Raw genomic sequence first — 144,179 nt, 5'->3', positions numbered from 1 at the left:
TTAGCATTTAAAAAATTCTGTCTACCATAGTAAAATGCATAGTATTAGTAACTTCTGTTTATTCTTTAATAAACTTTTGTTTGATTCCAAGGAATAAAATGACAGAACCAAGAATGACAAGACCGAAAAAACAGTGTGTTACAGTTTTTATATTTTGTAAATAAATACCCAGTATATGTAAAGTGAATTTGGAGTGTTTTGGCAATTATGTTATATTCACTTCTCATTTTAATGGACAATTTTTGTTCTCACAAACTATAAAATTAGCAAGAATCAATATTCAGTACCCCTCCAGCTTAGTTAGGGAATTATATAATATGTACTGGTATAACATTTGTTACCATTAGCATCAAATTTAAGGTGATAGTTTCTTGAAGGAAGATGTTGATTGGTTAATATCCTAAATGCTGTGCTGTGATTTTACATATCCGGACACCTACCCCCTGGACATCCACCCCTAGTCAACTACCTTCTAGGACAACTACCCCCTAGGGCAACCACCCTCTAGGACGACTAGCCCCTGGGACAACTACCTCTAGGATAGTTGTCCTAGAGGATGGTTGCCTTAGGGGGTAGTTGACTGGGAGGGGGGGGGGGGGGTGGGGTATCCGGGGGGAATTGATGTCCAGGGGTTAGGCGTCCTAGAACCATGATTTTAATATGTAATGATTATGAAATGGTCACCAAAGTATGAGGAGAAGATGTTTTTGTTGGGGTGTTGAAAGTCTAGAAAGTTTTTGTGCTAGATATTTAAAAAAAAAGATACTCACATTCCCCAAAACAAGAGACAAACATACCGTTAATAAATTCATGTTGTTTTTTTTTTTATTACAAAAGCATATTCTCTGAAAATAATATATACAGTGCACAGGTCCACTTTATTCAAGTATGAACTGAAAAATTAATATTAAAGAAATCTGTACAAGAACTGTGAAGACATTTCACATGACAGTATATACAACATAATAGGAAATGAACAAGTAAACCTGTAGGATAGAACAAACAAACAACAGGACAAAGAAGTGGGATTGGAAAATTACCTGTTATATAATGATAGTTTTGTTAACACATATTTGTGGCTTACACCCAGTAAATAAAGATAGATTGATCGATCTGTAATTGAAAATGAGTCAGAAAAATCTTGGAACCAGCGGGATTTGAACCTGCCATCTGATGTACACTGCTTGCCTAGCAGCTACTCTACCACCAGGCCATTGCTGGTCAATAACTGATCGATCAATCGATCTTTATTATTTACTGGGTGAAGGTCATAAATATGTTTAAAGTGGCTCAGTAACATTGCCTCAGATTCTGAAACAAAATCCTGGATTTAGCTCATGCTGTAATCATGATTATAAACCTTTAAGTCAGTCAGGAATCCCATGACTTTTACAAGCCGATCGCCTGCCTAATTATCGAGATATATATATGATTGGAAATCGAAAGTTCATTTTCCATTTTCCTAACGGTTTTTATAACACTACAGTCTATTTAAACTGTCCATAATCTTTTTAACATTACACATTTTTTGATCAAACGATTTAATCACATGCATGTAATGTAGATTTTCTGTGAAAAGAAACAGTCATTATGTAAATAATATGGAATACTGAAGATAACTTCAGGTAACATCACATAGGATATTGTGAGTATGTAAAGAAAATGGCATTCTATAAATACAAACCAGAACATGAGAAGACATCTCCACCTTTATTTCAAATGTTCAAATATGATGTTGTTAACATCAATACGAGGCATCACTAGATATGACGTAAAAATAGCATAATAACCATTGCTGTTTCCTCCCTATGAAAATAACAAGATGATAACTACTCTCAAAATTGTTCAACAGCCATGTGCGTCACCTATTGAAATGTGCGAACATGACAATGATGCATTACATAATCTACACATGGGACACACAAGAGGGTGTTGTACTTGCCCATGAGTTAATTTTCGGAAATATCTGTGATCGTGTTTGACTCACACTGAAATCATCCAAGAGGACAATTAGAGGACAGTTATGAGCAGTTTTCACTTGCTGCATGTTATGGCTAGGTAAAGAACCTCAGACAGTTGACTTGTTTGCGCATCACAACATTTGCTTTTGTTTACCGGGTAAATGAAATTTATAGAATAAGGGAATAGATAGACAAGAAGCCAAGGTTTATTATTCTACCATATACAATGTACCATGCACTAATGTAGTAAATGTAGAGTCCATAGATGGCAAATGCAGCATCACAATGTTGATACAGTCAAACCTGCTTTAGCGACCACCTGTCTACAAAGACCACATCCCCCCCCCCTTGAAAATGGTTTCTCATTAAAACATGTACTAAAAGGAACCTGTCTACAAAAACCACTTTTTGGGTTTCCTTAGGGCGGTCGCTATAGACAGGTTTGACTGTACTTTGAGAGTACCATCATTGGTGATTATTCAAATTGTCACTTGTGATTAATAAAATTAATAAACAAGAATCCTGATTTCATCTATTTACCAATCACACACCTGGGTAATTGCATCATTGATTCCTTAGAGAGAGAAGATATTATTATAGTATAGGTATCAAAACCTCTGAGTGATCTGGACCTGCTATCATACAGGTTATGGCACATAGGACCAGGACTTCCATGTACAGTGAAACCTGTCTATAAAGACCACCGAAAGGGAGACAAGAAAGGAAGTCTTTAAAGGTAGGTGGTCTTTATGTACCGGTTCCTTTAGTACACGTTGCAAAGAGAAACCATTTTCAAGGGTAACAAAAAATGTGGTCTTTGTAGACAGGTGGTCACTAAAGCAGGTTTGACTGTATTTCTTTCTTTTTTTACGATGTACGCTGTGTAGGTGTGAAGTCCATAGGGAGCATCTGTAAGGTCTCTGCAATAGGTAGTGCAGTCTACTGGTGCCTGTGGTACCATCTTGTGGTGTACTCCAAACAAGAAAGCTTTCTTTCAGATTAATAGTCCATTGTTCTTAATCTATCTTCCCCACTCGAAATAAATGTTGAGTCAATAGACATCAGCTGTATCAACCTTATGTTGCACTCCTATGAAGAATGATTTCTGTTGGATAAATTTTTCACCAAGCTGTAAGTCTCTGCAATAGGTGGTTCGGTATCAGCTTATGTTGCACTCCTATCAAGAAAATGAGCTCTGACAAGTTTTCCATTGTTCTTTCTGTGTCTACGATGCACTCTGTGTAGGTGTGGAGTCCATAGAGAGTAGTTGTAAGGTCTCTGCAATGGGCGGTACAGTGTCAATCTTATGGTGCACTCCAACTAAGAAAGCTTGCTGTTGGATAAACTTTCACTGGTCTTTCTATGTCTACGATGCACTCTGTGTAGGTGTGGAGTCCATAGAGAGTAGTTGTAAGGTCTCTGCAATGGGCGGTACAGTGTCAATCTTATGGTGCACTCCAACTAAGAAAGCTTGCTGTTGGATAAACTTTCACTGGTCTTTCTGTGTCTACGATGCACTCTGTGTAGGTGTGGAGTCCATAGAGAGTAGTTGTAAGGTCTCTGCAATAGGCGGTACGGTATCAATCTTATGGTGCACTCCAACTAAGAAAGCTTGCTGCAGGATGGTTGTTGCTTGTTCTGCAAGAGAAAGAAGAAGAAAAGATTTGTAATTTTTTTTTTGGGGGGGGGGGGGGGGGTGGGGGGACGTCTATTGGACGTCCACCCTGATATTAAGTTGGTTTTAATAGAAGCAGGAAAATGAGAGAAAATGGTTGGTGAAAGTTTGAGTCAAAACTGATTGAAAATAAGAAAGTAATGAATATTTGAAGGTGCGATCAATCAAACACAAATGGGCAACTCTTGTGAGTTATCTTTGAGCACCTCTCTCATTTGCTCAGTACTAAAACCTTTTTTGTCTATAGGAACATTTCCAGTCATACATTCAGCCTTAATATAATTATTACAAATATGTTTTATATACAACCCCTGTATGAAACAAATCTATTCTGTCATGAATAAGGTAAAACCGAAAACTCAATTTTTAATTTTTTTTTGAGGCACTTCTTCTTCAGTTTGAAGCGCGATTTTTTTTTAGGGCTTCAATATTATACCATATTACAGACACTGATAACACGTAGGGCCGTGCATCTCAGATTTAACATTGTTAAACGATGCCTTTAAGAACCATTGAGCAACATGTACATGGATTCCTTGAGTACATGGACCTACCTTGGCACAGTGCAGTGAAGTCAGCAAGGTATTTGAGGGCAGTCTGGACAACACAGCCATCGTCAGAGGCAAGGGCATCAAGGTACGATGGCAAACATTTCTCTCCACAACTACAATTTGAGAAAAAAGGCAATCGGAAGAGAAAAATCCAATTAAGTTGACTCAAATCAAAGTGGAAATATTCAAATGCACTAAGTTTTGTGATAGATAAGAGATTGGTAAAAAGTAATTCACAACAAACCCTACGTCACTTCATTTAAAGAGAAGGTTGAGTTCTGAGAAGAGGTGAAAAATAATTTGTGAGCGTTATCATTGTTATTTGGTATGCAAGTGTGGAAAAATGTTCCCCGAAAAGCATGGCTCTTCACATATGACAAGTAACAGCTTAAAAAGGAGGCCCGATTTTTATGCCACATGTTTGTGAAGTGAGTCCCATAAACATCTTTTTGTGTAGAGTGTTTGTTACTTTACCAAGACTGGGCCTAATTTCTTTTCAGAACCTTGCAGCATACACCAATACTTATATGCTAGATGATCAACCTTTTCTGATCGATTCCACACCGTTTCTTTCACAATGCAATCGCATGACCAGAATTCAACTTTATCTTTTAGACTAGAGTATGCTCAGAATTCACTCATCAACATTGTGATAGGACTTCAGAAGGGGTGTCAGAGTGAGTTTCATCATAGCATCTGCATTTCCAGGAATCCCTTGGGGAGAAGTTGAAAGACTATCATATTCCATGATACTATGCACATGAAATTACATTTACGTTTGGAATTTCGAGGATACTTGGACAAAAAGATAAAAAGGACCTAATACAGCTTTTTGAGATGTTAGAGACTGTTGTCTCGGCTTACCATGGGTTGTATCGGAGGTAACGTATGGTGAGGCAGAAGGCCATGGCTCTGCACTCGGTGTTAGAGGACGTCATCAGGCTCGCAAACTCGGTCTGTGAATTCACATAACATACAAAGAATCAGGACCCTGTTGCATAAAACTTGATATCAATAACAAGTTACAAGCTACTGTTATAAGCTACTGAAATCAAGGCATCTGATTGGCTGAGAGCAAATTTGTCATAGAAATTTAGCATTTGTTATAGACAAAAGTTTTATGAAACAGGCCCCAGGAATAGATATGCCATACCTACCCAAATAAGGCTATATGACTGTATTTTACCGTTACTGTTAATTGTCTATGATTATGATTAACCAGTATCATTTTTTTTTTTTGGGGGGGGGGGGAGGGAGGGTAATTGCTTTTTAGACTTTCACCAGAGAAAAACAAATTTCTGAATAGATAATAAATCTTAATTTCGATTTCTCCAAATTTCTTTGAAGGTAATATTGTTCTCCACATTAAATTGTTACATATTATTGGGAATTTGGTGTTTAGATCTGATCACAAGTAAATTAACCTAATCAAAAAAAGAACAGGGCTGAAACTTTTATCTCTAGAAATGAGATAAGGAATAATAAAATAGAATATAGGGCAAAAGATACATACAGTAATCGGAAAATAAATTTCTCTCACCACATATATCATGTATCACCAACTAGGTGGATACAACTTTTGTCGCACAAAAAAAGGTTATATTGTACCTGCAGAAATCTAAGCCATGTCTACTTACCGCAAAGTGGTGTAACATTTCATGTTTCCTGAAAGAAGCACCTTCTATTTCATTCAAGGCATCAATCACATCTGTCAATCAAATGAATAGGACGCATTAAAAATGTAAAAGAAATCATGCTCATAATAAACACATCTTCAATATTTTGATTATATTGTTTTATTGTTATATGTCTTTAAAGTGCCGAATAAATAATACAATACAATATATATTGTATGTTCCAATCAGTTAGCAGATAAACTGTTGGTGTTTCCAAATTTGCAAGAAAATCTACATCACATGAGGAGAAGCAAGCGCACTGAAATGGAAGTCACGTCAAATTTGAGGAAATGTTCCTTTATGATTTTGAAGCCAATGATGATATACAAGTACTACACCACTTTTAGTGATGTAAAGCTTTAATCAAATGATATTTTGTTGTTAAAGCAAGCTAGAATCATATGAACTATTTCTTTATAAAATAGAATGGCATCTCCCCTTAAAAGATGGCCAGCCTAAGAGGGCTTTCACACGATTTTCTGATTCACAAAGGGATAGGTAATAACTATAACACTGACCGGCTTATCTTTTGGGAGATACAAGGATATATTGCCCTTACCTGGTCAATATGATTTTAGAAAGGGCAATATTTCCTAGTATCTCCCTCAAGGCCAGTCAATATTATAATCATGGACCTGGCAGTAATAACACATTAATTCATCAAAGTCATCTCTTACCATCCATGTTATTGGGTGTCAGCAGCTTGGCGGACATCTTCCTGATGAACTCTGGTGTCCATACGCTCTCCTCTCCCTCCCCCTTGGCCCCTGGGGTAGGGGAGTAGGTCTCCTCCCTGTTCCCCACCCCAGGGATGCCCTCAATGAATGGGAGCTGCTCGCTGGGGGCGGGGTCATCGCCGGCCATGAGGACGCTGCCCTCTGATTGGTCCTTGGAGGATGAGGAGAGGGAGGTACTGGCTAGGATGGATTTCAGTTGGGTGTTGTTGGGGTGATTCTGGGCCATGGCACTAAAAAACACAAAGAAGGAACTTGACAATAAAATGGAGATATTGCAAAATTTCTGTATGAACTGAAATGCAAGTTACCAGACCTGCCAACCTCTGGAATTCAAAAACTGTATTCTTTAATCCAAAAAGTTGTTTTTTACTGACAAAAGTTGTATTCTTAAAAATAAACATGGACTGTTACACGGATCAATGCCTCTTACAGTTCCTACATACAGGAAGAATTTGTCGATGTGAGATGCTTGTAGGATACTTGACAGGATAGAATGGGCATTTTGCCATTGAAAATGAAACACACACACACAATTTTTTTTAAATAAAAAAAAAAAATTGTATCTTATTGAGGAAAATCGTACTGTCGTCTTTGCTTCTAAAAATCGTACAAAATATGACTAAACCGTACTGGTTGGCAGGTCTGTGTTACTCGCCTTGTAATTTCCTCTATGCCAGTCACAGTCTATAACTTCCATGAACTACACCTGGGTAAAGGGTGGCAAACGTAGAATAAAGGCTTGCCAAGAGACATAGGATCAGCTCCTGGGATTAATATCAATGGCCTGATAAAATAATGTCCAGGCAGCAATACCCCTTTTTGAAACTATCCATCATCTTTGGGCTATATCAAAATAGGGTGACCGGACATTTTCTCTGGGCATTACGTAGTCAAAGATATAATGTTAAGTTTATGGTTGCAATTGGTTCATAGGTTACATTCAGGGTAAGGGCGAGGGTAAGGTACAGCATTTTATCCCAGTTTAAAGTTAGAAATTTGACTCCTGCTGGAAATTGACCCCGAACCAATAGACCAGTTCACATTTGCACATGCCTGCAATGACCCCGAATATCCAAAAATCTTCAAAACATAAAGAGGTCCCACTTTGTACACTTTGAAATAGCCTTTGTTTCCCATTTTCAAAGAATACTTCCACCTGTGTATCATGGAGTGCACTGCTTGTGCACGAATGAATAATGATTACATCACTTTCATGAGCACGTATCCAGTATTTCCTCTCCGTGTATTTGAGCTCATGCTCAGACTGCAACCGTGAACTGGCTTATTGCCATAGAACCCAGACTTGTTGTATAGCACAGAGGTGATTTCTACTCACTTCAGAGTTGCACTGTTTTGCTGCAGCACGGATCTTGCCTGGGAGGGGTTGCTACTGCTGTACTGGTAGAGCAGGGTCACAAATCTTGTCACCAGACTCTCGATCGGCTTCTTGGAGGAACCGTAACGCTGTAGGGCGAGAAGAACACAGTACGAGTCATATTATCATTATCTGACTGTACACTGCGTTACTTCCTCTGTAGCTGAGGCATTAGAAGCCCCCAAGATGCACTAAAAAAATCCTGGGTCACCAGGGGGCTGTTTCACAAAGATCCTAAGTGGAAGTTATCTTCAAGTTGGACTTAAAAATTATGGAGAGCCATTTGTAGCCTTATAATGTAATATATTCAAAAGCAAAAATTGAACTATTTAAGACTTTTCATAAATTCCACATCAAGAAAATGAAATCTCACATGATAATAATAACTTTTACAAAATATTTTCAAATATGCTAATGGCTTGCCATAATTGTTAAGTCCAACTTAAAGATAAGTTCAACCAGGGGTGATAGTGAGCACTAAAAAATTTTTTTTTTTGTTTTCCCCTCAACCACGCCCCCCCTTGGGTAAAAAAAGAAGAGGATACGCTGGGAAAAATGGCATCTGACAACATTCCCCCCTTTCGAGTAAGAAAATTGGGGAAAAAATTGGGAAAAAAAATAGGGAAGAATAGAGAAAATAAGGGGAGAATCGGCAAAATCAAGATAAAACAGGGAAGGAAAAAAAAAAATTGTTAAAAAAAAAAAAAAAAAAAAGTCTGGATTTTATCAGGCCTGGTTCAACTTAGGATCTTAGTAAAACACCCCCCCCCCAGGTATGCAAAATTGATTTCAGTTTATCTAATCTTAAATCCACCAAGCAAGGGTAAAGTTACAATGTCCTACATGTAAATTTAGTTCTTATACTAGATGTTATGACTGAGGGAAAAAACAGGAAAATAGGGGTAAAATCTGGAAGAAAAAAAAATTCTGGAAAAAATCTGGAAACCGATTTATATCTGGTAATTATCAGGCCTGTTTATTCCATATCAAATCAATCTTCACAATTCTCCTGAAACCAACCTGCAAGACGGTAAAGAACGCCTCCATGATTCCGTTGACGGCTTTCCCATCTTCCTGGAATAGACCAGGCTGCAGGAGACTCAGAAGACCCACGACGTGGTGGAAGAATCCAAGATGGCCGCTCCCACGGAACTCCCTCCAGTTGAGCTGAGTGCGGCCACGCATCAGCACCACAAGCAGCGACAATTGTCTGGAGTGAGATGGATATGTAGTTGGAAATCAAAATCAACTTAATTTCAATCAACAGGTGAAATAGCTTAAAGGTACAGACAGTTCTGGTCATGCGATTGCATTGTGAAAGAAACGCTGTGGAATCATTTAGAAAAGGTTTGATCATCTAACATAAAAGTATCCGCGTGTACTGCAAGGTTCTGGAATCATCAAAATGAAATTTGGCCCAGTCTTGGTAAAGTTACAAGCACTGTACACAGAAAGAAGTATATGGGACTACGCGATATATCAATTAGTAGCAGTTTCCTGGGAAAATTTGTATCGTCACGTATTAGTCAAAACATATTCTTTCACATGATTGGTAATAAGAGCTTCCATTTTATTTTTTGAGAGGGAGGCGTTTCCAAAACTGTTGGACCAGAGCATCTACAACCATGTCTGACTGCAGGAGCTCTTTTGTAGGATGTAGGTACTGACCGGTGTTGTAGCAGCATACATTATATAACAGGAAAAAAGGTACCAGACCTCAGTCACACAAACAAGGCTGACACCAGACCAACAACAGACCAAACTAAGATCATTTTACCCAAAGGGCCAGAAATCGGTTGCCTTGGAGTTTGGAGGTATGACTGATGTAAAACAGTTTCAGCATCTTAAGATTTCCCCCACTAATTCCCCTTTGTGATCATAAAACCATGTTAGCCATTTTGCAATCTCTGCTTCAAATAAGCATCAAACTTACCTGAAGAAGACTAAAGGATGCATGGTTGCCAATTTGCGGCAGATCACGTTGGCGTCCTCCACCTTCTGTTTATTGTTCTCATCCCGCTTCCTGTCTGACAGGACAGTCAGCAACCTGTACAAAGGTGATTTATTTTATCTATTCATTACTTATTCGGCACTTTCAAGAAATATAACAATAAACAATATAATCATGGTGATTACAAAATACAGATTTTTGTAGCAATATTCTGAGTGCAAAAGATGGCGGCCAGGGAAGAAGAGAGTAAACTTAATCACTGTAACCGTAATGGTCCCTCTGCCCAGCCAACTGATGCACTCAGAAGAAATATAGCATAAGGTCAAATAAAGAGAGTAACACATCAAATGATGTACATGGATCAAGGTATCAGGACAGACATCTTACATTTTCTACCAAAATATATCATAAGAATACTGATAACTTAATGCACTTATAGTGTGACATCCATCTAGTAGTACTAATCGGAGGAGCATTATGACATTAAGAAAGTGAGGAAGAAGTACAAACAAGACTGCAGGATATACAGTGTTGGAAGCAAATGCAAAACTGTTCACTGGTCCCTTTTTTTAGAACAGGAAAAACTATCCTCGTTGAAAGATGGAATGCTCAGATTCACTCATCAGCATTGGGCTGTGCCTTCAGAAGGGGTGTCAGAGTGAGTTTCATCATAGCACAAATGTAAAATATATCGACTGTATTCAGGTTAGACTTCAAAGAATCAAAAGATTCTAAGGGACGGATATATTCATTACAGAAGGGTTGTAAAACTTAGATATCATTGTTAAAACATTTCATCTTTTAATAAATAACACCTGAAACACCATGTACTTTATATATCTGCGGTGGAAAGACACAACAGGAATTGATCCAATAGTGATTTTCACTTTTGGTTTAAAATCTAAATGAAGTACCGTCTTACCTGTGAACCAGTGCATCAATATAGCTGGATGCACCGATGCCGTGGGGCCGGTATCCAGCAGTCGAGATGTCCTCCATGAATTTTTCCAGAGCCTTAGGCATCTGAATGTAGACCTCAATGAGAAGATTCTGGTACAGACTACCAGATGTACTGATGTAAAAAAAAAAGAAAGAAAAGAAAATCATATTTATGTCAACACTTTTATTTTATAGTGCAGAAAGAAGGATTACAGCCCGACAATGGCATAAACAAACACAAAAAGTACTTATTCAGCTGCAAGAATTGATTATCTTATCAGGATGACGACCAACTCAGGAGAAATCAAAACCATCAAACAATGCCCAGGACAAAAATGCAAGGTGGAAGCAAAAGAAGGCCCAGTTTGAACAGCCCCTTATGCATGTCAGCTTTTATCAAGGTTAAACCTGCCACCAATTGCAAAAGAAATCTCTCAAGATTTAAGGAATCTAAAATATGACAAAAGCATTTGTTACCGTTTGGCATACAATAGACCAGTTTACATTTAGCACATGTCCCACATGACCCCAAACATCCACAGATCTTCAGAACATGAAGAGGTCCCACTTTGTACATTTTGAAATAATCACTCCTACAGGGTCGGAGGTGCCACATAAATAGCCCAAATTTGTTTTCCCTTTACAAAGAATACTTCCACCTGTGTATCATGGAGTGCACTGCTTGTGCATAAATTAATAATGATAACATAACTTTCAGGAGCACGTATCCAGTATTTTGTATCTGTGTATTTCACAATTTGTTCTCCAATGACCTTTATCTGCTCATGCTCAGACTGCAACCGTGAACTCGCATATTCGAAAGCTAAAATGTAAAAGAAATTCCTGCCCCTCCCACTTGAGTAAGTTAGGATGGGCCATTAGGATGCTCAGATTCACTCATCAACATTGATAAAGGCCTTCAGAAGGGGTGTCAGAGTGAGTTTCATCATAGCATCTTCACTTACACCATCTCTCAAAATTCCAGATCCCATTTTAGTGTAAACTACATGGATAGATTTGTTTTCTTTATCCACTTAGTAAATCAACAAAACAAAGATGAAATTTACTGTGTGGGTCTACAGATTTTATTTCTTTAAAAATGAATAAAATATTGCCCTTTGCATTTGTTCTCATATTATCTCACTGACCATAATGCCACACAACCTGATCGGCTGATTTTGCTTCGAGAAGGAAAAATTACTTTTATCCTCAGAAATTTGAAAGCACATTGAGCATCTGGTTCCCACAGAACTATTTTTAATGCAATCCAAATACACCAGAAATCAGAGCACCTGCAACACTCACCTCGCCTCTTGAGCTTTCCTGCTGAGATGCTCCACCAGAGACCCGATCAGCTCTGCGCTGCCTCTGCAGCAGTTCAGAAGCAAGGGCAACCTGGCAGATGGCGAAGGACAGCCGCCCCTGCTTGCCCCATCGCCAGCCGCTCTACTGGAGGAGGTCGGCGAGGACGGGACGTTGAGGATTGGGGATGTCACCTGACATTCTGTGATGATGAAGTCGGCCAAGGTGCAGAGCTGTCGAGGGTCTATCATGAGGATGTTCTCGTCAGCATATCTCTGTGAATGAAACGGCATGGTACACAATAAATCACAAGACTCAGCATGCACACACAACACAAAATGCCACACTGGTGAAACAAATTGAGCTAGGCAGGACACCTCCACAGTGACAATGCCTATTAAAGCCCATCTGTACTTTTTTGGCTAGGAGGGATTAGACTACCCGGGAAGGTCACTGACAGGTCCCTATCTCATCAAAAAGAGGATCATGGGGGACCAATGGTCCCCGATTAGGCATTGCTTTCTATAAAGGGAGCAAGTAGCTACAAGTAGTACAGTGGGCCTTTAATATATGCAGAGTGATGCATTTACCAATGAAGCGATTTCCAATTGACTGAGTTGGTTTATCACCTTGTGTGAGGACAAGTCCTGATCAGGCAAAGTAAAGCCTTGATCAAATATGATGCGGCAAAAATGTGTTTTTTTAATGATGTTAAAGGTAAAGACCAGTATTGGAAACGCACCAACTTCAAAAAATGAAATGGAAGCTCTCATTACCAATCATGTGAAAGAATATGTTTTGACTAATACATGATGATACAAAATTTGCCGGAAAACCGCCTACTAATTCATATATTTGGTAAATTTGTTTCTCTCATGGTCTGTGAGAGATATAGGGTAGTCCCATATACATCTTTCTGTGTATAGTGCTTGTAACTTTACAAAGAATGGGCCAAATTTCTTATCATTTTGATGATTCCAGAACCTTGCAGATGCTAGATGCTAGATGATCAACCTTTTCTGATCGATTCCACAACGTTTCTTTCACAATGCAATCGCATGACCATAACTGGTCTTTACCTTTAAGTGTATTACGCTTCACGTTTCTATAACTTATAACACAAAGCTCAGTGAACACGTGTAAGGCCTTTGTTGCATGCGGTTGTCATTTAGTTCTATTTAAACAAACAAAATGCGTCAGGATGCGGTAGCTTTTTTGCAGCAGTTTCCCCCGTCTTTATGAACAAGCCTTAACAAACATCTTCAAATTGGGCACACCTCACACTTGCAGGCAAAATAGCGGGTGCAAAATAGCGGATTTGAAAATGAAAGGCTCATTGAAATACAGTGTTGGAAGCAAATGCAAAACTGTACACTGGTCAATTTTTTCAGAACAGAAAAAACTACCCTCGTTGAAAGGTGGAATGCTCAGATTCACTCATCAGCATTGGGCTGTGCCTTCAGAAGGGGTGTCAGAGTGAGTTTCATCATAGCATAAATTTAAAATATTTGGTCATCGTCGAATACATGGAGCATGTGGGCTTAGAACTTTACAATAGTAACGCTAGGCATAGAGACAGAATGTCTGGTTCCCAGTTCGACAAAGACCTTCAATCTGACATTGGGTTTCAGCTTTAAAGGCATCGTTTAACAATGTGAAATCTGAGATGCATGGCCCTACATGTGATCAGATATGGTGTAATATTGAAGCCCTAATAAAAAATTGTGCTTCAAAATGATCACATAGTGCCTCAAAAAAGTAAAAATCTTTGAGTGACCTGTTTTACCATACTCATTTTCCCCAATAGACTGCAGTGTAATGAAAACTGTTAGGAAAACAGAAAATTTGATTTCGCTTTCCAATCATGAAGATCTTGATAATCAGACAGGCAATTGGCTTGTAAATGTCATGGGGTTCCTGACTGACCTAAAGGTTTATAATTATCATCGCATCATGAGCTAAATCCAGGATTTTGTTTAAGAGTATGAGACAATGTTACTGAGTCACTTTAAGACTGTGTCAGGTAAAACTTGTTTGGAAGAATACAGGCCATTGTGATTGGCTAATTTCCTATGATCACATGACTGACCTTGGGTGCTTTGGTGTCTCTCCCTTGCCATATCTTGGGTATATGAACACAGGCCCAGAGGAAGTCTAGCACGGCTGTAGAATCAAGTCTAGACACGAAAGAAAACACAGAAGGGACACATTTTAAAGATGAAGTTGAGTTCTAGTCATGCGATTGCATTGTGAAAGAAACGGTGTGGAATCGATCAGAAAAAGTTGATCATCTAGCATATAAGTATTGGTGTGTACTGCAAGGTTCTGGAATCATCAATATAATAAGAAATTTGGCCTAGTCTTAGTAAAGTTACAAGCACTGTACACAGAAAGATGTATATGGGACTATACAAACATGTGGAATAAAAATCTGTCCCGATCGTTATGCTCTGACATGCCATATTCAAAATATCAAGGCATCTGAAGAGCCATGTTTTCAGGGATCATTTTTTATCTGATGTTCTTCCACATTTGCATAATAACAATGATAATGCTCACAAATTATTTTTCACCTCTTCCCAGAACTCATCCTTCTCTTTAAGTAGGATCAAATCATAGATCAATGGAAGAAATGCATATTTCAATGTGATGTCAATCAACTATTCAATTCAATCCAGTCCAATCCTGTAGAGCACCAATTCAAGTTGTCTAATCAAAGGAGATTTTGAAACCAAACAATACTGCATATCCAGTCCATTTGGGCGATGTCTGTTCTTTTAAATATCTACATTTTCATTGATGGAATATGTCTAATAATTTCTGTTCTCAAACTCACAAATAAAATATTTCAGGCGAGGAGATAAACAGTCTCTAATATTATTCTATGATATAGACACACGATACAAAGGCAGTGATATCCAATCAAAAAGATATTTGATATAGCGCCTTTTCCTTGCAGTTACAAAGCGCTGCACACACGCTCCACAATGTTTGGGCCACTTAAAAACAAAAGAGACACTTCTCAGAGATCAGTAAAGTATATGTAAGCTGGTAATAAAGTAATTTCTAGCAGAATAGATGTGACATGAGTAATTTCTTGAACTGGTCAACATCTCAATCCCATCATTTACCTCTCCACCGCATCCTCCCTTCCCAGTAGGAAGCTGATGCAGCTATGCAGTGTGTCCCAGCTAGTCTGATGGGTCAATAAGGCCAAGAGGTAGCCACTCCCTCCGCTACCAGTACCAGGACCATCACCGCTGGAGTCCGCGACCTTCCCTGCGTCCTTCACTGGAAGGGTCCTGGACCTAAACATGACCTCTTCCTGGATGTCAGGGCACGACCTTATGACCTCCGGGTCGATGCGGGTCAGCCAGTCCATGAGCAGGCCGCAGGTCGAGGTTTGTGTCTTTGAGGAGCTATTGGTGGAAGAAGATTTAAAGTAGTATATACATGTTAATGCATTTCAAGGTAAACTGAGTTCTGGAGGGTATTTCACATAGATTCTAAGTCGAACTTAACTGAAAGTTGGACTTCAAAATTATGGAGAGCCATTTGTAGCCTTAAAATAAAATATGTTCGAAAGCAAAAATTCAAGTATGTTAGAGTTAACATAAATTCCACTATTTTCAAAGATGCTAACGGCTTTCCATAATAGTTAAGTCCAACTTAGAGATAAGTTCAAATTAGCATCTTTGTGAAACAACCCCCGGGTGAGGATGAATGTCAAGAAAATGTCCATATTGGTAATTTTCAAAATAAATCATTCCAATTTTATGGGATAATTCCATTTTTATTGGAACAAAAAGAATTTGAATGTAGTAGAACGTGTAGTACTTTGGAAGTCTTTAAAACTATTCTGTGGATCGAATAGGCACCCATTCATCCTTTTCCACTACTTTAATCTACATCAAGTTTATATGCTCAGATTCACTAATCAACACTGGATAGGCCTTCAGACGGGGTGTCAGAGTGAGTTTCATCATTGCACATGTTACATACATCATTGCCTTGTTTCGTTAATTAAACAATGTGTTTATAAATCTACAAGAAATGATTAAAGAATGCATATACTACCTGAACCAAACATAGACATGGACATGCGGGACAAGGTATTAAAATCGATCGATGACAATTGTTTTAATTAGTCTCTAAAACTCACCAAATTCCATTATGAAATTCATTATCACTGGGCCACTACAAACGTCATCAATACAGGTTTTTTTTCTCTCCATTATACCAACATTTTGAAGAACAAAGCAAATACAATCACTGTTTGAACTCATTTAATTTGATTGCATATGAAGTCAATAAGGAGGCTAGATTTTTACCTGAACCCTGAATCTTTTCTATCAGACTCCTGGTGCATGAGCCTGGTAAGCATGCTCGCTCGAGCATGTGCATTCAGGGTCTGTTTGTTTGCGTTTCTTCCCAGGCATTCCTCCAATAAGTCTTCAAGATGGTTTCTTTGGGACGGAGGCTTCAACATTTCTGTACATGTTAGATAAGAGAGAGAAAGAAAGGGAGAGCAAATATTGACCAATTAATCTTATATCACTTGTGCGACTAGAGGGAATATAAAAGATTACCGGTACTCAAATGTAACTTTCAACTTGCACTAAAGGAATGGTGAGGCTGTACCTTAAACAGCAAGGGGATAACATTGTTTACGTCTACCTTGAAAACTATTCTATGAATCAAGTCATCCTTCCCCACTACTTTCCAAAAATTCCATCTATAACAATCCACATCAAATGTATGTGCTCAGATTCACTCATCAGCATTGGGATATGCCTTCAGAAGGGGTGTCAGAGTGAGTTTCATCATATCACACGTTTCTTTACAAAATCTCCTGTTTCTGACAAAGGATGCAGCAATGTCATTAAACAAATCATCAGCACAAACACATACACTACATGTACTAAGAAACAAAAAAATGTGCTAAGAAATAAAAAATGGACCCTAGGAGATAGTAGCATAAATTCTGTCCACACATTCACAAGATATCAACAGTCATAAAAAGAAACAACTCAATGAACACCGCACTAACCTTTCTCCAGGCTGCGCGCCTCATCCCCTTCTCCCACTTTCTCTGGTTGGCTTCTCGTTCCTGCTTTAACTCTCCGCATGCAGGCCTTGATGGTTGACACTAGCTGGCCAGTAGAGGGCAGTGTGCCTTGTAGCATCTCAAGAAGGGCGATGAAGTCTGATTGAGATGACTTTGGTGTTTTCCTCTCCTTAAGAAAATGAAAGAGTACAAGAGGTAGGATATAATCATGAGTACTCATTAAAGCCTGTCTGTACTAGTTTGGTCAGGGGAGGAATCATACCAACCTGTAAGGTCACCGACAGGTGGTTATCTCATCAAATCAACTCTCAATTTTCATAAGAAAAAGGGGATCATGGGGGACAAACAGGCACCGATTAGGCATTGTTCGCTAAAAAGAGGGCGCAAGTAGCTATAAGTAGGCAGTGGGGCTTAAGATTGTTCATCAAGGTTCTCTTGACTAAATTCATACAATTATAAACGGGAGATTAGCTCCGCCCCCCCACCCAACCTACTAAACGTTACCCTATGTATTACCTTTAAAGCGATACATTACACTGATTGTCTGATATGAGCCAGAAGGGCTCATGTACAGTCAAACCTGGTTTAGTGACCACCTGTATAGAAAGACCACCCGTCTACAGAGACCACATGTTTTATTTCCCTTGAAAATGGTTTCTCATTGAAACATGTACTAAAGGAACCTGTACATAAAGACCACCTGCCTATAAAGACCACTTTTCTTGTCTCCCTTGGGTGGTCTTTACAGACAGGTTTCACTGTATTTGATATATTGCTAACCCCTATCAAACTCTCATATCAACAGATGATATTAGCACAACTGATTTATATGATTAATGTTATACACCAAATACAAGTATGTGTTCTGATGCCTTTGGTGATTTCAGAAAAATGCTCAGATTCACTCATCAGCATTGGGATGTGCCTTCAGAAGGGGTGTCAGAGTGAGTTTCATCATAGCATACACACTACAGAGGTGTCGTGGTCAAGTGGATATGTCACCGGACTGTGGATCAAAAGGTCCGCGGTTCAAGTCCCTCTGTGGCACTAATGTCCTTTGGCAAGACACTGATGTACATTTGCCACTCTCCAACTAGGTATTAAGTGTTAAATGGGTACCTGGTAGGATGCAAAAGCTTATGTGGATAGATTAGCAAGTATGCGCTTGTAAAAATGATGCCTGGCTGGAATGCTTCCAAGGGAGTGGAGAATGTGCATACATATGTGCGGGTAAGCCTGAATCCGATGACCGGGGTAATAATATATGTCTGTAAAGCACTTTGAGAGGGACTGCGATCCTAAAAAGTGCTAAATAAGAATGAGCTATTATTATCATTCCTGTATAGATGCCATATTTTTTAGTACAACACGTGGGTCGCTAAGGTATGCAAATTGAGCTCAAAATAATCAACATCTTCAAAAGATCATCACTAAGAAATTACCTTAAACTCATGAATATTCATGTCAATACCTCACTTTAGGGTATTCCCCTTTGATGTAATTCCACCATACTTACTTGCACAGATGCCATGTGCTTGAGAAGAGAGCATGGGTAGCTGGGGTGATCAAGGATGGCTTCAATGAAGGTCTCTGCGTGGTCACCAGTGAGAATAGAGCGCAATGCTTGGATTAGTCGACAGCACAGCGTTTGACCAGGGTCACCAACTCCTCTCTCTTTCAGCATGGCCTGTAAATACAAAAGAAATTGAGACAAAGCGATTGAAGAATGCTGGGCAACATTCTTGTACCATGTTTGAGATTGAATTTGAGTCAAATTGAAACTGTAAAATACACAAATAGAATACAGTCAAACCTGCTTTAGTGACCACCTGTCTACAAAGACCACCTGTCTACAAAGGCCACATTTGTTGTTTCCCTTGAAAATGGTTTCTCATTGAATCATGTACTAAGGGAACTTGTCTACAAATAATAATAATAATAATATTTAATTGTTGTATAGCGCTTAATACAAATGTCTCTAAGCGCTTTACAAATATACTATTACCCCGGTCATTGGATTCAGTGCTTGCCCGCACACACTGTGTGCACAATCTCAACTCCCTGGGGAGCATTCCAGCCGGAAAGACCACCTGTCTACAAAGGCCACTTTTTGTATTTCCCTTGGGCGGTCGCTATAGACAGGTTTGACTGTACATCAATTTTACTAGCAAAAGCAAAGAGTTCTGTGGCAAGTGAAATGGTATAATTTCATCTAGCTTCATTTTTGGTAGGTGACTTGAGACTAGAGTATAAATATGCTCAGATTCACTCATCAACATTGTGATAGGACTTCAGAAGGGGTGTCAGAGTGAGTTTCATCATAGCATCTTCATTTCCAAGAATCCCTTGGTGGAGGGAAAGGTTAAAAGACTATCTTTAATTCAATCGTATTCCATTAAAGACAAATTAACTGACAGAGATTGCAAATCAAACCAGAGTTACGACGTAGCTTCACATGCAAAAAGTTGACAAGCTGTTCTATTGAGACTTTTCCACACAAATCAGTGGCTGCATTTGAGCTATAGTTGACCACTGATAACCAAAGGGTCTATTACATGGGTGATTTTTTTCCCCCTCAACCCCCCCCCCCCCCCACCTCCCCTCCCTTGAAATTAAAAAAAAAATGGCATCTAACAACATTCCCCTCTTTTGAGTAAGGAAATTGGGGAAAAATTGGGAAAATAAGGGGAAAAGAAAAAAGAAAAAGAAGGAACAAAAATTGGAGGAAAAAAAGGAAAAAAGAAAAATCAGGGGGGAAAGAAAGAAGAAAAATAAAAAACAAAATTGGGAAACCGATTTAAAGAGTACTTATCAGGCCTGCTAGTACTAGTTGTAGAAAAGATGCACTACGGTAGTAACAAGGACAGAAAAAGTAGCGTACCCACAGGAAACCCAAGTTTTTAAAACATGAGGGCAAGATCATTATTTTTCATACTACAGGGGGGGGGGGGGGGGGGTGCAATATAATCTTACCTTTTGCATGTTTCTCCAGATGTCCCTCTTGTCTGACATGGTGGTGGCTTGGGGAAGGTCTACAAGCTCCAGGACCAGGTTCTTGAGCTGGTCCTGGTCCTGGATATCCTTCAACATTGTCTGGTCCAAAGTGGGCTTCTTCTCTTGCTCCGAGTCTGATACTTCCATGGCCTTTTCATCTTCTGTTTAGAGCGAAACGAATGGCAAAATAACAATTATAATTTAATGGTGCTTTTAAAGTGCTTTCCACCTAGTACATGTATGGCAGACGTATCGATAAGGGATAATATGTATTGCGACAATATAAAATGAAGGATACCATTGCAGAAAGGTGGTTATTATCAGCAAAGGAAGTATATATAAGAATTAGACAGCAAGTGATTAACATCTTACACAAAAAACAAAAAAAATGCCTTGTATATTGGTAATAATAATTATATTGACAGGGCTTCTTTCGCGGTACATCAAAAATATTGACTGCGCTAAGACCATATTGCCCTCATCTTCAACTCGGGGCAATATGATCTTACATGTAACTTGGTCAATATTTCTGATGTACCCCTCAAGCCCAGTCAATATAAAGAAAATGTTCTCCACTCATTTACTAGAAATTCTGAATCATGTATCCTCTGATTTACCTTTCTCTTCTTCTTTAGGTTGGTGATTGAGTAGCCCTAGGAACTGGTAGCCCCCCTGAGCCCCTCTCATCTGCTGGACCTCGACCAGCTGTGCCATGTAAGACTTGTCTACCACCGCAGCATCCATGGCCTGGGGCATCTGGACGACCGCCGCATCCAGGTGGGCTAGTAACTTGCTGTAGGATGGTGTTTGAAGGGGTAGAACCGGAGATAATGGATTGGCTTATTGAATGAAAACTTTTAAGCCCCCTCTTAATTATAGGAAGCCCCAAAAATTTGATGGCAAAATTTCACTTAAATTGTATCATAATGTGAAAGAGGATGTGATTTAAGACACATTTCTGCAAGGATTGTCAAAACAAATGTGTTTGAAGTCGAATATTGATGAAAAAATACAAAATTAATGTTTTCTGCGTACAACAGAAAACCCAAATTATGTATTCTTTCATCAATATTTGTCTTCAAACACATTTTTTGAGGGAAATCTTTGCAGAAGTGTGTCTTAAATGATATCCTCTTACACACTATGATACAATTTAAGTGAAAATTTGGGGCTCCCAACACTTTAGAGGGGCTTTAATAAATTCAATAGCAATGTTAACAACAAGTTATCAACAATATTGAATACTTTTATATGAGAAATAATTGAAAAAAAGAAATGTTTGAATTGTGTATGTTAGAGATAATATTGAATTTTGCATGAATGAGAATAAACTAGTTGCAGTGGATTCACACCATTCAGAAACATATCCACCAAATATTTTACAGGTGCAATTAGTATCATCGATATGGATTTCATACAAAATGTGTAGTCACTGAGAAATCAGCCAGTGAGGATGATGATTAGCCTGCCAACAACTTGAAAATTTGTTGGCCCATTTGGAGCCTAAATATATTGAGGGTAGTGATTATCAAGAATGACCTGAACACCTCGGCCCCATTTCACAAAACTGGTCATCCTTGTCATCAGTGACAAATGACAGTTTTTGTTATAAGCTAGTAAAATCCTTGCTTCTGATTGGTTATCAACAGATTTGTCACTGATTTTTGTCATTTGTCATTGAAAAAAGGCTTTGTGAAATGGGTCCCTGTACTGGTTTATTTGAAAACCCTTCTTGACTGGACACAAGAAATGTGAAATAGGAAAAATTATCAATGAAATATTGAGCTCTTGTAGAAGAAGAGATATATGCTCAGATTCACTCATCAACATTGTGATAAGACTTAAGAAGGGGTGTCAGAGTGAGTTTCATCATGGCATTGATAAGAAATTTGTCTTTTAAAGACTATTTGTCACTGAATTTTGTCATTAAAAGAAAGGCCTCGTGAAACAGGTCCCAGTACTCGAGAATATTCTAATCTCTTATATCAACCCAATATGCAAGAAAGTTGGCCCAAAATATCAGACCTACCTCATACTTTGAACAGGGATACCAAAAGACTGGATGAACAAGACTAGCTGAGCTGGCTCCAAGTCTTGAAGAGCTGAAAAGAAAATGCATCACATACACAATATATAAATAGTTTCTCTATTATCATACTATTACTCAGATCTCACATGTCCTTTATTTTACTTACAACTCATTTTTTAATTTTATTATTACACTTTGAATTCAGGACTAAGGCAAAATTATCTCTCAATTATGGAACATCATCATCTTCTCACAAATGATTCAATCAAATTCAATCATATATTTCTGTCATACTTGATAGGAAATCTCTTGAGCATTCATTTCAATCGTAAAATAACATTGGGAAGAATGGATCATTTACCTTGTGCTCCTTTCAAAAGATTATAAAATACATATCACAAATGAGCATTACGTTACTTTAATCGTCATTAAAAATCCCTAGCACAATGAAAACACTACTCCTCTCACCACAGACTTCTGACATTATTAATATTTTTGTTATTGTTTTGTTTTGCTTTACTTTCTGGTGATCCCCCCCCCCCTAACAAGCCCCTGTCTCTGAGGCTTTTTTTGGCACACACACCCTTTTCTTTCATTTCATTGTATTTCTTTGTATTACTAGCTCATATGTATGTATTACTCTGTTATCAAACATATTGATTTAAACATGAAATCATGCATGACATACTGTTATTTTTTTTTTTTTTTTAATGAACATATTGGAAGAAATAAATGAGAGCTATATGCTCTCTCAATCAATCAATCAAAAGACATGAATCTGACAATTGAAAGTAGGTGTGTTTTAGACACTTACCAGCAATGACGAGCTGATCGACACTTGACCTGATCATACGGAGCTTGAGCCAATCAGGAAGCAGAAGGGCCTCTTCAGACGTGTCCACCAGGTATGCCGAGGGGGGCGGGGCGTTACCGGGACACCATGTGCCGAGCAGGTAGGTGAACTCACTCTTTACTGGGAGGGGAGGGAGAGGGGTGTAGATAACGGAAGTTTAGTTAACCAGATACACAAATCAATAGAGGCAAAACAGATATACCAAGTAGTAATTGTATTTAAATATTTGCAGAGGAAGAAAACGTATAATTATAACATGAGCAAAGTGAAAAGTACCCCACAAACAGAAGTGACAAGGGGGGCGTTTCACAAAGATCCTAAGTTGAACTTATCTCTAAGTTGGACTTAACAACTATGGAAAGCCGTTAGCATCTATGAAAATATTTTGTAAAAGTTATTTTAAAAGGCATAATAGTAATACATGTATGTACAGCGCCATGAGCGTCAGAGCCTGGCGGATACCGGCGCTATATAAATATCCATATTATTATTATTATTATTATAAAATGTTGATTCAAATCATTCAAATTTTCTATTATCAAGAAGATTTCATGTTCTTGATGTGGAATTTATGAAAAGTCTAAAATACCTAAATTTTAACTTTTCAATATATTTTCTTTTAACCCTTACTGTACTGGGCTATTTTGAGCACCCACTGACTGGGGGGGGGGGCCTGGGAGGCCCCCCCTATGATCTCGGCCGTCGATTGTCCGATGAACACGAAAATTTGCATGTTTGTAGATATTTACGTAAGGAACAAGATGGTATAATTAGTTTTTTCCGAATATGCAAATTTTTGTCGTTAGCCTAATTAATTATGCAAAATGCGCTAATTTTATGCATTTTACAGAAAACGTGTCAAACTCCATTTTTTGAATGTTGAAACTCATTATTCATATGAAACTTCTTTTCTAACACAAAAAAGTTATTTTAATGTAATTAATAATGATAATTTATGCAAATTTTGATGGATTTTCAATTTTTTTTTTTTTTTTTTGATGACATGCGCATACTAATTGTTATGTAACGCCTTACAGGTATATCCGATTTCGACGAAAATGGTATCAAAATGTGCGTAAGACTTGAGGGAAAAAAGTCATGAAACGGCAATTCAAAATTCCAAGCGGTTGCGGCGCAATCTCCGAAAATGTCGAGGGGGGGGGCCTCCCAGGCCCCCCCCCCAGTACAGTAAGGGTTAAGGCTAAAAATGGCTCTCCATAATATTTAAGTTCAACTTAGAGTTAAGGTCGACTTGGGATCTTTGAGAAACACCCCCTGAAAACCTATGTAGGAAGGTCATTTTCAGAAAAGTTGGAAGTAAAGGGGTTCTCTCCTGGAATTATGAAAACGAGAGAAAAAAAAAGATGGACCCAAGCTCTAATCAGAGTAAAGGTCTTCCTGTATCCCTTCCAAAGCAGTCATTAATCCTTCACAGCTACTACTGAGATTTTTATCAAATAAATACCTTTAGGTTCTCCATACGTGAGAAGGATGATCATTGCATGGACGACCAGGATGTGCATGGTGGCTGACTCCCCGCTGTGCCAACGTAGGAAGACCTGGTCCTGAGACTCAGACTAAACGGGGGAAAACAATAATACCAAATCAACATGCATAATTACAAGGAAAGTAAAAAAAATAAAATAAACATCAATTCATAAAGGTTTATGAAGTCATGGTACATTTATCAACGCATGACAACAAGAGGTAATTCATTTGTTAATACTACAATGTAGTACAGTCGAACCTGCTTTAGTGACCACCTGTGTACAAAGACCACAATTTTTGTTTCCCTCGAAAATGGTTTCTCATTGAAACAGGACCTTAAAATGTATTTTTTGTTAGAAAAAGATACAATCAATTGCAGCAAAAATGGGGATACAACATATTATTACAATATTTTTTTTTTTTTAATGTTAAATTTCTTATCACAGCGTATTAAAATGAGTAAATATTACAAGGTAGTCGTGTACTACACACACATTGGCAAACCAAAACATAAAGTGTTTGAAAGGCCATCTGTACTAGTTTAACTAGGAGGGATTAGATCACCCAGGGTGGTCACTGACAGGTATTTCATCAACTCAGCTCTAAATTAACATAAGAAAAAGAGGATCATGGGGGACTAATGGTTACTGATTAGGCATTGTTTGCTATATAGAGGGCGCAAGTAGCTATAAGAAGTGTAGTGTGGCTTTAATAAGCCTGTTCTTACCCATCTATAACCCTCCTCCTCGTCTGTAGACTTGATTGCCTTGATGACATAGTTGCTGAAGATGCGCAGCATGGCGGCTAACGTCTCGTCTCCGGCCGGTGAGGCGCCCTCGTGTGGCAGGATGCAGGTCAGCATGGTCGGCCGCTCCACGATGAGCTGAGCGAGGTCCTGGGCCAGCTCGTTGAGGTCGGCAGGTAAGACGTGGTGGGAGAGGAAGATGATGTAGGCGCTGACGGCTCGAGGGTCAGTGTCGATTTGGCACGCCTGATGGATGGAGAAGCAGAGATTAATAGAAAGATTAAACGAGAAGTTACCGTTTGAAGTTTGATCTTTTTTTATTAGAGAGTAGTGGGAAGAGATTGGCTTCGTGCGGCATGGGTGCATGAGTGTCTGGTCAAATTCTATTTTATAGCCCCTTATAGCTTGGAGAATGAAAGTGTCAGAAGTAATTGGGCACCAGTTATGATAAAATAGCCTCAGTCGACCTCTAACAGGATGACTGCGCATGCGCAAGGTGGGTTCTCATGTGAGCTCTTACAGAGACTCAAAAAATAAAATCATTTTTTGTTGAGAAAAGCTTTATAACCAGAAGAAATATATGATATGTATATGATATCTTGCTCCACTTTTGGTAAGTGACTTGAGATGCTCAGATTCACTCATCAACATTGTGATAGGACTTCAGAAGGGGTGTCAGAGTGAGTTTCATCATAGCATACAGACATCACTGTCGTCTCAGTCAATAACAAAATATTACAATAGTTATCCTGTACATTTTCCTCCCTTGTCTGTTAAACCAACAATGTTTAATCTGTATCTCACCCACTCTCAAACAGTTCCAAAGAAACTTGAAAAACTAATCTTATGTCAAATTTTTAAATTAATTATTTTATGCTATTATTATTATCATTTGTATCATTATTATTATTATCATTATTAATATGAGAAGCTTACACTTCTGAGCGCTGTGGTGGCCTGGCTCTTGACGGTCTCAAAGTTGGGGATGGCAGGCACATCTTGTAAGAGCCACTTGTGTGATGACAATGGAGAATCAGAGTCAGATGGCTCTTCCACCTCCATAGCATCCTCCCCTAACCTTGGGGACAAGACCATGGCAAGCCCCTAGAGAATGCACGAGAGAGAAGAATGAGTAAGTTCTCACAACAAAATAAGGTACTCACTAACAATACATAAATACAATGAAAAACAAAAATACAGACTTAACCCCCAAAATTACTCTCATTGAAAACAAAGAAGAACTTTTTTAATATCATCCAAGAGATGTATAATTAAACTTTCACCCCAACTGCTTAAAATATCGATTTTGCAGCATGAAACTTAAGTGAATTGCAAACATTCAGGGTTGTGTTTTGGTTCCTTCGCGACATAAAACTAGTGAATAATCTGTACCACTCACATAGGTTTCATGCATGCAAAAGTTTCCGGTAACATAGTGGCCATCAAACAACAACAGACTTTCTTCAAACTTGGAAAGAAATGGGAAAATAATAAAAATATGAAACATTCCTCAGGCAAGAAATGAACTTTGACCTACGACCTTACCTTGGAAGCCAACGTCCTGGCTGACTGCTGCTTGGAGGACAGCCTGGTGAGGAAGTAGCCCAAGACCTCGGAGGTGTTCCGCGGGTCAGTGTTGGGGTCGAAGACCAGGGACTGGAGCCGCGCCAGAAGCTGCTCCTGCTTGTGGACCTTCTACAGGTGCAAAAGTAATAGAGACCAAACCAATCAGGGGGGTGTTTCACAAAGATCCTAAGTCAAACTTAACTCTAAGTTGGACTTAAATATTATGGAGAGCCATTTGTAGCCTTAAAGTACAAGTCCACTCCAAAAATAATTTATTTCCAATAGAAGCAGAAAAATCAGACAAACCAATCAAAAAAAGTTTGTGCAAAATCGGATAACTGATAAGAAAGTTATGAATTTTTAAAAAAGTATATAAAACTATATGCAATGTAAATCACTAAACAGATTGCCACGTCATGTCCTCACTATCCACTAATTGTTTTCTTTATATTGATAATATAAGTACTTTAAAGTAAAATATATTTGAAAGCAAAAATTGAAGTATTTAGACATTCCATAAATTTCACATCAAGAACATGAATGATTTGAATCAACTTTTTATGCCTTTTAAAATAACTTTTACAAAATATTTTCAATGATGTAACGGCTTTCCATATTAGTTAAGTCCAACTAATAGAGATAAGTTCAATTTCGGATCTTTGTGAAACACCCCCCTGGTGTTATATCATTCAACATTTATTTATCAAAAAGTGACTCTAAGTACAAGTAATCAAATTCATAATCATGACATACATGAGAAAACTACTGTAAGAGAGAACATGAGGAAATAATTCATGATGGCAGTGAGAAAGAATCAAATTCTAAGAAAATTATGCTTTTATAAATCATGTCAGGAGAAGAAAAACAACATTAGCAGAGTGGAATCTGTTGAATTCTTTGAATAAAATAACATCATCAGGAAAAACAGATTTTTCAGGTTTTATTTAAAAGTGAAAGTGAGCATATTGCTAAATAAGTAGGAGGTAAATGAATGAAAGACATTATGTTACTTTTCAAAGAGACAAACAATTATAGGATAAACTTTGAAAATATATATATTTACAGAAGTGAACGGAATGTTCAATTTTACTTTCCTGAGCATCGTTTCAAGAAGCCATCAAAAGAACAAGTCCACCGACAACCTATTGATACACTTTTATTAAATTTAACACATGTTTCAGTGGGATGTCAGTGAACTTATGACAGTTTGTGAAACAATGCCCAGATGCTTTTCTCAGATCATTTCATAGGTTGTATTGTACAGTCAAACCTGCTTTAGTGACCACCTGTCTACAAAGACCACATTTCTTGTTTCCCTTGAAAATGGTTTCTCATTGAAACATGTACTGAAGGAACCTGTCTACAAAGACCACTTTTAGTGTTTCCCTTGGGCGGTCGCTATAGACAGGTTTGACTGTATAACAATTGAGGCAGTAACCTGTCCTACCTGTTTAGAAGACGAGCTGCTCTCTCCCCCGTCTGACCCCCCTCCATCCTTGTCGGCCTCTTGGTTTATGAGGAACTCACAGAGGCACTGGACAGGCAGGACGTCCAGGGACCCCTCGGCAGAGTTCACCAGCTCAGCTAGCCATGGCATGGATTGAGAAGTGCCCTGTAACATTCAAGATGTTGGTTTTATTTGGGATGTTATAGATAGTGTATGGTTATTCATAGGTACTGGTTGATATGGAACTCACAAAGGTACTGGATAGGGAGAATGTCTGAGGAACCCTCTGCACAGTTAAGAATTTCAGCTAGCCATGGCATGGATTGTGGCACAAATGTTTTTGATCAAGACTTGGAAGCATTATATTTCAAGATTGGTAACACAAAACTGTTATAGCACCTACGCCACCAATTCATTTCTTGCTGAACAACTCCCCTTGTCTATCATCCACCCCTCTGCAATTTTTTTTTGAGACTTGCATACAGGGGATGTAGTATTCTAGAGCTAAGTAATCATTTCAACTATTAGCCTGCTCAGATTCACTCTGTCAACATTGGCATAGGCCTTCAGAAGGGGTGTCAGAGTGAGTTTCATCATAGCATACAGACACACTGTCTTAGTCAAATAACAAAATATTACAATAGTTATCCTATACATTTCCTCCCTTTCTTCATTCTATTTTTACTTAGTAATAACTTAAGTTTTTATCAAATAGTATTGTTTGCCTACAAAAGTACAAAGGATAAAAGAAAGAGAGTATGAGAGAAAATAGAAAGAAAACGGGAGAGGAGAAAATAAACAGGGATCTCAAGTGGAAATGAGCACAATATAATGAAACATGAGAAAATAGATCAAACAAACAGCCCAGAAAACAACCTTCCTACTGTCACCACTTACTGGTATACCCTATTCAACAAACCCTCATTTTATATTCAACCAGTTACTGAGAATTGCACTAAATTTTTTGTTGTTTATTTGGTCAACTGCCCTTGAGGGATGTTTCCAACAAGACTCAAACTACGCCAGAATTGTCGTAGTCGAGTGGTTTAAGCACTCGACTTGAAATTCAAAGGCCGTGGTTCCATCCCCGAAACGACAATAATATCCTTTGGGAAGGCATCGATCTACATTTGCCACACTCAATCCAGGTGATGTAACTGGGTACCTGGCAGGAACAAATTCCTTGAAATGCTAGAGCGCTATAATGGCAGCTAGGCTAAAGCCGGGGTGATAATAAATGCACCATTGGAATAGAATTTCTAGATAGATGGCGCTATAGAAATGCCTATAAATATTATTATTATTATTACACACCTGACTCTGGATGATGTCCAGTAAAAAGTCTGGGTTCCTGCTCCTGCACAGCATGTGACCCAGGTGAAGCACCTTGTTGTAGTGCTGGAGCTGGTCCAGGATCTGAATGGGAGGCCTCCGCACAGGGCCACTGTCAAGAAATGGAAAAAAGGATGATGGTGAATTAGGTCATGCAGAAACAGTTACCACCAGTCTGAAGGCAAACACCCTTTTACATTAAAACATTTACTACATAAAATGGTATACCAGGGCCCCCGTCTTATAAAGAGTTATGATTGATTTGGATCAATCTTTAGTCTTCCGATCAATCGCAAGTTTGCAGTCTCCTACATGCATCTCCCATGTACATACTTTCTTTATCAATCGCAAATAAGTTGCGATTAAAATCAACTCTTTAAAGCCCTACTGTCCTTCTTGTAGCTACTTGCTCCCTCTATATAGAAAACTTGGTGCCTGTTGGTCCCCCATGATCCTCTTTTTCTTATGTTAGTTGAGAGTTGAGTTGATGAGATAGCCACCTGTCAGTGACCTGGCTGGGTGGTCTAATCCCTTCTGGCCCAGTAGTATTGACTGTCTTTAAAAGATGGGACCCAAGTAATCCTAATGTCAGGCATTTCTTATGATGTCAACCAAGATAGTCTGACTGGTTGTTATTACAAACAAGATATATGTAAATCTGACATTCTTTCATCATGTACTACAAACTGTGAATATGAATTCTGAAATAAATGAATATTAATGAGCCTGCCTGAAGTGAGCATGGCTTTGTATACTCATTTTGCCTTACAGTAAATGTGTGTATATACCATTAAAATTTCTATTCAAATGAATTACTTTGGTATCTCTTTGACTTAGAGTGACTTACTTTGGCTCCAACTTCATGAGTTGTGTTAGCAGGAGACTGTTCCCCTCCATGATCTGTACCCTGGCAAGAAGGTTCTCAAACTCGAGGATTGCTTGCTTTTCGAGCTGAGCAACCTACAAAGAAAGAATGAAAATTTGATGATTATTAGGTCTCATGATCTTTACCAAGCATGCTGGTTCTCAAATTTATAAAATGGCCTGGTTCTTCCACGGAGTCACCTACAAATCATTATCAAGAACAAAATATACATCTAACACACCATAATCTGTACCCTGGCAAGGTGGTTCTCAAACTCGAGGATTGCTTGCTTCTCCCCTCTAAATTACGTCTTTCTCTACTGCTACAGTTTTTTTCTTCTACAATACTTATTTTTCCAGGAACCTATAATATACAAGCACTGCTTTTTAATAGGTTCCTCACATTCTACTTAATCTATTATATTAATTGAGAATCATTGAGACGTGCTCATTTATACTACATGTGTTATATAATTTTATATTTTATATGTATGTCTATATTTTGACAATACAAAATTGAAACTTGAACGTACACAAACACCAAAGATGGAATGATTGATAGGTTTCATGAATTATCAAGTCATCATCAAGAAAAAAAATATCTATGTATCACACCAGAGATTAAGTGCAGTCCAATTCTAAAATTCGAAATCCCACAGCTTCTACTTGTTAAAGTGAAACACACACCCTTGCACAGTCCAAGGGCAATTTTTCAGACAAGTCGAAAGCACAATTTCACAGTTTATAAATCATAAGAATGTACATGGACATTGTCAAACCAACATTTAAGCATAATACTAAATACATAATAACCCACAAATTGCAACTAAGATGCACTCAAATTCATCACATAGAGCGTTGTCAGAAACACAGGACATTGGAAAACTTATCAATGAAATATTGAGTTCTTGTTCAACAAGAGTTATATGCTCAGATTCACTCATCAACATTGTGATAGGACTTCAGAAGGGGTGTCAGAGTGAGTTTCATCATGGCATTGATAAGAAATTTGTCTTTCAAAGATTATTGGTCAAAGCCAATACTTGAAGAAGCACATCCTCATTTCACTGCACCCCCCCCCCTCCTCCAAGGGTACAAATTGTCTAGGATATGGCGATAATACCTCTTTTGAAAGAATGATTTTAATAAAGAATGATAATATAGTACTATACAGTAGGCTTGCGGGTGCACCATGTGAGAGAGAGGGAAGACTACACCAACAGTCCTTTTCAGGACTACACACCCTCAAGAAAGATTACCGAGTCCTTTTCAGGACTCCTCAATCCTCCCTCTCTCTCACATGGTGCACCCGCAAGCCTACTGTATATCTACATCACCATGCAAGCCGATACTTACAAGCAGCATCTAATATAGTACTACTATATTCAATATATTCATTTTTTTGACCTATGATACAAATCAATTCAAAACCATTAGGGTCTCCCAACATATCTAAGTGAAACACAAAACAGTGACAAAACATTTTGGATTAAAACACATGAAAAAAGAAATGTGGAAAGTGTAGATAAATGGAGCAGTTGAGCATTATTTTCCAAGCTGTTATTGAAATGTTCAGGCTTACCTGTAATTCCTGGTTCTTCAGGTCTTCTATCGTCTTGTCATCTTTAGCACGAGTTGCCATGGGAAATTTGAAATTGCTGTTTCAAAGTAAAGACAATATCAAATTATAATTGTTCAATTATTGTAGGTAATATTTAAGATAAGCTACAAAATGGTCAATCAACAAGAAATAACAATTTAAAGATAAAATATGCTCAGATTCACTCATCAACATTGTATACCTTCAGAAGGGGTGTCAGAGTGTGTTTCATCATTGCAAACAATTATAAAAAAAACATCTTTTCCAATTTCAATCATTATTGAAATCGGCTGTATAATTCAATTACGATCAGTGATGATGGCAAAGTTGGTTACAGAAATAATCTAACATCTGTGTAGAGTTATGATTTTTATTCTTACTTGGTCATGACCATCTCCATGAAGTAACGCAGGATCGGATAGTTGTCCCATCCCGCACGACCTGAAATGAAGATAAATAACAATAGAAAGAATATTTAGTTTCTTCAGCAGAAACAATCTGAACACACCTGGTAGCCGGAGCTAAAGCTAGGGTAATAATTCTAAAGCTCTTTGGAAGTGCATAGAGACTAAGTATTATGCGCTATACAAGAACAAACTATTATTATTATTATTAACACACCCGAGATTCATATTTTGGGATAGTTTTGTGTTGTGATTCTTCTACCTTTCAAGACTACCATTCGAAGATAGTTCCATTAGAGCCCAAATTACGATGATTTCAGAAATGTGCTGCCCTAGGTGACTTTCGAATAAAGAGGTGTTGCATCGAGCTCAAGAAAAGCGGGTGCTGATTCAAACGATAAGAGAGAGACAGAAGAAATGGCTTGGACACATAGTGCGGCATGATGAGGGCTTGATGCTCAGTCATAGAAGGTCATATTCATGGAAAGAAGAAGAGGGGAAGACCTCGTAAAGGCTTTCTAGACGATGAAATCACAGGATGTGGAGCAACAGGGTATGAAACGCTGAAACGGACGGCTCAAGACCGAGGAACTTGGAGAGACACTCGATTTAAAATTTTGATTGGGTCACTGAACCTGTCATAAACCCGACAGATCACTAATGATGAAGTGACTTTAGGTGCAATCAGGGGTAAAGCCTGCATGCCTCCTTTGTTCAACCAATTGCATTGGCTGAAGTAGAAAAGTTTTTTTTTTTGTAAAGAAAAAAAAAAGGAGAGCATAATATAACAGAGGTGATAGTCAGCATTAAAAAAAAAAAAAGGATTCGGGGGGAAAAATGGCATCTAACATTCCCCCCTTTTGAGTAAGAAAAATTGGGACATAATAGGAAAAAATAAGGAAAAATAGAGAAAATCAGGGAAAAATCAGGAAAATCAGGATAAAATTGGGAAGAAGAAAAAAAATAAAAAAATCAGGAAACCGATTTAAATCTGGTTTTTATCGGGCATGATATAATCAGTTGAGTTCTTGTAGAACAAGAGTTATAAGCTCAGATTCACTCATCAACATTGTGATAGACACTCAGAAGGGGTGTCAGAGTGAGTATCATCATAGCATTTCAGTAAACTTAGAAGAAAATTGAGAACACCTCGGCTGATCCAGCAATCATTACAGTGACACAATATTTATGTCCCATGCATACATATCTGTGTTGGTTCATTCAATGCATGAGGTTTTCAGTACTCCTGTTTGTCTGTTTGTTTTGTATTTGGTTTGTTTAGCTGGTTTAACAATCCAATCATCTCTTGAGGAGCAAGTTTCATTTTGCCAAAACTCACAATTAACTTCATGGTGGTACTTTGTTGGTAATAAGGTGATGTGATGTGATGGTGGTTATTTTACCCAACTGCTAAGAAAGCATAAATGCTTGTAAGTAAGCAACCAGACGGCCAACGGCTTTAGGTCCTGTCTGAGGGACCTGGTAGTGAGGATTAATGCCTTACTAAAGGGCACTAGCACATCATCTTGGTTTCGAACCCGGGTCACCGGATTACGAGACCACTGCTCTACTAACTGACAACTGAGCTATCGCGCCTCCTCATAAGGTGGATCTCTTACCTATATTACTGGGGTTGAAAGCAGCCATGATGAGCAGCAGGATCCAGCCTTTCCAGTAGAAGTTTGCAATGGCAAGACTCGGTACCTGGTAGCTGAAATGACAGATACAACACAGGATTCATCGAACACCATTCAATTTGAGGAAAGACTTGTTACCTTGAGCCTCTACAGGGGGCGTTTCACAAAACTCGTCATCAGTGACAAATGACAGTTTTCGTTATAAGCTACTGAAATCCTTGCTTCTGATTGGTTATTTAATTAGTTTTCAATTCGTTTTTTTTTTTTATTCATTTCCATTTTAAATAAAAACAATACAAAAATATATACAATGATAAGCATTTGCAATATATAAGAAAATGAAGATAGGGAACGAAAAAATAAGGCCAAATGGCCTTGTGGAGACATAGTTCCCCTAACAGTCACTGATTTTGTCACTGATTTTTGTAATTTGTCATTGAAAAAAGGCTTTGTGAAATGGGTCCCTGTACTGGTTTATTTGAAAACCCTTCTTGACTGGACACAAGAAATGTGAAATAGGAAAACTTATCAATAAAATATTGAGTTCTTGTAGAACAAGAGTTATATGCTCAGATTCACTCATCAACATTGTGATAGGACTTCAGAAGGGGTGTCAGAGTGAGTTTCATCATGGCATTGATAAGATATTTGTCTTTTAAAGATTACTTTTCAAAGCCATTACTTGAAGTAGCATATCCTCATTTCACTGCCCCCCCCCCCCCACCCCCAGGGTACTCATTTTCTAGGATATGGCGATTATACCTGTTTTAAAAGAATGATATCATAGTACTACTATATTCAATATATTCAGTTTAAGCCGGTACACTGTACATGCGCACGACACAAAATTATGTATCGAGTGTCCCGACATTGACATTTCTATATTATAAACAAGTCGGAGTTAAAATAACTTCTACCACAGCTGTGCGTGTGTTTATAAACATGACATTTACAAATAATTTCTACGTACAATCGTGCGTTTGTTAATAAACATGACGGAGTTAAAATAATTTCTACTACAACTGTTTGGTTGTTTTTAAACATGACGGAGTTTAAAATAATTTCTTCTAAGACCGTGTGTTTGTTTATATTACATGACGGAGTTTAAATAACTTCTACTACAAATTATGTGCGTTTGTTTATGATCATGACGGAGTTAATATAATTTCTACCACAATTGCATGTGTGTAATTTGTTTATAATTAAAACATGACATTTACAAATAATTTCTACGTACAATCGTGCGTTAGTTTATAAACATGACAGAGTTAAAATAATTTCTACTACAACTGTTTGGTTGTTTTTAAACATGACGGAGTTAAAAATAATTATTCTAAACGTGTGTTTGTTTATAAACATGACGGAGATTTAACTTCTACTACACAATTCTGTGAGTTTGTTTATAAGCCTCACGGAGTTAATATAATTTCTACCACAATTGCATGTGTGTAATTTGTTTATAAACATGACATTTGAAAATGATTTCTACTACAAATATGCGTTTGTTTATAAACATGATTAATCATGGAGTTAAAATAATTTCTACTACAACTACCGGTATTTGGTTGTTTTTAAACATGACAGAGTTTAAACGTATTTGTTCTAATTAAGACCGTGTGTTTGTTTATAAACATGACAGAGTTTAATAACTTCTACTACAAATTCTGCGTTTTTTTATAAGCATGACAGAGTTTAAGTAATTTCTACTGCTACAAGTACAACTGTGCGTAATTTGTTTATAAAAATGACAGAGTGAAATAAATTGTACTACCGTGTACACCGCGCTTTTGTTAATGACAGAGTTAAAATAATTTCCATTACAACCAAGAAGACTTCTTGGTTGTAGTGGAAATTATTTACCTTGCTACAACCAGGGTATGTGAGTTTCTAAAACACCTCCCTGCTACAACTGTGCGTTGGTTATAAACGCGACAAAATAATTTCTACTAAATCTACATCCGAACACACATAACGGAGTTATGATAGAATTTCTAGGTCATCACAACTGAACCCAACGCTATATCCACACACACACAAAACACATGTGCTCAGCTAATGTCCAACACACTGCTTGGGCGTACGTTGGTGGGCGGTGTTTAAATTGCAAGCCTGTGCCAATCGATAATCAGCTTTGAGACTAATTTCTTTAAAAGTTTATCGGAGTGCTACTGTATATCCAAATCATAATGAAACTGTCTTCTACTCGAAAAGGGTCTTCTCATTGGCTAAATAATAATTTGCAAGTTTATTTTTTGAAAGCAAATGTTTGCTTGTTTTCAGTTGTCATTTATTCTCCTGAGGTATTCCAAGTGGTATGAAGTCTGAATTGGCAGACTAAACAAGCCCTGTAACTTCTTGGTTTCAGCTGGCTGGGGCGTGTCATATATCTTAGATAAGAACTGTCAAAACATGTCTGGGAAATGTAATCACGTACTGTAACCATGGAGATCTCTTCTTATATCCCCATGCTGTAACCCCTCTTACTTTTATGACAATGAGATTGCCATCCAGGGGGAGGGGGGGGGGGAGGGAGGATTTTGATGTGAAATATTTTCAATCAAAAGTCGCCACCATATATGTTCTACCTCATTTTCTTTTTCTTTCGCAATTTTGGAATCCTTTCATATAAATATATATTTTAAGTCATGACCTTTTTATACAGGTATGCGAATTTTATATTTTTGACGTAACCTCAAAGGGGCGAGTTAAAAGCACACAGCTATGATGACAATTTGGCAAATCCAAATTCATAAGTACTATCATTATTTTTGTCTACAACTAGTTCATCTAATAAACAAGGAATTACACCCAAGAGTCTGTTGGCCATTCCGATAGGCCATGATTTCTTGTCGAACATGGAGACTTTTTGCGATCGGGGGCGGGGGAACTGAATTCAGACAAGGATTATTTTTTTATTTTATTTATTTATTTTTTTTATTGGGTGCTCAAACATAACATAAAAGCCAACTTGCTGTTTACAATCATGTACAGGAATGTGAAATGACAAAAACATCATAGTCCACTACAACTCAAATATAAACTTTTTAAAATGGAGGCTTAACTTGCCATATTTGGCTGCAATTACATATTCAGATTTAGACTTAATTTTTATCCAAAATATAAGACCATGAAAATTTGGTTTCTCTTTCTTAAATTTGCAGCAGTGAATGTAGAACCTGGTACACAGAAGAAAGAAATTTATACATATTGAATTTTGATAGTCCTTGGGACAACCAAACATTCTTTCAAAATCCGAAGAAAATAACTTCTTTTTTAAGTTTTAAAGATAGAGAATTCAGACAAGGATTAATAGTCGAGGAGGTACAACGAACCGTCTTCTTTCTCTTATAATTTATTGAAATGTCAAAGCTTCCGGGGGGGGGGGGGGGTACTGAATTCAGACAAGTATTAAGAGTCGATAAATGTAAACGAATCCTCTTCTTTCTCTAATAATGTAATGAAATGTCAGAGCTTCCACGCTTCGCGCTGGAGTGGGGGGGGGGGGGGGACTGTGCATTCAGACAAGCATTAATAGTCAAGAACGGTACAACGAATCAACTTCTTACTCTAATAATTTAATGAAATGTCAGAGCTTCCACGCTTCGCGCTGGAGTGGGGGGGGGGGGGGGGAGGGTCACTGAATTCAGACAAGGATAACGAGTCGATAAATGTAAATGAATCGTCTTTCTTTAATAATTTAATGAAATGCCAAAGCTTCCGCGCTGGAGGGGGGGGGGGGGGGGACTGAATTCAGACAAGGATTAAGAGTCGAGAACGGTACAACGAATCGTCTTCTTTCTCAAATAATTAAATGAAATGTTAAAGCTTCCGCGCTTGAGGGGGGGGGGGGGGACTGAATTCAGACAAGGATTAAAAGTCGAGAACGCTACAATGGATCGTCTTCTTTCTCTAATAATTTAATGAAATGTCAGAGCTTCCACGCTTCGCGCTGGAGTGGGGGGGGGGGGGGTCACTGAATTCAGACAAGGATTAAGAGTCGATAAATGTAAATGAATCGTCTTCTTTCTCTAATAATTTAATGAAATGTCAAAGCTACCGCGTGGGACGGGGGGGGGGGACTGATTTCAGACAAGGATTAAGAGTCGAGAACGGTACGACGAATCGTCTTCTTTCTCTAATAATTAAATGTAATGTTAAAGCTTCCGCGCTGGAGGGGGGGGGGGGGGACTGAATTCAGACAAGGATTAAGAGTCGAGAACGGTACAACGAATCGTCTTCTTTCTCTAATAATTAAATGTAATGTTAAAGCTTCCGCGATGGAGGGGAGGGGGAACTGAATTCAGACAAGGATTAAAAGTCGAGAACGCTACAACGAATCGTCTACTTTCTCTAATAATTGAATGAAACGTCAAATTCGCGCGGAAGGGGGACAACTGAATTCAGATAAGGATTAAGAGTCGAAAACAGTACACCAAATAGGGCTTATTAAGATTTGAAAACGGTACAAACAAATCATTTTCTTACTCTAATAATTTAATGAAATGTAAAAGCTTCCACGCTTCGCCCTGGAGGGGGGGGGGGGGGGGACTGAATTGAGACAAAGATTAATAATCGAGAACGGTATAACGAATTTATTGTCTTCTTTCTCTAGTAATTTAACGAATATCAAAGCTTCCACGCTTCGCGCTGGAGGGAGGGGGCTGAATTTAGATAATAATAGTCGAGAACGGTACAACGAATCGTCTTCTCTCTCTAATAATTTAATGAAATGTTAACGCTTCCAAGCTGGAGGGGTGGGGAAACTGAATTCAGACAAGGATTGAGAGTCGAGAACGGTAATACGAATCGTCTTCTTTCTCTAGTAATTTAATGAAATTTCAAAGCTTCCACGCTTCGCGCTGGAGGGGGGGGGGGGCGACTGAATTTAGATAAGCATTAATAGTCGAGAACGGTACAACGAATCGTCTTCTTTCTCTAATAATTTAATTGTAACGCTTCCGAGCTGGAGGGGTGGGGGAACTGAATTCAGACAAGGATTAATAATCGAGAACGGTACAACGAATCGTCTTCTTTCTCTAGTAATTTAATGAAATTTCAAAGCTTCCACGCTTCGCGCTGGAGGGGGGGGGGGGGGGGCGACTGAATTTAGATAAGCATTAATAGTCGAGAACGGTACAACGAATCGTCTTCTTTCTCTAATAATTTAATGAAATGCCATATTTCCGCCTTGGAGGGGGGGGGGGGGGTGACTGAATTTAAAAAGCATTAATAGTCGAGAAATCGTCTTCTTTCTCTAATAATTTAAGGAAATGTCAAAGCTTCCGCACGGGACGGGGGGGGGGGGGGGTGAATTCAGACAAGGATGATTAAGAGTCAAGAACGGTACTACGAATCGTCTTCTTTCTTATTAATTTAAGGAAATGTCAAAGCTTCCGCATGGGACGAGGGGGAGGGGGGGGGCTGAATTGAGACAAGGATTAAGAGTCAAGAACGGTACAACGAATCGTCTGCTTTCTCTAGTAATTTAATGAAATGTCAAAGCTTCCACGCTTCGCACTGGAGGGGGGGGGGGACTGAATTCAGACAAGGATTAATAATCGAGAACGGTACGACGAATCGTCTTCTTTCTCTAGTAATTTAATGGAATGTCAAAGTTTCCACGCTTCGCGCTGGAGGGGAGGGGGGGGGGGGGGACTGAATTTCGATAAGCATTAATAGTCGAGAACGGTACACAAATCGTCTTCTTTCTCTAATAATTTCCGAAATGCCATATTTCCGCCTTGGATGGGGGGGGGGGGGGACTGAATTTAGATAAGCATTAATAGTCGAGAAATCGTCTTTTTTCTCCAATAATTTAAGGAAATGTCATATCTTCCGCGCGGGACGGGGGTGGACTGAATTCAGACAAGGATCAAGAGTCAAGATTGGTACAACGAATCGTCTTCTTTCTCTAGTTATTTAATGATTATGTCAAAGCTTCCGCACGGGACGAGAGGGGGGGATGAATTTAGATAAGCATTAATAGTCGAGAAATCGTCTTCTTTCTCTAATGTCATATCTTCCGCGCGGGACGGGGGGGGGGGGGGGGTGGACTGAATTCAGACAAGGATTAAGAGTCAAGATCGGTACAACGAATCGTCTTCTTTCTCTAATAATTTCATGAAATGTCAAAGCTTCCGCACGGGACGGGGGGGGGGGGGGGTGGGGCTGAATTCAGACAAGGATTAATAATCGAGAACGGTATACAACGAATCGTCTTCTTTCTCTAGTAATTTAATGAAACGACAAAGCTTCGCGCAGGAGGAGGGGGGGGGGGGGGCTGAATTCAGACAAGGATTAAGAGTCAAGAACGGTACTACGAATCGTCTTCTTTCTCTAAAAATTTCATGAAATGTCAAAGCTTCCGCACGGGACGGGGGGGGGGGGGGTGGGCTGAATTCAGACAAGGATTAAGAGTCAAGAACTGTACTACGAATCGTCTTCCTTCTTTAAAAATTTAATGAAATGTCAAAGCTTCCGCACGGGACGGGGGGGGGGGCTGAATTCAGACAAGGATTAAGAGTCAAGAACGGTACAACGAATCGAGTTCTTTCTCTAATAATTTAATGATAATATCAAAGCTTCCACGCTTCGCACTGGAGGGGGGGGGGGAACTGAAATCAGACAAGGATTAATAATCGAGAACGGTACAACGAATCGTCTTCTTTCTCTAGTAATTTAATGAAATGTCAAAGCTCCCACGCTGCGGCTGGAGGGGAGGGGGGGAGGGCTGAATTTAGATAAGCATTAATAGTCGAGAACGGTACAACGAATCGTTTTCTTTGTCTAATACTGCAGAAAAGGGATTTAATTCTAAAATCACCACTGAGATAATTCGCTATCATGAGTCATGACTGGTATCGTGATCTTAGCATTGCGAACTTAAGACTCCTCAATCATGACGATCGTAACAATTTTTAATAAAATTGCTGAATTTTATAATCAAAATTTTGTATCATTGCTTCAATTTTCGAAAAAAAAATAACCGACATGACATGACAAGTAGGGCCTAATTCAAACAGGCACATCACAACCACACAAACACACAAACAAGCAACAAAATAGGCCTACACCGCGAATAGATCGAGGAGCTCGAAATGACTGTCTAAATAATAGGAACACTAGACAAGATTAGTTTCGCATTATTACGATTAGAATTTTATAAAAAGAATCATGGGTATTAAATAAATAACTTGATACTTTATCGTCTTTATTAACAATTGATTTTCACATCTATCCCAATTTTGACTCTCGTAGACTTAATTTCTGCTCTCGCTCTTTCCCTCCCTCCATCTTCCAAGTGTACCCCTTCCTCTCCCTCTCTCTTGTCTCCATCTTTCCTCATGTTTGTTTATCAACACCCTTGCGCGCAGGGCCTTTGTTCAAACAAAGTTCAAGGGTTCAAATGGGCGGCATTTTGTCTCCTCGCATTCAAATCTCAAAATAGAACTCCAGTTCAGAATTGCGCAATATACCTCTCAGCCAAACATAAACAAAAGGTTTAGATTTTAATGGGTCAAGATTTACGTGCCGATACGTCTTTTTACACGAGGTCGTGGACAGAATTGAGGTTAGATTTATCATGGAATGTGTTGATAAAACCCAAGCAATCTATATTTTGCATGCTTAGATCTATAGCTTGAAATTAAATTGTGAGCAAATAAACTTCACTATTGTAAAACCCATCGATCTATAACTTGTAATTAAAACTAATCAGGAATAATCTCAATCACATTGCTCTGCAATTCCAACGCTCTAGCTCGCTCAATCCATTTGGCTTGCGCCTATACCATGCGCGGAGATAGCCAACGTGGCTAGCTAGGCTGCGAGTACGTAGCGGCCGTGCTGTGTCCTCAGCTAGCGCATCCTTTTATGATTGCTGTGCATGTGCGCACTGAAATTCGTCCTCCTGCGTCGCGATGATTTCAAACTAATAATTAAATTTGGAGACTGCAGTCAGGCAAAGTGCGCGTACCAAATTCGTCCTCTTGCGTCGCGACGATTTCAATTTGATAATTAAATTTGGAGACTGCAGTCAGGCAAAGTGCGCGTACCAAATCGGCGCCGATCGTTCCATGCAGGATCCTGCATCGGAACGACAGCAATAATAAATATCTCATGCCTTACCCCTGTGGTAATGTGATGTTCTCTGGATGATGGTAGACACAAGAATTCAAGACGACATCAATCAATGTGGTGCGCTCTATCTTTAAAACCTGGAAGTCTGACAAGAGAAAAGAAATGGACAACCAGAGAACATCCATGAGCTAATGTGAAATTTGCAAGTCACAAGACAAGGTCAACAATTTTTAAAGCAAGTGGAAAACTGAAGGGCTATGGAATTCAAATATAGGAATATTTGACAGCAAGTCGACAAGAAATTTACTGGTAAATTCTCCTTATGTCAGTTGGTTTTTCTGTTTAATTTCTTACAGAAAAAAATATGCTCAGATTCACTCTGTCAACATTGTGAAAGGCCTTCAGAAGGGGTGTCAGAGTGAGTTTCATCATAGCAAATAGCAAAGGCAAGTGTCCACAAGTGAAAGTACCATATCCTCAACTACTTAAGAAACTCAACGTTGGGGCATTTAACAACCCAATACATCAATGATATCTTTAAATTCTTTCTTTTGTGTTTGGTTGAGTCACCTCATAGAGAGGTATCATTTTGTTGCAATTATGGCTTAAGATGGATTACGTCAACTCCGAAACATGTACCTTTCCTTTAATTGCTAGGTGATTTTCATTGTTTATATTTAAAAATAATTATTGTGTCATCGTTTATAAATTATTATTTTGTGATGAACCATGAACTAATATTGAAAGTGTGCTTCAAGGAGAGAAAGATAATAATTTCTCTCTTTCTTTATTTCATTATAAAAAAAAAACTTTCTCTTTGTTCTTCTGTATTTCCAATGATATCACAACAACACAGAATGAAGTACCTTCCGATTGCAGCACTGCAGCCCTCTTGACCAGCTTATCTACCAGGTCCAAGGCCTCCCCCGCAGCGAGTGGAATAGTCCTCTCCAGCCCCATGATGAGCAGGCGCATCAGGGTGTCCTCTTGGACTGGCACTTCTGAAAGCAGGGAGAGCAAGAGTCTGCACATGGAGGGACAAAAGAAATACAATTATTGATCTACATTTGCCACTCTCCACCCGGGTGGTAAATGGGTACCGGTAGGAAGGAATTCTTTAAAATGCTGTGAGCGTCGAGATCGACAGCCTAGCAGAGCCAGGTAATGTTGGAGCGCCTTGAGGACCTTGCAAGGTCGATACGTGCGCTATGTAAGAATCCAATATTATTATTTATATATAACTCAATCTTAAAGCCCATCTGTACTAGTTTGGCTAAGAGGGAATAGACCACCAAGGGTGGTCACTGACAGGTGGTTATCTCATCAACTCAGCTCTCAATTAACATAAGAGAAAGAGGATCATGGGGGACCAATAGTCACTGATTAGGCATTGTTTTCTATATAGAGGGTGCAAGTAGCTACAAGTAGTACAGTGGGCCTTTAAATTACGTCCTTTGGTTAGAATTGCTGTTACAACTTATTATAAATATATTACCACATGACTTATCTACATTTAAATGAATACATTTATAATCATGAATATCAATGTTTGGTAGATTAGTTTTTTATTTGCTATTTGAAATGTTACCATGTTTATCGTCAGTACAGAAACAATTGACATTTATCAACAAAACAGAAGAAAATGGCAGAGAGAAAGAGAAAGAGAGAGGAAGTAAGAGAAAGAAAGTAAGATAGAGAGAAAGAGAGAGAGAGAAAGAGAGAGAGAGAGAGAGAGAGAGAGAGAGAGAGAGAGAGAGAGAGAAAGAGAGAGAGAGAGAGAGAGAGAGAGAGAGAGAGAGAGAGGGAGAAGGGACCAGTTAAAGAAACTGTTTAAATTCTTTCTTGGACATCCCATTGAAACGTCTACTAGTTATGCAGCACACATTTCTATGGGATGTCCACCAACCGAACACTTACAATGATATCAAGCAACTAGCCATAGGTAGACAGAAAATTAGACCCCCTTAAAGACGTTTTTTTTAGAGAGAGCTTGTCGAAAAAAGAAATAGTCGGCAAATAAAACAAAGTAAAGATCTTACCCTCTGTCCGTCTCTTGTGGCCAGTTGTCCTTACTGCAGTAGCCTTCATGAGTGTCTAGGAACACAAGCTTCTGGATACTAAAAGAAACAACAACAACAGAAGGTCAAGTCAAGTCACATCACTGACAAAGGCTGTAGTTGATCAGCTGAAAATATCAGGGGTACAGATTTTGTTAGTGAGATTTTGATTAACCTTCAAACAATATAGTAAAGCTCATCACCAACTTTCTTTTAAAATAAAACACAGTTAGGTATCAGCTCAGATTCACTCTGTCAGCATTGGGATTTGCCTTCAGAAGGGGTGTCAGAGTGAGTTTCATCATAGCAAAGAAATGGCATGTTAGGAACATATGAAAAGAAACCTAACCCTTCTCTTTAAGTTTAAGTCAGTAAGGTAAATGACAAATCTATAACACAGGGGCCCTGCCTTACTAAAGTTCCAATTGGTTCAAATTCACATCAAACCTGACATCAGTGAGTGCTTCATATTAAAGCTTATCTGTACTAGTTTGGCCAGGGGGGATTAGACCACCCCACGTGGTGACTGACAGGTGGTTATCTCATCAAATCAGCACTCAATTAACAAAAGAAAAAGGGGATCATGGGGGACCAACAGGCTCCGATAAGGCATTGTTTGCTATATACAGGATGCAAGTAGCTATAAGTAGTGCAGTGGGGCTTTAAATGCAGAAGACTTACACTTTATTGAGTTCTCCCTGAGTGAGTGTGAACATGCTGATGGCGATGGTGTGTATCCACCACACACAATCTCTTTGGGTCATTGAGACTTGAGCCTGGAACGCGCGCAGTGACTCCATGTCAGACGCTGGTAATAAACAAACAAAAGAAAATCATTTCAAGATGGAAGTTTCACAGGCACCATGCTGTTCCAGTGGGCTATAAGAACTCTAACTGCATTCTAACCAGAGTAAATTGGTCAAATATCAAGAAAATTCCTATCGGATTTGTTTGGCAATAACAAAAATAATATCATAATGGATTATCTTGACAGTATAAACCATTATTCAGAAGGTGCATGACTCTGAAAATTACAAAGGGTTTTATTTCACTTCCAGAATTACGAACCCTATTAAAATTTAAAAAAGGAGGCACCCTATTTCAGTTTAGTCATTATGAACCAAAGAAAAAATTAACCTTTGTTGTAACTGACCTCAAAATTACAAACCTCCGGAAAAAACAACATCAAATCTTCTGATGAAGCATCAACATGACTTGACATAGTGTATTTACTCCAGTGCTTCTCGCGGGCATTTATCCAGAGTAAATATCTGTTTTTTAGTACCCATGCAATAAAAATGCTCAGATTCACTCATCAACATTGTGATAGGACTTCAGAAGGGGTGTCAGAGTGACTTTCATCATGGCACTGTAGCACAAGAAAATACAAATGAAATAACTGAAGGGAATTATACTGCATGATAGGAAGGTATTCCTTTTGAAGATACCATAGCTGATTGCCTTTTGAAGATACCATAACTGGTTACCTTTTCTCTCTCCTCTGGTGTAGGCTGCAACAATTTCTCTGATTTGAGGTGTGACGCTCAGTAGGGATGCCAGGCAGATCAGGTCACACAGGGATGCAAACATGCGATCCTAAGAGAAGATGAAGTTTAAGGAAGTAATGAAAACAATATGAGAGAAAAAAGATAGGAATTGGAGAAGAGAGAGAGAAAGCAAGAAGATAAGAGAGGAAAAGAGAGAGAGTTTTAAAATAATTATGAGGTAAAAAAGAAGACTTAGTAAAATGAGATTTCAGTACATACATTGCTTTCATTGTGACTGAAATATCATATTATGAATAGACATTCTTTGCCTTCATATTATGCAAAAAGTGCTCAGAATAATAAAATGTTCATTGAAGATAATCCCAAAAGCACTCAACTTTAAAATGATAAACTACACATCAGTTAGTACCTTGATTGCTTTTTCAAGCTCTGTGAACTGCCTGTCTGTTTTTTCCGTCATCAGTCCGCGGCAGAAAGCGACAAAGTCGACGTCGTAGCGCAGCGCTTTGACGATCTCTCTGAAGAGTGCCCTCAACGCCCGGAGATAGTCATCGCGGTTCATCAACAGGTCTTGAAACACTGCTGCTAGATTCTGAAGGGTTTACAAGAAGCAGACAAAGAATTTGTGAGTTTCTTATCTTAAGCAATATAAAAATACAGGTGTTACAATCCTTATGTCTGAAACAATTGATTTTTAAATGAAAAAATTATAAAATGGGCGAGTCAAAGGTATTTATTTTGGTCCCTAAATTACGGACATCATTATCATTTTTAGTTGTTGCAGCTCAACTATGTTCACTTCATGTTTGGTTAATGTATGGAACAGCAACTGACCTTGGAACTGCTCAAATATAAGCAAGGACATAATTAATACAACGGCCCATGATATAAAACGGAAGAGTAAAGGTAACGTGTCAACTGATGCTGTATCAAGAATGGGCGAGCATACGTCCTATAACATTTACATCAGCAATCAAAGGTATTGTCCTAATAGCTAACTAATTATTATTTAATAAGTCAGAATGAATCAGGGGGGCTGGGGTGTTTGTTTGTGATGGCCTGGTCATAGAGTCACTACCCGGCAAGAGGGAGATGGCAGGTTCAAATCATGCTGGTTCCAAGATTTTTTCTGATATGTTTTCAATTACCTAACATTCACAGGTATTGATATGCTTAGAAAGATTATGTCTTGGAGAAAGAGTTATGCAGAACAAGGTTATGTATGTCACACATGCAAATTCTACATAAACAAAATCTTTCCTCATGGCCTTTTATGCAGTAGACACTTTGGTGCTCAGATTCACTCATCAACATTGTGATAGGACTTCAGAAGGGGTGTCAGAGTGAGTTTCATCATAGCAGCTAAGCACAGAATGCTCCTCAGGGAGTGGAAAATGTGCATACATTGTGTGCGGGTAAGCCTGAATCCGATGACCGGGGTAATAATGTATCTGTAAAGCGCTTAGGCACATCATTGGATTGATTTATTGAGCGCTATATAAACACTGAATATTATTATTATTATTATTATTATCATTTCATTCCATACACAAACACTCAATACATATTTAGAGAAAGTTTTTCTGGTGTAGTAGTTTGATTTGATTCCTTTTCCATAACGTAATGGTTGGCAGCTCAGGACAATGTATCTTATCAGTTTCATACCTTGGCTGCTAGTTCCGGTGAGTGCTGGAACAACGCTCCTAGAAGGGCCATGTTGTTCGGATTACGTGCATTGGACAGCTCATTGTAAATGACATGCTTCACGACAGTGGGCAGGTTTTCCTTGTGCTGGCTCAACAGCTCTCTGTACAAAGGCAGCAGGGATAAGAATGGTGTTGCTATGAACTAATTTGATTTGATTTGATTTGATTTGATTTTCTTCTGCATTCATATAAGCATACAATTTTTTGATAACAATAATGATATGAAGTACAATAAGTATTTTTCTGACAATGTATCATAAATAAGCAAATACATATAAATATAAATTGTATACACAGATAACATACATCTAAACCAAACATAATATCATATTTGATAAACAATTGGTAGTGAGATCTGTACTTTAACACAGAACACATATGTCAGATAACACTAAAAAGTTGTTTTAGTATAATTTTTTAATGATAACTAATCTTACAAAAGGAGTGCAGTCACTTCATACTGATAAGGGTTGAAAAAGGGTCTCAGCCCCGCAAGTCTGATCTTGACAAGATAACCATTGACTTCTTCGTCTTCATAAGACCCCCTCCCCCCAACAAAAAAAAAACTCTTGATCCTTACTTAACACATGCCAGATGTCAAAACAACACTATAAGTGAAAATTGCTTGAATATCGACTCATTGTGTACCACACGGTAGTGGGCAATTGTCATAAAAGAACTTTAAATATTAATAATTTGACTTACAATATTGATAAATTTGGTATAAAATATCTTCCACAGGTACCAACTTTTTATTTCTGTTTCTGGGAGTAAAGCGTAACCATTCTCAGTCGGAATTAATTGTTCAACTTCTAAAAATATTGGGCAGAATTTGCCAAGGGTTTAATGACAGACAGAGAGTGAACTCACTTCATGCTGATAAGGTAGTGATTGATAAGGGGCTTGGTCTTAAGTCTGATCTTGATGAGATGACCTATGACCTCTACATCCTCCTGACTGTGGGTGCAACAGTTCACGCAGGTCGAGACAAGCAACTCCTGGGCTGGCCTCGTCAGCTGTGCAAGGCAAGATGAAAAAGAAAAAAAACAGAGATAAAAGCATGAGCCGATTACATCAATCTGGACAGTGTTTCACAAAATAATCAGACAAACTTATCGAAATGCCAGTATGCACTTTAATACGCGTTTCGATGGGATGTCGGTGAACTCGTACTTATGACGGTTTCATGAAACCATGCCCGGGTTGTCTGAGTAATGACTTGCAAGGGATGCTCAGATTCACTCTGTCAACATTGGGAAAGGCCTTCAGAAGGGGTGTCAGAGTGAGTTTCATCATTGCATAAATTTTACCCACATGTCAATGTATGATCATCACAAACAAACACAATTATAGCAAAAGTGCAACTTTTTATCTAAATTTATATGAATCTCACAGGGCATTATAATGGCTCACAGTTTACGAAGTTAAAGGTTTAGAATTTGGTTGCTCTTGGGTTCGAGGTAATAAAAAAAGTTTGGTCGAGGGTACAAGGTAGGAAGTCATTGACATTTAGTGCAAGGAACAAATGATGAGGCAGTTATCACAGGAGCATTTACTTCTTATGGCCAGGCCCCAGATTCAAAATGCAATGCCCTGTATAGATGTCGATACAAAATCAGTCTCAAAAGTTCAATACTCTATAAAGCACAGCATGGCCACAGCATTGTTTCATAAAACTTGCTATCAGTAACAAGTGCCATCATTTTATAGCACATTTGCCAATCTCAAGCCAATCAAATACAATTTCCGTACCTTATGTTGATAATCGCAACCCGTTATCGATAAATGTTTTTTGAAATAAGGACCAGAGGATTTTTCATACCTTGGGGTTCTGTAGCCACATCTCAAGACGTTGGGCGGTGATGAGCCTGACCTCGCTGAAGCCGCATGTCGATGTGAGAAGCCTTAGGAGGTTCCTGGGTGTGTCCATGCCTTGTCTCCTGACCAGCTGCTCCTTCACAAAGTCCACCACGTCCTTCTCTATCTCATCCCGTAATAGACTGTACCTGTGAGGGCAGCATGAACAGTTTGTTCTTCAGAGTACTTCAAATGACTTTAAAAATACATGAATGCATGTTTTATATTTTGAATCATTTGGGACTTTTATATTTGCACGAAGACAATGTGGAGTGCTACGATCGACGTACTTTTAATGCACTGCCTTGAATGGACGTCACACGTATCAGTCCACGCAAATCTAAAATTCCCTATTATATGGTTTCAAGGGTACTTTGTCCCATTTGCAGGCCAAAAAATGAAAAGGTTTAATTCCAACGGCAATTGAAAGATAATACTAATTTAGAACCTCCCTCAGAACTTATATTAGGACCTCTAGTGTATTTACAAGTAGGTAGTTTTGTTTGTTTTTTGTTTTTTTGTATTATCAGCGTTTCGTTTTTTTTTGAGAATATGTATGCTTTCATTTTTTTTCTTACTTTTTCGTTTACTATTGAAGTAGTGATTAACATTTTTAGGAAATTTGGTCGATGTGCAAAAAAAAAAAAATCAAAAAAAAATTAATCTAAAAAAAAAAGAGAGGATTACATGAAGAAAAAACGTACTACCGTAATTGGGAGAAAAAAACAGAATAATTACAGGAAAAACGTAATGGTTTGGCAGCTTTGCAGATGTGATAGTTTCCAGGAAGACCTACCTTGGCATCGTTTCCTGTGATTCTGAACCCAGGTCACCTTCCTCAGACCCTAGGGTTGGTGTACTAGAAGCCTGACTGCCTTCCGCATCCTCACGACTGGGGCTTCCACCTAGTTATAGCACAAATCATGAACATGTTTACAATCTACCAATCACCTAAATTATTTTTGTACAGTTAGGATGTGTAAAATCAACCTCAAAAAGCTTTCCCGCCATTTTGTGTGCCAAAGGATAAGAAGTATGAAGAAAATAAAGAAAAACATAAAACATTGGAGGCATTGTATAGCATAGCTCTACTAGAATATAAAAACAAAATATAATGGAAAGAAGACGAAGAAGGAGGAGGAGGAGGAGGAGGAGGAGGAGGAGGAGGAGGAAGAGGAGGAGGAGGAGGAGGAGGAGGAGGAGGAGGAGAAGAAGAAGAAGAATGAGAGAGAAGAAGAAGAATGAGAGAGAAGAAGAAGAAGAGAGAAGAAAAAGAAGAGAGAAAAAGAAGAAAAGAGAACACGGAGAAGAAGAGAGAGAGAAAGAAATAGAAACAACTGTGAAGAAAAAGTGAGATAAAGGAAGGAATAATACAGCGAAAGCGAAAGTGGGAGTACGGCATAAACAGAGTATCACTTACTGCCAGAAACATCGGACAAGCTTCCTCGGAGTGGGTCTGTCGCCATCTGGAGATGAGGAGAGGCCAGCTTGGTTCCAAAGGCGGTCTGGATGTTGGTCACAAACTCCTTGCAGTAAGGATGGTCCACCCATACCCTCTCGCCATGTGCATCCTCCAGGTATACCTTAGGCAAAACATCCAATCACGTAAGCACTATATAAATATAATTTATTATTATCAGTACTCTTAGTCTTGCCTTGGGCTCTTCTTGTTTAAATGGTGTGAAACTAGAAAAAAAAATCGACTCCACGCAGTCAAAAATATGCGTCCGTCTGCAACATAATCAGTATTTTTTAATCATGGGATTTTCTCAAGTTGTGCACTAACAAGATATGTTAGCACATTTCAATCTCTATTTCATACTTGCTCCACTAGACTACAAGCAAATGTGAATATACTAACTATGGAGGCTTACCTTCACAAAAATATCAGGCCAGTTGTGCTCATAGACAAAGGCATGCATCAGTAGATTGCAGGCCACTACAGACACCAGGGCATTCCCCTTGCTCTTGAAGCTCATTCCAATGTCTCTCTTTAGCAGTGAGCAGGTAGTCTGAGAGAGACAGAGAGAGAGAGAGAGAGGGAGAGGGAGGGAGAGAGGGAGGGAGGGAGAGAGAGGGGAGGGGGGGGGGGGGGAGGGAGAGAGAGAGAGGGAAGGAGATAAGGGCAAGGGAGGGAGAGAGAGCGGAGAGGGAGAAAGAGGGAGGGAGCGGTGAGAGAGTAGGAGAGAGGGAGAGAGCGAAGAGGAAGAGAGAGAGAGAGACAGAGAGAGGGTGGAAGGGGAGGAGAGGGAGGAAGAGTGGAAGGGGGAATAAGAGAGAGGGAGAGAGCGGAGAGGAACAGAGAGAGAGGGTGGAAGGGAAGGAGAGGGAGGGAGAGTGGAAAGAGGAGTTGAAGGGGAGGAGAGGGAGGGAAAGAGAGTAAGAGAGAGAACAAGAAGGAGAGGAAGGGGGAAAAGAAAGATAATGTTTAGATACATATTTCAATCATAAGTAGGAACATTAAAGATATGAAATAGTACACAAAAGACAGAAATCATGAGACCAATATGAGATGTGGATAGCAAGAAAGGGTATTTAAAAGATATCTGTTCAAACAAAGCTATTCATTACATGATACATACAAATACTTAATGCATGGATAAAGTCTAAACAAGAATACGCAGTAATAACAGATATAAAGACACATCTCTATTACCATTTCAAGAATAAATTACTTAATGGATGACTTCTTCATTCTTTCATTTCCAACAGGATAAGTAACAACCAAGTTCCCATAGTCAATGGGTTAACCAATTTGTGAAATAAATGCAAAAAACAAACAATTTATCTTGGTTATAAAGTGAAAAAATTCAGCACCCCTCCGTTACCTCGATCACGTTCTCCGACTCAAAGAACATTGGTTTGACTTTGGCGAGGTACATGAGCCCTAGGTAGAGAGCAGGAGACGGCTTGGCTCGGACAGTCTTCAGACTCTTCAAGGCCCCACACAGGATCTTATCGATGCTTTCATCGTCTTCAGCCTCGTCTGCAGCCAGAACTCGGTCCACCAGCTCGATTGGAGGCACTGTCAACATGAACGTTCACATCATGGTTAATTGGTGTTTGAAACTGTGTTTGGACCAAGAATGACTTTCATTTTTCTTTTTCAAACAGAAATGTGTATCTTTATGGTGAAGATCATTTTCATGGAAGATTTTGCTTTTACACTTAATTCAACAAAGCTATATTTTTAGTGAAACTCCTAGCTGATCATTTATGACAATTTTGTTCAATTTGTGGTACAGAATGGATGAAAGAATGTAATTGGGGGTTCTCATGGGAAATTCAGGTATTTACCCAATAAGAATATCATCGTTACGAGATTGGACTTCACTTTATGACTGTCACGTCTTATCTAAGTTACAACATGTGCACATACTGTGCATCATACAATATTACCCTGACCGCCTCGCCTGATCCACGACTGAACGCTCTCTGGTCTCTCATCACACTTTTCGACCCAAGTGGGCAATGAGTTTTTCTGTACCATAAAATTGTTATTCAACCCAAAGTCCAGCAAAAGGTAGAAATGGTGATGCATCTTACATGAAAACTCTGTCTTGAAGCTAGAATATAGACATGTATGTGTGTGTAACTGGGTTCTTTTACAGGTGTGTGCCATTAACATGTAGATATTATTATTTTTTTGTCTGAGGACTGACTTTTACAATAACCATTCAAAAAGATGTGACTCAATTTTGAACCTGGGGGGTGTTTCATAAAGCTGTTCGTAAAGTTACACATGACTTTACGAACGACTTGTATATGAAGTGCCATATAGGATGCCCAACGGTTTTTCTCATTTTTTCAATAACCTCAATTAAATCATGGCAAAAAATATACTTTGCATTAAAAATGTTTGTTATCATAAGAATGTTAATCTACATCTGCACAGTTCAACTTTAGTTGATGTATTTAATAATGATTGAGCATCCCACTTGGCTTTTCATATACAAGTCGTTCGTTAAGTCACACGTAACTTTACGAACAGCTTTATGAAACACCCCCCAGGTTCCGTCAAAGTCAGTTTGTAAGCAAACTCAAGAGAGCTGGCAGTTCCACTAATGGTACCGCAGAGAGACCGACCGACTGCTGTCCCATCACTCACCTTCAATGGTCTTGATGCCTGGTTTGTGGAGGACGGCACTGCTTGAAGATCTGCTGATCTCGGGAGCGGCCCTACCGAGGGGCGTCAACCCCACCAGCTTGGTCTTGGGCGGTATCACATGGCTTGGCAGGGGTGCGCTGGCCTCCCTCTTGCGGTCAGAGTAGAGTGATGGGGTAGGCTTTGGATCCTGGTCAGGACGCCCTTTACTCCCTAGCGGGATGATCTTGTCTGGTAACGGCAGACCTGATTCATGATGAAGAAGATTTATAATTTCTTTTTTCCCCACAGCCATTTTGTTCAACCACAAAAATAAAAACATACAAATCATACAAGATACAGATGGTGAGGATGGCCCTTAAAGAAAGGCTAATACAAAGTGTTTCACTGACGCAACTTTAAAAATGCATAGCTTTCGCTTTTCAATAGGGTGTCTGAACAATTTTCAAAATTTTCCCTTTGGGATCGTTTTTTCACCATCATTATGGTTGGATAATTGAAAAAAACATTTAGTCTACTCCGAATTATACATTTCGAATTTCAAGACTCACCAATGTTTCTATCAAAAGATACAGCCCCCTAAAATCGACGAAAAAGACGTACACGCAGAGTTATTTTGTTTTGCTAAATTTAGCAAAACATCTGCATTGCGCATTATGCAAGCGTACGCGTGTTGCTTAGCTGCATGCGCTACTCGAGCGCGATCGCAAGCTCCACCTCTGTTGTCTTATGTCATGTCTGTGTCCGTTCGCCTCCCTACTTAGCTGATCCAAAAAATGGGGGAAAGGGTATTTTCAAACTGATATAACTTGTGGCTAGCAAAAAAATAAGCGCATGGATCGATTCCTTCAAACTGATCGATCTGTCGGTTCTAAAAAATGGCAAATTTCGGAGCTAGGATGCAAAAAACATTTCATAGACCTCTACAAAATTAAAAATACAATGGCTGTTTTGACAACAATATTTTTAAAATTCTGAGTGGACGCCCCGTTGGAAATATGGAGATTAATCTGCTCTTTCATTTGACACCTCATTTATTGAGTCTCACCTTCATTATCACAACAAATAAATTAAAGGTATGAATCTCGATTTGTTCATAAAAACTTTGACCAATTTTGCATGATCACGCAATGCACATTTCTAGACTGCATGATGATACAAAATTGATAGGGATGCGTGCAATCTCTATGGGAAGGATTTTAGAACACAACATTCACTAATTTGTTTCTCTCATTATTCTGCTTTTACTAAAACCAACTATCACTTTATAAGGTTGGACTCGCCTTGAAATGTCGTTGGCTATGGCGTGGCCTGCGCCTGGCCTGGCCTGGCTAAGCGCCACGCGCGCTGCCCTAGCGCTGGCCTTTGGTTATGCTTCAGTGAATTCAGATAAAATGCACTGTTCACGTTCATGCTGTTCTCAAATCTCGCCCTTGGCCAAAATCCTACAGAAAACTTGCCAATAATAGCTCTTTAAGTGGACGATCTACAGGATTATTTGAAATTCTGCTTACCTCGCCGAATCGGTGGCTTCTTTGGAGGCGGCTTCCCTCTATCCATTACCTGAAAGATCACTTAAAAATTGACAATTAAAACGCCGACTTTTATAAAAAAAAATCCTACATATCGCTAGCTACTGATGGTATCTTCAAATACATAATCGGAGAGAAGAAAATTGCGGCGGCATCGACCGTACCAATCTAGGGTGCGGCGTGAGAAATTAGGTTTGGGAGTCCCTGATGAGGGAAAGGGGATGACGGTGGTGCTATTAATGCAAATGAATGTACAATGGATTCATAGCAATTTTAGTGAGCGAGCGAACCGAGTTATCTATTTTATTGTCTAGTCATGCATTTGATAGGATTGATATCTGCAAATTATGACACGATATCACATGCAGTGGATTTTGAATGAAGGAAGGTGGGCATTATCACTCCAGCAAAGCATAGAGAGTCAATGCCAATGCGTACTGACCTTTAACACTGCATGCTTGCTGTGAGCGGGTAGTTTTTTAGACCCAACACAAATACACACACCACACAATATTGCATAGACTGTACACAATCATGTCGATGCAGCTGTACGCAAAGTTTGACACTAGACTTACAATTTGAATTTTTAAATTATTATTTTTATCATCAGTAAATTTAAAAAAAATGTATTTTACTGCTATTTAGGTTTCATCAATTGTCACTAAAGTACCGATTTTGAGTGAAATTAGTTGAGTTTTGTACAGTGGTGTTTGAAATGTTGAGAATCAAAAACACAGCTTTTACTACACAGCCAGGATAGTGATGCTCCTATGTGTGGGCATAGAGCCCGTGAAGACAGGTAACTACAGGTAACTACAGGTAACTTGATAACTATCTTACCGTCAGACCTACATGATTAAATTGGACATAGGCCTACAACATCCCTTTCTCTTTCATTTATACCAATTCTTAGGCGTTGTTATAATTTCCCCTCCCTAACATAATGTTTGTAATCCATTATGGATCATTAAAGGTAATACAAAGTTTTGGTATGGGGTCATGAATTCGGTACAAATTAAAATATTGAAAGCATATGCGTTCCTACAATACTCAACAGGCCCCTGGGAACGATTTTTTTCACCGGGGGTGCTCAGGCCTATATATATATATATATTAGATAGCTTTGACAGATACCGTGATGTGATTGGTCCAGAGCTCGTCACGTGATATCGATTCGAGGATCGTAATTATTATATTTTCCTGGCCGGTCACTTTCCAGTGTTATATTCACCAGCTGGTGAAATGAATATATTTTTAATCAATGCACGTCGCCCTCTTGAGGACTCTACGTCGCCAATTACACAAATTACACCAATACCGAGGGTATTTTTTTTCTTCTCGATTATTATTATTATTATTTGTTTGCCCTTGTTATTATTTTTTCCACATTTTTCTTTCTTCCCCCAAATGCTTTTTTAAATAAGATTTATTTTGGCCAGTCACATCATGGGTACGTGGGACTACATGCATTATCGTGTCGACAAGATTTGTCCATTTACTAGACTGCAAGCTCACTAAATAAAATGGTTTCTATTAATTTGAAACATGAAAGTATGTATATACACGTCTTTATTAAAATGAAACCTGTTAACAAACCATGGATTGACAAAGATTTGATTAAGAAAATGAAGAAAAATGAATAGTGTACAGAAAATACCTCAAGAATCCAATTTATTATAATTTTTTTTTAAAGAATGAGGGAACATGGTCACTACTAAAATGAAAAGAAGAAAATACACAAATTCTAAAAAGAGACTTGAACCCCACTGCACTACTTATAGCTACTTGCGCCCTCTATACAGTGCGACCCAGAAAAAAAAACGAATTATCGATGTTTTATCATAACTTAATCACAATTATAATGACACATAATTTGTAAAGCTTAGATCCTCTTTCATTTGATCCTACTCATATCATGCATATTTCACGCATGAGTGATTGAAAGCAATTTAAAAAGAGGAAACCAGAAAGTCATTTGGCGGACGGTATCTGAATTTCATAATCACATTCCTAAAAAGTTCATTTTCTGCCATTTCATAATGACCCCTCAATCAGGGAATATGAGCCAGGAATAACACAGTTCTGTTTGTTTAAAGTAATGCTTGCATTTCCATAATTTGATTAAACGAATTCGTTTTTACTGGCTGCCTGCTGTAGCAACAAACAGAGTTGATAAAAGACCTAACTCCGTTTCGTTGACGATCAGCCATGCATGAAGTCTTTCGTCTTTATTTTTCTCAGTTTCTACGCTGCCTTGCAGAGAATAACTTTAAAATAATGAAGATCTGTGAACCTTGAAATTGTTCCGCGTAATTGTACAAATATTCTAAATGATGACTTTAACGCTGCCTAAGAAAGGATAACGGGATGAATGTTAAGCTTAGTTAAAGTCTTGTGTGATCAAAAGTCCAGAATCCAATTTATTAGAATTTTTTTTTTAAAGAATGAGGGAACATGGTCACTACTAAAATGAAAAGAAGAAAATACACAAATTCTAAAAAGAGACTTGAACCCCACTGCACTACTTATAGCTACTTGCGCCCTCTATACAGTGCGACCCAGAAAAAAAACGAATTATCGATGTTTTATCATAACTTAATCACAATTATAATTAATAAATGACACATAATTTGTAAAGCTTAGATCCTCTTTCATTTGATCCTACTCATATCATGCATATTTCACGCATGAGTGATTGAAAGCAATTTAAAAAGAGGAAACCAGAAAGTCATTTGGCGGACGGTATCTGAATTTCATAATCACATTCCTAAAAAGTTCATTTTCTGCCATTTCATAATGACCCCTCAATCAGGGAATATGAGCCAGGAATAACACAGTTCTGTTTGTTTAAAGTAATGCTTGCATTTCCATAATTTGATTAAACGAATTCGTTTTTACTGGCTGCCTGCTGTAGCAACAAACAGAGTTGATAAAAGACCTAACTCCGTTTCGTTGACGATCAGCCATGCATGAAGTCTTTCGTCTTTATTTTTCTCAGTTTCTACGCTGCCTTGCAGAGAATAACTTTAAAATAATGAAGATCTGTGAACCTTGAAATTGTTCCGCGTAATTGTACAAATATTCTAAATGATGACTTTAACGCTGCCTAAGAAAGGATAACGGGATGAATGTTAAGCTTAGTTAAAGTCTTGTGTGATCAAAAGTCCAGAATCCAATTTATTAGAATTTTTTTTTAAAGAATGAGGGAACATGGTCACTACTAAAATGAAAAGAAGAAAATACACAAATTCTAAAAAGAGACTTGAACCCCACTGCACTACTTATAGCTACTTGCGCCCTCTATACAGTGCGACCCAGAAAAAACGAATTATCGATGTTTCATCATAACTTAATCACAATTATAATTAATAAATGACACATATTTGTAAAGCTTAGATCCTCTTTCATTCGATCCTACTCATATCATGCATATTTCACGCATGAGTGATTGAAAGCAATTTAAAAAGAGGAAACTAGAAAGTCATTTGGCGGACGGTATCTGAATTTCATAATCACATTCCTAAAAAGTTCATTTTCTGCCATTTCATAATGACCCCTCAATCAGGGAATATGAGCCAGAAATAACACAGTTCTGTTTGTTTAAAGTAATGCTTGCATTTCCATAATTTGATTAAACGAATTCGTTTTTACTGGCTGCCTGCTGTAGCAACAAACAGAGTTGATAAAAGACCTAACTCCGTTTCGTTGACGATCAGCCATGCATGAAGTCTTTCGTCTTTATTTTTCTCAGTTTCTACGCTGCCTTGCAGAGAATAACTTTAAAATAATGAAGATCTGTGAACCTTGAAATTGTTCCGCGTAATTGTACAAACATTCTAAATGATGACTTTAACGCTGCCTAAGAAAGGATAACGGGATGAATGTTAAGCTTAGTTAAAGTCTTGTGTGATCAAAAGTGCCTTTAAATGAAAAGTTCCAAATTACAAAACGTACAGTTTTCTAGCTCAGTCGCTTTGCGCTCTCTGAAAATAATGTACATAATTCTTCAAAGGCGTCGCCGCGAATGTAAAATTTTGCTACGATAACGTGGTAAGTCCTGTGTTACTAAAGGGCCCAGTTTCATGAAACTTTTTATCGATAACAAGTTACAATATATGTTATAAGCTCCTGAAATCGTTGCATCTGATTAACTGAGAGCTAAATTGTCAAAGGATTTTGTTAAGACCTCATCCAACCAGACTAGTTCTCACGTTTTGGAACCGTCCAAAAATCGTAAAACGAGTTGTGGTCGGAGTAGAATTTGTGAATAATGTCTATTATACGACCCTAGTTCCGCCTAGTTCGTTCATAAACAGTCCTCAATACGTCCATCTGGTCTGTACCCCGTGCACAGTCAGTTCATATCAAGTTCAGATCAAGTGAATTTGCCATTTTCAGGCAGTTCAAGCCAGTCTGTAGTCAGTTCATAGTTCATACCCGTTATTACCTCTAACTCGTTCCGAATACGACCAAACCAATTCTAACAAGTTCAGAGACAGTTCAACTCGTCCTCATCTCGTTCTTAGTGCGTTCGAACGCGCTCCTAAAGCGTATGGATGCACGTCCTGGCGCAAACGTTATAAAAGCCAGCGCGTTCTTGCCATTCCTTCTTCCCGTTCAACTTCAACGATTAAAGCTGTGCAAATCAAGACATTCAAGTGAAGCCCCCATCGCACCAAACTAGGTCTCACTACGTTCTGTAAAATGTTCCCAAACGTGCTCAAACTGTGCGCGAACGGAGTAAACGTAGAAGCAACTGTTTATGATCTGTTTAAGAACTCTATGGACGGGCTCGGACTGGCTTGGACGGGAAGGGTGCTCATCTCGTACAAAAATGTACGCAATTTTTTAATCAACCTTCAACAATGTTACCTAGTCTCTTTAAGAATAATTAGATCTGTGATAGACGCACTCCTGGAAAAAAACAAAAATCTCTATTCCTATGCTGAAGTTTATGAAGTATATAACTTTACATTCTTTGAATGATGTTAATATATACAAAAAAGAGAGGAAACATGAGCGCTGTATACGATCGTTTTTTCCGCTGCTATACATGATATGGAATACCAAAATAATGGCTTACTCCGAATCATGGGGTCGTTTGATGGTATATACAGACTTGATGAAATCAAATAAATGACAGCAGTCAAAAGGGACGAAATGGAAACTGTTCCTTTATTTCCTGTTACTTATCTAAAAAAAATAGTTCCCCTTTCTTGCAAGTCTTTTATTTTCCTTTCTTCTTTCTTTTATTCGTTTTCAGGCATGAAACCCCCATTGCATCAATGGTTGGACCTAAAGATACGCTACCTCACCACTTATTGCTACAATGTATTATAGATTAAGGCCGTGTCATTTTTGTGTCGCTCCTCGTTCTTGTTTCCTAGGTATTCATCCTTTTAGATAAGATGAATTAATTATTTTTTCTAATCAGCAAATTGACGAACAAACAACGCAAGTCGTTGTGATGGCGATGTGAAAAAATTGCCTGCTTGATGAGAAATATTTGTTTCACTTTGCTATCGGGTGGTGAGAAGCCTCTGAACAGAAGAATTGTCCTTTATCGTCTGCTGAGAGTGTGTCTGGACGAATCGCGAATCTATTTTCAGAAACCGCCAAAATGGTAAGAGCATTTGTTATTAAGTATAAGATAAAAATAACTTTAGCAATGTAGGTTTCTTTAATTCCTATAGACAATAAAGGGTTTATTTTCCGTACATAAGGATTTGTTAACACAAAAAAAAACATATTCAGCACGTGCGATGTTCAAAAATGTTTCGCAGGTGGTTAAATCAAATTACAAATGTTACTAATTTTTTGATTTAGGTAATAGGTTTTTGTCGCCCTTTTATAAATGACTTATAAAAAGTATCAGTGAATCTCATAAATTCAAGCTTTAAAAGCCGCCCCTGCAAATTAACTTTTATGAAATTTTCAGGATATGTTTGACTAGGACACTATTTCATAAATATTGAGAATAAAGCAGTTTCTTTCATGAGAACTTGTACCATATTTTAACTAATCCTTAACAAGATATAATTACTTTTACTCTGTTACATGCTCTTTTATTCAGCGTTCTTTGTTTTATTAACTTAAAATTGTATATTGTTGTATTTTTTAAAACTTGCGTATACATGTATTTCTATAAGTATACTGTACTTCTCAAGATACATAGCGCCATTATTGTCAATTTTTGACGGACATGGTGCAGTAACAAGACAGTGATCATAATTTATCTATCTACAGCGCCATGTGAATCATGCTTAATAGACCTTTTATGAGAATCCACCATTAAAATTGTTATATTTATTATCTCCAGTAATCTTTAAAAGCCATCTGACTCTTGTGAATGCGGCCAAACCCGTATTCCATTAAATCAAACATTAATTTAGTCTCAAATTGCAATATCCACCAGTTTACAATGGTTTTGAAAGCGCTAAAAAGCACGAAGCCGATGTAATAATCTCCAAGTTTGGAAGCGCTAAGTGATTCTAATAAGCTCTATATAAAAACTGAGTATATTATTATTGTTATTAATTAGATCTAGTCAACCATACCGAAATTACAGTACAGTCAATGTCATGCACTCATGTGCGTGAACCGAAAATAATAACCACGCAATATAATTAAAGGGACTTGGTAACATTGTAAAGATGAGAGAAAATAATGCTACACACAGAGAAAAGAGGTTTGAATTTACTCCCTAAATGCTTGTCGCGTAACTAAGTGACACCCCTCAGGGAGTAAATTTACTCCCCAATGTAGGGAGTAAATTTACAGCCCACAAGAAGGTGTAAATTTGCACCCCAAGGTTATGATTTTACTCCTTTACTGCTTAATTAACACCTTTTGGTTCCATTTTCATGAAAATGGGTTCAAATTTACATCCGTGGGGAGTAAATCTACACCCTTCTTATGCACAGCATCAACCAATTCATCATCCCTCGAGCAATCAATTATCCATGCTTCGTAATCACCTAACAGTCACTGATATTTGGTCACCCTTTTGTCTACGTTTCACTGCTCTAAAGAAATCAGACCAGAATATCGAGTTATATGTTAGTGTGAACTCAACACAAGTGCAGACTGTAAGAACCAACTTAAAGTTAGCCTCGGTGAGGCTGGCCTAGATGGACGCTTCGGATCAAATGTAGTGGAAATACTTAAATACCGAATATCTTACCTTTACCTTTACTTCTGCTAATTTCATTAAATTATCAAATATAACCTTCGGTACAACCCCATATTCTTGATCAGATAACTTTCACACAAATAATATGCTCAAATGAACATGATAATTCCCCCAACAAGACTAAAATATGTAAATTATGCTAACTTTCCTTCTTTGCCAGTACCTATATCGACACGATGCGCCATTGCTGTAGCGCATGCGCATATGTATTCACAACAGAAAAATGCTTAACCTCCAAATACTAAAGCCCTGATTTGTTACAATATATTGACCGATCAGAGCTCGTCTGACTAAAATAGGGTGTAAAATTAAATCCCTCAAATAACTATTCTGTACACCCTTGCGTATTTCCGCGTTTTACTCCCTAAAATGTGTAATAGGGGGCGCCCTATTTTTCCAATTTCGTTTTACACCCCAAGAACACCTTTTATTTCTCGGACTTTGGACTCAATTTACCACGCGATTGTAAGGTTATAAGTCAAGCACACGAAGGATAAGAAGCATGAATTATCATAGATCAGTTCTGATTTGTTTATTATGTCCATTTCATCCAACCCCCCCCCCCCACCGTAATTTTTCCATTAAGTATAGGCAAGCATTTTGCCGAGGTAAGCAAAAACATGAATATTCATGAACACCATGGACTATTCGATTATTAACAGAGGGGTGCAATTGTGCACCACATCAAACTCCCCTACTTTCAGTCAAGTATTTCATTATATTATGTAATTTGGTAGGTTTATTTTACTAACTGTTTAATTATCAGATATCAATGATAGTTTAAAGATATGGAAAAGATTCTTGTATTTTATATTTAGCAAAGCAATCTCACATACAAAATAACTATCAAGTGTCGTCTGATCCGCCGATTGCCGTCTGCTATATACACGAACTAGCCTATGTTTGTGCTGGCGAAAATGAAACAACCGGAGCAATATGCAAACGTTTCCATATGAGATCACATGGTTCGCGGTTGGAGTCCAGCCGCGGCACTAATGTTATTAGGCAAGATATTAATCTACGTTTACCACTCTCCACCCAGGTGCAGTAAATGGGAAGCTGGTAGGAGGATATTCCTTGAAAGCTTGAGCGACCACCATGGTAGGTCATCTAAAGCCGGCGTATTAATATTCATGATTGCAGGGCCCTCAGAGAGAACAGTATTAATACTGATGAGGCTACACTGAGTACAAAAAAAGCATATTATTATCATTATTATTATAATAATTATTACTATTACTTTCCAAATAGAAAGTCACACGTTATATTGCTGATAAGAGGTTATATCAGCATCGGTTTTATTTTTCATATGAATATGATTTTCAAACTTCATAGTACTCAACATTTTAATATATTTATATGAGTGTTAATGCATAGGCAGATTATCCAGTAATTCTAAAAAAGCGAGATAATGAATATGTATCATTTATTTTACTGACTTTAATTTAAAACAAATCTCACAAATACATGTAGGTCTGCTTTAAATACACTGAATATTATGATGAAAGAAAAGACATTAAAATTGATTACAACCTGTACAAGAATTTCAATTTTTCTGATTTTTTTTTTTACAAGATCTCACGTTTTCATTAAGAATGATTTGATTATTTCGCCGAGGAGGGCCTATCATAACCTCCATCATGTGTGCATTAGACCGGAAACTTTGAATAGATAAGATTGTTTTTATAGAAGAGCAAAAAATTAATCAGTGGAGATTGTACCCAGCATCCTTGATAATTTCGAAAAAGCTTATATGGCGTGACGGTGATCGATGGATGAGATTTGTATTGTACGTTGAGAATGAATGGATTAAATAAAAGCAAACCAAGGATAGCTTTCTCTGATGGCATATAGGACATTATCATAATTGCATACAGGGGCGTATCCGATATTTTAGAGGGAGGGGGGGGGGGCTTCAGGTCTAAACTTTCTCTGACGAGCCAGCAAAAGGGTTTTCACATTTTTTTTCTTCAAAAGGGGCGGGGTGGGGGTGGTTGTATCGGCCGGTTATGCCACCCAACCTATAGTTTACATTAGCCAAACCATAGAAAAAACAGAGGCGTGCGCTCGTTTACGTTTTTATTTTTGTTATAGTTTTATAGGGGTGGGGGCTCAGTCTCATAGTGTGTGCATCAACTTTTTGTGGCCCAACCATCTATCGACGAGCACATAATGACTTTGCCCCAACTAAATTTAACTTAAACGTCCTCAATAAGCCACATTGAAAAGATTATCATTCGTTCAAGAAAATGTAATTATGAATGAAAAACCTTTAGTGGACAATGTAACGTACGATATGCGAATTTTATTTGCAACATAGCACAGTATAAAGTTTATCGAAATGATATCACAAACGCAAATTAAAGGAACAATACAGGTTCATTTAAAGTATATTTAGAAATCATGTCTGGTAAGTTTAAGTAACAATAAGTTTTGAAAATGAATGTGAATTGTTTTATTGTATGTAAAAAACGTAATTGCTAATAAAGTCTAAAATCTAATTTGAAGACAAATTACTCTCTCTCAAAGGTTGTCAACCCCTCCCCTCCCTTTTACCCTTCTCGTTCATCATCTCCCCCTCTCTCTCATTCGCACTCACACGCACACGCACATGCAACGCACACGCACACAAATAACCACCACAGTCCTCGCTATATCTCCCGCACGCACAGCAATACACTATTATAACATCCTTCCTCTCTCTCACACACATACCCACAAAACCCGCATTTTACAACCACACACACACACACACACACCTTTTTGAATTGTTTTCGTCTCTCCCTCTTCCCTCGACCCTCTCCCGAGATAACAAGAACCGAATAATTATTGCCAACCTAAAAGCCTTGAAAATCAATCAACCTTTCTTTTATGGGAGTATATGGTAAAAGAAATATTGTCCGAACAAAAACTATCAGAACTGATCACTCTCTTAGGTGTTAATGACTATTTTAGCTGATTACAATCGTTTTTGCGTTCTTAAAGGCGTATACAAAATGGATTGATTAGTCTGATATCCATGCTCTGAAATAAAAGACTATTATTGCCGTGCAGTGGCGTAACTAATAAGATCAAGGTTAACACACTGTAGTAATGAGCAGGGGATTATTTGTTTCATTGTGAAGTAGGATATTGGACGTGTTTTCTATTTACAGATAATATTTCCGAGGATAATGAATTGCAATAATTAATTAGCTTTTGTCATCTATTTTTTCTTCTATTTTCTCAATGCTTCATCAGTGCCCATCCAACGTTGGTCGGAAAATGCTTAATCTACTGGTCGTCATGGCAGCAGGTAAACACATTGATGAAATGCTTCCATCTTCAACACACTTTATGATATCATTAAACCAACCAGTCACAATTTCCCAATGTATATTATTATTGATTATTTGGCGTCACCTGTGTCGGGGAGGCGAAAAGCAAAATGAATCCACACCCTCCGGTCTCCCCTGGCGGTTTAAATCGGGGATGTCTTGTGGAATACTACATCGGGGCTTCCCCAAACTCTTTTACGAAACGTGCAGTGATGACTCTCCTCCGTCTACACAGGATCTCAATTAAACGTCCTATGACTCCTAGGAACGGGGTGTTTTCCACTGTAACGCTGCCTGCGTCTATGAAACGGTGGAGGTTCAAGTTAACATACAATGCAGGCTTTAGACATCCATCTGGGTTGGAACTGAACCCACGATTTGTGGTTCGACAGGCAAACGCTTTATCGTCCGAGCCAACTTGCCTCATATCTTTTCTATTTTAGTTCAAAATGATTTTCCTCCTCAACAAATTATTTCCTCTTTGGATATTCCTTAATTCTATATTCTTTGTTATGTAATAGGCACATGGTCTTACTTTATGAACCTACACACAAGGCCTCACATATTTGATTAATTGAGTTTGGATATTGGGTAGATATAAACAAATATAGGTATGAAGAAAAAGCAGTGGTTAGCAACATGCTTGATTTACAAAGGGATGGTTTCCATTATATTGTCTATTTTCACAACCTGAATTATCGTGTCGTGGTGTTGTGATTCCTTCAATTAACCCCCATTAGAAGGGTTTAGGGTTCGAATCCCAGCCCAGCACCTTTGACAAGACATTATTTCACATTTGCCACTCCCAACCCAGGTTGTAAAGGGCTACCTGCCATTTATCTGACAATGCTGGGGGTAATACTAATTGCAGGGCTCGCATGACGAGGTATAGGGAAAAGAATTCGAATGCTTTCGGCGCTTTAAGTCATATTTTCTTACGCTAGGTAAATGATAATACTTTGTAGGTGCCTTGAGCATCCTTGGGAATGTATATATGCAGCTGTCATCTATTATTATATCCTGCATACTAAGAATCTTGCAATCTGATTGGTCTAAACGAGGTCAAATTATCAATGATAGATAAGTACTCCCTGCGATAGGACTTTGCTGCTGCCCCATTTGCCCATTGAATAAGCATAGCGAAATAGGTTACGCGAAATGTCAACGTCAATGTCAATGTCAATGTCAAATGAGCGCGCATTGACTTTATTACATGTATGCATGTTGTGCTTTGTAAAATCTAGCTAAAGCTAAACTGTCTGCAGAATCAATTCTTTTAATTATGTAAAATTCACTTTAAATAGACATTATTGCCGATGTGGGATATAAAACAAATATTAACCTCCTTTACTGGGGCAATGGATAAAAAATATCATCGCCTCAGTGATCTCGGGGCTACCACCATCCCGCCACCATCCCTCGCCTTGCGGCTCAGGATGATAGTAGCCCCAAGATCACCTGGGCGATGATAGTTTGTGTTTGTACCATTACCCTCGTAGATTCGCAGTCGATTAATATTTGCTTACTATCTCCCTCCGACAGCCACGCTGCATATCGCAGGGGCAAAATCCTCGTCATGTTCCATTGACTACAACCTGAACTACACGATTTCGATGCGGGTCCCCTGTCCGAGGAAAGAGGTCTCTAATGGCACGTTTATCCAAACCATCCCCAAGATTTACACACCGGGATTGCCTGCCAATCTCAACCCAGGGTGCGCATCGGACGAAGACTCTCGATTGCGTCTCTGTCGCGTCCCGGGTAAGCAATGCATTGTCACGAAAATTGGTGGAACTCTGTGTTAAAGTATATGAATTAATGCCCTTCTAGCTCCGAACAGATTAAGATGGGATTTAAAAAAATACAAAGTTGGAAGTATAAAAGCTTAGAATTAACCGATCAATGGGAATTTTGCGAAAAGGAAAAGAAGAAAAAAGAAGCAATATATAATGATACTGAGAATATCCTAACTTATTTGTACAGCGACCTGTGAGGCGTAGGATAGGTGTAGGGAATTGGAGACCACCAAGCTTGAACCCATCACTGTCTGTCCGTGTTGGCTCCAATTTTGCCATAGCGCCATATGTGGCGTTTAACAACACTACTGCATATATCCAATTCATTTCGAAGACTACAATGCGTTCTTTTTCCGAGGAAATTGGCAAAATTGACCAAGATAAGCAATTTTTATCGTAACATTTTGCTCTAATATAAAAACAATTTTAACTGAATGCTGTGGTGTATGCAGATATTTAGGGGTGGCTCTTAAAAAGTAGTTTAAAAAGGAAGTTTATGAAGTGTGCCAATCATCACAGAAAACTTATGGCCATTGTGTGTTATGAATGGGTGTTGCAATGCACATTATGAATGGTGTCTGATCAGAAATGTGTGTAGGCAATGGGGGACACCAGGTCCAAGATGGGAGCCTACTTTGCAGTTGTTCATTTCATGTTGAAAGGCACTATTATGAAACATATTTGGTTGTACGGTGTCACCATTCTAATTTGAATGCATTTTATTTTAAAGATAAACTCGAGTTCTGGTTAAAAAAAAAGAAAATGAATTCTCACAGAATCAAAAGAAACTTACACTGAAAGTTCAAGATTACAAATAAATGTCATGTGCCAAACAATTTTGGAAGAAAATGTATACTGGATGAGTAATAAGCATAGAAAGATAAGGAAATCAAGGTAGGTATACGTAGCCCCTGACACCTGTTGTGTAGTCCCATATACATCTTTCTGTGTACAGTGCTTGTTACTTTACCGAGACTGGGCCAAATTTATTATGATTTTGATGACTCCAGAACCTTGCAGTGCACACCAATACTTACATGCTACATGATCAACTTTCTCTGATCAATTCCACACCTTTTCTTTCACAATGCAATCGCATTACCAGAACTCACCTTTATCTTTAAGAAGTTGTTTCTATGCTGTGAGTTTGATCAACATAATTTAAAGCACCTTTATTACTCTAAACAAAAAAACAACAGAAATATTTTGGGCCACATTGTTTTAAAATCGTTACAGTAAGTTCATTGGCTGCATGTAAGTAGTTATAGCAGTGAGTTCCGGGACGGCCATAGGTTTTGTACACGAATTTTTTCGTACTTATACTATTTCTAATTGACTCGTGTACATTAACTTTGACATAGTCTATTTATGGGGTTTTGACGAAGTCTTGACTTTTTGAATTTAATTAGGGATTTGTCATTTTGGACTTGAAAATTTTTTCGAAAAAAACTGACTTATAACACGCATGTCAATGTGATTGTGACTTTATGAATTTTACTTAGTGATTTTCTCTGTTGGACTTAGATTTTTTTTCAAGCAAAAAGTGAATTATAACACGTGTTTCTATGTGAATTTTGATACTTTGAATTTTACTTAAAGATTTTTAGGAATTATTAACCTTTTGAATAGTGCATGATAGGTATTTTCTTTTTTGGAACTGACTTTTAACATGTGTGTCTATGGAATTTTGACTTTTTGACTTTCTTTCTACCGGTATACTTTGTGTTTGACTTTCTAAGGAACGTTTACAAAGCCGTTGTAGGTTGGATCAATATCTATTGTTCGATCAAATAAATAAAGGAATGTGTATTTACCCATACTGTGATCCTCGCATGGCAACACGGGGAAGCGTATTGTAGCCTATATGTGTAAAGGGTATTGATTTTGTATACCGGTGGGTGTCTTTTGTATTTGAATTACGTTTCAGCAATAGTACCGTTGTTTCTTATTGATCGTGCATTGACTTTATGAACCTCTCAATAGCCTTTCGACAAACGAAGCTCGTTTTACTCCGCCCTGTTCATACCGTCCAGTTCTTTGGACTTTCACACAACACTTTGATAATTATAGTTCAGGGCTATGTTTGGACTCTCTTAAAACATCATCAAAACAGATTTGAATACAAAGATAAGAATTGTAATTTAGTCATGTAACTAGGGAAGAGAGATAAAATATACAAAACATTTTTAACTAGAGAAATAGAACCCAAGTCACATTAATGTATTATTTAATCGTAAATATGTTTCATTTTAATTAAAAGCCTAACATTAAAAGTTAACATAATTGTACAGTAAACATATACACCATAAATCCGTAGTTTAGCGCCGTAACATACCGTAACGCCGCATTTGACGGATCATTCATATCTATGCTTTATCAACAACTTTTCATTTGTGGGCATTACATTTGTGGGCATTATTACATTTGTGGGTGTAACAACCCTCCGTCTCTTCTTCACTATCATCGTCATTCTAATCCTGATACTGGAATAAGCCCTCGAATTGTGAACCGTGTCTCGCTAAGACTCTTTTCACGGCTTTCCGAAGATTCATGCCGTTTTCTACTTTTTCAGTGAGGTTAGACATAATTTCATGATTGACGTCAGCTCTTCCAAGGTACACATTCTGCTGCAAGAAGTTGGAGTAAAGATCGAAAAAGCTGCGTTTGACAGCCCATAGAACTTTCACGTGAGCCCTTTCTTTAGCTTCTTCTTCATCCCTACCATCGGAGATATATTTTTGATATTTTTGTCCCTGAGGTCCTCGGTGTTTGTCATGGCCTGTTCTAACCATTCTTGATAAGCAGGGTTGTCCTCAGGTTCTTTCATGTCAGGTGTCTCTGACTTTGACGATTCATCCTCTCCTTCTCTTTCTGAATTACTTGTTTCAGATTCATCGCTAGATTCTACAACTCTTTGCTTTTTAGAGGGTGGTTCGGAGAAATCATCTTCACTAGTTTCTTCACCAGAGTTGGATTCTTCAGTCTCGTACCCATGATCTTTCATATCAGGATGTACATTCTGTCCGTGCCTCTTCATGTCGAACATGTCGAGATGGTAAAAGTATGCAATAGAGTCGAGATGGTGAAAGTATGAAATAGAGTCGAGATGGTGAAAGTATGAAATAGAGTCGAGATGATGAAAGTATGAAATAGAGTCGAGATGGTGAAAGTATAATATAGAGTCGAGATGGTGAAAGTATGAAATAGAGTCGAGATGGTGAAAGTATGAAATAGAGTCGAGATGGTGAAAGTATGAAATAGAGTCGAGATGGTTCGTTCGTTCGTGTCTCCTTAGATCAAGATAGTAATGTAAAGTTCCTTAACTTAGAAGTAAATTAAATTAAATTAAGTTCTTCCATCGCTCGATTGCTGCAATGGCCGTTTCATTAACAAGGGACAGGTCTTCATCTGTGCAACCCGTTCCGCCGCACTGCAAGAGGTGGTCCATCGTCTGAGTCTCTCCGCAGTCGCAGAGAGTATCTCCTTCATGGGCATAGCCCCATCTTGCCATATTGACCTTACACCGTCCCATTCTCGTCCGCATTCGATTTAGGCATTGCCACTCCGGCCACTTCAGGTTAAGACCTTTGATGAGTACGGGCTTGACTGATGGTGGAGGATTCTGTTCAGGTGGTGGGACAGAATCGAGGAAGCTGTGTCGGGATATAAGTCGTTTGTGGGGTTGTAAGTATCCGTGTAGCATGTGTCTGTCATCTGTCGCCTGCTTCATCCGTTCCTTTAGGCAGGTGTTAGTGCGCCTTTGGTTAGGAGATCCAATGCCAGCGAGGTGATATATCTCCTCAACTTTTGTTGGTTTCAGACATCCTGTTATCTTTCGATATGTGTTATTGAGTGTGGTGTCAAGCTTCTTCACATGGGCTGATCTGCTCCAAACTGGGCAAGCATATTCTGCGGATGACATGCATAGAGCAACAGCTGCACTTTGTACAGTTTTGGGGTCAGCGCCATAGTGTGAAGATACTAGCTTCCCGATGATGGCATTTCGAGATTCTACTTTGCCTATTGTCTTCTCGATATGTTTCTTGAAGGATAAAGTGCGGTCAAGTTTTACACCTAAATACACTGGATGCTCGCAGTGGTTAAGTTGCACATTGTTCCACTTTAGCTTCAGTTCTCTCTTTGCCTCCCTGTTCTTCAAGTGGAAAACACACACCTGAGTCTTGGATGGGTTTGCCCGTAGGTAGTTTGCTCTGTAGTACTCCGAAAGGCTTGCGAGCGCTGTGTTGAGATGGAGTTCAACAGCTTCGAAGGTACTATGCTGGGCTGTGATGCAGGTGTCATCTGCATAGATGAAGTTTCGAGTGTTCTCTGTTGAAGGGATGTCAGCAGTGTATATGTTGTAGAGTGTTGGCGCCAGGACGCCACCCTGGGGGAGACCGTTTTTCTGTTTCCGCCATCTGCTCTTCTGCCCATCCAGTTCGACAAAGAAGCGTCTGTTCTGCATCATCTTCTGAATGAATCTGGTGAGTTTGAGGTCATTTGTGATGTCATGAAGTTTTGTCTGTAGCCTTCGGTGATTGACAGTGTCATAAGCCGCAGATAAATCCACAAATACTGCACCTGTGATGAGGTTGTTCTGAAAACCGTCTTCGATGTGTTGGGTCAGGTTGAGAAGTTGTCCCGTGGTGGATTTTCCTGGTCGGAAACCTGCCTGCTCACAGTTCAGTTGGCTGTCAACGTGAGGCCCAATTCTGTTGAGAATAAGGCGTTCAAGCAGCTTGTATGTTTGGCACAGGAGCGAGATCGGTCGAAAGTTCTTGGCTTCGTTCGAGTCCTTTCCTGGCTTGAGGATAGCGACGACTTTGGTTCGGAGCCACTGTTTTGGGACACATGTGTTCTCGATGCAGTTGTTAAACATGTCTAGCAGCCATTTCTGTGCTACAGAGCCCATGTGTTTGATCTGCTCCGATCTGATGTCATCGATGCCTGCCGCCTTGTTGACGTGTAGCGTGGAGATACCTTTCTGTAGTTCTTCTTCAGAAATAGGTCTTGTGAAAAGAGACATGTTCTGGTCAACTCCAGGTAGTTTGTGCCTGTGTGAATTAGTCGTCTTGGGGGCCTTTCCATTTTTCAACAGCTGATTTGCTACTTCGTCAGCCGTAACATTATAATGCTGTTGAGCTCTGGTGCTGTCAATTCCGAGCTTGCGTATGGTGGCCCACGCTTTCCTGCTGCTGTGTCTTAAGTCTGTTGTTTCAATCATGTGCTGCCACATCTGCCTATGTCGTTGAGATATCCTTGATATAAGCTCTTCTCCAAGGTTGATGGTATCCTCTGAGAAGGCATCTGTGTCATAGGCTGTGGTGTAGTTTGCCAGAAGCTGACTTGATTCCTCATCGATTCCTGGAATGTATGTCGTGCGGCAGCCTCTTGGGATATGTGTACGTGACACCTTCTTGACTATATCTATGAAGGATTCATAGTTCTTTGGATCTGCAGGGAGATGTGTTAGGGCATGATCAAGGTGTTCGGTGAAAGCAGGCCAGTCTGCCTTAGCAAAGTTGAACCTGCGCTTGAACGGGGTCTTGTTTGGTGTGATAACTGCAGTCAGTTGAATGCCGATGGGTCGGTGTTGGGATCTTGGAATCGGCTCAGCTACAAACTTACGACTGGTGGGAGCAAGCAGCCTGCTGCAGAAAACTAGATCCGGGTTGTAACGTCTCTTCCAGCGGGCACTGGCGAAAGACTTTGGGAGCTTTGGATCGTGGATTAGTTTTAGGTCGTTGTTTTGGGCCCATGTTTCAACTAGTGCTCCATCATCTCCAGTGGTATCATATCCCCATTGCGTGCTGTGGCTGTTGTAATCGCCAATTACAATATGCCTATTGGTAGTGGTGGAATGATACGAAAAACTTATGTTTGGTGGCTTGTAGATGGAGGAGATCGTTAGTCCTTTGATTGTCACATTCAGCACTTCGATGTCGTTATTGTGGGTATAGGATGTAGAATCCGGTCTGATCTTCTCGTTCATGAAGATAGCACTTCCATATTGGCGATGTGGCCGCTCGATGGCAAGCTTCATACCCTTGATCTTGGGCCGTGGATTGTCGCTGCCGCGGTGAGTCTCTTGAAGACATAGTACATCGCAATAATAATAATAATAATAAGTAAAATAAAGTAAAATATCCGTACTACATATTGTTTCATTTCATGGATGTGTGTATTCTACGTCACAATAGTCGTACAACATACACCGTATGTCCAGAATGAATAGAGTCGAGATGATGAAAGTATGAAATAGAGTCGAGATGGTGAAAGTATAATATAGAGTCGAGATGGTGAAAGTATGAAATAGAGTCGAGATGGTGAAAGTATGAAATAGAGTCGAGATGGTGAAAGTATGAAATAGAGTCGAGATGGTAAAAGTATGATATAGAGTCGAGATGGTGAAAGTATGCAATAGAGTCGAGATGGTGAAAGTATGAAATAGAGTCGAGATGGTGAAAGTATGAAATAGAGTCGAGATGGTGAAAGTATGAAATAGAGTTACGGAGTTGATATTAGAGTGTTAGACCTCTAAAAGAGAGTGGGTGCTCTAGAAAAGTTGGTGATAAAGCATAGATATGAATGATCCGCCAAATGTGGCGTTACGGTATGTTACGGCGCTAAACTACGGATTTATGGTGTGTATGTTTACTGTACAATTATGTTAACTTTTTTTAATTAAAATGAAACATATTTACGATTAAATAATACATTAATGTGACTTGGGTTCTATTTCTCTAGTTAAAAATGTTTTGTATATTTTATCTCTCTTCCCTAGTTACATGACTAAATTACAATTCTTATCTTTGTATTCAAATCTGTTTTGATGATGTTTTAAGAGAGTCCAAACATAGCCCTGAACTATAATTATCAAAGTGTTGTGTGAAAGTCCAAAGAACTGGACGGTATGAACAGGGCGGAGTAAAACGAGCTTCGTTTGTCGAAAGGCTATTGAGAGGTTCATAAAGTCAATGCACGATCAATAAGAAACAACGGTACTATTACTGAAACGTAATTCAAATACAAAAGACACCCACCGTTATACAAAAACATACCCTTTACACATATAGGCTACAATACGCTTCCCCGTGTTGCCATGCGAGGATCACAGTATGGGTAAATACACATTCCTTTATTTATTTGATCGAACAATAGATATTGATCCAACCTACAACGGCTTTGTAAACGTTCCTTAGAAAGTCAAACACAAAGTATACCGGTAGAAAGAAAGTCAAAAAGTCAAAATTCCATAGACACACATGTTAAAAGTCAGTTCCAAAAAAGAAAATACCTATCATGCACTATTCAAAAGGTTAATAATTCCTAAAAATCTTTAAGTAAAATTCAAAGTATCAAAATTCACATAGAAACACGTGTTATAATTCACTTTTTGCTTGAAAAAAAATTTAAGTCCAACAGAGAAAATCACTAAGTAAAATTCATAAAGTCACAATCACATTGACATGCGTGTTATAAGTCAGTTTTTTTCGAAAAAATTTTCAAGTCCAAAATGACAAATCCCTAATTAAATTCAAAAAGTCAAGACTTCGTCAAAACCCCATAAATAGACTATGTCAAAGTTAATGTACACGAGTCAATTAGAAATAGTATAAGTACGAAAAAATTCGTGTACAAAACCTATGGTCGTCCCGGAACTCACTGCTATAACTACTCATGTATCTCTTTCAAAAGTGTTTGAACTAACTATAATAATCCCACTTTCATTCAAATTGTATTTAAAATGTCTTGATTAGTAACTGTCCCTTATTACCTACACATGTAGGCATGGGTGTCGATCCCCCCGGGGGGGGGGGGGGGGGATGGGGGGGGGGAGAGGGGATATATCCCCCAATATTTCAGGTGGGGGGGGGATGGCCTGTACAATCATCCCCCCAATAATTCACATTAAAAACAAAAAATGAAGAGAACAATTAATGATGAGAGCACGATGAGAGTAGTTAATGGTTATTACTCGCAAGATGACCATCAATATACACATTTTGCTATGATTTGTAAGATAGTTCACTAGTTGTTATGTTGTTTCCGTTCATCCTTTTTAAAATTCACGTCATTGTATCTTTATTTGTTTGTTTTTTCACTCATTTTATTTCCTGATATTTCCTAAAACATTTTTCAAAACGCGCTAAAAGTTACAGTCGTAATTAATTTGTGCAATATTGCCAAGAAAAAAAAATTCAACAAATTCCTTAATGTAAAGAACTCTTAAAGGTAAAGGAAAGCATCTGGGCAAGAATATCCCATGAGTTGTGGCCAGTTGAATCTGAAGTGATTTTAAAGCTAAGTGGGGTTGATGATGCGTTATTTTTTCATAATGCAAGTAAAGTAATAAAATATTGTATTAAATGAAGAGAAAGACGGTTTTGTCCAAATGGCAGCATGTAGGACACGTAACTTCCAGTTTGTTCCCTGATCCATACTCAGTATCTATTTTGTTTTCATGATTTCATCCATTTCTTTGTTTATTTATATCTCTACATGTAAAACATTTGAAGAGCTATTTTCCGAAAGGAGCAAATCTTTTGATAGCAAATAGAGATAATGATAAACGTTTTCCTCTATTTACCTTGAACAAAATTATAAAGCTAAATTACGAGAGAAATTATGAACACATGCATCTTTTAATAACAATTTTCCATGGACACCTGAACAAAATCGGGTAAACAAATAGATCTTTCTTAAATTACACACATGGATCTAGTGCCTCTTGAAAATAAGCTCTCTGTATGTACTTAAACAAGCAATACAAGAGAATACTCCAGTTCGATATTTAGGAGAAAGATTATTATGTCACAACTTATTTTTGTTTTATTGAAAAGCTGATGTAGGCCTATGTATTGTATTCAAACGTAACAGGCATAAGATAATTAGGGTGTTTTTTAAGGTTAGAATGTTATTAATTTTGAAGTTTTATTTATAACACCCTTCCAATAATAATGCACCTTCTAAGACTGGTTGTAGTTTTTGAAGAAAAAAAATAGTGCTCTGGTCAGGGCCTTCAGATTTCTATGATTAAGATCCATGACTACATGTCCACAACGGTGCAACTTGTAAGAACTAAATCCTCACATTCAATTTTAAAAGTGTTCCGATGGTACCTTTCGGGAGGGACTTCAACCAGTGTTTCTAACCGAGTACTCCAATAGAAATGTCTTATTGTTAACCTACAGACTGTTCTAGCAACCCTTGCCAGAATGGATGGTGTGAGGATACTAAGAAGTCGTTCAGATGCCACTGTCACCAAGGCTTTCGGAGTCGTTTGTGTGATAAAGGTAATGGATATGTATTTTTCAGTCAAACCGACACCGCGACAACTGACCGAACAAAATATTACATTGTGCTAAATTGGTCTGTTTGGAATCAGTTTGGAGTCCGCTACTTGGCTTTGTGACCGAAGTATAAGTCGAATACGGAAAAGTGGAACTACGGCGAACACTGTCTTTTTCTGAGCAAAGTACTAATCTAAACCTATATGCTACAGATGTTTAGAACCTGAAATTTGTTAGACAAAATTCACCTGTTACAATGTGTGACTCAACATCTACCCCCGAAACTAAAACCCAAAGATCTACCCCTCAGACATGGATCAGCGGACAAGTACCTCAGGCCAGTTACCCCCGGTCATCTGTCTACTAGAGCGCTTTTATACTCGGACAAGACAGTATCCCCTAGACACATAACCCCCTTGCTAACATCAGTCTTAAACAAGAGATAATTTGTTGGATTATTTATCCAAGGGATGCTTTTATAGATGGTAGTTGTCAGGGAGGAGGGGGGGGGGCAAATGTCCAGGATAGTTTTCCTAGGATACCAAGAATAGTCCGGGGTTTAATAGTTGTCTAACAATTATCGATGTAGCGTAATTTCATTATTCCTGATAGTTGACATGTCTAACGTCACGCTAAGATATGTTCTAAAAACCTACTCACCCGAATGCCCCCTTCCTAGAATTTTTGTGAGGGGGGGGGGGGGGGGGGGGGAGTGGACTGACTGGTTATAATGTTGTTGATGATAAGAAAATAACGGGACGCATTGTAATTGTAGTAATTTTTCTCTCGCTCCACTTAATTTGGCTAAATATCAACATTATTAAATTGAACATCATAATCTATATTCCATCTCTAGTTTAATCAACATTGAATAAATCACATATTTCATATCAAATCTGTGAAAGAAGAGCAACTTGGCTAGATATCTCCAAATTCCACAAAAGGAGAGAGAAGTTATAAGATACAAGTAAAGAAATTCGATATCAACATAGTAGGATGATATGTGCATATATACCCCCACAATTTAATGTTTACCCTTATCCTTTTTTCAGTCGATGTTGACCCCTTACCAACTGGTGATGTTCCTGTTCCCATAGTAACCGTCGCATCTACATCCGTAGGAGGTAGGATGAATTGAGAGGACCAGTGTCTCCATCATGCAACAGCAGTTTGTTATTCACTCGCAAATGATGTTGCTCTCCTCTACATGGGGCCTCCTTTTAACAAAAAGGCTGATGTATATGAGGGTTTTAGTCAGTGGAATGGACGATTGTGATATTGATATGTAAAGTTACTACACTAGAATGCCCGCCTGGGTATACTTCTACTCCGATTCCAACAAAAGAAAGAAGAAACTGAAGTAGAAATTTAGACCAGAATGCTCAAGATAAGGGTATAGGATGACACATAATTTATCGAAAAATCAACCCATTGTTAGTGAAATAGACTACTCAATTACCTAGATACATGTATTGGAAAATCACAATGAAGTATTACGTGATGCAGATATGATTTTATCTGGCTCACTCAATATCTATGTGTGTGTTTATTTTTGTTCATTTTTTCCTTTCAATTCCACTTCCATACAGATGTCGATGAGTGTGATGTTCATTCAGACTGGTGTGATACGACTAATGGAGTCTGTACGAACTTGCCTGGTTCATTCAGTTGTTCCTGTACTGCTGGTTATGAGTTAGACATGGACGGAAGAACTTGCAATGGTAAGATACCCATATTTAGAAAATTTGGTCTTGATATAGAATACGGCATAACATTATGAAGGTAATTTAAGAGAAAATACAGGAATAACAATATCTTTGAAAGCATTCACAAGCCTATAAGGTATGATGATATGACATGAATATTGTTTAAAAGGATACTTTGAAATGTCTAAACCCTAATAGGTTATCTAGGCCACAAATATTCAGAGATAACTAAACACACTTAAATATTTTGGCTAAAAGAACCGAATCTTCTTATTCACCTTTTAAATTGATATCGTCACTATTGTATTATATCACTTATTTTGTTGGACCTGCACAACATGCATTCTTTGATGCACCATATTATTCAATATTATTTTCAATTAAAATTTCTTTTAATTGTTTTCAATTCCCCTTTCATATAGATGTCGATGAGTGTGGTGTTCATCTAGACTCATGTGATCCGACTAATGGTGTTTGTACAAACATGCCTGGTACATTCAATTGTTCCTGCACTGCTGGTTATGTGTTAGACATGGATGGAAGAACTTGCAATGGTAAGATATTCATATTTAGATTATTGTGTCTTGATATAGAATACGGCATAACATTATAAAGGTAATTTAAGAGAAAATACAGGAATAACAAAATCTTAGAAAGCATTCACAAGCCTATAAGGAATGATGATATGACATGAATATTGTTAAAAAGGATATTTTGAAATTTCTAAACCCTAATAGGTTATCTAGGCCACAAATATTCAGAGATAACTAAACACACTTAAATATTTTGGCTAAAAGAATCGAATCTTCTAATTCACCTTTTAAATTAATATCGTCATTATTTTATTGTATCACTTATTCTGTTGGACCTGCACAACATGCATTCTTTGAAGCACCATATTCTTCAATATTATTTTCAATTAAAATTTCTTTTAATTTTCAATTCCCCTTTCATATAGATGTCGATGAGTGTGGTGTTCATCTAGACTCGTGTGATCCGACTAATGGTGTTTGTACAAACATGCCTGGTACATTCAATTGTTCCTGCACTGCTGGTTATGTGTTAGACATGGATGGAAGAACTTGCAATGGTAAGATATTCATATTTGGAATATTGTGTCTTGATATAGAATACGGCATAACATTATGAAAGCAATTTAAGAGAAAATAAGGGAATTAAGAGAAAATACATGAAAATAAATCTTAGAAAGCATTCACAAGGTCTATGAGGTATGATGATATTGACATGAATATTGCTTTAAAGGATATTTTTTTTTACCCTAATGGGTTATCTAGGCCGGAAATATTCATAGATACCTATAACACACACTTTCATATTTTGGCAGCATGAAATAAATTATTCAATCCACCATTTAAATTGATATCGGCACTAAATTGTATGACTTAGTTTGATACTGTCCAAAACAGCATATGATTGGACCTGCACAGCGTGAATTCTTTGATACACCATATTCTTCAATATTATTTTCAATTAAAATTTGTTTTGATTGTTTTCAATTCCCCTTTCATACAGATGTCGATGAGTGTGATGTTCATTCAGGCTCGTGTGATACGACTAATGGAGTTTGTACGAACATACCAGGTACATTCAACTGTTCCTGTACTGCTGGTTATGAGTTGGACATGGATGGAAGAACTTGCAATGGTAAGATACTCATATTTAGAAAATTGTGTCTTGATATAGAACACGGCGTAACATTATAAAGGTATAAAGATATTGACATGATTTTTTATAAATAAATATAAATATATATATATATATTTATATAAATGTGTGTGTGTGTGTGTGAGACAGGGGGTGGGCTTTATAGGAACCAAGCATTTCAGAAATCATACAGCAGGATTCCTGTTGAGAATGAGCATACAAGCCCTTAATAACGTTGTTCATTTTTTAAGGGATATTTTACTGAGTTCTGAGACAAATGTATAACAGTTCAAATTCAGTTACGACAAATCATCATGGAGTTTGAATACAGTGTATTTTTTTAAAAATCAAATTACAGCGCAATCGACCGAAGTTCTATGAACCGAATACTTCGAACATCCAGTTTTTCCCTATTTGAGTTGGAACACGGTCTCGTGATATTCGAAATCTTGAAATCATGTTTAAAATCGCGATTCCATTGTAGCTTTTTATGTTAGCAATGTTTGGATTAAAATACGTTGCAGCATTATTTATGCTTCCTCTGCAGAAGGAGTTCTGTGTGGATCAGTGATGTGCGTGAATGGGGGTGAATGCGGAACGACCGAAGGCAACGTGAAGTGCCAGTGTCCGCAAGGATACGCAGGAGAAGACTGCGGTACCGGTAAGTAGATAGCCATAGGCAACTTCAACTTGTAGATCTTATACTATTCTGACTCTTTAACAACTCCGCCGCCGACGATAACAATAACAACAATGACAACAACAACAACATCGTTAAATTGTATTACTTTTAGGGCAAATTTCTAAACAGAGTTGAAATTCATTGCAATATTGTGCGGTATAGGTACGTCGGTTACCATAAGGGAACTAAAACTTGCAGACCTTTTACTATTCCAGTTTGCCATCACCAACAACAAAACCACCATAAAAACAACGGTAGTATATTGACAGTATTTTTTTTACGGGCGAATTTCTAACCAGAATTATTGTCATATTAAGAGGTGTATTGGTATAGTGGTTCATTACTAGACTCTCAATCCAATGGTTGAGGGTTCGAATCCGAACCCGGCACTATTAAACGTACGTTGGAAAGACATTAACCCATATTTCTACTCTTCACCCAAGTGTAAACGGGTACCTGGTAATTACTGGGGTAATCGTAATTGAAGGGCTCTCAAAAAGAACAGCATTGAAGTTAATGAGGCCTCCCTGGGTAAAAAAAAACCCAAACTTGATATTATCTATTATCTATTATTTATATTTTGAACATTTTCCCATGTCCACTTCAATCCGTACAGAGGAATTTCCTTGTGGAACTCGAATATGTATGTAGGAAAGGGAGTTAATGCCACAGGGCCAATGACAACGTGGAGGGTCAATGTCCTCGTGGACACGGAGGGTAATGCTGCAGTGGGTGTATAGGTACAGCAGGTAGAAGAAAAATAAAATCCCCGAAATTCATATACATTTAATGGCGACGAGAACAAATGAACCTTGAAGATCTGATAATCATCCACTGTACTGAGTAAAATTCTCATTGCTTAGGGAGTTGGATGTTGGACGCCTAGAACCGATAAATCCAGTCTTGGTCATTCGGTGTTATGCATTTTGGGGGGTTAGGTCCCCTAACTGTGGACCACATGGTTTGCTGTTTGATTCCATGCCCTAACGTCGTGTTGCAAGAAATTAATATACCCGTGAGGCTGTCCACCAAGGTGTAGTAAATAATAAGAATGAGTTGCCTGAATGTTTTGAGTGGCTTAGGGCAGCTGGGCTAAATCCAGGTTGATAATAGTATGGCGCCTTAAGCATAATAGGCGCCTCAAGCAGGAACTGGAGAGGATATGTGCACATTATGCACGTATATTCTTTTATTATTCAATTTCATATCGTTGACAGAACCTTTAGAAACGCGTTTGGTCAATGGAAGCGGTGCATTCGAAGGCAGAGTTGAGGTGTACTACCAGGGATCTTGGGGTACCGTGTGTGATGATCTATGGAACACGGTAAACTCCAACGTTGTGTGCCGATCCTTAGGATATATTACAGCAGCTGGCGATTACGTTACACGCACCAACGTTTTTGGAAATGGGACGGGGGATATTATCTTGGACAACGTCCAGTGTGTAGGTACTGAAACCAATATCGCCTTCTGTCCACATGTGGGTTACGGGAATCATAATTGTGGACACGATGAAGATGTTGGTGTCATTTGTGCAGGTAAGCGTTAGATTAAGAGTTTAAGTGATGCATTTACTCTAATTATAGTATTACCTCTTTGTGATATGCATTGGATTTTATAAAGAGGCAGCTGATAAAAACCTTCTATCATGATATTAGCTCACGCAGGACTTGTATGGAACATGGTGGTTGTGTCTTACAGGGGTGCACTCTCGTAATCACAGAACCCCCACCATATCCGAGGGTAGAATTGCATCTATGCAACAGCTGCAGCTTGACCGTATTAATATCCATCTGCCTCTGTTCAACCAGGTGTAGTAAATAGTAAGAATTGATTGCTTGCAAAGCCTTGAATGATCTAAGCATTGGATCTAAGTAGCTTAGGGCAGCTGGGCTAAACCAGGGTATTAATGGTAAATGTTGGAGCCGCCAAGCTGCAATCATCAACTGGTGTGGATATGTGCGGCATATCGCGTGTAGCTTTTCTAACATTGATATTATCTTGGTATTAATTAAGTTTGTATATCGTTGACAGAACCTTTAGAAACCCGTTTGGTCAATGGAAACGGTGCATTCGAAGGCAGAGTTGAGGTTTACTACCAGGGATCTTGGGGTACCGTGTGTGATGATCTATGGAACACGCTAAACTCCAACGTTGTATGCCGATCTTTAGGATATCCACAAGCTACCGATTTTTTTAGAAGTGCCGACAAATTTGAAGAAGGGACGGGGAATATCATCCTGGACAATGTCGAGTGCGTAGGAAATGAAACCAATATCGCCTTCTGTCAACATGCGGGTTACAGGAATCACAATTGTGAACACTATGAAGATGTTTGTGTCATCTGTGCAGGTAAGCGTTAGATTAAGAGTCTAAGAAGTGATACATTTAATCTAGTTATAATATTTCCTCTTTGTGATATGCATTGACTTTTATAAAGATGCAACGGATGAAAACCTTATGTCGTGATATAAGCCCCACTCAGGACGTGTGTGGGAGCATGGTTGTATCTAACAGGGGTGCACTCTCGTAATCCCAGAACCCCCACCTTATCCGAGGGTAGGATTGCATCTATGCAACAGCAGCTTGACCATATTACCTTACAAGTTCTACAAGCATCGTCGTCGCATTCAATGTATATGGCATCCATTTTCTGGACTTCTTTTTTCCCTTCAAGATTAACTATGGTTTGACCGACAACTACGCCTACATCTCAAATAAACGTACTTGTTTTCTTCATCCCACCCCTCCTAAAACGATAAGCAATGGAAGGGGTGTAACGGGCCTGGGTCCCCTTTTTACAGTCCCATCTTCGTGAATAGCTTTAAGTGCAAAGATATAAAAACGAATGCCCCCAATTTCAAGTGTTAAAGCTACTTTGAATGCACCTAAAAATGCAATAAACCTCTTTCCGTCAGAGATGTTTTGGTATTGTGCCCCACCTCTTTACAAGATCCACCCCTGGTGGCCAGTAAATACACTCTCCTTTAATTATGCATATTGAAAATGTATATCAAGTCTTGTGTTATTCGCCCCTTTTTTCTGGAATGATTTGTAGAGAGCCCCGTAAAGGGCTCAGTAGATGGAGATTTTTGTGGATCTGTGATCTGTCTCAATGGGGGTCAATGTGACATGACTAGTGATGCTCCGATTTGTACATGCCCTTCCGGATACGAAGGAGTAGACTGCGTTACAGGTATGTCGAAATCAGAGCCATCTATACGTAGAGTTTGACCAACTTGGTGTCATTTGGTCACAACATGGCGGATGATGGGGATGGGAGGGGGGGGGGGGGGTAGGCCTGTCTGGACACTTATCAAACATAAAGCCTTCTCCTTTGCCTTCAGATTGAAAGAAAAATATTAACAAAAAACCACTAGCCGCCACGAATAATTGTCCTTCATAATATTGTCCAACATAACTCCGATATGAAATATTGCTTTTAAAATTCTCCAAACCCCTGTTTAAAATCAACAGTCCGGACACACAACGTCTGGGTTTATATTATTTGTTTTTTCTTGCAAAACAAAGTAGTATTCAGAACTGCAATTGTATCAACCTTTGTCAATCCCATGATAACAAGTAAAACGTCATTGTCATTGATTGTTTTTTGGTGGAAAATCTATCGGGGGAGGTGAAATGAATCCCTTACCCCTTCGAACACGTAATACTAATAATAACCAGTAATAACTAAGTTTCATATATAATTCATTGTAGCTTCCTCGGCCTCTTCAGGTGGAGATGCATGTGAATCATGTTTGAACGGTGGTGAGTGCCTTACGACAGCTACTGATACTCAACTATGCAACTGCCCTCCTGGCTTCACAGGACTATATTGTGAGACAGGTAGGTCGATTAAACCGTCGATCAAACCGAATTATTTGAAACTATCTGACAAGAAAGTCATTGAGCCTTCGGGTGGTGGGATTTTGAAAATATTTTAGACGGGAAGAGGAGGAGAATTTACTCATAGCCCCTTCAAATATATATATGAAATCAGTACATTTATGTATATATGTACAATTTACAGTCCACGCATTGGCTAATATTAGACTGAAATAATGAGTCAAAAATTTGGTATTTTATTTTGTATAATGTATATATATATATATATATATGTATGGGGCGCAGGGAAAACTCATTGTCCCTTCAAATACACTCGCAATCACTACCATCATTTATATCTTTCCGATTTTTTTTCTCCTTCTAATGCTGATTGCGAGTGTGTTCTAAATCCCTACATATGCATATTCTTTTTCTTCTCGAGTCACTACACAAAGCCGGTCCAGTGGAGGACGCGTGATCTGGCGTTGGAGCTGAAAACTTCTAGGTCTTTGGGTAAAGGGTTCTGGGAGGAAGGGGGCAGAGCGAACTGTGTTTCATCGTCTGTTCCTCCCCAAAGTCGCACCTAATATGCTTATTGAACGATCTTCTGAATCTTCAATTTCTTCAATTTCTGTTCCATCTAAAAACAATTCATTGTAGTCCTAGTTTCCCCGACGGACTCTTCTGAAGGTGTTGCATGTGGATTACTGAATTTGATGTGTTTGAACGGCGGTGAATGCCTTAAGACAGCTGCTGGTCATCAATGCGACTGCTCACCTGGCTACACAGGTGTAGACTGTGCGATAGGTAGGTCTATCAAAATGTAACATTTTATACCATCTGACTAGAAAGGTCTTGTTTGATTGGAAATATCTTCCGATGGGGGGGGGGGGGGGGGAGGGGCAGGGGGGCTTACAATAACCTCCCTGCCCTTAAAATACGATGGTTATTCCTTTACGAAGGAACAAGTTTGTGCTAAAATTCGGACAAAAATCAATTTGACAAAAAACAAAGGAGGTTTATGTACGTCATAAATTATGACGCGTTTCGATGCGTTTCAGACATCAATAGACAAACAATTCATGTTTGGGAGTGCATTAGTGTATATGCACTGCACGGTAAGCCGACACTTTTTGTTGTTGTTGGTAGTCCCCCAAAAAATTGCAACGACTCAGCCAGCCGCTGAATAAGCGGGGGGGGGGGGGGGGGCTAAGAGGACACTTTTTTTCTCTTTTTTTTAGTCTCGAAATTTGAAAAATTGACATTTTTCTTTGTTGGGTGGGGTAAGGGCACCTTTTTTAGGTCAGCCATGGGAATAATTTTTCTTCTTTTTTTTCTTCTTCTTTTTAATAATTAAAAAATATTAAAAAATAAATCTTAAAAATCCAAAGGGGGGGGGGGGGGGGGGGGGGGTTAGGTTTTTTTTTAGGGGAGTTTACACACATAAAAATACCAAAGGGGAGGGGGGGGTAAACGCCCAGCCTCCCCCCCCCCCCCCCCTGCGTACGCGCCTGGTACCATTGATACCTGTTGCCAATTCCCATTTATTTATATACAGTGCGTCCCAGAAAAAAACGAAACCGAGAATTATCGATGTTTTATCATAACTTAATCACATTTATAATTAATAAATGGTACATATTTGGAAAGCTTAGATCCTCCTCTTTCATTTGATGCAACTCATATGATGCATATTTCACGCATGAGTGATTAAAATGAATTTGAAGAGAGGAAACCAAAAAGTCATTTGGCGGAAGGTGTCAATTTGAAAGAGAAAATAACATTTCTAGAACATTGAGTTTCTGCCCTTTCATATGACACCTCAATCACGAAAAATGAGCTAGGAATAACAAAATTCTGTATGTTTAAAGTAGCGCTTGCATTTCCATAATTTTGTCAAACAAATTCGTTTTCACTGGCTCCCTGCCGTAGCAACTACATGATTTTACAAAAGACTTAACTCCGTTTCGTTGACAATCAGCCATGCATGATGTCTTTCGTCTACGGCTGATTGTCAACGAAACGGAGTTAAGTCTTTTGTTAATTACGTTTGTTGCTACAGCAGACAGCCAGTGAAAACGAATTCGTTTAATAAAATTATGGAAATGCAAGCACTACTTTAAACAAGCAGAACTTTGTTATTCCTAGCTCATTTTTCCTGACTGAGGTGTCATATGAAAGGGCAGTAACTCAACTTTTTAGAAATGGGATTTTTGTCTTTGAAATTCAGATACCGTCCGCCAAATGACTTTTTATTTTCCCCTCTTCAAATTCATTTTAATCACTCATGCGTGAAATATGGATTATATGTGTCAAATCAAATGAAAGAGGAGGATCTAAGCTTTCCAAATAATAATGTGTCATTTATCAATTATAATTGTGATTAAGTTAACCCATTGCTTACTGGAACCTGGTGGTCCCTGTGTAAAGCCTATGGGAATAAGATAATTCAGTAGTAAACGGGTTAAGATAAAACATCGATAATTCTCGGTTTCGTTTTTTCTGGGACGCACTGTATAGCCAGACACTGATCCTATCCGTCTGCAATCCTGTCCATTAATCAGCACCGACCCCGTATTATGTAAGACGGCGCTATTTCAGCGCTTTTGTCATCTGTCTCAGGATTGGCTATCTATTACGTCAGCGCCGATACATAAACACTCTACAGAAAATATCTAAAGCCAAAATTTAATAGATGATTTTTATACTCACACATTATTTTACAAAGAGTAAGAATCGTTAACAGCTATTCAGATGAATTATATACTCGTCAGAAACATACAGTTTTTGTGTCAATGAATATGAACACTTTTAAATACTTCTTTAATTTCCACCTTCTTTCCGTGCAGCCGGGGATGATGATGCTGTTACGGGTGAAGACAAGATCTTTTTGACGGATATCACTGCTAGAAAGGTTTACGTTGCCGATTTAGAGATCTACACATTCACTGATTAGAATATACTTTTTTTGGTGGACAGTTGCTAAAATCGATTTTGATTTATCATTGATTTACCAATAGAAGCCATTGGACCAAGAGTAAGAATCGTTAACAGCTATTCAGATGAATTATATACTCGTCAGAAACATACAGTTTTTGTGTCAATGAATATGAACACTTTTAAATACTTCTTTAATTTCCACCTTCTTTCCGTGCAGCCGGGGATGATGATGCTGTTACGGGTGAAGACAAGATCTTTTTGACGGATATCACTGCTAGAAAGGTTTACGTTGCCGTCTTAGGGATCTACACGTTCACTGCCCTGAACGAAGATGATGATCCTATCGAAGCGTGGGACATCGCGTTCGATGAGACCAAACAGAAACTCTACTGGACCAACAAAACTGACAACAAGATTTACCGTGGCAACTGGGATATGACAGAAAGAATACCTGTGTCGCACGGAAATTACTCAGGTATCAGTTGACGTAAATGATTAAAAGAAGACATTACCAACTATCATACCGCTCAAGCACTCGCAAGGAATTTCTTTTCATACCGGTTATCTATTTTCGTGACGACACGATTATCGCTTTCCTCTTCTTGTACACTGTTATATAATATGAATGCAGGAACATCAGGAAGAATGATGTTAATATCAATGAGGCTGCCTTGGGTAAACATTATTATAATTATGGTTATTATTATTATTGTCATTATTACCATTATGTTTATCATCATTATCTGTATTATCATTATTATTATTATCGTATTGCAGATCCAACTTCGATCTCCATCGATGAATCGAGAGGCCAGATCTACTGTGCATATCTAGGGGACCAGGTGATTACTCGCATTGATCTTGATGATCCAGACTCGGAGATCGATCTTTTTGGCCAGCTGACCAGACCTAGCGCAGTAGAACTGGATGAAACTAATGGGTAATGCTTAAATTAAATGGAAATCCAACCTTGATAGCACACTACTCTAGAGAAGAGCAGAAAACTCAGAAAAGTAGACTGGTGAAAGTTTGAACGAAATCGGACTAACAATAGGAGTTTATGAATTAAAAAAAATTGTTATCACTATAGGTTTGGTCTATTCAAATTGGCTGCATCAGTAATGTCTATGTAATGTATTTACAGAGGATTTCAGTCTCCCATTTGTCCCAATACCCCAAATGACTAAAGATTTCAATTTTACAAACTTGTATAACCCGGGAGGGTCTTTTCTCCTTAGAGGACCTATAATAATATGCTGTCCGTAATATATTTTGAGGAGTGCCCAAAAGAAGAAGGCATTTAGGAGAAAACAGAAATTAATTATATTTCTGTACACGTCACATGGGAGAGTAGTATCAGCGGCTACGTCACAATCCACTGTCTAAACCGTCAGTTTGAGATCCACATAGACTTAAACATCTCATAATTGTGTCAAGCATTCATAGCTTAACTTATTATTGATCTGATTTATTTCAAACTTTCTAACTACAGGTTATCTTATTTTTTTAATCTGCTTTCATACAAATCAACTTATCAAAAGTGTTGGATTGCCCTTAACGAGACGGTTGAACTGAGTTTTGGTCATGCGATTATACATTGTACAAGAATTAACCAATTCGACAAGCGATGATATGAAAGGATCAATTCCCTCACAGAATTTAAAAAGCAGATTAGCCTCTTTACAGTATAATAATAATGATGAAAATAAAAAGTAATAACAATAGTATCCTAATAACAGCGTTACTTCTACTACTACAACTAATCATTATCATCGTCATCATCATCGTCATCCTTTATTAAAGTCAGCATTTAACTCTTACGATAGTTTACTGATTTTCGTGCCATGATGACACTCCCCCTTCTTCTTCTGGTCGCGAGCATCATCCACATCCTCCTCACTACAACTAATACTATTACTACTACTACTACTACTACTACTACTACCACCCCGACCACCACCACCACTACTAATACTACTACTACCACCACTACTACTACTACTACTTCTACTACCACTTCTATTACTACTACTACTACTACTACTACTAGTGATATTAACCTTTTTTGTAACAAACACAATCTCCTCACGCAATGACACTACTGGTAGACTAAAATTAACATCGCTTCAATAATAGCCGATTCGCTAATAATGTAGTGCTCAAGCAAATATTGACCAGTTGTCTTGATATAGGCCTACAACTTTTCTTTCAGACATATTAAAGGGATACTGAACTGATAAACTTTCTACCCTGGCGTAGTGCTTTATTGCACAGCGCCGTCTCATGATCAGCTAGGGAAGCTTAAGACTTAAGATTTGCGCTAGAGGGAATATTACGGTTTTACCTCTAGTACAGTATAGCGTTAAATCGAGCACCACTGGTCAGGGAAAAATATCGACTACAATAAAATGAGCCCCTTTCTATTCACATACACAGATTCTTCTTACGAGTCCTTACGAATCGACAACTCGTATTCAATCGCAAGCATCCATAAATTACTCGCTGGTATCCGTAAATAACTTGTCACAACTTGTCACAACTCGCAACAACTTGCAGACACTCTTAAGGATCCGATCCATGTCAAAAATCTTCTTAATATCCCCTTCACATACACAGATTTTTCTTACGAGTCCTTAGGTAAAAGTCGCCAATCGTAAGGATCCGGGAAAGATCCGTGAATTTGCGCGATCTGTAAGGACTCGTAAGCAAAATCCGTGTACGTGAAGGGAGTATTATATAGAGAGGACAAATTGACTGTACACGACATTATTATTTTCTTTCTTTACAGATATCTGTATTTCACTCAGACTGGTAGAGTTTACCGCTGGACTGAGTCCAATTATGACAAGTTATACAGCAATTACCCTGACGTCAATGATATCGACGCAATCGCAATAGAAGTACCAGGTCAGTTAAAGGCATTGTTTAACAATGTTAAATCTGAGATGACGGCCCTATGTGTTATCAGTGTCTGTGATATGGTGTAATATTAAAGACCTAAACAAAAATTGTGCTTCAAAATAATCAAGAAGTGCCTCAAAAAAGTAAAAATCTTTGAGTGACCGGTTTTACCATACTCGTTTTCCCCAATAGACTGTAGTGTTATGAAAACCGTTGTAGGAAAACGCAAAATTTGATTTCGATTTCCAATCATAAATATCTTGATAATCAGATAGGCGAGAGGCTTGTAAAAGTCATGGGGCTCCTGACTAACCTAAAGGTTTATAATTATCATTGCGCATGAGCTAAATTCAGGATTTTGTTTCAGATCTGAGGCAAAGTTATCCAATCCCTTTAAGAGATAACCGTCCGCCCATTGCATACGATGCGTCATTTGGTTGATGTAGGTCTGCGTCAGGAAATGGCGTGGTCGTTACCACACCGTGTGAGTGTAACATCGTACAAATGGGAGATGAAACATGAATAGTCCAAGCAATGTGTTGAATTACTGACGTATGGGCTAATAGCGTTCAGGCATGGCTCGAAGAACGCTGCTATAATAACGCAACGGGAGTTACGCCTCTTGTAAAACGGCAAGGCATCAAGGACGAGTCAGGTAGAGGCACTGCCTGAGAAAGGTGTAGGTGTGTGTGCGTGTGTGTGTGTGTTTATGGGAGGGGGAACGATCAGCAAAATGTTAAAAAACAATGATGAAAACTTGCTGAAAATCACGACTTGCTTGCAATTCCTATCTTGATTGTCTGCTAATTACTAAATTCTTTCTATCAGCATCGTCATTTATTAACATCGAATATAATTCAATATAAGTGTAATTTCAATATGCGAAATAAGACTTCCAGTTACCCCATAGATCTCGAATATTACCTCTTAATAATTATGCTCGTTCACATATTAAGACATAAACCGGAGGGGTTCATCACAGTGTTTTTTGTAAAATGTTGTTTGTGAAATGTTTTTTGAAAATTTCGCTTCAAATTACAATCTCACACGCAGATTCATCTAAAAACAAAGAAACAGACCAAATAACTTAACTAACAAACAAACAAACACGAACAAATTACAAACATAAAAACACGAGAAACAATTCAACAATTTGTAAACGAGACTTCTCTTTGTCTTGGCAGCGAACCGGTTAAGCGTGTGCGACTACGGCAACGCCAAGGTCATCACAATGGACTTGAATGGAAACGATCCTAAGGAGGTAGCGATCCTGTCAGACTACAAAATATCCGACATCCTACTCTACAAAGGGGCCTACTACATGAGTCATTCAGGCGCCGAGGATGGGCAGATGACGTTACTGAAGTATGCTCTCGATTCTGAATCCCTTCTCAACGTTTTCAATGATTCCGACCATCTATTTGGTCATGTGAAGAAAATTCAAGTTGCCAATGTCGCTATGTCGAGCCTTAATTGAGCGATGAAGAACGAATGAACCCACATGTTGTGTGTCCGGACAGGTTTGTTATCGAACAATTGATTTCAAACAGCAAGAAGTGCAATATTTGCAATGCCAATGTTTCCTAAATCTTTTTTTTAACTTAAGACTCATTCAGAAATGACGCAATAAACCTGAAAATTGATGACAACTGTAAATACAGCAATGTGATTTTTTGGTGAAACTGCCCCGGTTTTAATTTGCCGAGGCTTTAATTGTTGGACTATATTATAAAGGACAGATATTTGTCATGATTAGTGTTATGTGATGCAAATTTTTCTTAAAATTCAATGGCAAAAGTGAAAGCTTTATTTTTTGTTTGGCGTCCGGACACACAATCCACGTCATAAAGTTGGGGGAAACTTCTTCGATGATTTACACAATTCGTTTATTGTGTGAAAATCAATTGGGAAGATAACCTTGGCAGTGTTTGTACAAATATGAAAACTTTTGTGTTTGACATTAACATATAATGTAGATAAAATGATACACATATGTAGATCAAATGATTATGTGTAGATCAAATGATCTCAATTTTCGAGATTTTATAATTTTTATTTCATTATTGTCCGCTTTCTTTCAAATTTTGACTCAGCGATTTCTCTTTTTTCTGATGTCCAACTTGTTACACATGTTAGTTTTACCATAAGATAATGGAAAACTGGCCTATTTTAACTATTATTTATGAGCTAACACATAAAAAAGTAGAACATCTTCTTCTTAGTTGATCCCTTCACTGGAGATTCCTGGAGTCCAAATAAAGTAGACGTGATTATCCAACTGGTTAATCGTTTTGGATAGCATTAGAACGACATGCATCAATTTTGAATAGAAAAACAGGGATAGAAGAGGGAGGCTATTATGAATTTCGGATGGCAGGCATAGATGGAAGGGTAACAGAGTAGCAGGGGTAAATTGCTGCGGGTCATTATCATCATACAAGTTTAAAGAGATGGGATAATCCACGAGGCATCGCTGTTGATATTTGCAAGTGATAATGTTTTATACGTACATGTATACAACCAGAAAACCCATTGCAATATCTTAAAGCATTTTGACACCTCTTTGAACGCGCATACTCGAAGTGTTGATTTATACGCTTTACTATAAGCCCATACATACTTTTCGCTGTATATAGAACAAGTTATACCATTTACTTATCTCTATTTTTATGCTTTTATTAATTTTCCGCACAATCATATAAGATTAAATTTATTAATTAGTTTGTATCATGTTTTGTATAGGAGTGGTAAGTATCATGCAAACCTTTTATATACAGTCAAATGGACCTGCTGGACCCTGATTCATAAAACTTGTCACGACAAACAAGTGTCACTTTTCTATGACAAACTCGCTCTGGCCAATCGACAAAAATAACCTCAGGTAGTTAATATTTCACTTTTTATTTGAACTAACAAGGGGAAAATCGAACAGATGATGAAATATGAATACAAAAGCCTAATAGTGTCAGGAAATGTGCTTACATTGTATAAACGCAGTTTTAATTTGTCAAAAATAGTAAAATGTTACAATCCTAAAACCTGCAATTTGACACTTTTCCGATTATTTATTTATTATCCATCTCTTAAAACTTCTTGCTCTGGCCAATCGAATTCAACGATTCCATTAGCTTGTAACAGTTTTTTTAATATTAGAACTTTTTATTGATAGCAAGTTTTATAAAACTGGACTCCGGATTTCTGAAATCCAGCTTAATATTTTGTTTAATATTTTTTTCTCAAACCATGCTGGATGTGGCTCATTAAGTTTAATTTTTTGTTGTTGGTTGTATCAGACGTTTCTTTAATAACGAAATTATCTAATAGTAATCTTTTCTATAATTAAGCGTAAAAAGACATTCTGATAACGTATTCGTGTTTTAATCTTTAGAATAGATCATGATGGCCATGATATATTTCAGTCCACAATACGACAGGGCATCGTCAAATTTAATTTCAAATATCTGAGGCAAGCTTACTACCATTACAAATTTGCATCCTAGTTGAAATAACACGAAGTTTATTGTAAATACTTGCACATTAGATATGACTTAATAATCTACAGCTATAAAAAGCTTAATGCTTTTTGTTTATATAAATCATGTTCATCGATCGATTGTTACGTCACAAAGTGGCCAATGCAGGTTTCGCTGAAGGATCTATGACCTTTGATCTTCATGGTTCTGTGATCATAGCGTAACAATAACATTTTTTCTCAGTTATTTTCCGGCTAAATAAAATTTTCGAATAGGAATTATTGATTCCAATACACAGGGTAGTGTTAGAAACAGTGCCATCTTGAGTTGCTCAAACGTGGGTATATAGAGGGCAGCACACGGACGAGCGATACCTATACCATGTTGCGGATTTTTTACGCACGGGAGCGTAATACTTGTTGGCTCAGTGTTATGTAGTGATCGCCAACTTGCCTACTTCACGTTCGATTTGCTGTTTGTAATTTAGTTTTTAAATATCAAATTTACTGATGTGTGATTAATTGAATACATTTAAACATGCACTTTAAAATAGTTCTGTAAAATAAATGTATTTTACAATTTAATATTGCAAGTTTTATTTGATATGTTATGGGAATTCGAAGATTATATTATGTATTATGGTCAATATCCGGGCGTGGTTAGATCACGTTAGCGAGCACGCAACGTACGCGTACATGATATTTCACTTTGAATGCACTGTACGTACACTGCAAATGTTCATGCAGACTTCCTAGGACTGCATTATGTACGATAATTATGGTATTACGCGCGGTACTCCGAAACCGCTCCGATGTACACACTCAGTTTTCTTCGGGAGAGAATGGCGGCGTCCGTGTGCTGCTCTCTATATACCCAAGCTTGAACATCTTTAAAGGTAAAGACCAGTATTGGAAACGCCCCAATTTCAAAAAATGAAATGGAAGCTCTTATTACCAATCATGTGAAAGAATATGTTTTGACTAATACAGTTTTGCCGGGAAACCGCCTATTGATATATTTGGTAAATTAGTTTATCTATTGAGAGATAAACGCACGTGTCGCGCACGTGTGCGTAGTCACATATACATCTTTCTGTGTACAGTGCTTGTAACTTTACCCAGACTGGGCCAAATATCTTATTATTAAGATGATGATTCCAGAACCTTGCAGTACACACCGATACTTATATGCAGTGATCAACCTTTTCTGATCGGTTCCACAGCGTTTCTTTCACAATGCAATCGCATGACCATAACTGGTCTTTATCTTTAAAGTCGGGTCGTTCATCACGAAATCTAATTTTCCTCTTTTGAAATTCATTAATTTATTTTATATTTTAAGTGTCGTTAAATTCAATGCTGTGTGCCTGTGTTTTATTTGATGCGGGTGTGTGCGGATGTGTGTGTTCTTTTGTATATGTGGGGTGGTGTTTTGTTTGGGGTTGGGTAGTAGCGAAGGTTTTTATAATTTGTTTTATATTATAACTCATTTCATTCCACAAAACAATTGATTGTAACTTACGAGTTGTAATAATAGTAATAATAGTGCGATCTGTACAGCGCTCATATCTTTAATACTTGACACTCCTGGCGCTCCGCAATCATTACACCGGCTTTCAAGTTCAAGTTCAAGTCCAAGTACACATAAATATGATATAAAATTTTACATAAAAAAGAGACTGGTTATAGTCCATTAATGAACATATATTAACTTGATTACATCATTAAATGAATGGTTTTAGGACGTAACGTATCTACAAGGGATGAAATACTAAGCTACAGAATAAACAACACACAAAACACTCACACACACCCGCGCGCACGCACACATACACACAAACCACACACAGCAAACACATCGATGAGTAGGTCCTTAGAGGTCAAATTATTAAGATTCCAAAAAAAATGATGTCGGTCTTTGAAGCAGATACGTTTGAGATAACCTAAGTTTATTGAATTATGTTATTGTGATGAAAAGAAGTGTATTCTAAAGAATAATTTGTATTGTTCTGATATTATATGAAATAAAATTGAGAATATGTGGGAGGGTGCGTGTGTATTTTAAAAGGGAAATTATGTGTTTGCTGTTCCAAATACACCAAGCAAACTATCAGCGAATCGGAATAGCCTTTTGACATTCCTTTCAAGAGGGAAACTCCTGCAAGACTCATTATTCAATTTTAGTCTGCCAATGACATATAACAGAAGTGAAAAAAGGAAACAAAATTCAGGATTCTCTCTATTAAACTCTAACTGACATCAAGGTCCACCACCCTCAACAAGATTACAGATATGTATATCTATAATGTGAGTCATGAAATAAGTGAAATAAGTAGCAAATCCAACCTCAAGTTTTGGTTGCAATACAGAAAGAAAGAAATAAAAAAATATTGTAAATACCGACTTTCATTTATACATTTAGAAACTTTGTTTATTTGGGGACCATTAACACATACCACACAAAAAGATACCAAACGATTTAGGATATAACACTTTTTCAAAACATGTATGATAACCTTTCGTTTATAGCTGAATTTTAAAATAAATGAAAATTTTCTGAGTGTAATTTTTTTTTTTACTCACACGGTTTACCTCATGATCTTCTTTTTTTAGAACTCATGTATGTAATTGACAGGTTTATATTGATGTTTATAACGGCGTAGCGTTTAAATCTGAATCATGTATTTCTGAGTGGGTAGATTGTGAAATGTGGAGTGATTATTGCGTGTGTGAATTACAATTCTATTTCTTCTTTCTCTCTCTCTCTTTATTCTCCCCCTCTTCCCTCTCTTTCTCTCTCTTTCCCTCTCTCTCTTTCACTCTCTCTTGGTTCGTCTCCATCTTACTACTCTATTCAAATCCTGATCCTAAATATATTGAGGAAAATCTCAGTGAACAGCTGTCTACGTGTGTCGATTGGATGACTGATAATAAGCTTTCTTTACACTTGGGGAAAAACAGAAAGCATTTCGTTTTGTTCTAAAAGTAGTTCTAAAAAGTCATACGAATTCAAAGTGACACACAATAATCAAGTAACCAAAAGGAAAGATTCTGTAAAGTATTTAGGCATTGAGTTGGCTAGCGAAATTTCATTTTCATCTTTAGTAGAATCAGTTGTAAACAAAAGCAAATTCTCGTCTGAAATTTTCGTACAGATATGTATGGATTTAAAAGGCAAGACGTACACTCTGTTTTGCTCTTATTCAATGTTTATTTGACTATGCTAACACTGCATGGTATAGTAACATAAAAAAGTCAGATCAAAAGAAGTTGAAGATTATACAGAACAAAATGGTGAGATTTATCAACTGTTCTGGTCCAAAAACTCATGTTGGCTACAGCGAACTATCTAAAGCTGGTTTTCTTGAAGGTGACCAAAGATCAAAACAACTCGTATTGCATCACGTGCATAAAATATATCATACTAGGTCGAATCATTATATTCGATTCAACTTCGATCTTGTTACTGACGTACATGATTATAATACAAGAAATAGCCGATTCAACTTTAACTTACCAGAAAGAGTAGGTAGTATTGGAAATTCGTTTCACTACAATGCCATAAAACATTGGAATTCCCTTCCCAATGGTGTAAAGGAAATAGAAAACTATGCTCATTTTAAGAGGAAATTAAAGGAATACCTAATACTTGACAGTCAGAGAAGAGAAGTGAATGACATGTTATATGATTGAAATTTGTATTCTTCTGCCGGTTCATACTTTTTCATTTTGTATATACTTATGTTTTCGTACGTTATAGAAATTCTACAAATTCATCATTATTTTCCTCTTCTTCTTCCTTCTCTTTTTCTTCTTCTCCTTCTTCTTTTTCTTCTTGTACTTATTATCATTTCTATCATCAGTTTAAAGTTGTTACTATTAACTTATTAATTTTATACATGTCTGTATTAAAGGGACCCCACTGGAAATAAGCTCTCAAGCTTTCGTGGGATATCCTGTTCAAGCTGACTTATTTTTGATCTGTTAGTATTGTATATTGTTGTATGTTTGAAGCTTGTCGAATAAAAATCAATCAATCAATCAGAGTCTTCTTACACCACGCTTTTTCTCTCTTCCATACACTCTCCAATCCAATCCTTTCTTGTTTTCTGTGAAAAGCGATTTACCCTCTTTCTTTCTTCTTGCACACCTCTTATCCGACTTATTCCAATTTACGTGAATGAAACTCTGACGCGATAATTTGAAAATGTAAATGGCTTTCAAAATTATTTTATTCGATTTCTTGCGATGTACCCCCTTCCACCATTTCTCAACAACAAGAACATTTTGAATCTCATGAGTTCAATCAGTTATAGATCGAACTTTTTCTTTTATACATATGTACAAAAACATATTATCTGTTTGTCATCCTCTAAAAGTGTGTCTATTTATCATTATGTACACACGTACAATAAACACAATGCATAACTCTATTGCACAGTCAGTGTTGGTACAAGTCGAAGGGATACATATTTTCTTCAATTTACAATTTCCGAGGCTTATGAGAAAAAGAAACAGCTAGTAATATGTTATGTCTTGAAATGTCTGCATTTTTGAGAAATCTCAATTTAAGAGATTTTTTTTTAAAATCGATATTATTTGTTACCATTCGAAATGTTGGGTCACAGTTGGTTCACTAAATTGTTGATATGTCAACAATGAAACTTAGTATGGTCAGTCTAGATGAAACTCTATTAATGCTGATTAATCTCACAATATACAACAATAGGAAATTATGAATAATAACAATGTGTTTGGATAAAATATCGATCTTTCTTGCCGGACAAATAAAACCAACGTAACTGTTGTCCTCCTGGAGCTTACAAGCGATTAGATCTCAGAACAACTAGATGCACACACACACACACACACACTCAAAAGATTTTCACCAAATGACCTAAACAACAATTGTTGTTACCTTTATATACAAAGCATCACAACTTCAATAAACATATAAAATCCATATAGCCGCGGATCAATTAGGTCTACGACATAACCTAGCAAAAAGTTTATCACATGATAAAACAGTAATTTAAAGCAAATCACGGTCTTACTGCTTAAATAAAGTAAAGACATGTTGTCTCTACAATTACTGATGAGATAGTTACAAACATTTGATGTTCTTACAACAAATTTCATATTCTACTGTTGCTGAGCTAGTCATATATATTCTTTGTTTCCACTTTATTCACATGCAATTATGTACACTCTCAGATATATTAACATAATTTTGTAAAGATATAACAAAAACGTGTGTAGAAATACGTGAATGAATGAATACATAGTGATTCCCTTTCTGAGATCATTATAATGTATAAATATATATATTAACATATTCAATATATTTAGGATATCAATAAAAAAAAAAAACGTTACAGCCGTCCTGCAAATCCATGAACATGGTAAATATATCAAAGAGAAATTCACCGGCTTTCAGATGATTCCAGAATTTCTCAAGGCAATCAAAGAGCCTGCATGAAGAGCGATTGTTTTCAATCCAGCCCGAACAAAGAGAATACACCTCTCACAATGTAACGCACACTGCAAGGCTCCACTTTAAATTCCCTTATTCAGTGTGTACTGCACACCAACTGACAAAAAGAATACAACACAGGCATTAATGAAACCGATCATCACAATATATACATAAAATGGAAAGAAGTTCATAATAGAGTTTAAATTGATAAGATGGAATGGTAAAAACAGTGTGCAGGACCGACGGATGTTTGAAATAAAACATGAAAGAAAGTGTAATAATAAAAAATCTTTGACAATTCATAAGATATCACATGGGTCTATATCCTATTAAGATCTACTGATCATAGAAATCTTTGACAATTTATAAGATATCACATGGGTCTATATCCTATTAAGATCTACTGATCATAGAAAAACCATAAACATAACATACATTGCATTATTGTGATGAGAAATAGATACGCATTCTAATGCTACTAAATAAAACGACAATAATCCTGTAAATCGAGAGATGTGTTCCATCAAACGCCATTTCCCAAACCATTTCTCTCTGTCTTACTACCCCTGCTTCTCTCTGTATTACTCTCTGTATCACTCTCTGTAATATATACAACGACTGTTGCATGCATGTCTCAAAGAAGTCTAGATTGTAGGTATACACTATTTGATCTTATTTAGTTTTATACAAGAATATTATTACAACGAGATCGAAATGATTAATTCCTTTCTCTTACTGCATAAACGAGTTTGACATTAAGTGCCCAAAATATAACCATGATTAGTTGAATACAAGAATATAAAACGAGTTTAATAGGGTATATACTCTTTATAAATACAGCAATGACAACTGCATACATGTCACAAAATTTGATTTAATTACATAAAGAATATTATCATAAAGTTGAATACAAGAATATTCAATCGAGATAAGGTTACTAATTGTTCTCATACTAAATCGACGACATTTATATACATGTTACCAATATACTTTATTGTATGTATCCACAATCTGATCAGGATTTGATATAAGAATATCACATCGTGATCAAGATGACTAATTCCTCTTTTTTACTACATCAATAACTGTTGCATGCATGACACAAACCAGACTAGATTATATCAAAGTTATGATCATGATTAGTTGGATGTATCCGTTCTGGGAATGATGTAATGACAAAATACATAAGGGTGATACAATAATACCTATAATAGCACGACATGTATGGTTCATATGGTTATATGGTTTGAATAGATTTGAAAGAGTACATTGAGTAGACAAACTGTTATCTTGTCACAGTTTAACCATATATATATATACACACTCTGCAAAATATAATCATATTTTATAACTTTTATTTTCGTCAAATTTATTAAGTTCATGAAGCATGCCAGATAATACCAGCCATGAAAAACACTTCAATATAGTATTGGCCACACATGGCATGTAGTTCAAGGTACTGAAATTGATAATGATTAATTTAAATTATGTCAACTCAATCCAATGTGTATGGATGTTTTATTTCCATTTGACTAAACTGCAAAACAAACGAAAAACATCATTCTAAAAAGAATAGATGATATAATGATTATGGCATATTTACACATATGTACATATCATATATTGTATCATGCTTGTGTACATCTTATCAAGAAATGAAAATGTTCACTTCTTGACTGTTACAATCAAATTTAGAACAAAATGTGCTCAACACTTGAATGCCAAAAGCAAGAATGTATTGGATAGGACAGAAATAAGACTAAAGTTTGTCTATATCGAGTATATACATTCTACACACGGTATTTCCAAAAATATTTCTTGATAATGGATGAATTGTCGGTTAAACAGAAACAATTGACACAAATTACTTTACCCGTAGTTCATGAAATAAATCCTGGTATACCGGAAATTCTTATAGAATACAAGTACTACCGTGATGAAGGATATATCAACAGATCCTTACGGATCAGATTCGAGATGACCTTGGTATGATAGTACAATGCTATATAGGTCATCATCTTTATAGTATAGCCAATATGAGTACACATAAACCGATTGGAATTGTATTAAACGATCACTAGAGAGTTTAGATTTGTTCAAATTCAGTTCGGTTCATTACATATTTCACATTTCACGTTCCACATTGTCAGTTTTATTTACCAGAAATGTAATGATTGTAACAATACAATATCTTTTTGGATAAAAATAGGTTCACAATCAAATCAAATCACTTTCATTTGTTTGTATTTACTTGTAAATTAAGGAATTAAATTAAATTAGAAACGAGGAAATGAAGAAGCCTAAGGTAAAAGACAAGCTTCTTGGTGGTAGCCTGTATATCGTAGGCTCTTGGTTTTATTGCATAGATTGTTTGAACATTATAACCCAACTTATGGTTATCCTATTTGCCTCACCAGGGACCCCCTTTATATGAATGGTAAAATGGTAAGGGCTCATTAGCCGTCAAACTCTTGCTCATTTTGAAGCTTCAAGTGTGATTGCAATAAGTTTCTGGTTTAAATATATGTAAAATGATGGTATACTTAGTACAAAAAGTCATGTACTTCTATTCAGAACTGAATACATGTCATGAAAAGAAATCTAAACCACAAACAAAATCAATTGCAGCCCTTAGCCACTTGATATTTTAGTCGAGTCTTTACAATGATACGGGAAAAAGGGATACCGAAACAATAAATGCAGGAGCTTAGTCAATCAGGACAGGTTAGGGCGAAGGCATCTTTTTTCCATACCATGCTTCAGATTCAAGGAGGAAATACTGAGCCATTGACTTTTTTAAATACTTTTGTGAAAGACATTTTATACCAATAAACAAAACGATGTTTACTGTGTGTGGCATTGTTTCCTCTTGTTCCACTACTCTGTCCGGATTTATTTCCTGTGAAATCTATCGTTCTATCTTTTGATTCCTTCTTAATACTGGCTTCCATCTATATGCGCTCTCTCTTTCTCCCTTCACTAGGATATAATATGATGTGCTTGTAGTAAGCACAAATGCTTTGCTTAGGTCAAAGTACTTTCGAAGAGGCTGCAGATAATTGAAATTCGCTCCCAAAATAAATCGACCTTCGCCATTTGCATCAACAAAATTATAAAGTTATTCTTTAAAAGTATCGAGAAAGGGCATAAGCAGTGATATGTTTATGATATAATATTTCATGCATTTTAACTTTAGATATCCTTGAATTAGTATAATGAGTTACTCGGGTAGCTTGGTTACCGCCACACTCGACAACATTCATTCTGAAGTCCGTAGTATTCTGCTGCCATCAAGTGGTCTGATGAGGGTCATCTTCCAACGTTGATACGTTGTTGCTTGACGGCCAAACCACATATTACTCGAGCGTTAAACTCCACAACTTCCGCTATGATTATGGGAACATAAGAATACAAGAAATAATATATGTATAATGTTTGTTTTTCTAAAAATAAGTACCTGTCAAATAAGCAATGCATTTTTGCAGTTGAATTTGAGAGAGGTCTGTACTATTTATTTAAATAACCATATTTTGATTTTATTTTCATATGATGCTATTTATTCCATATACATCAACATATATACATGTACAATCTTATAACTTTAGATGTATGTCTATCTATTGAGATGAGCGCACACCATGTGTCTGCATACTAGTGCTAGCTCTCTCATAGCAACAGTTTTCTTACCAATTATAAACTGATAGTTTGTCTCGTATTGTTAGCATCCTGCTAGGAAATTTGTGGCTTTGGAAATGTTCTTAATGTTGTTTTTCAAAGAGGAAAGTTTGTGAGGGTTACTGCAAGTGTAGCCGTATTGCACTCTCTACTGTACTGTGGGTAGCATTAACCTTGTATTTTGATTGCCTGACTAAGCACGACCGTGAGTACTATTATGTTATACAACGGCTTTTATAAGATGATGACGTGGATCGTAATCAATGATTGGTTGAAAGCGTACACGTGACCAGGCATTTATTTTGCCTAACGCGTAATTTCGATAATGACCGGTCATTATCCAATTTTATATACCTCACTTTAGAAATCCAGCTATCTGATTGGTCAAAATTGGAGTCGTGATTTAAGCCATTCCCGTAAAGAATTGAAAATGCCCAAAACCATACAATAGTCTATTAAAAAACGCCCTAGGGCACTTTTCAAAAGACAATTGACTGGTTTGGGCATTTTACGTATATGCGTGCAATCTCAATAGGAGGGATTTAAGCACACAAACTCGAGTGGTGCACGATCAGAAACCCTATGAAGACTAGGTCTCGATAGCGTAAACAAACTTGAATACCATGATTGGTAAGTCGCACATGTATTCTATGACCCTTTTCGGTATATAAAAGTTATAATGACTGCTTTAATATTCGAGGCATAGTTGTTTTATAGGCTCTCGGGGAGGTTACATCGTGCTATCACCCCTCGGCACGCCTCGGGGCGATAGCACGATGTAACCTCCCTTTGAGCGTATAAAAACAACTATGTCTCTTATAGCAGTCATTATTACTAAACTAATGACCGGTCATTAGTAAAATCATGTTATAAAACATCATTTTATAAAACAAATAAAACATAATTTTATAAAACAAATAATACACATCATTTTGTTCGGGCGTTAGTAAAATTACCCACACTCGGTACCTTCGAAACAGTCCAAACACCCTCTGCTATCGCCTCGGGCGTGTTAGACTGTTCCAAAGGTACCCTGTGTGGGTAATGCTTACTAATGCCCTCACTGCTGCGGTTATTTGTATACTATTCGTTTCTGGTTTCTCGTAACATTGTGCTTCCATGTGACATTCCATGTGCCCATACTCAGTCTATTGTTAGTGGTTCTGTAAATGACTTTGTTCATCAACCTTATAGTAGGAATTGCTTCTTGAAAAGAAGAATTTCATATAATGCTAATTCGTGTGCAAGTTTTCAACTTGAACTTTTAAATGCAGGTGATATACACCCTAATCCAGGGCCAGATATTAATAAATTTGATACCATTCATTATACACCTACTGTGACTAATGCCTGTTCTCAGCTCAAGTCCACACGACATAACTATAAACAGCTGAGCTTCGGCAGTGGAAAGACAAGTTTACTGAATTACCACATGGTATTTTAAATGTTATCACATCATATGGGCTTCAACATCACCGACTGATGAGCTAAGTGATGTTTTGGCGTGTTTGGTTGGTAATGCGCATGCGCGGCACTCCAATCCAAAAACCTTCGACCAGCTGTTTTTATGCTGTGGCAGTCCAGCGAACTCGATTGAGTTACAGTTGCAGCAATTCTTTGTTTCTTGCGTTCTACCATCATTTTCCTACCATTCGGTATGTTATTCCTTGTTTTTCCATCTTTCATCTTCTCTTCTATCTTTCCATTATCTATTCTTTATCATTTTTTCTTTCTGTTTTTCCATATGTAATTCTTTGTTTCTTCCTTCTTTTACCTTTTTAAAAATGTTATTTAAAAAAAAAAAATTCTATCACCTTCTCTTATGTTATACATGGTTTTTATCATTCTATCACTTTCTCTTTCTGTCTTTCCTAATGTTATTCATCGTTCATTACTTCTATCACCTTTCCTTATGTAATTTTTTGTTTTTATCGTTCTATCATTTTCTATTATCTATTCTTTATCAATTTCTCTTTCTGTCTTTTCGTATGTAATTCTTTGTTTTTTATCATTCTATCACTTTCTCTGTTTTTTTTCTTTCCTTATGTTAATCTTTGTTTCTTCTTTCTATCAACTTCTCTTATGTTATTCTTTGTTTTCATCATTCTTTCACTGTCCCTTTCTGTCTTTCCTTATGTTATTCTTTGTTTCTTCCTTCTATCACCTTCTCTAATGTTATTCTTTTTTCTTTTTTGTATCATTCTATCATAATTCTAATATAATATAAGAGGAAAAAACAAGATCATCATTTCGTCAAAATCTCAGAATTAAACTCCTAAGCAGAGATGAATCATAAGGATCAAATGATATGGTATGAAGTCAAAATATATAATTAATATGAATTTGCATTTAGTTTTGGAAACTCGGAGAACCAATCCCGACTAGCACTCGTGCTAACTTTTGATTCTCCCTTTAACAACATTTTAAGTTGTTAAGTCTAAAAAAATCTTGATTTGAATCACTTATACGCTATTGGAACTCTGTGAATTTCAATTCCAGCCACAAATCTCTACGTATTATTAAGTTATAGCTAATTCACAGGTTTGATATGAATTTGTACATATGGTTCAACTATGGATATTTTTTTTTCTTCGTAACTCATGTACATGGATATGTATACGACATTTTATTTTGTTACCCACTTGAATACATTTGTAACATTGTGATATGTTGTTGTTATTAAATTCAAATTAAAATTAAAAAAATAATAATCACTTTCTCTTTCTGTCTTTCCTTATGTTATTCTTTGTTTCTTCCTTCTATCACCTTCTCTTATGTTATTCTTTGTGTTTATCATTCTATCATTTTCTTCCTACCATTCCTTATTTTTTTCTTTGTTTTTCCATCTTTCATCTTCTCTTCTATTTTTCCATTAGGCCTATCTATTCTTAAAAATTTCCTCTTTCTGCCTTTTCATATGTTGTTCTTTCTTTCTTCCTTCTATCACCTTCTCTTATGTTATTCTTTGTTTTTTATCGTTCTATCATTTTCTCTTATGTTATTCTTTATTTGTATCATTCTATCACGTTCTCTTTCTGTCTTTCCTTATTTTATTCTTTATTTCTTCCTTCTATCACCTTTTCTTACGTTTTTTTTTAATCGTTCTATCACTTTCTTTAAGGACGACAGCTATCCCCGCCCCTAAAGTCACATGACCTAACACCGCGATGTTTCAGCTGCGAGCGTTTATACTACCCAGACAAGCCAGAACACGCGAACAAAAATCGCACTTCGGTTTGGAATGTTTTGGGCTTGGCATTTTTGCTGGTAAAGCTTAGTTGCCTTGGTAACATCACTGAAACATCGCGGACAGGTGTAAATGGTCCTTGTACACCTAATATCAAGACCATAAATATTATATTATTTATGGAAATAATCACTGAACTATCTCTCCTTGGATACTTTTCAAGTAGTGATGTTTCAGAATATTTTGAACGTTATAATTCTCTATTGAGAACTGCCCTTGATGAGTATGCTCCTCCGAAACAGAGATGTGTCACAGTTCGCCCTAACACACAGTGGTACTGTCAAGATATTGCTAACAAAAAACTCCAACGTAGGAAATTGGAGCGCAAATGACCTAAATCAGGCCTAAAGTCTGATCGTGAGAAATAACAGAACCACGTCAGTAAGTGCAGTTAAGTGTTTACGCTGCCAAAACATCATTTAACTCTATGCTGGTTGAAAGCTGCACAATTATAAAACAGCTGTTTAGACTTGCAAATGTTTTGCTTAACAGAAGTAAGAAATCTACCCTTCCTACTTATGTAAATCTTGCAGATCGTTTTAACAATTTATTTGTGGAAAAAATTATCAATGTTAGATCAGCTCTTACTAATGTGCTAGGATTCGAAATTCTTTTAATGACAGGAAAGGCACTAGATACCCTCTCCAACAACACTTGGTGAGATTGAGTAAAAAATAATGAGTTCACCTTCTAAATCCAGTGAACTTGACCCCATACCAACATCGCTTTTGATCCCTGCTATTTTACCATCAATTGTAACTATAATAAACACAAGTCTTGGTTCGGGGATAGTTCATGACAGTATGAAGATTGGAGCAGTGCGCCCCACCTTGAAAAAAAAAATCTATTTTGGACAGTACATTTAATGTCTCCAGACCTATAGACCTATCTCTAATTTGTCATATCTATCCAAACTCGCAGAACGAGTGACTTTCTCACGTCTTCCCACATATCTCATTGAAAATAATTTAATTGATAATTTTCAATCTGCCTACCGCCCACACCATAGTGTGGAAACGCTGCTAACTAATCTTGTGGACAGTATTTGAATTCGACTACTATTTGCAAGCAAATTCATATTGATAAACAATTTTGTTCAAAAAGGTACTGCAAGCATTACATATTAGACAGGAAAGGTTTGAGATATATACATGATGTCACTATCATGACCAAGGTAGCAGGCAGAGGAATAGGAGACACATGTAGACCTACACTTCGTACCTGTCGCCCATCTTAATGACACCATTTCTTAAAGTAGATATTCATTGATTTTAAAAACTAACTTTATTATCATTATTGCAAAGTTGAAACTTTGATTCGACAAGGTTATCAAAATTCAATGCTTGGAAGCATTCGAAGTAACGATTATTATAAACTACAAAACGCTTAAATACAGCCCCGGCATAGCACCTGAAGAGCTCTCCGAACGCTGCTGAGATGTGTGAGATCACAGGATGGACAAGATTTACACAAGCAGACGATGTCCCATGACATCTCACACATTTTCAGTGCCTGTTTTTTCATCTTCTCTTGATTTCTTTATCTTACTTCACTACCGTCAGGCTAAATGTATAATATATTGCCTCACTTTAAGCCCTGCGCATGGTTTTATTTTGATGACCAATGCAGCGATACAAAAATAAAGGAATCTGTCGCTTGTAAACAAAATAAGACGTCATTGTATATTCAGCTGCACACACCGCGGTATGTTTGGCGTTTAAAGAGGGAACAAATGCCGTCCTCAATATCATTCCGGGGGGTTTTCAATTTGAAAGTCTGGTTTCTTTGATTGTTAATTAACCCCTATCCTGTGTATTTACAAACAACAGAGTTTAGTTATCAAAATCGGTTTCATATCCCCTTTTGAATGGTTTGAAATGCCATCACATTTATATACACTAAACTCATATTAATCTGAGAAATAATAACTTTGCAATTATGTTCATTCTTTATGGGATGTCGTCTGCTTGGGCAGTGTTGGTCCCTCATGTGACGTCATTAAAACATCGTTATTTTTTGGGCGAATCTCTCGTTTCTCAGATGCTATGGAGGTGGTTGTATTTGTATTTTTATAAATCACCCGATATGTAGTTGACCTTAAACTTGAACGATGGCCATATGTTAGCTTACCAGTCTCTAGTGATACATTAGTTGACATATTTTTGATTTTCTTTGAATTTCCACTTTAATGAAATTTGTATTTGTTGTTCAGTTGTTTTCATTACAGAAATAAGATTATACTGGCAGTTTGATTGGAAAAATGCAGGCCACAAATAACATTATTCACTTTTAACATGTTCTGAATAAGGCAGTGTGATTCGTAGGAATTTATTTCCAATATACACTCGTATATTCAAACTCATGGATATTGCTATATTGTAAGAAGCATGTTTTATCTTTGTACTATTCGCCACGGTTCTAAACAGAGTTTATTTTGCTGAGATGCATGCTACATGATAATTTGACACATTTCTTTAAGAAGAGCATGAGATAAGATAAAGGAAAATGTTCATCCTTTCATCAGATATTAAGGTCTTATCGCTTTGAAAAAAAAAGAATGAAGTACAATGAAGGAAAAGTATTTTTTCACTTAAAATGTTCATTATTGTGAAGAGTATTTTTCTGTATGTTTGTTATATTTCAGTTTCCGGATATCATTGCACAGATCAAGAACAAACCTATTGCTAGACTTGATCATTTTAATTAGGCCAGAATAAACACATTTAAGACAGCTTAAATTATGTGTATTGTTTATTCTGTGTACCGATTGGGTGGAGTTAAATATGGATAATAACAAATAGCCTACTTTGAATCGATGGAATGTCAAGAAGAGGGAGAAGAATCAACCGAAGGATGGGCATGCAATCTGTTGTTATATCTTACCTTCCCATGCTTCATGGTGACAGTCAGCTTGCCTTCACTGTTTACCTCAGACATCAGTGAATCCAGATCCACGTTGGTAAGACACAAATTCAACCTATTGTAATAAAACAGTGCATTTCGGGGGCACAATTCATTATCTTCTGAACTAACCCGACGTGCGACACTCTCTTAAAATGCCAACAGAGATATAATGTTTATGATGTGAGAATACATAAAAATTTAATACACATCAGAACTTGCATAATTTTAGTCTGTATTTATATTGCATGACTGAAATCCATTTTATCATAACTATGTATGTATGATACAGCAAGTCTATGAACATCATGATGAATACAATAAATAAAGTATTGAATTTAAATTTATCTTAAGAAAATAAAATTGGTATGAATAAATCCTGAAATAAAGAGATCATCGGATTATGTAAACTATTGTTAATTGTAAAAATTATAAAGTCCCCTATACAGCACCCTATCATCTAATCTTTAAAACGACCCACTCTTAGATGTATTCAAAACCGTATTGCAACTACGAACCCATAACTAATTTAGCAGTAATACAGATAGGTGGCTTGTGGGGGAAATTGTTTTGCCCTAATCAATTTTCTTTCTATAAAAACAATTAAAATGAATTAAATTAACGCTGGTTTTCCTCTTGTATGAATACCATGAAGGATAAGCATAAGTTATATGTCTAAAGGTATAGAACAAATTAACATTCATTTTGTTATCTAAATATCGTTGTGAATAACTGATTTAAACAAATCAAGTGATCAATCCAATAGTTCAGACTGAACACATTTTTCGCATAAATATGCAAACGAGCATTCATCAAAAAGATTAAATAGTGAAATTAATATTTTTCATAATTTGCCATAATCTAAGATAACAGTTGAATCAGTTCAAGTGATATGATTGAAATTGCCCATGCCATTGAACATGATTGAAACATTTCAATATTACTATAACAAGTGAATTTCACATGATAGGCAAATTAGCTTCCACCTTTAAAATATTGAAAAATTACATTTTCATCTTAAATTGCATCCAAGTCCATTTTTACACAATTCATGTATTATTATTATTATTATTATTATGCATTTAGCTACACTATTCATAGTACACAATATCACAGCGCTTAAATAATATAATGAATGTTTATGAGTTCAATAGTGCGAATATTTTCATGAGTTGAAAGATTAACGTTCTATTCAACGAGGCGTCAGCCGAGTTGAATAGAATTAACGTTAATCTTTCAACGAATGAAAATATTTGCACTATTGAACGAATGAAAAACATTGATTATTTGTTTTATACAACATCAAAGAAGATCTAATAGAACGGTAATCAACAAATTATGCTTTACTCCTCATATTTATTAAAGTTGGAGTCAAGCCTTCTCGATCACATTCAGATTTCCTTCACAGGGATACGCGCACGACAAAGAGGTACGCAGTCTGCATATAACCAAAAATGCACAGTCGTGCATTATAACATCTATTGAATATCACGTGACCAACAATCCTCCAATCAAATGACAAGGATCCACGTAGATGTTGTATAAAACAATATAACCACAAATCTTAACATAACATTGAACAAACAAAAATAATAGCGAATCAAGTAGGAAATAAGTAGGTTTTAAGGAGTTTCTTAAAATCATCCACTGATGGAGCAGCTTTTATACTGGAGGGAAGTTTATTCTACTCCTTAGCTGCTGCAACAGTGAATTTGCGATCTCCTTCCTTACTACGAGCCACATGAAAAGTCAATCGAAATGGGTCTGCATTGGAACAAAGGTTTGAACGTACAGGTCGATACAACTCAAGACAGTCACTAAAATACTCTGGAGCCTGATCATGACAAAATTTGTATACAAATAAAAGAATCTAAAAAACAATCCTCTGTTTGATTGCAGGGCAACCAATGAAGGGGTGTTAGTAGAGGCATGGCATCGTGACGACGGTCTAAACGAAAAATAATACGAGCAGCCAAGTTCTGCCAACTTTGAAGTCTTCTTATACGTGTTTGAGGGACTTCTGTATTGAAATTACCGTATTATGGGTTTACAGACATGGTGAAATGATTATTTTCTGATTTACATTGCAAATATTTAGCCATCATAATTATATGATAATATAAATTCAAATTATAAATTTCGATTATAATACGCTAAAAAGGAAACTTAATTTTACCCTTTTTAAATGTATTCATCCTATTCAGTGGGACAATGCCAATATCCATTCCATTATTTCACATGATTTAAGGGGGTTCTTAGATGGCAGGTTATGAAAAAAATTATGAATTTTGATATCTCTCTGCATAATTTGCAAACATTAATCCTAATATTGATTCAAAAACTTGTCCACCTTTTTCATTGACTTTGAAAACATTGCAATGAACACTTGATTTGTTCAAATCGGTTATTTACAACGATATTGAGATGAAAATATGAATTTTGATCTCTTTAATGTTGTTTCCGAAAATTGTTGTCATTGTGTTTAATAACTGGCCATAAAACATCATTTTAAGAGCTAAAACCCTTTTCCAATAAGACTATAACTAATTTGTCATAATTATTGCGGAATTTTAGCTGCTTTCCACTTAGATTTTCTAAAACTTATAGTATGTTGTTTAGAGTATTACATCTATTCCTAGTTCACTAGAGTGGGATAAATTCTTTTGGAACTTGTGAGCGTAAGTTACTATTTTGAGTTTACAGAGACAAATTAATTAACAGAGGGACTGAGAGAGAGGTAAAGAAAATGAAGATAAAACAATCACAGTAAAAGGTAACATGACTGTGTTGTTCCACAATGTGTAGTACATGTAAATTTTTAAGATTTTGACTATATAATCTGGCAATCATTACCCTGGTAAATCAAAATGAGACTCACTCTATCCTTGTCAGGTATGGATGAGACTTCATGAGTTGGATGATCTCAGCTGCCTTCTTGTTGGTCAGGACAATGTCGGTAAGGGACAGCTTGGTGAGCCGAGGACATGATGTTTTAACCGCCTTGCAGAATAACACGGGATCATTTAGTTCAATTGACGTTACAACAGGCGGATATTCCTGGATGTGAAGGTGAGTTAGATGATGGAATGGAGAACATGCCATTGTCACGATGTCTGATGAGACACTCTCCGAGAACAGCAAGTTCAGTTCGAGTTTTTGAACTCGGGGACATGATGTATGAAGTCCGAGATTCCACAGACTGGTCACATGCTTATATTCCACAGATAGTTCATATACTGAGGTTATTTGACGAGTCTACATAAAACAGCAATTTGAATGAAAAAGAACGCTAACGTAAGATTTTTTTTTTGTTGGTAACCTGACTCATTCATATCATGTTTGGTAAAGGGTTTTCATCTGTTTAAAGTAAGAAGAAATGAACAAACGCGTAGTTTTTTAGAAAATGGTGCAAAGAATACAACATTTTTGAACTTTTGGATGCCGAGATTATAAATGATACGGAGAATCTTCCTTTGACGTTACAGTTATAGTCGATGACGTTCCGGATGAACTATTACAGATTTCTTTTTCCAAAATATAAAAATACCTCTCTGTTTTCCATTTTAATAATCCAGTAGACTATGTTTCATTAGGCCTAAACGTATATTGCCCTCCTTAAAAAAAATAAGACTCTGGAAGAGGTGTTTGCAGTATTTTGGAGAACAACAACAATTAGAGGATTACCCCCTGTATGACATAATACATCATGACCGCATTGCCAATATTTTCTCACATTATTAGCATTATCGACGTTCAAATTGTTTTAACGTATTTATTCTTTCTCCGCTTTTTTTGAAATCCTCGTTAAAAGGATTCTTTATTTTGTCTGTTTCCACCAACAAGGCCGAAGCCAACTTACTAACGAGAGTTAATCCTTTTTTTAGAGGAACATGACGGGCTTGTAGTACTCATAACCATATTTTTAATGTGATATTCGTTCAGCCAGGCTAAACGAAATCATTCAAACGATTTTACATGACTGAAAGTTACACATTTGATGATGACAAAATAAGCAACAAAAATCTCTCTAGGAAATAGCAAATGACAATCATTCATCAATCGATATTTAACGAGCTTTAAAAATATCTGCATGGTTAAACTTTATCCCAAATTGAGAAAATTATAACCTTGCATGTAAAGATGTTTGATATAAACCATCCATATATTTACTATATAGCCCGTAGTATGCCGTTTTTTTTTTATTTTTTTACTTCATTTCAAGACAAAATACATTATCCTCTCGGCAATTTCTTTATCATTTATATTTAGTGTGTCTAGTTTGTCTGAACCCCTTCCTTTTAAGCTTGGAATAAAAAGAGGATTTGACTTCAATCTTTGAATGGTAAAGATACATACCAGTGTCTCTCCATCGTCCATGTCAACTCGTCTGATATCCCTCAAGCTGAGTGACTGGAGGCGTGGCAGCGAGAGAATGGAATGTAGTCGACATGGAGTTATGGAAACACCCCCTATAATCAGCGTCTGGATCTGTGCAGAAACAATTTATCAGTTCACACCAAAGTGAAATCTATGATCATATCCAATTCTTGTTTTTACTAACATAAAACCTTTTTAAATCACAGCTAATATCAGATGAATCTGCATCTTTAATAGTAACTTTATTATTCACTAAGTCTGATTATTTCGTCTATGTTTATGTTATAGTATAAATGAATCATTTTAATAAACATAAAAGCATTTCGATATGAATGACATGGTGGATTTCAAGAGATGAGAGAACACGAGCAAATAGATAAAGCTACATAGGAACAAAGTTGAGTTATTGAGAGACGCACTCTATCCTAATACAAAAAAAAAGAAGCACTCCCATATTCCTCACAATCTTTAGTGTAAGGATTGATTACTTACGGGTACTTTCTTTCACAATTAAATGATGGAAGTCTGTCTAATCGCATCAAAGTACAGAAAGTCAGAACTTTTTTTCGAAGGGTTTAGAGTGTGTTGTGTGGCGTAACCAAATAATAATTGAGAAATAAATGATCTATACGATAACAAATTATTGCATTCATAATGTTATTACTAAAGTTTCACATCAGCTGAAAAAACACAGTTTTTCAGGAAGGCCATTTTTATGATGGGGGAGGGGCATTTTTTGTCGCCGTAAGTAGAGGCTTGCAACAAGCATCACACGCAAACGAAATAACTGGCTTGCTTATACCTGTTAGGAAACTATGCAGAACACAAAACAGATATTTTGGGTGCGTTTATCGTGCCTTGCCACTCAGAATCAGCGTTTCTATATGTACATATCGAACCCACTATACGAACGTGATTTGCGGGATGTCGCGTTTATCGTCTCTTCACGATCCAAAATAAAGGCCTTGTCTCTGCGCAGCTGCTTTGGGCCGTTTGACCCGGGAAGCAGACAGTTTCAGGGAGGTCAACTAGAGCGCGCGCTTTTATTTATGTTCGATCCAACTAGTACTAGGCTACTAATAGTAATATTGTTAAAAAAATGTAACACTGTTAAAAATGTTAAAATTTACTATCAGTAATTTTTTTTAATGCACCAAAGTTCATTCTATTCACATGATTTGCTACCTTGTCAGCAGGGCCAAATTTGTTATTATATTTATATGAGAGTGCCTGTTACTAATGTTTATGAATGATTCATTTTTTAAAGCTTGACAAAACAGCTACCCCATAATTATGAGGTATTTATAAGAATGTAAAATATTTCGAAACATATCGTTTCCAATTGAAATCGTGTTTGCATATACCATTGATTGTGATGCCTCAGTGGCCATTGTTGAGTAGAACTCATCACTTAGCATCACTCTGTCCAGATTGAGTGATTGAAGTTTTGGCATGGAACAGAGACCTCTCGCGTAATGAGAGGATGCAGAAAGACCCAGATCTGTGAACTCGTGCTTTAGCTCCTCAATCTGGTGATGTGACAGGACATGTTAAATAGAGGGAATAGTATTTTCAAGTATAGACGACATGTTTGATTTAAAGATTATTTTAATGTCATTAATGTAACATTATTAACCTCTCCTTAGACTTTTAAAGCAAGGGAAAGAGAAAGGAAAGATGGACAGAGAGAGAAAAAAAATAGGTGTGGAAAAAGAAAGACGAAATGAAGATAGACAAACAAATTTCATCAATTATAGATGGTTAGGAACGAGAGACCTCGTCTGTTTAAGAGCAATAAAAGTAAATATTATATCCGTCTGTTTAAAATGCACATGTAAAATAAATTTCCTGCGACTCATTGGCTTAATGTAAATAATATCTATATATTGATATAAGCGTGCCCGTTACTAATGTTTATGAATGATTTCTCTTTTAAAAAAGTGTGAAAAAACGGTAACTATGTTGTGTTTGAAGATTGAAATAATATTTGGAAACAAATCGTTTCCAATTCAAATCGTGTTTGGGTGTACCGTTGATTTTGATGCCTCAGTGGCCATCGTTGAGTAGAACTCATCACTAAGCATCACATATAACAGTTCCAGTGATCGAAGATTTGGCATAGAGCAGAGACCTCTCGCGTAATAAGAGGATGCAGCGGAACCCAGATCTGTGAACTTGTGCTTTAGCTCCTCAATCTGGTGATGTGACAGGACATGTTGAATAGAGTGAATAGTATTACGAAGTAAAGACGACATGTCTGCTTTAAATATTCTTATCTTCATTAATATAACATTAATAACTAATACCCTGCCTTTTAAAGCAAGAGAAAGAGAGCGAAAGTGGGATGGAGAGAGGGAGAGAGAAGAAAAAAGACCGGGACAGACACAGAGACAGGGGGAGATAGAGATTTTTTTAAAAGACCAGAAGGGAAATGGGTTTGGTAAGAGAAAAGAGAGACGAGATGAAGTATTAGACAAACAAATGTCATCAAAAATAGATGGTTGGAACAGAGAGAGCGTGTCTTTTCAAGCAAAAAAGAAGCGTTTTTCTCCGTATTTGTACAAAGCATGTAAAATCAATTTCATGCGTCTATTGACAGAACTTAAACAACTTAATATATGCGAAACAATGTTTGTAGGATAAGTGCTTTTAAAAGACGTTTGAATATGAATCAATATCATTATGACGCAAAAGTTCATTCCAATCACAGGTATTTATTTCCTTGTCAGCATAGCCAAAATTATTTATGATATTGATATAAGAGTTCCGTCACTAATGACAAAAATGATTTCTTTAACAAAAAGTGTGAAACAACAGTTAACCCATAATGTTGAGTTTGAAGATTGCAATACTATTTCGAAACATATCGTTTCCAATTGAAATCGTGTTTGCATATACCATTGATTGTGATGCCTCAGTGGCCATTGTTGAGTAGAACTCATCACTTAGCCTCACTCTGTCCAGATTGAGTGATCGAAGATTTGGCATGGAGCAGAGAACTCTCGCGTAATGAGAGGATGCAGCAGAACCCAGATCTGTAAACTCGTGCTTTAGCTCCTCAATCTGGTGATGTGACAGGACATGTTGAATAGAGTGAATAGTATTACGAAGTAAAGACGACATGTCTGCTTTAAATATTCTTATCTTCATTAATATAACATTAATAACTAATACCCTGCCTTTTAAAGCAAGAGAAAGAGAGCGAAAGTAGGATGGAGAGAGGGAGAGAGAAAAAAAGACTGGGACAGACACAGAGACAGGGGGAGATAGAGATTTTTTAAAAAGACCAGAAGGGAAATGGGTTTGGTAAGAGAAAAGAGAGACGAGATGAAGTATTAGACAAACAAATGTCATCAAAAATAGATGGTTGGAACAGAGAGAGCATGTCTTTTCAAGCAAAATAGAAGCGTTTTTCTTCGTATTTGTACAAAGCATGTAAAATCAATTTCATGCGTCTATTGACAGAACTTAAACAACTTAATATATGCGAAACAATGTTTGTAGGATAAGTGCTTTTAAAAGACGTTTGAATAGGAATCTATATCATGATGACGCCAAAGTTCATTCCAATCACAGGTATTTATTTCCTTGTCAGCATAGCCAAAATTATTTATGATATTGATATAAGAGTTCCGTCACTAATGACAAATATGATTTCTTTAACAAAAAGTGTGAAAAAACAGTTAACCCATAATGTTGAGTTTGAAGATTGTAATACTATTTCGAAACATATCGTTTCCAATTGAAATCGTGTTTGCATATACCATTGATTGTGATGCCTCAGTGGCCATTGTTGAGTAGAACTCATCACTTAGCCTCACTCTGTCCAGATTGAGTGATCGAAGATTTGGCATGGAGCAGAGAACTCTCGCGTAATGAGAGGATGCAGCAGAACCCAGATCTGTAAACTCGTGCTTTAGCTCCTCAATCTGGTGATGTGACAGGACAGGTAAAATAGAGTGAATGATAATATCAATTATAGACGACATGTCTGATTTAAATATTCTTACTGTGATGAATGTAACATTATTAACCTCTACTTAGACTTTTAAAGGGGAAGAGAAAGGAGTGAGAAAAGAGAGAGAGAGAAAGAGAGAGAGAGAGAGAGAGAGTAACACAGAGACAGAGAGATATATACATGTATATGGAGAGATACCGGCTAAATGCACGAAAAGAGAGAGGGAATTTGAATTTGAATTTGAATTTATTAACAACAACACATCACAATAATGACAGATAATAATAATAATACTGATACATGTATACATAACATAAGAGTAATGTCGATTGAACAGTAATGGTTCTAAAACAATATTTTGTAGACATACATCTGCATACTATTAAATGTACAAAAGATATATACTTAAATATGCATATTACTATGTTTAGGTGAAGTTGTTAATTGGAACTAGAAGTTAGCACAAGTGCTAGTCGAGCCTAGTTCCATTCTTTGGCAAGTTTTTTTCTGTTAATTTGTTTTTACATATGAATGTAAAACTTGTTTGTTTTGTATTTACATATATACAGCAAAATAATACAATATCATGTAACTTTTTTTCTTTACTAAAATGAAAAAATAAAAATAACAAAGCTTAAGCGTAAAGCATTATAATGAAGGAAAACAAATCTTTGAAGAAATAAAATCATCAATGTGTTCATAAAAATGAAAATGATGTATTAATAAAAATAATCAAACACATGTACGTACATGCACAAATCCTGTAAAAGCTTAAGGCCGATATAAGTGTATACATATATAAAAGGAAGACAAGTAATATAAAAGGAAGGGGTGGGATTGAGCCCATGTCATTTACATAGAAGGTAGGTGGAAAGATGTCTCCGAAAAGATAACCTTGATGTTTTTAATCTAATTTCATCTGGCAGATCATTCCACAGCTTTGTTCCTACAAACGAAATACAAAATTGCCCTTGCGTTGTCTTACATTTTGGCTGATAAAGTAAGCCATTTTCTTTTCTCCTAGTTGCATATCTATGCTGTATCATCTGACAATAATCCACTAAAGAGTGTGGTAAAAAACCTTTTACCAAATCGTACATAAATGTTGATACAAGAAGTTCATGGAGTTGAAAAATATTTAAAATGTTTAGACTTTGGAAAAGAGCTTTGGAGTCTGTTCTAAGTGGACTGAATGTAATTGCTCTCATTGCCATTTTTTGACTTAAATATATACAATTTAGATTACTTTTGTAAGTGCTCCCCCATACTTCTACTCCATAAAAGAGGTGAGGCTGTATAAAAGCCTTATATAATAACACAAGTATATTCTTGGGAACAAAATGTCTCAGTTTAAACAAAATACCTACTTTCTTTCTTATGCATTTGTTTATCGTCTGAATGTGTTCTTTCCATGAAAGGTGACAATCAATTTCAATTCCTACAAATGATGCAACAGATACCTCTTTAATATTTGATCTTGATATTCTCACAGATCCCTTTTTGTCTACTGATCTAGCTTTGGATTTCATAATCATATAGTTTGTTTTCTGTAAGTTAATTGTGACTTCATTTGCATTACACCATTCCTGCACCTTCATTAAATTTTCACTTACAATTTCTAAATCAATTTCTTTTTGTCTAGGATTAAAAGTATGAAAAAGATTTGAGTCATCAGCAAATAATCTGAAATTGAAAAAGTTTGTGGAGTTAGGTAAGTCATTTATATATAGTAAAAATAATGTTGGTCCAAGAACGGAGCCTTGAGGGACACCACATGTTATATTCAATTTCAAAGACATTTTGTCTTTATATTGTATAAACTGTGATCGTTTACACAAATAATCTTCAAACCATTGCAAGGCTAACCCACGTATTCCATAGTGTGACATTTTTTTGAGGAGAATGCTGTGGTTTATAGTATCAAATGCCTTTTGAAAGTCAATAAAGATGCCAACTGTTGTTCTACCTTCATCAATGTATTTCAATAGTGTATTTGTAAGATTAATCAAAGATAACTTAGTGCTATGTTTCTTACGGAAACCGTACTGGTGTTGAAACAAAATATTATTTGCTTCCAAATAGTCAATTACACGATTATTTATTATTTTCTCAAAGATTTTACCCAGTATAGGTAAAACTGAAATAGGTCTGTAATTACCAGCTAGATCTTTTCGCCCCTTTTTATAAATAGGTGTCACTTTTGCTACTTTCAGTGCGTCTGGAAATTTACCTCTTTCTATGGAAAGATTGAAAATATATGTTAATGAGCTTGAAATGTATAGGGCAGCATCCCTCAACAATCTTGCCGGCAAATTATCATAGCCACATGCTTTTTTTGTATCTAAAGTCTGTAAGTGGCATTTCAATTCATTCTCTGTTATTGGTTTTAAAAATAGTGATTTTTCTGTTCTATATCCTAAATATTCTGTAAAGTCAGAATTCACTGGTGGTATTTCCTTTGCCAGCTTTGGACCTATGTTTACAAAAAAGTTGTTAAATTCGTTAGCTATTTCATTGTCAGAAGTTATCACTCTATTTTCTCCACCACCTGAGCTTAATAATTTCTCTACATTGGTCACTTTATTTTTGACATTTCCACCACTCAACAACTCGTTAATTGTTCTCCACGTTTTACGACTATCATTCTTATTAATGAAGAAGAGGTTACTATAATATTGTCTCTTTGCATTTCGTAGAACTGTAGTTAGAACATTTCTATACCTCTTGTATTCTTTCTCGTCTTTCTGTTGGAAATTTGATGCCTTTAGTTTCAAATACAACTTGTGCTTCTTCTTGACTGATTTTAAAATAGCATTAGTCATCCATGGTTTTCTCCCAGCATTTTCCCCCTTTTTTAGGTTCTTCGAAGTTGATGATATAATTGGTGCATGCTTGTCACAGACTTGCGTAAACAAGTCGTAAAATACAGAGTACGACTCATTTAATTTTGTACAACCACTTACATTGTTCCAATCAATTTTACCTAGATCATCATGGAATTTATTAATATCATAATTTCTGAAGGTACGAAACACAGACTTTTTGTGGCTTGTTTTACTTGCCTTTCTAAGATGCTCAAATGCAACAAAGATAGGGAAATGATCTGATATATCAGTTTCTATAACTCCAGCATGAATAGAAGAAATTGTTACATTAGTGTACACATGGTCAATAAGAGAGGAAGTTGTTTTAGTTACTCTTGTTGGTGAAGTGATTAGTTGCTGCATACCCAAACATTGTAAAGAAGTTAAAAATTGTTCTGCTTTCATATCTATTCCTTCCTTGTGTAGTACATTAATGTTAAAATCTCCAAGAGAGAGAAAGAGAGAGAGTGGAGCACATACATACTGATTGAGAGAGAAAGAGAGAGAGAGAGAGAGAGAAACAGAGGGAAATGGGTGTGGTAAGGGCAAAGAAAGACAAAGAAATGTGTTTTTATTTTCTTTTATTTATTTATTCTCTACTAATGGAATGGATTGCCCTTGTCAGGTATAAGCTGTTTTACAAAAGGGGTCCAAACATTTAAAAATCCAAAACATGATTAATTTTAGATGGTTAAAAAAAGAGAAACCGTGTATTAAGTAGAATATAAGTGTTATATCCGTTTATTCACAATGCACATGCAAAATTAAATTCCTCGACTATTGGCAAACTATAAGTAATTTATTTTAAAAAAATGCAACATACTATTATGAAATAAGTACTTTTATACATGCTTTTTTATGAATCTATATCATTATGACACCAAAGTTCATTCTATTCATACGATGTGTTTCCTTGTCAGCATGGCGAAGCCATTTTATATGCTGAATCTAAAGAATACAATACAATTAAAGTCGTGCTTGGATATACCTTTGACTTTGATGCCTGAGAGGCTATTGTTGAGTAGAACTCATCACTCATTACTACACGGTCCAGATTGAGTGATCGAAGTTTTGGCATGGAGCAGAGACCTCTAGCGTAATGAGAGGATGCAGCTGAACCCAGACTTGCTTCACGGTGAATTAGCTCCTCAATCTGATTATGTCACATGACAGGTTAAATAGAGTAAATAGTATTATCAAGTATAAAAAACATGTCTGCTTTAAGTATTCTAACTGTCATTAATGAAACATTAATTACCTCTACTCAGACTTTCAAAGCAAGAGAAAGAGAAGGGAAAGAAAGTGAAAGAGAGATAGACAGCGAGACCGGTATAGAGACCGAGACATAATGAGAGAAAGAGAGAGAAAGAGACCGGTACATAAACTGAGACATAATGAGAAACAGAGAGGAAGAGAAAAAGAGAGATAAAAGACAAGTGTGCTAAGAGAAAAGAAAGACGCGATAAAGAAAGACAAACAAATGTCATCAATTATAGATGGTTGGAAAAAAGAGACCTTGCCTGCTCAAGAAGAGTAAACGTCTTTACTACATTTGTCAATTTACAATGCACATGTAAAATTAATTTCCTGCGACTACTGGCTTAATGTGAATAATTGCTAAAATAAGAATGCGAATTACTATTTTCAGGTTACGTGCTTATAACACACGCCCTTTTTATGAATCTATAATATTATGACACCAAAGTTCATTGTATTCACGTAATTTATTTCCTTGTCAGAATGGCTTAGCTATTCATATTGATATTAGTGTGGTCGTAACTGATGAAAATAAATGATGCCTTTTGAAAAAGTGCTAAAAAACAGTTACTCTTTATGTTAAGTTTAAAGATTGCAATACTATTTGGAAACATATCGTTTGTAATTGAAATCGTGTTTGCATATACCATCGATCTTGATGCCTCAGAGGCCATCGTTGAGTAGAACTCATCACTAAGCTTCACATTTTGCAGCTCCAATGATCGAATATTTGGCATAGAGCAGAGACCTTTTGCGTAATGAGAGGATGCAGCAGAACCCAGATCTGCCGTCACCTGCTTTACCTTCTCAATCTGGTGATTTGACATGACATGTTGAATAGAGTGAATGATAATATCAAGTATAGACGACATGTCTGATTTAAATTTTCGTACTATCATTAATGTAACATTATTAACCTCTACTGAGACTCTTAAAGAAAAGGAAAGATAAAAGGAGTTATAAGAGAGAAAGAGAGAGAGAGAGATAGAGAAAAAGTCTCAAAGAAAATTATAATAATTTCTAAAAAAAAGAATGCAAAATACTATTTATAGAATATGTGCTTTTAAAACACGTTTTTATGTGAATCTATATCTTTATGATACCAAAGGCATCGTATTCACATTATTTATTTCTTGCCAGCATGGCCAAACCATTTATAATATTGATATTAGAGTGGTATTTTTAAACTGATGAAAATAAATGATGTCTTTTAAAAAAGTTTCAAAAAACAGTTACCCAATATGCTGAGTCTGAAGATTGCAATACCATTTGGAAACATATCGTTTCTAATTAAAATCGAGTTTGCATATACCATTGATTTTGATGCCTCAGAGGCCATCGTTGAGTAGAACTCATCACTCAGCTTCACATGGTCCAGCTTCAGTGATCGAATATTTGGCATGGAGCAGAGACCTCTCGCGTAATGAGACGATGCAGCAGAACCAAGATCTGCTACCACGTGCCTTAGCTTCTCAATCTGGTGATGTCACAGTATAGGTTAAACAGAGTATCTAGTATATAGACGACATGTCTGATTTAAATATGTATAACTGTCACTAATGTAACGGCCAAAAGTAAACTGTTCTGGTAAATACCCTCATGTCACTCGGTGTTAAAGGTCAAGCCCTCGAATGGTTTAAATCATACCTGTCATGCCATTCTCAAGCTGTCTTGATAAACGGCTGCCTTTCAGATTTTGTACCACTTACATGCGGAGTTCCGCAAGGCACTGTGGGCGTGCGCACCATGTTCTCGTTATATTTAACCGGTTCGAAGAATATGCATCACCATACTCTTATCATGTTTATGCTGATTATATTGAAATATATACGTCTGTCAAACCGAATCAGAGCAATGCAGACAGCGCCATCCATAATATTGAGAATTGTGTACAAGATGTCCATAATTGGTTGAACTCACACTCACTCAAATTAAATCTCGCCATATGCGAATTTGTAATGTATGGTTCTAAGACTCAGTTAGAGAAGATTTCCATCACTTCAATTACTCTTGCTGGACATGAAATTACCTTATCCAATGTATGTCGCAACCTTGGTGTGTTTCTCGACTCAAATATGAAAATGTCTACACAAATTCAATATGTCTCAAAATCAGTACGTTATCAGATACGCAATTTAGGTTGTATTCGTTAATATCTTAACCGTAGTGCCACTGAGAAAACTACTCATGTTTTAATCTCATCTCGCTTGGATTTTGGTAATTATGACCTTTTGTTTGGTTCGTCTCACAACTTAATTGCAAAATTACAACAATTACAGAACGCTGCTGCTCGTGTCGTGACCCTTTCTAGTCACATCAAACCAGTCCTCAAATTACTCCATTGGTTGCCCGTAGAAGAACGTGTTGTTTTCAAGATTATTTTGTTATTATTTCACTGTATGCATTGCTCTGCTCCGCAGTACAACATCGGCTTGATCAAGCATTACATTCCCTCTAGACAGCTACGCTCTCAAAACTCTGGCTTGCTCGTTATTCCTAGGGTTAAAACAAAGTGGTGGAGCGAACCTTCACTTATGCTGGGCCTACATTATGGAATATTCTCCCTCAATGGATCAAAAATAGCAGTTCTGGTTCAGTTTTAAAAAACATTCTTAAGAAATATCTATTTAATTTAGCTTATAATTGATTACCATTACCTTTCATGTCTGTAACTTTCCTATTGCACTTTTGTATATATTTAACATGTTTTTCATCTTTTGCACAAGATGCGCCTTGAGCATTTGATTGTCAAGTGGATTTGGCGCCATACAAATATTATGTATTAATATTACAGTGATATAGCTTAAAAAATAGCTTAATTTCTGTTTTAAATGTTACTTATTATATTCCCTTTACTGTACTAATCCTCTGACATGCTAAAAAACCTGAAAAAAGTCTCAAATCACGAAGATATCTATGGTTTTCTTTGAAGGCGTCACTGTGCAACACCCTCTAACAGTGATGAACAGTACATTTTCCTAACCATTTTTGAATTCTCCCAGCCGCTTTTCCATGAAAAAAGGCATAAAACAGGCTATTAAAAATCTGTCAACACTTAAATGTCTGGAATGGTATGCAGAGCCAATTTATTGCTTTGTTACGATTTACGTTCAATTAAAATGTAATTAAATTGTAATAATATAGTTGGGAAAATTAAGGAATCGATCAGATCAGTTTTCCCCAATTTGTATATGACAATGGTCCGTTTTCACTCAAATTTTCGGATTATCTTCAATTGTACATCTAGCAATGAAGTCACTACCTTAGCACCACTATCTCTCACCTGAACAATGTTACCAAGTCCTTTTAATAACATCTACTTAGATTTGTAAAGCAATGGAAAGAGTAAAGGAGGTAAGAGAGATAAAAGATATATATATATATATATATATACACTGTCGCTCATATAGGTGGAATATTTTTGTTTTACACCAATTAATGGAATTATTTTTAAAATAATTTAAAAATAATAGATCTAGATAATAGTATACATTATCAGATAGTATTGAATAATAATTTGACAATGTGTATTTTGCGTGACTGCTAAAGCATGTGTATGCTATTATGCTTATCAACTAGGGGACCTACGCCATTAAGTCATAAATGACAGTGATGAGGATTAATGCCCCACAAAAGGGCACTAATATAGGACATCGAGACGATTTTGATCCTGGGGCCTCACAGTTACGAGGCCATTGCTTTGTCACTGAACCATGACTGTACGCAGCGGGGGCTAGGGTAGGGGGCAGTTTCCAAAAATATAAAAAAACACGGAAAATGCAATAAATGTTCAATAATTTATTGCATTTTACCCCGGTTCTCAACATGAACAAATCCTTTGTGTGCCCATGCCTTGAGCCATAATGCATGGCCGTCCAGAGGATTTTGTAGTTTGTAGGTATGTGTCTTTAAAACGTACTTTTATATCAATCTTTATCATTATGACACCAAAGTTCATTCCATCCAAGGGTATTTATTTTCATATCAGCATTGCTAAACTATTTATAATATTGATATGAGAGTGCTCGTAACTAATGAAAATTAATGATTTCTTTTAAAAAGTGTGAAAATGAAATTACCCCCAAAGTTGAATCGAAGAATGCAAAACTATTTGGGGAGAAAAAAAAATCGTTTCCAATAGAAATCGTGTTTGGTAAACCTTTGATTTTGATGCATCAGAGGCCATCGTTGAGTAGAAATCATCACTCAGCTTACTGCATAACAGCTCCAATGATTTGAGATTCGGCATGGAGCATAAACTTTTAGCGTAATGAGAGGATGCAGTAGAACTCAGACCTGTCTCGTCTTGAATTAGCTCCTCAATCTGGTGATGTGACAGGATAGGTTAAATAGAGTGAAAAGTATTTTCAAGTATAGACGACATTTCTGTCTTGAATATTCTTACTGTCATTAATGTAACATTATCAACCATTTTTTGAAGAGAGTGGGATGGAGCATGGACCTATAACGAAAGGACATTCGTCGTTTTGTTAACGAATTCATTGTGATTGTCTCCGTCAATGTCGTCTCAATAACATTCCGTACATGTTTCTTCACTTTGATCTCATGAGGTCCACCGCCAATAAGCCGGGACAGAATCAAGAAAGTGATTTTAAACATGTTAATATACATGCGCAGAAGATAATATATCGCTTAAATCATGGGAAATCGATGTGCAGTCGTGGGTAATAATCGGAAATTTGACATTGAAATAAAAGAGAAATATAAGCCATGTTATAACATAATTAGAGAGGACTGACTCTCCTTTCCCGAAAGTGTAAGGTCGCCAAAAGTAAATTATTTTTAACCGGGGACCGACTTTTCCAAAAATCGTTGGGTGATGCCTAAATTCCAGCGGGAACCGAGCAGGCTACAATTCGGTCGGTAGCCGCTCTGAGTTGTGACCATAGCTTTAGTAATCAACAAATAGCATGCATCGATAATAAATAATGATAAGTATGATTTAGGATTTATCTAAATTAATATAATAATCATAAACCTTGGACTGTGGAGCTGCAGCAGACATTCCTGTGTAGAAATGTTCATCCAGATGCATGGTTTGAATGGCCAATTTTCGTAAGTTCTGCAATGTGAAGAGACCTACTGCTGCTATAGCAGACGATGGTGCGTTAGTTTCGAAGGACTCGCTGACACCCAATGTTTCACGAATCGAGGAACTTCTTCTTACCTGTACAACAAATGAATTTTAGCGATCGATCTATGAATAATATTTACAAACAAACATACCATGCTAATGGTTTAATTTGCGCAAACAAATTCTTATAGCAAACATTCGTTTGTAAAAGGAAAATAAAAAACAAACCCAGTTATTTTTTTCACCAATAGGCCAGATTCTGACAGCATGTTATATGTAAATAGCATGGACACAAACAAACGTTCTTATCATCACGAATTATGGAAGGTGATATGAACATGACAAATCATGTTTAGACTATCGTTTGTTTTAATCATCTGTAATAAGTATGCTTGAATAGTGAATATATATTGAGGTAGTTATGGAGGGCATATTAAATATATAGACTGACCTACATTTTGTATAGTTCGTCTGGTTGGCTCAGCTTTTTCAGTTTGTTAATGCTGAAAGAGCCGTACATTGTTACCTTTTCCTTTCTTGGTAAGTCCATTAAATTTATGTATTAGATAGCTTAGACAGATACCGAGATGTGATTGGTCCAGAGCTCGTCACGTGATTGCGAGGATCCAAATTGTTTTATTTTCCTGGCCGGGTATTTTACCAGCTGGTGAAATGAATATATTTTTGATCAATGCATGTCGCCCTCTTGAGGATTGTATGTCACCAATTACACACATTACACCATTACCGAGGGACATTTTTTTTTTTTTTTCATGAAATTTTTTCCTCCTTGAAATTATTTTTTCCAAAGTTTTTATTTTTTCCCAAAAAAGCATTTTGGGGGTAAGAATTTTGTTTTTTCCGATTTTTTTCTTCCCAAAAAATTGCTTTTCTGGGCAGGAATTTTTTTTTTCTTCAATTTTTTTTTTTTTTTTTTTTCCATTTTTTTTTTTTTTAAAGGTTTTTTTTCTTTTTTGAATTATCTCGAAATATTATTTTTCAGTCAATTTTTTTTTTTTGCACTTTTTTTAGAAAATTTTGATTGTGCCCCCCCAAAAAAATTAAGCCAAGGCTATCTAATATAACGGTTATTGACTGGCAGGGGGTATTTTCTATTCTTTGGACCTGAAGGGAGTTATATTTTCCCTCGTGACCATAATTTTCCCTCAGCGCTGCGCGCTTTGGGAAAATATAACCACTTGGGAAATATAACTCCTTTCAAGCAGTTCAAATAATGTTATATTACACCCCCTGCCAGTCAATAACTGTATAATATGACGAAGAGGCAAACGGTAACATGATTCTCGTTCTCATGTGAGACTGATTTTTATGCCCACTATAGTACGTATTATAATGACAACATGGCAGTTTTTAATGATTATGGGTCAGAAGGCTGGACAAAATAACAGACGGTATAACGTGTAGTTATTCTTATGTTTGTATAGCCAAATTTGCGTACGTAATTACTGAAAGCTCAACAGATGACGGTATTCCCTCAATATAATACAAATTTACAATAAGCCGAACAAAAAATGAGATAGGTCTGTAATTCTCTCCACGAAACTTACTACCTCCTTCCCTATTGATTCCAGCGTGAAGAGAAATCCGGCGATCACAATTTTAGTTTTTAATGTAAAACTTGTCTCCGCCTTCAACAGGTTCCTGACGGGTTCAATGGCTTCTGAATCATGGCATTCAAATGCACACTGACTGATGAACTCCATTTCATCATCTTTCTTGCATAGGGCTTCCAGGACCGACTTTCCTACGTCACCTCCATGAGCTGCAGTGAAGTACAAAACATATCTAAATTCCCCGCAGTCTTCTAAAAGAGTGTCTGCCAGGATTCTGTTGAATTCTTGACGATCTTCGTAAAACAGCGATGCAAGGTAGAAACTCGCTGTGTACTCTTGCAGTAACTTATGAGGGAAAGAGAATTCTTGGACGAATTGCTTTCGCTGACTTTCTCTGATTTGCAAGGGTGCTGGCCTTATTTCCTTGGTAAGAATCCCAACCTCGCATGCAGTCATTGCAGCCTCTATGCATGAGTCGAGCGCATCTTCATCGAAGATGAACTGTTTAACCAACAGACCTTGAAAGGCGATACAACTAATATCTTTCATACTTTCACTAGCTTTCCTCATGCGGATTCCATAGCCCTCTTCTAATTCATTTGGTTTGGAAAAGTATTGCTCTTGAAGTGAAAAGACAAGACGCTTCAAAAGTTGCGAGAATGTTTCCATTGTCTGAACAATTTCCCGTTCACATGGCGTTTTCCATAGGCTACATAGCATACTGCAGAATATCGGGAAGGGTGCCATGTACTTAGAAACCACTCGGTTTGTGTAAATGAAGTTAATGAGGGTCGAAGCAGAATCAGAATCATTTTTGAAATAGTTTTCGATATATGTTGCCATGTTTTCCTTTGTGAAGCCCTTAACCTTACCAAACGTGTACTTGTCATTAATCGTCATGATGCTCTTGATCTGATCAGCTCCAAAAGGACGGGTTGTGATGACGACTGGGGTATCAATGAATCGTTCTCCTCTTACGATTGATACGATAGCGTCATTGCGATTTGTCTTTTTGATGTCGATTTGTGCCTCGTCCAGTCCGTCCAATAAGATAAGAGCTTTTCTCTGATTTGTCCTGATATATTCATCAACCCGTTTCCCCTTTATTTCTGAATCGTCCGGGAAATGGCCCATGACAGTATCCCCAAAGAATCCGCTCTCTTGAATCTCTCGAAAAGATTCAAGAAAAAGCAGATTGACTTCTTGAAGAATTTTACCCTCAGCCCAATCAAGAGCTATCTTAGCAAACAGCGTCGATTTCCCTACACCAGCTTCCCCAATGAAAGCTAATCGTGTTACAAAACCTTTCGGTGTGTCAGTTTTGATGAATTTAAACAACCCCTCATAATCTATTGGCTCCTCCTTTTCCCCCCGCGATCCTAACATGAGGACAAGACTAACATAGATGTGCTGAAGCCATTTCCATGACTCAGGGTTCAAAGGCGATGTTTTGATCTGACCAAATTTTCTGCGATATCTACTTTTCAGTTTTTCTCGTAACTTCGTTATGTCACTTGGCATCGCCTCATCGTCATCTGAGGAAAAAAAAGAGCATTATGTATAATAATGTAAGTAAAAAAATTAGATACAAATTTGGTTCAAAATCACTGCCGAGGAAGTTGAAAACGTATTGCTGTTTCTGTTCAAACAGGTTCTGCTGATAATAAGTGTTCGGCGAAGGATAAACCTGGCGTACGAACGCATATCCGTTGCTGTTTTTCAGTCGGGTGGGATTCCTCCACGTGTTATAGTAAAATGTATCTGCACAAGATTGCTATGCTGTAATATCATGTCAACCCCTATTTTGTGATTCTCTATGTATTAAATTGTCACCATCAAGTTTATCAGGGGAAAGAATACTTTTTTCGTATCATTTCATAAATAGTATGAAATTTACAGAACAAAAATTAACTTAAATGACACGTAAAAGTACTTTAGCTCAAATGTTTATTATGTGCAACAATTTATTTCACGTTCTCGTATTTTGAGCGTGCATAAGATTGTCTTTTCAACATATCAGAGGATACCAATGCAACACTCATTGAAGTAATTTTTAATGGAAACTGTTTTTGGATGTGGATATACAATGTAGTTTGTAGAGGAAAATTTGACTCAAACCAAGGACATGGTTTTCATATATGATAAGTAATCAAGTTTGCTTTATAATTACTCTCATCTACGTTATTATTTATATAGGGAAGCTTACCGCTGCCGGTGCTTGGGAAACATGTCTCTTCCACCCCTAGTAAGCCCACCTTTTTGAGAGCAGCTCTAAGAACTGGAAGTCGCTTGGATGATTTGACTGTCTCTGCCCAGTTCTGAAGCATCATCACGTTACCATTACTTGTCTTTTTACCTCCAGCCCAATTCGTTTCTAACGCCCGGTTGATATCAGGAATCTGGACTCCCAGCTCAATACCGAGTTTCATTAAATCAACATCAGCTGATATAGCGTTTGCTACTTTGAAGATGACGTCATCGAATCTATGTGTTTGACTTGATGTTTGACCGCTAGAATATAAAAAACGCAGAATTAAACCATTTGTATAATTAAAGTTATACTACACAACTATATTAAAATCGTCTATTCATTGCATACTATGAATTACAAATCATATATATTTCATGTCCCCGGTATGGGGATTGATTATCTAACAGATTTAACATTTTGTTCATCATAATACACCAGTATGTGAGCTAGTAGTATTTTACATGTACGTATTTCAAGACTTCGAAAATACTTATTCTTGTTAGTTGTTGAGTTCAATGAAAAAGAAATATGAAATATTTGAACTAAGTAAAATACATGTACTTTAATGCTTAGTACCTGATCATGATATTATTGTAGCAGACCAGCCAAACATAAAAAGAGCCTCTAGAAAAAGTCTTATGCCATTTTATTGGGAATGCTAAAGGGTTGGCGATTTTTCGGGTAATAAGCGTCCATGGCACACATGGCTATATCGCTCATCCCACTAAATTCCATCAATTCCAATAATTGACCCCCGGCCTTATTAGGGTTAATCTGTTCAAGAAATCAATGCATTAGCTAATACTGAGGTTTAAAGTGATTGAAGATCAAAATGAACCCAGTAGCGAGGGACGTAAATAAATAAAAACTATTACAACAAACTTAAGATCAGAAAAACATAGGTCTACAAAATACTGCCTAATATCACTTTTAATTTTTTTTGTGCTTCGAATTTTTGAAATTACTTAGCAAAAAGTATACTCTTGTAGGAAATTATAATAGCTAAATATGGTCATCCTAAACAAATCCACCTTTGAGCTCTAACTGAAAACCACACTATATGACTTTTTGTTTGTTTTGTGGTGCGATGTCACATATGTTCTTGCATGTTTATATAATATAGCTGTGATTGAATTGAAAGGAGACTGTCGTTTAAGCATTTTACCATTTAACATAGTAAATTCTAGGGCCTATTTTTTTCAATGTTTTCAGTGGACTGATAAAAAGATTCGTTGTATCAGTCTCACCTCCCTGGTTGTATCTTGGAGGTTTGATGTTCATAATTTCTTTCCCGGTCTAAGATGAATAACGAATAACGTCATATTTCCATTTCCACTAATGGAGATGTCGACCACCATTTAGAATTACTACCAACATTTCATTCGCGTGATATTTTATACAAATAATGCACTGCAGTGAGAGCATTAGAAAGAATTACCCAAGGTAATTACACAAGGTACCTTTGGAACAGTCTAGTAGTTATCCAAATTTCGCGTTAGGCAAAATAAATGCATGGTCACGTGTACGCTTTTAACCAATCATTAGATTAGGATCCACGTCATCATTTTATAATAAAGAATAAAAACCTTAACTACTCTCAAAAGTGATAAATAGCCTTGTCAGTCATTGGCATTCTGTGACCAGGGCAAATTTATTAATTATACAAGTATCACAGTGGACTTGTTGTACCTTGTACTTGAAGTGTCATCACTTGGGGGTTCGGTCATCTCTTTGGTTTTCAGCCTCTCTGCCATCGTGAACGGTATCCAGCCTGAGGAGAAATGTCAAAATATAAAAGGAGATACATGTATATGATTAATAATCACAAACATGGGGTCCACCGTATGGCGGTCAAGGTTTTTCTAAGTCATAAGTCCTAAAAATTGACCAGTTCACTACTTCACTAACATATTTAAATGTTATAGACGTTTTTTCTGCATGGGGACCTAGTGACGAGTTTTTCCATTAAGTTAAACCTGTTATTAATAAATGAACTGCTATTGCTACTACTGAACTATGATCCAGTATGCTTAAATTACGTGTTACTATGTCGGGTCAGCCTCGGGCAAGCTTTCAGGTTGTCAAGTAAAACCTTTTTTAAAGAAGTATGCATACAATTTTTTTTTTTTTAGAGATTTGTTAACTCTCATGGCGTCGATCACGACCGTATATGTGACAAACAGTAGAGGTGCTTTTTAACGGCTTATGCCGAAAGGGTGGCAGCGTCGTGTCCAACATCCAACCCCCCCCCCCCCCGGTTGAGCCAAAAGGGTGCGTTGGGAGTGTCGCGTTGACTGGAACGCGGCCATTCGACCAACCCCCCCCCCCCCCGGTTTCGCCGAAAGATTGCGTGGACTAGTCTTCCACATCAGTCGTTTATACAATAGAATTTAAGAAATAGAAATTTAAGTTCGTTTAAATTCAAATAATCAAAATAGAAACAGATTACAAATTCAATAAAACCAGTTTTTACGTAGTCTTGCAGAACAGGCGTTTATAAGAAATTTTGCCATCAAATTTTGGGGGCTTCCAACACTTTAAGAGGGGCTTTAGGCTAATTGAATTATGTTATTATAGTGAAAAAGGAATACATTTTGAAAATTATTGTATTGTTTTGATATTGAAGAAAAATTGAACAAAATTACGGAAAAGCAAAAAGAATAATGTGTGGGCGGGTGCGTGTGTAGTTTACACAAACACATCAAGCAAACAATCAGTGATTCCAGACGTCCCTTTTGACATTCTTTTCAATATGGAAAATCCTACAAGACTCATTATTATATTTTAGTCTGTCAATGACAATGTGGGCAATAACTTTCTTGACTTGTAGCGGGAGTGTGAATCAACTTAAGATTGTGAAAAAGGGTTGTGTTTAGGGAACTTTTTGTATGTGTGTAGTGTCTTTCCTTTCTTCTTTGTTGTACATAAAGTACATAAAGGATTTGCGTTTACTTAATATGGACCCTGAACTTTTCAACACAAAAGAGAGAGAGAGAGAGAGAGAGAGAGAGACGGATGAGTGACTTTGTCTGGAAACCACACAAATTTGTGCCCAATAGCTTGGGTAAACGAAGAAAGAAAAACACATTTGAAAGGAAAATTATGAAAGGAAACGTACCTTGATTGAAATCATTTGTAATGATATTCACGCTGGTAGGTTTTACATGAAAGAAATTTAGATCACTGATTGTAACCTATAAAGCATGGGTCCTTGAAAGCTCAAAAACAAGTTTGTCGAATGGATTCTAAAGAGTAAAATTACAATGGAAAACTGTAAGCATATCCACATGTTGGGTTTCCTTCATTCCGCTTTGATAAAAACATTTCTGACTAAAATAATATACGAGAAAACATAGACAGACATAACAGAAGTGAAAATGGAAACAATATTTTGGATTCCGTTTATTATACTTTACCTGATATCCTCATTCTCATTTCAGGTCCACCATCCTTTACAAGACTCAGATTACAGATGTACAGTATATATCTATTATAATGTAATTCATTAAACAGTGAAAGCCCTAAATCGTAAATGCCGAACTACATTAATGCCATTTAGCTCTAGTTACTTGAACCTAAGATGTCTTTTTATAGTTAAGCTGGTGTTGAATACATTGAGAAAAATATGCATTTTACAGAAACTATTCCGTTTGTAAAAGTTATTTACCTTTCAGCGGGTTCACTTAATTTGAATAATCGTAATAATAGTAGCAGCAGATAGATATATGCAATGTTCCACTTTAGTATATATGAATATCAGAACTGGATAAAAGTTAATCTAGGACTATATATCAGGTACAAGTTGAAAAACACACGGATCCGTATTACAATACTTCAAATGATCACATTAAACTCCTCCGTCCCCGGTACGAAATATTACAGATATGTGTATATATTATTTAGGCCTATTTTATACTCCTAAGCCGATGATGTTGTCAATGTGCATTTCAAATTGATTCGAACACATTTCAATGAGAGAAATCTCCCTAGAAGACTAGCCAAAATTTTCCTACGACTTTTTAGGGAGATGTTAGTTGGTCAAGCATTTATGTCCGTGTCAGGGTCGCTTTTTGTCTTAGCCTACAAACTGACCCTGAGCGGTCCCAGGTTTGAAACTAGGTTGGTGCCAAAAACCCCAAGGATGCAAAGCACTCACGCACCGATACAAAAAAAAATCTGCTGCTAAAATGCTCAATACAGAAGGTGAAAAAAACATTCTATAATATTGCTCAGCTTCTGGTAGCAAAGGGATTGAAATACTCATTATAAAAGGATCGACAAAATTTCGATAGGAATAGAAAAGACACTTTGAATGAAACGATTTGTCATGCTGGTCACGCACACCAGTTTTACACACACACAAAAAAGAAACCTAGAGAGCGTGGGTGTTATCGCCTGTCATTGGAACAGATTCTAAAGACTAAAATTTCAATGGAAACTGGGGTATTGTGAAACCCATGCATTACCAAATTTGGGCATGTTTCTTCGTTCTGCTTTGATGCAAACATGGCTTGGTAAAAGAAGAGTATACAAAAAGAATCCGACATTCCTAACAGAACTGAAAAGTGATTCTAATAACTAGTCTCCTGTTAACGACACTTTATATTAAAAAAAAGGAAGGAGATGAACGAATGGTCGCGTACGAATCAACGCGACGCTACCCATCCTTTTCTGCATAAGCCGTTTTAACTTATGCTGTATATCAGGGCCCCGTCTTATAAAGATTTGCGATTGTTTCGGATCAATCGTAAGTCCTCTTATCAATCGCAAGTTTGCCCTATCTTTTATGTAGATAGTTGCAATTTATATCACTTGCAATTAAGTTGCGATTAATCACAACTCTTCATAAGACGGAGCACAGGTTAGGCCTTATTTCATCACCTCCAATTTTAATCAGTATTTTGTTTCGTTATGTTTAATAATATTTGGCTACTGTTGTAAATGTATTATGAAGTACACGGCTCTCTTGTATACAAGTAGTTGTATGTACTGATGAGACTCTTTTGTATATGGAACACAGAATAAATTAACGAATGAACGAATAAATAGATATATTTCTATATGTCTATCAACAGTATTCAATGTCAATACTCCACTCTAACTTGTTCGACTTTTACTGAACCTTTAGTACCTAAACAAGAACTTCAATTGCAAAATGAACATTACAAGTCAACTCGACGCCCCCGGAAGCTGGGAATTCAGGTATCATGCATCATCATGGAACGATGGGCTCAAACGTTCATGCAAATCATGCCAATTTCTCAACGTTGCCCAAAAGCTCAAATTGTTCTTTAACGACAAGAGATCACATATCATCATCATCATCATCATCAACAACAAGTCTTCAAGAGAAAGTTATAGGTTCATGACATTTCATTTCGACTATCCTAAACCTAAGTCACACTAGGCGTACGACTGGTTGCCGACTTCTGACAAAAAAAAAAAACGACAACCAATGACAACCAATTTGTGAGAACTTGCAGCGGGTGGTCAGTTGCCGAATGTCATACAAAAAATGTCAGATCGTCAAATGTTTTAGACCACTCATAGAGATATGGGGAATGGTTGGCAATGAAATGTTAAAAAATGATCAAAGATCAATTGCCGATGTTCTTACGACAGTCGGCAAGCTTTATAATGGGGGAGATAAATGATCATTTGCGCAATCATGCATAAGAAGATTACATTTCTTGCTCATTATTAGCACTTGTATTTGTTTAGGTTTAGTGTGACTTCATTCGTATATTTCACTCTATGAGGCTTCTTAACTTTTCTTTTAAAATCAATAACTTAGTTCCATTGAAGCTGATTATAATGATTTGATGATAAACGTGAAAACCAAGACACAATAGAGATAGGGAAGCTGGGAAACGGTTAAAAAGGGAATCTAAAAAATTATGGTGAACTTGCGTGCAAATAACAGAGATATTGCAGTTGGCAATAGAAGATGAAGGGAAATAAAAGTTATAGTGAAATAAGGGGAGGAGGGAAAAAAAATGTTTTTAAAAAATTAAAACAGAGTTCATCCATTGTTATCTTTTTACAAGTGGCTACCTTGAACGAGCAAAGAGTAATTATGTGATTGTACTGAATCCGGGCCATAAACTACAATTACAATGATGATGATGATGATGATGATTCTCAGTTTTGATAATGCCCAACATTTATTGTAACCAAATCTCGGAGGTATTTTAAAACCCTACTGCACTAGTTTGGCCAGGAGGGATTATACCTCCCTGCATGGTCACTGACAGGTGGTTATCTCATCAAATCAGCTCTCAATAAACATAAGAAAAAGAGGATAATGGGTAACAATGGTCACCGATTAGGCATTGTTCGCTATATAGAGGGCGCAAGTAGCTATAAGTAGCTACAAGCAGGGGCGTAGACAACGGGGGGGGGGGGGGGGGGGGGGATGAGGGGGATGCATCCCCCACCTCACAAGGTGGGGGGGATGGCATGTACAATCATCCCCCCCAGGTTTTGGGGAATGATATTTGCTTACTTAATAAGTTATAATGATGATAATAATAGTAATAATAATAATGATAACAATTATAATATTAATAATAATAATAATTATGATGATGATAATAATAATCCTCATCATTATTGTAATTGTGTTTATTGTTATTAGCCGCATTCACAAGGTGAAAGCCAATTCAGACGGTAAGAAAAAGAAAATCTTACAAGTATTTTGTGGTTATCTTGTGGTTTGGAAACCACAAGATAACCACAAGATTAAACAGGCGCGGATCTACGGGGGAGATTTAGGGGGTTTAAACCCCCCTTGGGCGGCCCAAAAAACAAACAAAAAAAAAAGGGAAAAAAAAGAAAAAAAAAAAAGAAAGAAAGAAAAAAGAACGCACGCTGGAGAGAAACCCTTTCAAGTGCAAATATTGTGAGAAGATATTCAACTCATCTGGTAACTTAACCAAACACATGATAACTCTGGATATAACTGTGTATTTAACTGTTACTTGATTTAAAAAGACGTTATCATGCACTGCTTTTTATGGTCTCCATTGTGTTAATAGATGCCAGGAAAACATCACTTACGGGGTTCAAATAAACACCCCCCAAAAAAATCGGCTCGCCGCTTCGCGGCTCGTGGACGATGCTCCGCATCGTCATTATTTTGGTCACCCCCCCCTTAGCAAAAAGCTAGATCCGTCCCTGAGTCATCCCCCCCAGGTGTACAAACCTGTCTACGCCACTGGCTACAAGTAGGGCAGTGGGGCTTTAAGTGGATGGACTTTTTTTTTCATATAACAGACATAGTCCGGCAGCCAAATGCAAATTATTGGCCTAACCTTGTTTTAGGGTCTATAGTTTTTTTTTCAATGGATTTTGATTGCCTAGACCTTCTATTTCAAGAATCCGATTGCTGACACTCTGTCAGCCTTGAGCAATTTAAGATATATGACGTCATACAAAATGGCCGCCAAAGTACATGATTTTCCTTTAAAAATGAATAATAAATATATAATAAGGATTTTTTCTACAATTTTTGGCAGCCAAATGTCTGTATCTCTCTAGGACCATCACTAACAAAATGTTTTGTGATGTTGCATGGCCATAGATGACCAGCTTATTTGCATATTTTGAAATAGCGCCCTCTATAAACATATTAATTTGAATAAAATATATGTGCCAGCCAAATGCCAATTTCTTAAATCTATGTCACGTTGAAATCATATTAAATGCTTTATGGGGGCAACAATTGCAGTTGTGCTGCATAATCTTTCATCGTGTTTGGTACAAATTTAGATAGGGTAGGTATGGGGAATGGAAGACCCTTAAGCACATTTGCATAATTTACATAAACATGAACAATGTTACACATACAGACATTTTTGTATTCTCTTTAGTATTTTTTCTCTTTATTTTGTAACGAAATTGTGGTCATGATGTAACTGATTAATAAGATAACAATGATTAATGACGTCATCACCAAAGGTCTCTCATTACCTACATGTGTAGGTAATAAGGGACAGTTACAAATCAAGACATTTTAAATACAATTTGAATAAAAATGGGATTGTTATAGTTAGTTCAAACATTTTTTGAAAGAGATATATGGAGCCAATGAACTTACTGAAATTTTGAAACGATTTTAAAACAATGTGGCCCAAAATATTTCTGTAGTTTTTGTTTACAGTGATAAAGGTGTTCTCAATTATGTTAAAATACTTTCAGAATAATGTTCTGGCAATATGACTTTTACATTGATCAAACTCACAGCATAGAAAAAACTTCTTAAAATTGAATGCATTCAAATTAGAATGGTGACACGTACGACCAAATATGTTTCATGATAGTGCCTTTCAACATGAAATGGACAACTGGGGAGAAGTAGGCCCCCATCTTGGACCTGGTGTCCCCAATTACCTACACACATTTCTGATCAGACACCATTCATAATGTGAATTGCAACACCCATTCACAACATACAATGGCCATAAGCTTACTGTGATGGTTGGCACATTTCATAAACTTCCTTTTAAAACTAATTTTTAAGAGCCACCCCTAAATATCTGCATACACCACAACATTCAGTGAAAATTGTGTTTTTATATCAGAGCAAATTTTTACGATCAAAGTCTTCGAAATGAATTGGATATATGCAGAAGTGTTGTTTAAGGCCACATATGTCGCTATATCAATATTGGAGCCAACACGGACAGACAGTGATGGGTTCAAGCTTGGTGGTCTCCAATTCCCTACACCTACCCTACATATGTCAAGAAAAAAAATGGCTATGAAAGAATTAATTTTTCATCAAATCGGTGAGAAGTGGTTTTACGGCACACATTATTATTCAATTGATAGGCTTTATTTAGACCAGCATTGCTCCAACGTCAGTGAATGTGGATAAAGCAATTGACATCTATACTAGACAGATGCATGAATTTCAAAAGATATTACCTGGTGGATTCTATGACACAATTTCCAAGAAAGTTCAAACCATGGCTGCCATGAAGAAGTAAATGTTGGGATACGAAAATCTATGAAAAGTTGATCTACTCCAGAGTAATAGGACTGCAGACAAGTTCAAGAGAGGTCAATATTAAGGACATTCTGTCATAAGAGCTTTCACCAGTCCCAACAGCACTTTTGATGATTCTGGAAACGAGCACTCCCATGTCAAAGACGGACTTATAGAATTTGACAAAAGTTGAGATGTCAGCCAGGCATGAGACACTGGAACAACCTTGTACAGTCATTGATGGTTGTGCTCTGCTGTGGATGAAAATCTGATGATTTTTGCTTGGTGTTTGACAGATCCGGGAGTATCTAGAGGTCATAACGGGTCGAGAGTCTTCCAACTGAGTCCCGCGTCACTGCTGCCCTCCAAGAAACTATCTCTTACTATTCGTCGTCGTCGTCGTTGTCATATAGATCATGGCTCACCATTGTGACCCGTTTGATGAGACCTTTTGATCGGCATCTGTCTCCTGCAATCCGGTAGAGTGTCTTTAGTATTTAGAGGGTGGCTAGTGATTTCCCGAAGGTCGTCAGTCCATCTGAGCTTGAGTCTTCCTTTGTTACGTGTTCCTTCAAAGGTACCTTGAATGATAATTTGTCAAGGTTGTCTCCTGATCTTCTGCTAACGTGACCAAACTATTGTAGCTTGTACCGTCAATCCTGGTAGCAAGTGGCGGTTGATCTCCGATGATGGACATTAATTGTGTCCATTGGTGTTGTAATCTCTTCATGATATCCCAAGTAGCTTCCTCCAACACCACATTTCAAAGGCAGATATTGCCGAGCTTCCACCCTCCTTGACAATCATTGACCCAAGAACATTATATAAACTTGTCCACTTGATCAACTTCTTCTCCATCAACCACCATGCTCTGTTGCATGTAGTTAATTTCCACCAATCATGATCTAGGTCTTTTTCCCATTGAGGTAGGGTCCAAATTATTCACTTGCATCCTTCACTCTTTTTTAAAGAGTTCTAGTAGTTCTTCTGATGTTCTTGTTATAAGTGTTGTCAGTGGCATACTGAGCAAAAATACTTAGAGGGGCAGAAAAACAATCTGCATCACCACCACTCATACATGTTACATGCAGGCCCCGCAGAACTTTTTTAAAATCGGGGTGGGGGGGGGGGGGGGAGGGTGAAGTATTTACGATCAGGAAGAGAGGAGCGCAAATTGGCGTGGTGTTCAAGGGGCACAGCCCCTGGAAGCTCAAGGATTTCAGGCATTTATTAACTGTAAGATGAACATATTTTGATACCTCATTTCACCTCGGGTCACTTTCTTTCTTTCTTTCTAGTTCTCTTCAACATACTTTATACAAAAAGTGAGGGGGCTCGAGTCCCCTGAGCCCCGCTGTTCTGCGGACCCTGACATGTAGGCTTTTAAATAAGCATATTTTTTGCTTGACTGTGAATTTAGGATTTGTCATTTTCCAACATACGCTTAACAAATAATAATTTACTAAAAAGTGAGAAAAAACCCAGGAAAATCATGTCATTTCAGCAACATTTGTAAATTACTGGTATCGAATATATAGAAAAAACAGTTTGAATTTTGTTTGGGGGTTTAACTGTCCCCAACCCCCCCCCCCCAACCCTTCCCTATCAATACGCCAGAGAGTGTTGTATTGTCGGCGTATCTTAGGTTGGTGATCGTTCGTCCACCAACAGAAACCTGACCATAAAATGCCTTTCTCATAATGAATACAGCATAGATGGTGATAGGATGCAGCCTTGACGGACAACTTGACCAATAGTGAACCTTTCGGTGTAGCCATTCTCTGTTCTTACTGTTGCTTCTAGGTATTGGTAGAGCGACTGGATGAGTTGAATTATATATGCTGGAAAGCCCATCCAGCTCATAATCTTCCATAGGCGTTAATGTTGTACGCAGTCAAAAGCTTTGGAAAGATCAATAAAGCTAGGGAGAGAAGTTGTTGAAACGTGTCTCTAGTGTTGCTAACTTCACTATCTTTTCATGACAACAAACTACAGTTGATCGACATCGTAATTATATGCGCGAGTCTGCAGGATGATTGGGTGCTCAGAAATAGGCAAAAGCACAAGCAGGCCTTTACCGTCAAGATGAGGTTCCTGTTGAAGTGATTCCAGGCAGTGATGTCATGGCAAGGAAAGGTCTGTCCACAACATAGTTATGATGAAGCAGGCAACATCGAAGTACAGCAAGCGATTTGAATTGATGCTAATGAGAAGATGTATGTTAGGGTCCTAGTGGATGACACAGACGTCTACGTACTACTTTTGCATAGTACGGTTATCATTATCTACATGACGGACTTATAAAACGCCAATGACCATGGAGACGCCCCTTCACAAATTGAACTGTTATTGATGTTCCTGCTAATGTAGACAAGTTAGGAGATATCATTCCATCGATGTTGGCAGGACATGCGTTGACGGGATGCGACACTCTTGGGGCATACTTTGGCATTGGATATCATAGGGTACAATGCTGAAAGTGATGAAGCAGAAGATTCGACTCCCTTAGGACTCAGTTGGCAATGTTGATGCAGCATGGTCATATGTCATCACTCAACCTACTCAATGCTTTGCTTCATGTTATGGACAGTCAACAACCAACTGAATGTCAGAGGCTCGTATCAACGTGTGGCTATCAAGGGTCCGAAGACTAGGAGCTCCAAATACCCCCAAACCTTGCCTCACTACCTCAAACTACCTCAAGCGTTTGTAGAAAATGTTATTAAAAGAGAGCTCATTTGCAAACATGCGTGTGGAAGCACGCATTACAGTCACGACCTCACTTTGCAGAATTAAGTGTTAAATGACACCCTCTTCCGCATGGAATATTTTAGGGCTCCCAACACTTTAGAGGGCTTTTAAACAAATTTCAAGATTTTGAAGCAAACTTATAAACGGATATAGTCCTGTATCGTATCGGTAGTTCGTAATTTGTAGGTTAATTTAAAAGAATCTAGTACCTTAGAATACAAATCTAGTTTCTTAACGCTGTCACTGAAAATGGGCATTTATCACCATATGCCACCTCATATCTATGGGACAGAGAGCATAAAATTCAACCATGTTTTCTTCGAGTATAAAATTACAAAATAAAAATAAATGTGCAGCACAATTTTTACTCACTGTATCCAGTGCATCTGACTCATGACATATGATAATCTCATGTTAGAAATTGGTATTTGGCCATCATTTTGAACTATTCAAGTTAATGTGTCTATAGAGGGCGCCATTCCGAATTATGCAAATTTGCATATCATTTGTGATCATACAGCATCGCAATTTTTATTTAGTGATGATTCTAGAAAAAAAATTAAGATATTTGACTGCCATTTAATGTAGTAAAATGCTGTTAAAACTTTTTATATCATTAATTTGGGTTAAAAAGGGGATTTTGGCGGCCATTTTGTATGACGTCACATATCTCAAATTGCTCAATGCTGACAGAGTGTCAGCAATCGAATTCTTCAAATTGATGGTCTAAGGAACTATAATCCGAAGAAAAAAAAACTATAGACCCTAAAACAAGGTATATCGAGATGGCTGCCGGACTAACAGTAGCAAATTCAAAATGTTTATCAATGATCAAATAATACTTCCGGATTTACATTTGGTCATTTTACTATGCTGCTGCAGCAGTAGAAAAAGTTTACATTATGGAAGGAAATTAGATCGAGAAACATTCTCTTTTCTTACTCTCGACCTGTCGATGTCGGGAGTTCTCTATTACGATTGGCTTATATTAGATGGCTATTGCTTGGATCAACAAAGTTAAGAAGTAACGAGTCAATTATGTTATACTCACTGTTTACTTAGATCCTGCAATATGCGAAATAAATCGTGAAATGAGGCCACGAGTCCTCTCCTCAGAAATATTTATCCAGTTGTAGTCGAGCTAAAAGGATTCTTATAACATCTTGCACAGGTGAAATAAAAGTAGCAGGTAACGAGTAGCATGAGAGATCTATCATCTGGAACGTTTCATAAAGAAACAAAATGGCGTTTATAATGTATCTTTCGCAAGATAAGAGAAGAGTTTGTCCCTGTGTCGTGAATCCGATATTGAAACGATACCGAAAATTGCAGTGTGTGAAATCTAGAAATCGGTCTTTTGCAAATACCATTTGACTGTACAAAATATGTCCTTCGTTCCGTCAGATTATCATGTAGCAATGCCGAATAAGCCGTTTCAAATGAAAAGCAGAGGCTGTGTGAGTCTGTATTTCACAGTCTGGTGACATTGAGCAGTTACCTGGTGCACGTCAGATGGGGCGTGTGGTCCAAAACGAAACTATATTATACACATAACATGAGCCAAGTTATTCATATCTCTCGCTTAGTGAGTCGGTTCCTGGTGGGCATTGTGATGCAAATCAAACACGTCATAAAGTACTGTTGTCTGTAAAATACGTATTTTTTACAGTTCTGTGATTCCGCCTAGCAAGTGGAAAATCTTAGTCTCTCCCGAGACAGATTTGTTTATTTCTTTGGGGAGGGGGGGGGGGGGGGGGGGAGGCACTCCAATATGTGTCAACTGCCATCGCCTTTGAATACTTTTTCCATAATTCAGTAATTGAAATCTGGTTTATTAGCAAATCTGATAATTCCAAATCTTCGGTATGCAAATGTAACCATGTTATTTTCTATTTTGTTAAAGGGAAAACCTGTATTGGTAAAATTGCGGTCCAAAG

The 144,179-nt window shown here is 37.2% G+C and overlaps 6 protein-coding genes across 7 annotated transcripts; 2 read left to right on the top strand and 4 right to left on the bottom strand.

Moving 5' to 3' along the window:
- Positions 1-2,735: 2,735 nt before the first annotated feature.
- LOC105436718 (integrator complex subunit 1-like) lies at positions 2,736-55,157 on the bottom strand. The gene is made up of 44 exons (XM_030978793.1): positions 55,021-55,157; positions 53,510-53,752; positions 52,230-52,426; positions 51,276-51,413; positions 50,822-50,984; positions 50,198-50,306; positions 49,367-49,550; positions 48,415-48,560; positions 47,504-47,645; positions 46,248-46,430; positions 45,818-45,926; positions 45,012-45,138; positions 44,313-44,390; positions 43,140-43,297; positions 42,322-42,418; positions 34,177-34,268; positions 32,534-32,594; positions 32,136-32,211; positions 30,537-30,649; positions 29,672-29,801; positions 28,358-28,522; positions 26,890-27,039; positions 26,281-26,448; positions 25,327-25,590; positions 24,577-24,688; positions 23,073-23,231; positions 22,259-22,331; positions 20,847-21,022; positions 20,209-20,390; positions 18,752-18,922; positions 17,218-17,404; positions 16,499-16,658; positions 15,299-15,586; positions 14,257-14,344; positions 12,171-12,442; positions 10,849-10,998; positions 9,909-10,022; positions 8,996-9,185; positions 7,937-8,064; positions 6,541-6,830; positions 5,825-5,895; positions 5,052-5,143; positions 4,191-4,300; positions 2,736-3,599 (listed from the first exon to the last, which is right to left on the bottom strand). Exons 1-44 carry the CDS (start codon positions 55,064-55,066, stop codon positions 3,469-3,471), a joined length of 6,483 nt encoding a protein of 2,160 aa, XP_030834653.1. The 5' UTR covers positions 55,067-55,157; the 3' UTR covers positions 2,736-3,468.
- A 14,869-nt stretch (positions 55,158-70,026) lies between these two features.
- Positions 70,027-73,386, bottom strand: LOC115921474. Its single transcript, XM_030978978.1, has 2 exons — positions 70,775-73,386; positions 70,027-70,372 (listed from the first exon to the last, which is right to left on the bottom strand). The coding sequence occupies exons 1-2, from the start codon at positions 73,384-73,386 to the stop codon at positions 70,027-70,029; spliced, it is 2,958 nt and encodes a 985-aa protein (XP_030834838.1).
- Positions 73,387-76,561: 3,175 nt separating this feature from the next.
- Positions 76,562-83,052, top strand: LOC105445305 (deleted in malignant brain tumors 1 protein-like). The gene is made up of 9 exons (XM_030978975.1): positions 76,562-76,628; positions 77,689-77,760; positions 78,226-78,357; positions 78,765-78,896; positions 79,301-79,432; positions 79,876-80,007; positions 80,555-80,668; positions 81,907-82,227; positions 82,724-83,052. Exons 1-9 carry the CDS (start codon positions 76,562-76,564, stop codon positions 83,050-83,052), a joined length of 1,431 nt encoding a protein of 476 aa, XP_030834835.1.
- A 2,178-nt stretch (positions 83,053-85,230) lies between these two features.
- On the top strand, positions 85,231-92,104 carry LOC115921468 (low-density lipoprotein receptor-like). Its single transcript, XM_030978971.1, has 5 exons — positions 85,231-85,321; positions 87,672-87,929; positions 88,232-88,394; positions 90,243-90,361; positions 91,540-92,104. Exons 1-5 carry the CDS (start codon positions 85,231-85,233, stop codon positions 91,830-91,832), a joined length of 924 nt encoding a protein of 307 aa, XP_030834831.1. The 3' UTR covers positions 91,833-92,104.
- Positions 92,105-98,037: 5,933 nt separating this feature from the next.
- LOC115918206 (NACHT, LRR and PYD domains-containing protein 5-like) lies at positions 98,038-122,494 on the bottom strand. 2 transcript variants are annotated; one of them, XM_030978784.1, is made up of 10 exons: positions 122,230-122,494; positions 121,314-121,478; positions 117,268-117,432; positions 116,402-116,566; positions 115,534-115,698; positions 114,868-115,032; positions 113,483-113,614; positions 112,005-112,381; positions 109,109-109,202; positions 98,038-102,689 (listed from the first exon to the last, which is right to left on the bottom strand). In XM_030978784.1, exons 1-10 carry the CDS (start codon positions 122,479-122,481, stop codon positions 102,660-102,662), a joined length of 1,710 nt encoding a protein of 569 aa, XP_030834644.1. In that variant the 5' UTR covers positions 122,482-122,494; the 3' UTR covers positions 98,038-102,659. The 2 variants fall into 2 exon arrangements, with proteins under 2 accessions (XP_030834644.1, XP_030834637.1); XM_030978777.1 differs by lacking the exon at positions 98,038-102,689 and having other exon boundaries at positions 108,985-109,202.
- Positions 122,495-126,393: 3,899 nt separating this feature from the next.
- Positions 126,394-132,267, bottom strand: LOC105445309. The gene is made up of 4 exons (XM_030978770.1): positions 132,192-132,267; positions 130,458-130,762; positions 128,246-129,786; positions 126,394-126,770 (listed from the first exon to the last, which is right to left on the bottom strand). The coding sequence occupies exons 1-4, from the start codon at positions 132,254-132,256 to the stop codon at positions 126,546-126,548; spliced, it is 2,136 nt and encodes a 711-aa protein (XP_030834630.1). The 5' UTR covers positions 132,257-132,267; the 3' UTR covers positions 126,394-126,545.
- Between the last annotated feature and the right edge of the window lie 11,912 nt (positions 132,268-144,179).

This window comes from Strongylocentrotus purpuratus, unplaced genomic scaffold, assembly GCF_000002235.5.
Source record: "Strongylocentrotus purpuratus isolate Spur 01 unplaced genomic scaffold, Spur_5.0 spur5_contig_815, whole genome shotgun sequence".
Taxonomy (NCBI): Eukaryota; Metazoa; Echinodermata; class Echinoidea; order Camarodonta; family Strongylocentrotidae; genus Strongylocentrotus; species Strongylocentrotus purpuratus.
This window is presented reverse-complemented; position numbering and strand designations above follow the sequence as displayed.

Bases quoted from the DNA above. Each gene is read 5' to 3' on its own strand.
- LOC105436718 (XM_030978793.1), bottom strand. From the start codon at position 55,066: ATGGATAGAGGGAAGCCGCCTCCAAAGAAGCCACCGATTCGGCGAG. The intron at 25,591-26,280 runs GTAAGCTTCTCA...TCCATCCATCAG, and splicing joins CCACCACAGCGCTCAGAAGT to GCGTGCCAAATCGACACTGA. The intron at 18,923-20,208 runs GTAAGATTATAT...TTGTATTTACAG, and splicing joins TCTGGAGAAACATGCAAAAG to GCCATGCTGAAAGAGAGAGG.
- LOC115921474 (XM_030978978.1), bottom strand. From the start codon at position 73,386: ATGAAGCTTGCCATCGAGCGGCCACATCGCCAATATGGAAGTGCTATC. The intron at 70,373-70,774 runs GTGCGGCGGAAC...CGACATGAAGAG, and splicing joins ACGATGGACCACCTCTTGCA to GCACGGACAGAATGTACATC.
- LOC105445305 (XM_030978975.1), top strand. From the start codon at position 76,562: ATGGATGGTGTGAGGATACTAAGAAGTCGTTCAGATGCCACTGTCACC. The intron at 80,669-81,906 runs GTAAGTAGATAG...TATCGTTGACAG, and splicing joins AGGAGAAGACTGCGGTACCG to AACCTTTAGAAACGCGTTTG. The intron at 82,228-82,723 runs GTAAGCGTTAGA...TATCGTTGACAG, and splicing joins TGTTGGTGTCATTTGTGCAG to AACCTTTAGAAACCCGTTTG.
- LOC115921468 (XM_030978971.1), top strand. From the start codon at position 85,231: ATGTGTTTGAACGGCGGTGAATGCCTTAAGACAGCTGCTGGTCATCAA. The intron at 85,322-87,671 runs GTAGGTCTATCA...CTTTCCGTGCAG, and splicing joins AGGTGTAGACTGTGCGATAG to CCGGGGATGATGATGCTGTT. The intron at 88,395-90,242 runs GTAATGCTTAAA...CTTTCTTTACAG, and splicing joins GAACTGGATGAAACTAATGG to ATATCTGTATTTCACTCAGA.
- LOC115918206 (XM_030978777.1), bottom strand. From the start codon at position 122,481: ATGATAGTACGAAAATTTAAATCAGACATGTCGTCTATACTTGATATT. The intron at 121,479-122,229 runs GTATATGCAAAC...TGACATAATCAG, and splicing joins CTGAGGCATCAAGATCGATG to ATTGAGGAGCTAATTCACCG. The intron at 112,382-113,482 runs GTATGTATCTTT...TGTTTTATGTAG, and splicing joins TGGACGATGGAGAGACACTG to ACTCGTCAAATAACCTCAGT.
- LOC105445309 (XM_030978770.1), bottom strand. From the start codon at position 132,256: ATGGCAGAGAGGCTGAAAACCAAAGAGATGACCGAACCCCCAAGTGAT. The intron at 130,763-132,191 runs GTACAACAAGTC...TTTATATTCTAG, and splicing joins GATGACACTTCAAGTACAAG to CGGTCAAACATCAAGTCAAA. The intron at 126,771-128,245 runs GTAAGTTTCGTG...TTTGTTGTACAG, and splicing joins AATCAATAGGGAAGGAGGTA to GTAAGAAGAAGTTCCTCGAT.